The sequence below is a fragment of the Pistacia vera genome, unplaced genomic scaffold (assembly GCF_008641045.1).
Source record: "Pistacia vera cultivar Batoury unplaced genomic scaffold, PisVer_v2 Contig846, whole genome shotgun sequence".
Classification (NCBI taxonomy): Eukaryota; Viridiplantae; Streptophyta; class Magnoliopsida; order Sapindales; family Anacardiaceae; genus Pistacia; species Pistacia vera.
The window spans coordinates 82,021-223,750 of NW_022196719.1; the positions used below are offsets into that span (position 1 = coordinate 82,021).

The window sequence follows — 141,730 nt, forward strand, 5'->3', positions numbered from 1 at the left end:
AGGGGTGACCAAGAGGATTTATTAAGGTATATGTAAACCGGCAAGATCACCCAAAAAAAAAAAAAAAAAGTAGACAACATGATGCTAATAATCCATAAAATTATACACGCATGGTTGGAGTTCGATTTTGAATTGCCCAATCTAACAGTATTAACCAGTGTTTAAAACCTAGTCCAGTCAGTTTATAACCGAGCTCGGGAGCTTTATTGTGTTGGGTTAACAATTTCCTTATTCATGCAAATCTTGAATTTGATGATAATTGGCGAACAATTGAAAGTTGGATGTTGGGGTTTATGAAGAGAAAAGTGTTGGTGAGTGTAATGTGGCAACAAGTTGATTTTGGGTGAGTGAATCGTTGGAAATTAAAAAAAAAAAAAAATGCAATGGTGCGACCAAAATTGATTTTGGGGTGAGTGAATCAATTGGAAATTTAAAAAAAAAAAAAAAAAAAAAAAAAAAAAAAAAAAAAAGGTGGCAACAGTTAGCTCTTGCTACAATTGGCAAGGCTAACGGGGGTGGGGTAAGTGGGTTTTTGGTCGGGAGGAAGAAATGAGTATTTTTGGGTGATAGGAGGATGGTTGACGTCACGTTAGTGAGATTTGACTAGGAATGTTGGCATCAACGTTCAATTTCGGCTAGATTTTGGGTAAATGTTTTGGGGAATGGGCTCAAGGGATGATGAGATTGCATTTGGGGTGTCGCCATCGCCATTCAATCATCGGTCAATTTGTATTTGGGGTTTGTTTGCTAAATTTCAAACATGTAGGATTTAACAAATTTTTAAGGGTGTATTTGTGAATTTAAAAATTGTCATTCGATTTGACCAATTGGTCAAACTAGTCACACCTGGGACCCGACAACTTTGTCAGGTTTCACCCCGGGTTAGTTATTAAAACATTGGTGTTAACTAGTGCTTCACTGAAGGAAGGCTAAGAAGGTTTTATACTTGGAATTTCATTTTTATGTTATTAAGGGAATATAAATGTATGTGAGATTGTTAGATATGGTATTAACTTCCTCCAATATATCAAGGGTTGAAACTTATTTTTCCCTAGTGAAAAACATTATTTATAAAACCTTTTTTATTTATTTATCTAGAATTAAAGAAAAATAACATAATAAATACAATATGAATAAAATGAGATGATAATGATATATGTACAACCTGCATGCAGAATATGCTTATACCTCGTAGGGTTGTTGCTATGGGTGAGCATAGGTAGTAGGTAGAATCAGAACGTGCAGGTAGAACTGGAATCTACTCGGAATCGACACTATGCAAGTAGATTCAGATTCTATTTTATTGGAATCGATACTATGAGGTTTCGATTCCGGTTTTGGTTCCTATAGGTTTTGGAACCAGAATCGAAATCGGAACTGAAATTGGGAAAAGAACCTGAAGCGGGCCTAATTAGTAAATTCACGTTTTATACGTCCAACCATATAATTCCTGTATAAAATGCGAATTTCCGTATTTTATGAGCACAGTCGAATTATATGCTCTAGTCGTATAATTCACATATAATTAACGTATAATTTTCGTATAATTCAGCCGTATTTTTAAAATAAATTTTTTTTATTTAATGAGTCAAAATGACTTCGTTTGAGGTGTTTGCTCAAAACTCGAATGAAATGAAATCATTTTCTCTTCTTCAATTCTCTTCGTCTCTTTTTTGGTGCCCTCTTCCACTCTTCTTCTTCAACTTCAGTTCTCTTGGTCCCATATACCCCACCATCCCTCAGGGGTCAAGACCCTCACCCTCACCAACCCCAATTTTGGTGTGTGTAATGGTGATGGAGGCTGTCATAGTGGTCTTGCCGTGGTGGTGGTTTCATGCGTTAACTGGGTTTTAGGCAAGTTGATTCTTGAATTTTTTGGTGGCTTTGTTGGTGGTGCAGTGGTGGCGGCTTTATTAGGGTTGAATTATTGTTGTGTAGTTTTGGGTTTTGGATTTGCATGATTTTTCTGGTCCTTTTTTTTTTTCTTATTTTAATTTTATTATCTTGATGCTTGATATTTAATTTTTAGTTTTACTTGTGAAAATGTTTCAATTTTTTACAAATCCTGTTCATTTTATTTTTTATTTTATTCATTATTCTTTTGTTATATTAATCTCTACAGTCGTAGTTTTTTATTTTGTATTTAGTTTTCCTAATATGAGAAATGGGGGTACACTGGACGTTTGCTTTCAAAAGCATTAACACATTCTAGAATTCCCTAACGACAGCAGTCTTACAGAGACTAAAATGATTTTTTTGGATTTTACTCGACCAGTCCACTTCTACAACATTTGTAGTAATTAATTACGAATCAAATGATAGAATTTTTTACCAGCTGAAATATTATAATTCAAAAAGACATAAACCATACACAAAAACAAAAGAGGATTAATTCAATGATTATAAAAAATGCTAAAATCAAGATTAATATTATCGTTTTTTTAAAACGTATTATTAATAATATATCGTATTAAACACATATATACATGTACCATATTTTTTTCGTATCTGAATTTTGTGGTCGAATTTTTACAAACGTATTTTTTACTATTTTTTGTATCATACCTGTAAATTCTCTTACCTTTTTTTTGTTGTACCTTTATTTACTAACTATGGAAGCGAGTACCCTGCTTGAAACCTGTTTGTGTTTTAGTTTTGATTGCGAAATTTTATGTGAATTGATTAAATTCAAGTGTTACTTAGAGATTAGAAGATTTATGAGACACATTGAACACAAATGAATGAGTAATCAAAAGTTGAAAACTGCTAAACGTAGGTTTTCTTAATTTGTTAAGAGTGTATTTGTGAACTTTTAAGTTATTTTTGTCATTTTTTAAACTAATAGGAGGGTAATTGATTTTTTATAGGGTACTTGAGTAAGGAACCGGAACTGGAACCTGCATTTCAGGTTCTGGTTCCAGGAACTTAAGAACCGGAATCGACAAGTTCCGATTCTGATTCATTCTTTTGGGAACTTGCACTGTGCAATTCCGGTTCCGATTCTGGTTTCTCTTCTCCCAAAAAATGTAGGGTACCTGGAACCGCTCTTTGCTATTTTGCTTCATAACATTTACCTTTAAGATTTCGTAAACATAACAAACACATCCAAAAATTTCATAGACGTTATAAAAAAAATACCTTCTTTCTCACACAATAAATTTAATGTAAATACCAAAATAATAAAATAAAATTCAATCTCCTATTCCTAATTAAAATTATTTGAAAAAGGAAAAAAAAACAGNAAGGAAGGATAAGAGTTTTATACTTGGAATTTCATTTTTATGTTATTAAGGGAATATAAATGTATGTGAGATTGTTAGATATAGTATTAACTTCCTCCAATATATCAAGGGTTGAAACTTATTTTTCCCTAGTGAAAAACATTATTTATAAAACCTTTTTTTATTTATTTATCTAGAATTAAAGAAAAATAACATAATAAATACAATATGAATAAAATGAGATGATAATGATATATGTACAACCTGCATGCAGAATATGCTTGTACCTCGTAGGGTTGTTGCTATGGGTGAGCACAGGTAGTAGATAGAATCAGAACATGCGGGTAGAATTGGAATCTACTCGGAACCAACACTGTGCAAGTAGATTCCGATTCTATTTTATTGGAATCGATACTATGCGGTTTCGATTTCGGTTTCGGTTCCTATAGGTTTCGGAACCGAAATCGGAACTGAAACTTGGGAAAAGAACCTGAAGCGGGTCTAGGTAGTAAATTCACATTTTATATACCCAGTCATATAATTCCTGTATAAAATGCGAATTTTCGTATTTTATGAGCGTACTCGAATTATACGTGAATTATATGCTCTAGTCGTATAATTCACATATAATTAACATATAATTCTCGTATAATTCGGCCGTATTTTTAAAATAATTTTTTTAGTTAATGAGTCAAAATGACTTCGTTTGAGGTGGAGTTTGCTCAAAACTCGAATGAAATGAAATCATTTTCTCTTCTTCAATTTTCTTCGTCTCTTTTTTGGTGCCCTCTTCCACTCTTCCTCTTCAACTTCAGTTCTCTTGGTCCCATACACCCCACCATCCCTCAGGGGTCAAGACCCTCACCCTCACCAACCCCAATTTTGGTGTGTGTAATGGTGATCGAGGCTGTCATAGTGGTCTTGCCGTGGTGGTGGTTTCATGCGTTAACTGGGTTTTAGGCAAGTTGATTCTTGAATTTTTTGGTGGCTTTGTTGGTGGTGCAGTGGTGGCGGCTTTATTAGGGTTGAATTATTGTTGTGTAGTTTTGGGTTTTGGATTTGAATGATTTTTCTGGTCTTTTTTTTTTTTTTCTTATTTTAATTTTATTATCTTGATGCTTGATATTTAATTTTTAGTTTTACTTGTGAAAATGTTTCAATTTTTTACAAATCCTGTTCATTTTATTTTTTATTTTATTCATTATTCTTTTGTTATATTAATCTCTACAGTCGTAGTTTTTTATTTTGTATTTAGTTTTCCTAATATGAGAAATGGGGGTACACTGGACGTTTGCTTTCAAAAGCATTAACACATTCTAGAATTCCCTAACGACAGCAGTCTTACAGAGACTAAAATGATTTTTTTGGATTTTACTCGACCAGTCCACTTCTACAACATTTGTAGTAATTAATTACGAATCAAATGATAGAATTTTTTACCAGCTGAAATATTATAATTCAAAAAGACATAAACCATACACAAAAACAAAAGAGGATTAATTCAATGATTATAAAAAATGCTAAAATCAAGATTAATATTATCGTTTTTTTAAAACGTATTATTAATAATATATCGTATTAAACACATATATACATGTACCATATTTTTTTCGTATCTGAATTTTGTGGTCGAATTTTTACAAACGTATTTTTTACTATTTTTTGTATCATACCTGTAAATTCTCTTACCTTTTTTTTGTTGTACCTTTATTTACTAACTATGGAAGCGAGTACCCTGCTTGAAACCTGTTTGTGTTTTAGTTTTGATTGCGAAATTTTATGTGAATTGATTAAATTCAAGTGTTACTTAGAGATTAGAAGATTTATGAGACACATTGAACACAAATGAATGAGTAATCAAAAGTTGAAAACTGCTAAACGTAGGTTTTCTTAATTTGTTAAGAGTGTATTTGTGAACTTTTAAGTTATTTTTGTCATTTTTTAAACTAATAGGAGGGTAATTGATTTTTTATAGGGTACTTGAGTAAGGAACCGGAACTGGAACCTGCATTTCAGGTTCTGGTTCCAGGAACTTAAGAACCGGAATCGACAAGTTCCGATTCTGATTCATTCTTTTGGGAACTTGCACTGTGCAATTCCGGTTCCGATTCTGGTTTCTCTTCTCCCAAAAAATGTAGGGTACCTGGAACCGCTCTTTGCTATTTTGCTTCATAACATTTACCTTTAAGATTTCGTAAACATAACAAACACATCCAAAAATTTCATAGACGTTATAAAAAAATACCTTCTTTCTCACACAATAAATTTAATGTAAATACCAAAATAATAAAATAAAATTCAATCTCCTATTCCTAATTAAAATTATTTGAAAAAGGAAAAAAAAAGAAACAACTAATTAATAGAATTTCCCAATTTCTAGATGACAGATTAGAATGGTTTTTTTTTTTTTTCCTCCCTTAATTCGTATATCATGCTTAACTGATCTCTATATTTGAACCATCACCAGATTATTTGATAGTAAAAGAGTAAAAGGAGATTTTATGAGCTTTTGAGTTCTAGTCAACTTCAGAGTCCCAGTGGATTAGTTGAGGTGCACGCAAGTCGATCTGAACACCCCTGTTCAACAAAAAAACAAAAAACAAAGAGATTTTTATATTTGAATTTCACTGTTCGTGGCACCTCTTCTCTTCAACGACGAAATAACACTTCCCTTACTCTCTTATGAGTGGTGTTTTATCAATCTAATTCAGACGGCAAGTCTTTGGGTTAATATATAAATTCAGTCAACCTTTTTCTTTGGTTATCCTTAATACAGAAGTGTTCTTTCTAAACTTTGAACAAAATATATGTATGGAAACATATTCTTAAATCATATTAATGAAACTGTTAAGTATAAAATCATTAATTTCCTCCAATATCTTAATGGGCTTAAACTTATTTCACTATATAAAAACGTTTTCGTAATACTATAAAAGTAAACAAAAGTTTAATAATAGGATTAATTGTAGTTAATTTTTTTTTTCTTTGTGACCAGGTGTGTCCGGGTCAGCTTGTATACATCTCAACTAATCCTTCAGAGCCTTGAAGTTGATAGTCAAGTAAATCCCTTCAGTGGTTACTCCTATTAGCAACCCAAATGAATTGAACTCAGGATCTCTTGAGTAATACACCCAAAAATAAAGACGTCTGATTGGAAAGCCTACATGCAAAATATGCTTGTTGGAATTTTTGCTTCATAGCATTTACTTCGGTTTCTGGAAATAGAATCCGTCTCTCCCTTCTTCTTCTCCCCCATCACCATTTCCTTCTCACAGAAAACAAGCTTTAAAGTCTCAACCTTGCCGCTGGGAGGACGGATCTGACTTAGGGTTGTAAACGAGCCGAGTTGAGTCGAGTATTACCCTAAACGAGCCGGACTTGGTTAAGTATTAAATGAGTTCGAGCCGAGTCACAAGTCAGTCGAGTCAGGAAAACTCAACTCGTTTATAATCAAGCCGGCTTTTGACTCGACTCGAACTCGTTTGACTCGACTCGATTAACTCGAGCTCGAACTGGCTCGATTATGGCTCGATTACGGCTCGTTTGCCCCACTTTTTATATAACCCACAGATCTTATTTTATACAAATCATATCCAATGTTTGATAAATTTGCATCCAAATCAACATAAATCACATCCAAATCAACACAAATCACATCCAAATCAACACATCAACAATGTATTACACAACAAATTATAAAATCCTAAAACTTTAATTGGGGTTTGGGTTAATTTGCAACATTTCAAAACTTTTATATGTCAAATTACAAAACAAACCTAAGACTTTTTTTTTTTTTTTTTTTTTTCGCAGAAAAACCCTAAACGAGTCACTATTGACTCGCAAGCCAAATCGAGCTGAGCCAGGGTAGACTCGAACTCGGTTCAGTACCTAATTGGAGTCTTATTCGAGCCGGTTCGGCTCGTTTATAATCGAGCCGAGTTCGAGTATTTAACAAGCCGAGCTGAGCCGACTCACAAGCAGCTTAGCTCGGTTGACGCCCCTAATTCTTACTGACCTTATAAGTTAGTTTTACATTATTAATGTATCGAGATATATATGAAGTGTAAACACAAAGAAACCCTAAACATACCAATTACCAAATGTATACATACATTGATGACGACAGAGTAGTTAAATTTGACAGAGATGTAGCATGGCTGCTTCTATGAAAAGTCCTTTTACATAACACGAAAAAAATAAAAAAAAGGCTTCTACAGAAGCACTTTCAAATTGGCAGCACGTAGTATTCAAAATATGGACCACCCTTGATGTAAATTATGGCATGTGCTTTCCCAATAATCTGACCCCTCCATGCATGATTTGATGCCTCCATTTTTTCTCTTAATAAGACGCATTTTACTACTAGTGCTCTCCTTTGTTCTGTGTCTGCTAGCTTCTTTTGTTCTTGACTTGTCCCTTCATCAGGGCCACTTTTATTTATTGCCTAATTCAATTAGTTCAACCATCTCGATTCCGTTTTTATTTATATTCACATGTTTACCTCAATATTTCAACAAAGAAACAAAACCCTTCATTTTTATTTTTTTTGGTAACCGGGGTGTTCGGGTCAGCTTGCACGCACCTCAACTAATCTCGGGATCTATTGAACACCTTATAAGCCTAAAGAACCAGGACCCTTCATTTTCCAATCTCCTAATACTAAATAAAAGAAAACCCAGAAAAAAAAATTAGGGTTTATGCATGCATGTCGCAAAAAAAAATTAGGGTCTATGCATGCATGAAAAAAAAAAAAAAAAAAAAAAAAAAAAAAAAAAAAGAGCCTGCTTACAAGCCTATAAAACTAATTTTCAGGATCCGTTGAATACCCTATAAGCCCAAAGGAACAGGACCCTTCATTTTCCCATCTCATAATACTAAATAAAAGGAGAAGAAAAAATTAGGGTTTATGCATGCATGTCGCAAAAAAAAAAAAAAAAACTGCTTACAAGCCTATGAAACTAATCCCCAAGGTCCATTGAACATTTTACAAGCCAAAAGGAACATGACTCTTCATTTTCCCATCTCATTATACTAAATAAAAAGAAAACCCAGAAAAAAAAAAATTAGGGTTTATGCATGCATGTCGCAAAAAACTGCTTAATTGGGACAAACCTTATAGTATTTAGTATTTTACCTGAAGAGATGGGTTGATTTAAAATAAGTAAGACTAACTAATAATCAATTCACATGGAGGTTTTCCAAGATAAGTGCTTTTACTTTCCATTTACAAGAAACAAAACCAAACAGGTAATAAACCCTAATCAATGGCAGTGCCATTTTCAATTTTTCACCTTATGAATTTACCTATCTAGTTAAGATGAACGACGAAAATAGCATCAAATTAGGTATCCCAAATCAATTTTTTTTTTATTTAATAAATGAGAGAGAAACTTGTTCTTTTTCCTTTTCTTCTTTTATACCATAACCCATCTACCTATCTCAATCTCTTCTTCATTTATGTCTACACAAAAAACTACATATATTTACAGATAAACTTTGGAGAGGTTTTCAAGAGAGTAATACCAGCTAGTACAATATATTGAATTCAACTTCAATGTGCAACAGTTCAAACAGTAAATGAGCTTTATATATATATATTTATATCTTGTGGCATTCACCTTCTATATGTTAGGCTTAGACTGAGCATATATATCGAAGAAGAAGTAGAATGAAGAAGGAAGAAGCGTGTAAGTTTCTTCAAAATTCAATGATATTTCAGGGGTGAGGTGAATAATGTAAATGGCAGTTGGGCATTAATATATAGAGTAAACGAACTTTTTTCCCACCCAAGGTTTGCCTTAACTTTTCCACTCAAAAGGTTTCAAAATACTACTTTTCCTCCCAAAGTTAATATTTTGTTACTACCCAAAGCCGATTCTAATGGATTCTGACAACTAAAATTCTCTCTACTACCACCATTTGAAACTCTGATCTCTTTTCTACAAAATACCCTCTTACTCCGACATCTTGATTACTTACCGATTGTTGGCCACTACAAAGTTAGGGTTTCATGTTCTTAGCTGATTGGTCGACATTATGATAAATAATATTCAATCGATCACCAATTCGATCCACTAGCCTTCACTCTACAAAAATCCTATACCTTGGCTCCTGATAACTCGTTGAACGTTGGCTGAGAAAGTGAAGTGTATTAACAGATATAAACGTTGGTGGGAAAGCGGTGTTTTGAACTTTTTTTTGGGGGGGAAAGGTCATTGAGGAAACCTTGGGTGGAAAAAGTTGTTTACTCTTAATATATATAATATATATATATATATATTATATATATATATATTAAAACCGAATTCTCTACACAATTACCAATGAATGTAACTAACTAGCTACCTCCAACGACTTCCTCCCCTATACTCTACTGCTTCATTTTCTATTTCACCAACGTTCAATGAGTTACCTTAGCTCTCCATAACTCATTGAACGTTGGCTAAGAAAGTGAAGTGTATTAATAGAAAAGTAATGTTATAGTTACTGAAAGTAGCACACCGAATTCATGCATCAAATGATGTGGCACAATCCTGACCGTCGATTAATTATAAGTTAATATTAATAGACGGTCGGATTGTGCCACGTCATTAGGTGCATAAATTCGATGCGCTACTTTCGGTAACTGTATCATTTTTCTTAACATAATATAAACGTTGGGTGGGAAAGCGGTGTTTTGAAACTTTTTGGGGAAAAAATAGTCATTGAGGCAAACCTTGGGTGGGAAAGAGTAGTTTACTCTTAATACATATATATATAAAACCTAACTCTGTACACAATTACCAATGAATGTAACTAACTAGCTACCTCCAACGACTTCCTCCCCTACACTCTACTGCTTCATTTTCTATTTCACCAACACCCATTTAAGCCCCTCTTCCCTTTTATATTTCCACAACCTAACCCACCTTCTTAATTTATTTCTATCCAGCATATTGGTTTTGCCATTTCGGGGTCCAAAGTGTCATGTTTTAGAAATGAGAGGAATTAAAAAAAATTAAAAAGATAAAAAAAAAATTTAATGAATAAGGGGGGGTCAATAGAAAAATTGAAATCAAATCATTGCATTCAGTGGTGACGTGGCACACAAGTGATGCATTTTGACTCATTAAAATTTTAACATCGTAACAGAATAACAGTAACTGCGGCGTTAGCGCACCGTCATGTCACGGTTAACAGATTCTCTTCAAACGAATGTTGGCCCTTGATTCAATCGACGGCTCTTATCACACCACACCACCCCTCAAATCACTTATTTTTAACCCCCTCCACCCTCTCTCTCTCCTCTCTCTCTCTCTCAACCAAAAAAAAAAAAAAACAAAAAAAAACAAAACAAAATTTAAAGTATTTGCAGTAATGGAAGACTGTACTAACACTAAACGAATTGCTGGTACCGTAGAAGAAGAGATGAAAGAAGCAGAAGAGACTTCAAACACAAGCTTGCTATCTAAGAGGACAAAATTTACTTCTCAACAGTTGGAGGATTCGGAGAACAACGACGAGGAGTACTACAACAACGTCTTACCGTCAGCCAACAATGAGCTCAAAAACGATCACGTTTCTGTCCAAACGGCGACGTCCTCTGCTTTCTTCTCGGCTCCTCGCTCCTCCAGCAATGACTCGCTTCAAATCGTCAAGGATTCCTTGAGTTCCACAGATCTGGAGGTCAATTTTAAACTCTTAACTTTCAAAAAAAAAATTTCTCTCAAAATACTTTCGAGTTCTCTCTGTTTTCGTGTTTCTGCTTCCTCTTTGCTTCAAAAAAAGAAAGCAAACAACACAATGTTCTCTGCATTTCAGAAATTTCCATTTCTCATGCTTTTATTTTATTTTATTTTTTTCAGTTGGGACTGAGGGGTCGTCATAATAAATTTCGCGTTTATTTAAGGGAGGTTACCAGCTTTGAAACCGATATTTCTACGAGCAACAACAATTTCAGGTTTACAATTATTTACATTAATGAAACGAAAATCTAAATGAATCGTCGTTTCAGTTTTTTTTTCTTTTCTTTACGTTTCAATTTACTGTATAAAGCCAATTTTAGGTTTTCTTGCAGGGAGGCGAGTCCGTTGAGAGAGATTTGCGTAGCCTCACAGAAAGCCTCAATGGACTCAGTACTGGCGAACAAGCCGCCAACGTCTCGCCGGGGAATTCCGCCGGCGGTGACTGTTTCAGCGGCTAGGATGCCGTCACTGGTGGAGATCGATGAGTTTTTCTCTGCAACTGAGAAGAACGAGCAGAAACGATTCGCAGAGAAGTGAGTAGAGTTTGTGTTATTTTTTGTTTAGTGCGCAGATAAGGACTGACACTCAGTCTGCGCATTTTAGCACAGTAGATAATCGAATTCTAACTAAACGAATATTTTTTTTTCATAATTTTTTTTTACAGGTACAATTATGATATCGAGAAGGATGTGCCGCTTGAAGGTCGCTACCAGTGGATTCAGTTGAAGCCTTGAAATGGAAAAGAGAGAAAGAGAGGGGGACAAAAAAGGCTAATTCACAGTGGGTAGTATAGAAAATATGTGACAAGTGGGTTGGTTTATTAATGGTTGACATTGTACAGCTTTCTGCCTTTCTCTATCTATCTAAATATATGTAAGAAGCTAGCTCAGTTCAGCTCAAGCTCACTCACTCTGGTTTTCAGTACAAATACATTAATCAAAAGAGAGAAGCTTCTTATTCTACTTATATATATGAATAAAAATTTCACGCACTTCCATCCCCATTTTGCTTTGCTATGTCTCTTCGTCCCTGTTTCTGGACACAGTAAACCAGAGAGAATTTGATATTATTATACAAAGTCCTGATAAAATTTGTGATGTTGTATCACTTCACAGCATCTGACAAAATTTTAATTTGATAATAGGCATATTTTGTGGCTGGTTCTGGTTATATTTTGGAATGGGTAAAATTTGTTTTGTTTGATGAAGAGAATGTGAGCATTAATTGATGGATGATTTTTTCAAAATTGAAAGGCATTTTTTGTTTGAGCCATGGTTTTGGGGTTTTGGCTGGTTCTGTTGTTGGGAGTGAGAGATGATGATTGGTTTGTTTTCAGCTTTTTCTCTGGAGTCTGCGGTTTGTTACTACTTACTACTACTACTAACTTTTCTTCTTTTTTTGCTTTGGGGGCTAATTTTGGAATATTCGTTTTGAAATATCAGGATAAGATTCTTTTAGGCAGCAAAATCATTACCCAACTGGCTGTGCCTGTGCCAGTGCGCCTCGCCTGCCCCTCCTTCTCGCTTGCAGCTGCAGTTTGTTTGTATGGCAAGACCAACAGTGGGACCGTCTCAATTCCTGAAAAGCAGCTACAATTTTCATATGCGTTGTTTGCTTGTTGCTTGCTTCAATATGCCAATGCAAAATTACTAAAAAGGTCACGTTTTATGAAATTGAATTATATTGGGTGGGTTCATTCATTATGGTTTTAAAACTTTTGAGTACAAGAAATCCTCCCAAAAAATCTGCATTTTATTCTTCTTTTCCCTTCAAAAAGCTGACAGGATTTGCTGTATATTGTGAATTGTCTTTTGCAATCAAAGTAGGAGGAGCAAGCAATTTCTCAGGCCAGAGAGAAAGAGAGAGAGTCAGCTTTCCCAGGAAACAATCAGCCAAGGCCAGATCATAACCCTTAAAAAGATTGCAGGACAGAGGGATAACGAAGGTGGTGGCAGAGAAAGTTTCATTCTTCTTTCCTTTTCACCATGACCCATGTGAAGAACAAAAAAAAAAAAAAAAATTCAGGGGGATGCACGTGCCTGTTAAATTAATTAATGGGTTTGCTTTGGATCTGGTGAAGGATTTAATTAAATGAGGTGGCAGGGGATATGGGATTGGGATTGGGATTGGAGATAGAATGTTGCTTATTCATGAAGAAGAAGAAAATCTATAAATCTGTTTGTTCCCCTCTCTCTATGAAACTGATTATTATTCTTTCTAGGAATTACTATTGAGACTGACTGTTTTTTTTTTTTTTTTTTGTTCCTTCCAGGTTTGTTGATTTCTATGTTAATCTAATAATTAATTAATTATTTAATTAATCAATTACTTGCCCAAAATGTGACATGGACCCTTCTCTTCTGTCCCTTTCAGCCAAAGCAGAAGCTGTCAAAGGCGAAGTGATCATAGAGCTGATGCTGCAAGTGCTGCCTGTCAAAATATATGGTACTTTTTTTCTCTCTTTTGGCAGCAGCCAAGGTTATGTTTTATTAAACAGTACAGTGTACGCCACTGTAAATTATCAAAGGGTTGAGAATTGAAGTGCAGGAGTTAAAACACACCAGTTATATAAACATCAAACTAGTTGATCGAAGGGTTGAGATTTGAAGTGCAGGTTTATTATAAGTATATAAACACACAGAAATTTACAATTTTTTTTTTTTTTTTTTAAAAATAAAATTCTAATTTCGCTAGAAATATCATAGTTTCGGTTGGGTCAGTTCTATTAGCAATTCGCGGACTTCATGTCCATGTGGGCTTTTAAAGTCTTGTATTAGACTTCGTTTAAATGATACGGGCTTCTAATCTGAGCCCGCTTTGTATCTTCTCATTATTTTGGGCTCGGAGCTCCCACATTAGCCCAACAGAAGAATTCCCCCACTACCCCTAGATAATAAGCAGGTAAACATTCATACAAAATTGATTAGAGAGTAAGCAACCCAACAAAAGAGTTCCCTGAGACTTTGGAATTATCGACCGAATAAGAGCTCTAGTGATTACCTCTATTAGTAATTGAGTAGAGACTTGAAGTCAGGAGCTTTTGAGTAATATATCCAAGAGTCTCTATCGAACCACTCGACCATTAGGAATTAGTTAAAATTGATTTATTTCATTTACTTGTAAGGATGATTAATTAATTAATAATTAAAATTATTCATGAAGATATAATTACACATCATAATTATTATAACCCAGAAGATATCGGGTGTGTTTGTTTTATTATTTTGAGTAATATTTTTGAAAAAGTTGAGTTGAATTATTATTATGAGGATAATATTTGAATTTGAAAATGTCTTTGATAAGATTATTAATCCCTTATATTTGTTAATTTAGTTAAACACCATTTACAATAAAAGTTTTTAAATTAACAAAAACAACCCCACCCACCCATTAAATGCCGGCAGCCAATCACCAGCTGTCGGGAATATGTGGGTGGGGTAAGGTGTTTTTATCAATTTATAAACTTTTATTGTTGGGGTGTCTAGTTAAATAAACAAACTTAGAGGGTTAAAAAAATTTAAATATTTTGAGCTGAATATAATAGGATTGAATCTTGAGAATAATGGAACAAACATATATTTTGAAATTTGAATATGTATCTTATGATACGATACGTATCCATTCGTATTTTTAAAAATATCGATACAACTTTATTAATTTAGGCCAAAGGCCCAAAAAAATTTCTAGTTGTATTTGGGTGTCACCCAACCTGGTTCACTAAAACCTACCCAAATTTACCTATTTTGCATGGAAAAAGTGAAAAGGAACAAGTGTTGCCCATTTTGTATGATAATAATAATACAAGTGAAGATATAGATATTAACATTGATCTTGGAAATGATATGAATAGTTGAGAGGAAATGATATAAATTCTTAATTTTGTGATTAATTTTGACTACGTAATACCATAATTTAAAACCAATAATACTACAAAATTCCTTAATTAATCTTTGGAATGATATTGGGTCTGTTTGTTTTATTATTTTGGATAGGATTTTGGGAATAATATTAGGTAGTTGAATAAGGGAGTATTACGAGGTAAAATTTAAAAATTTATAAAAAAACCCGCTAGGTTTGCTAATTTAACTAAACACCCCAATAGATAATTTTTTTGTAAAATGACAAAAACACCTGCACCATCCGCAGTGCCAGATTCCGACCACCACCGTCAGAATCTGGCTGAAAAATTGTGTTACGACACAAACTGGTCGGATCTGGTGATCTGGCCGTCGATATAGCTTTTTCCGGCTAGATCCATCATAGATTTAGTCGAAAAAAGCCAAATCTACGGTCAGATCTGGTCGTCGACTGTCGCAAAAGTCCATGTTTGGCCGTCAGCGATGGCCAAAGATATGGCCTTCATTGTCGGTCAACGATGGCCAAGATTTGACTGTCGCTGATGGCCAGATCCACTGTGGGAAAAAGGCCAGATCGGTGAATTACTGGCCAGTTTTGGTTGTGGTGTAGGCCATTATGACAGATTCCGGCTACCACTGACGGTGGTTGTCGGAATCTGGCAAGTATGAGTTTATAGGGTTTTTTTGTTAATTTTTAAACTTTTTTTTAGGGGTATTTAATGAAATTAATAAACTTAATAGGTCTAAAAGTAGTTAAAAAATATAATAATATTTCTCAAATAATGTGTCAAATAATATTTGGAGAATAAGATTAGGAATATGGGTAGAAATAATATGCCAAACACCCATTAATTTTTAAAAAATTGTAATTATTTTATTTATTATTATTATTATTTTTAAAAGGCGTATCCGCGATAACCATGTTTTGAATATGATACGATAAGATTAATAAAACACATTTAATTAATTTGGGATAACATGATGATCTAACCACCCAAATAATAGCTGCAACCAAACAACAAATAACCAACCGTTCAAATTTCAAAGGTCAAATTCCAATTACTGTCTCGTCTCGTTACGTGAAAGAAAACGACAACCAATAACAACCTCAAACCGACGTCGTTTCCTCACACACCAAATCCATTCTCATATCACTTATCCTAAAATGCGCGTGGTGCGACCAGTGTGACGTGGCACCTCCTCCTTTTTCATCCACTCATCCGATCATCTCACCATCTCACAACTCGTTATTTCTGAAATAAACAAAATAAATAAGATAAAAACCAAACAGAAAAGTCTCGTGCTCAACCAAAGCACGCATATTATAATCTGTTCGTAGAAATGCTCGGTGGTGGGAGTAACGGTGATAGTACCGTGTTTTGGAGCCGGAGAGACCCGGCGTTCCGCGGAATTGTTGTGTTTTTCGCTTGGGTTTCAGTTCATGACAATCAGCTCAGAAGTTTTGTCGATTTGTACTCTTCTCTTGGCTGGAATTCTCTCGTCTCTCATGCCCATTTCTTCGACGCGTAACTTCTCCTCTCTGTTAATTACGCTTTTATTTGGGTTTTGTTTGTTTATTTATTAGGATTTTTTTTTTAAATGTTATTTTGGTCAAAATTTGTGCAGATTTTATCCCGAAAGGGCTACATCGATAGCATTTGTTCTTGTCAACGACCTTGTGGAGGTAATATTTTATTCTAAAATCTTACTGAATATGTGAAATTCTGATTGAATCTGTTGTGTGGTTGGTCGTAACAGTGAAAATTTGAGTTACTAGTGAGATTAGGTTAGTCAATTTAAAGAGAATTAGGCGTTTATGCAGCTTTGAAAATTTTCTCTTTGATACATGAGTTGAAACTTAGCTTTGATTTGGGGTGTGTAGGAGCTGAAGATTAAACCATGTCCTGTGGTTTTCGTGGCTTTTTCTGGTGGTCCGAAAGCTTGCATGTACAAAGCTTTTCAGGTAAATTAATTTTAATTTCTTGTTATAATTTGTGATTTTTAGAAGTGCTTGCGGCTGTAGAATTAATTTTTTTTTTTTTTTTCTTTTTCTTGCATGTGATGCTGCAGATTATTCTGGAAACATGTGATGGTCATCTTACTGCGGTATGTGCCATGTCCTTTCTAATTTCAAATTTAAACTTATTGAGTTATGTAGTAGGCAACTATTTTATTATTGCAACAACTCAAGAACTTCAATTCTGAAGTTTCCCTTCTTTGGTTCCTGTTTTAATGAAGGATGAAAGTGGATTGGTCAGACATTGCCTTGCTGGACACATCTACGATTCTGGTCCCATAGATTTTACTAGTGATTTTTGTGCTCGATTTGGTCTCCACCCCACCATTCAAAAGATTCCTGGACCGCTAAAGATTGTATCGTGGGTTGCAAAAGGGGTTGCTTCTGGTCTAGATGGTTTATGTCTTACTAGGTTCGAATCTCAACGTTCTGAGTATTGGCATACTTTGTACTCCTCTGTTGTAAGTTTCTATCTTGCCTATGACCCTGTTGAATTGTCTTTAAGTCTTTCCTGTCCATTAATCTGACATTCCTATGTTTCTTATGTAGGACCTGGGGGCTCCATTTCTTATTTTATGCTCAGAGAATGATGAATATGCATCACCACAAGTTATTTTTAGTTTCACTCAACGTATACAAGAACTTGGGGGTGATGTTGAGCTTGTGACATGGAATGGCTCTCCTCACATAGGTTTGTCTTAATTCTCAAGCCCACATGTTGGTTATTAAAATCATGTGGTATAGTTTACGAAATTTGACCATTGTTATTGGTGTTTACTACATTTAAAGTAACAATTATGTTGGATATTAGGCATTGTTGCTTTTATTATTTGCCAGTGTGGACATTTAATGTGACACAATTTGCAAAGTGCCTAAAGTTGAATGCAAATGTGTAAGCAAGCTAATATGCCAAATTGTGGGTGCCTTGGACATTTGACATTTTCTCAGTTAACTCCACATTTGATTAAAAGGTTTTAACAGATGAAGTCAGAATTTGTCATTTCTAGTCCATTCATTTGATTAATTTGATATTTTTGTTATTTGGTCAGTGAGTTAAAATCAATCTTCCTGGCAGACTCCATTAGATCATGGTCAAGAATATATGTTATCTTCTAGATTACAGGATGTGCTATAAGCACTTCTCATTTCTAATAATGCGTGCTTTTGTCATTTTTGATAGTTTTGTTTGTGTCATGATTATGCACTAAAATTGAAGTGATGCAATTCTTTTTGCTTCAGGTCATTACAAGCATTACCCTATCCAATACAGGGCTGCGGTAACCAGTTTGCTTGAGAAGGCTTTGTCAGTTTATTCCCAAAGAGTCCGACAACTTGGGGAAAGAGCTGGCATAGAGGGTATGCATGATGAGATGTCTGAGTTAATTTGTGACCTTCAGAAAGTAGCAGTTAACTCAAACCAAAGCCTAAGAAGAGTTGCAGTTGGGCCAAGTGACCACTTCTTCTTGCCAAGTTCAGCAGAGCATCACAATGGTCAAGACTCTCGGTCTTTACAGGATGAACGTAATGAAAGATCAGTCTACATGCCTTCTCCCCCAAGAATCAATGCACACAGTGTTCTTGGCCAGGTCCTTTTTGATGTTTGTGTTCCCAAGAATGTTGAAGGTTGGGATATTAGATTTTCCAGCTCTGCAAACCGGCTGCCATTTGCCTCTTCTCGTAGAAATTTACCTTTCCGTGGTATCAAAAGCAACCGTCGCTCAAAATTATAATATCTTAAAGATTATACTGGAGGAACTCTGCAGTTGGTTTTGTTTGGCTTGTTCAGAAGCTCCTAGAGATTATTAACATAAAGTTAATAAAATCTCTACAAGATATCATTGAGGTGCGGCAGTAATTCGATGAGGCCTTCCAGACATTTTGGAAGACAACTTGGTCAGTCATCAGTTACTCTTCTTTAGGTTGTGGACTAAATCCTAAAGCGTAAAGTGTACATATATAATAGTATATCGAGGATGATCATCGCGTTAATAGAATGAAGTACATGTTTTAAGATTGATCTGTATCTGTATGTCTGCTGAGCTACAGGATGCCGGTTAATAAATCTTGTAGATATACAATATATCACCCCAGAAGCAGCGCCGTGATCACCAAACTTGTGCAATATATGGTGTGCCAATGGTCTTGGAAGTTGAGGAGCAGATGTAAATTGTAAAATAGTTGTCTGTACAAAGATCTTTTTTGTATGACCGCAGAGCTAATTAGTAACCTGTATATGGATGTTAATGTATGAGCAAGAGGCTGGAGTTCGAAATTACTTAGGCTTGAGCTTATGACTACCCTTTTTCCTTCTGTTATTTTATTCGGGAATGTTGTGAAATTTCATATTCGGAATAAAAATACTGTAATTTTACTGTACCTGAGCCTTCTGGCCTGTTTCATCGAGGATTTGAAGAGTTGTTATTATCTTATCCACTTCAAGGGTTGAAGATAACCCTTTCGAAAAGTCTTTAAGAAACAAATTTCTCAAAATCTTGGGAGTGTGAAAAAACAAGTTTTTGATAACGCTCTCAATTAATATATTGTATGAAGCGTGTTCATGTCTGTTTTAGCAGGTCCACCATTTGGACCATATTATTAATTGTATTGGTTGTAGATTCATAGTTTCAAACTACAAAACAATTGATCATTGACCACAGGTTTGGCATCTTTTCTCATTAGCTGTGACACAACCTTTGGGATTAGCAAATAGCAACCCTTAATTCTGTGACGTCAATGGCCAAGAAAAATTGTATATGGGTTGTCACAATTCACAAATGTCTGTTTCTTTTTATCGAGAAAGAAAAAAAAAAAACATTTATTTTGGATCACCAAGGGTGCTCCAGTTAGCTTGTTTGCATCTCGACTAATTCTCTGGGACCCTGAAACTGTCGGTCGGATAAAAGTTCCAATGACCACCCCTATTAGTGTCTGGGGAGACTTAGGCATGGCAATGGGGAGGGACGGGGCGAGGATCTCATTCACCGTCCCCTTACCCGCCCTCAAAATCACTCCCCACGCCTGCCCCGTCCCTGTTGCAAGGTTGACAAGAATTCTCCATCCCTGCCCCATGGAGAACGTTGGAGGCCCGTCCCCACCTCATTAATTTTATCTTTGGTTAAAGTTTGGCCAAATCAGAGAGATCAAATTGGTGTTAGTGAACGGCAATATAAAGTCGACTAAAGGCGAATGGCAATGTCGACAAGTTTAAGACTTAAGGGTTAGGATTTGTTCTTGTTCAATTGTTTAGGTTGAGATAAATTGGGAAAATATGGAGTTTATATAGGTAGGATAATTGTGTAATTAGGTAAAATATATAGAGGTATTAGTAAAAAGTATATATATATTAACGGGGCGGGACAGTGGAAGGGAAACCTCTGCCCCTACCCCATCCCTGAGGATGGGGATTGAAATTCCTCCCGTCCCCGCCCCTATCTGCAAAAAAACCGGGGAATCCCCGCCCCATATGAGACGGGTCGAGATGGAGTCCCAGAATTTCGGGGCTCATTGCCATGCCTAGGGAAACTCGAACTCAGGAGCTCATAAAATCTTTTTTTCCTCTTTTAACATTAGGTCATCCAATGGTGGTTAAAAAAAAAAAAAAAAATACATTTCAGTCAACTCTTGTTTAATCCTGATGATATATGCCTTGAAGAACGAAGAAAGGAATATTAACAGTTGGTGCATCTTTCTCTTTTGTTTCTGCTACCTAATTGTTTGGTTTCAGAAATTATTTGAAGGGTCACAGGCCTGTAGAATTATTTGTTTTTTTTTTCTTTTTTGCATGTGATGCGCAGATTATTCTGGAACATGTGATGGTCATCTTACTGCGGTATGTGCCATGTCCTTTCTAATTTCAAATTTAAACTTATTGAGTTATGTAGTAGGCAACTATTTTTTATTGCAACAACTCAAGAACTTCAATTCTGAAGTTTCCCTTCTTTGGTTCCTGTTTATGAAGGATGAAAGTGGATTGGTCAGACATTGCCTTGCTGGACACATCTACGATTCTGGTCCCATAGATTTTCTGTATTTTGTGCTCGTTTGGTCTCCACCCCACCATCAAAGATTCCTGGACCGCTAAAGATTGTATCGTGGGTTGCAAAAGGGGTTGCTTCTGGTCTAGATGGTTTATGTCTTACTAGGTTCGAATCTCAACGTTCGGAGTATTGGCATACTTTGTACTCCTCTTTTGTAAGTTTCTATCTTGCCTATGACTGTTGAATTGTCTTAAGTCTTTCCTGTCCATTAATCTGACATTCCTATGTTTCTTATGTAGGACCTGGGGGCTCCATTTCTATTTTATGCTCAGAGAATGATGAATATGCATCACCACAAGTTATTTTTAGTTTCACTCAACGTATACAAGAACTTGGGGGTGATGTTGAGCTTGTGACATGGAATGGCTCTCCTCACATAGGTTTGTCTTAATTCTCAGCCCACATGTTGTTTATTAAAATCATGTGTATAGTTTACGAAATTTGACCATTGTTATGGTGTTTACTACATTTAAAGTAACAATTATGTTGGTATTAGGCATGTTGCTTTTATTATTTGCCATTGTGGACATTTAATGTGACACAATTTGCAAAGTGCCTAAAGTTGAATGCAAATGTGTAGCAGCTAATAGCAATTGTGGGTGCCTTGGACATTTGACATTTTCTCAGTTAACTCCACATTTGATTAAAAGTTTTAACAGATGAAGTCAGAATTTGTCATTTCTAGTCCATTCATTTGATGATTTGATATTTTGTTATTGGTCAGTGAGTTAAAATCAATCTTCCTGGCAGACTCCATTAGATCATGGTCAAGAATATATGTTATCTTCTAGATTACAGGATGGCTATAAGCACTTCTCATTTCTAATAATGCGTGCTTTTGTCATTTTTGATAGTTTTGTTTGTGTCATGATTATGCACTAAAATTGAAGTGATGCAATTCTTTTTGCTTCAGGTCTTACAAGCTTTCATTTACTTGTAAGGTTGATTAATTAATTAATAATTAAAATTATTCATGAAGATATAATTACACATCATAATTATTATAACCCGAAAGATAGGGTGTGTTTGTTTCATTATTTTAAGTAGTATTTTTGAACTAGTTGAGTTAGATTATTATTACGAGGATAAGATTTGAATTTGAAAATGTGTTTAATAGGATTATTTTTTTAATCCTCTATATTTGTTAATTTAGTTAAACACCCCTGATAATAAAAATTTTAAAATTAACAAAAACACCCTCACCCACACATTAAATGTCGGCAGCCGATCACTAGCTGCCGGGAATATGTGAGTGGGTATGAGTATTTTTGTTAATTTATAAACTTTTATTGTTTAGGGTGCTTAGTGTGTTGTCCATTTTGCATGATAATAATAATACAAGTGGAGATATATATATTAACATTGATCTTGGAAATGATATAAATGGTTGAGAGGAAACGATATAAATTCTTAATTTTGTGATTAATTTTGATTATGTAATACCATAATTTAAAACCAATAATACTACAAAATTCTTTAATTCATCTTTGGAATGATATTGGGTCTGTTTGTTTTATTATTTTGGATAGGATTTTGGGAATAATATTGGGTAGTTGAATACAGGAGTATTACGAGGTAAAATTTTAAAATTTATAAAAAAACCCGCTAGGTTTGCGAATTTAACTAAACACCCCAATAGATAAATTTTTTGTAAATAACAAAAACACCCCTACCATCAGTAATGCCAGATTCTGGCCACCACCATCAGAATCTAGCTGAAAAATTGTGTTACGACACAGATTGGTTGGATCTGGTGATTTGGCTGTCGATATGGCTTTTTCTGGCCAAATCCACCACAAATATAGTCGAAAAAAGCCAAATCTACGGTCAGATCTGGTCGTCGACCGTCGCAAAAGTCCATTTTTGGCCGTCAACGACGGCCAAAGATATGGCCTTCATTGTCGGTCAACGGTGGCCAACATTTGGCCGTCGCTGATGGCCAAATCTACTGTGGATCTGGCCAGAAAATGCCAGATCGGTAAATTACTGGCCAGTTTCGATCGTGGTGTAGGCCATTGTGACAGATTCCGGCTACCATTGACAGTGGTTGTCGGAATCTGACAAGTATGGGTTTATGAGGTGTTTTTATTAATTTTTAAACTTTTTTTGGGGTATTTAATGAAATTAATAAACTTAAGAGGTCTAAAAATAGTTAAAAAATATACTAATATTTCTCAAATAATCTATCAAACAATATTTGGGGAATAAGATTGAGAATATGAGTAGAAATAATATGTCAAACACCCATTAATTTTTAAAAAATTGTAATTATTTTATTTATTATTATTATTATTTTTGAAAGGCGTATCCATGATAACCATGTTTTGAATATGATAGGATAAGATTAATAAAACACATTTAATTAATTTGAGATGACATGATGATCTAACCACCCAAATAATAGCTGCAACCAAACAACAAAAAACCAACCGTTCAAATTTCAAAGGTCAAATTCCAATTACTGTCTCTTCTCGTTACGTGAAAGAAAACGACAACCAATAACAACCTCAAACCGACGTCGTTTCCTCACACACCAAATCCATTCTCATATCACTTATCCTAAAATGCGCGTGGTGCGACCAGTGTGACGTGGCACCTCCTCCTTTTTCATCCACTCATCCGATCATCTCACCATCTCACAACTCGTTATTTCTGAAATAAACAAAATAAATAAGATAAAAACCAAACAGAAAAGTCTCGTGCTCAACCAAAGCACGCATATTATAATCTGTTCGTAGAAATGCTCGGTGGTGGGAGTAACGGTGATAGTACCGTGTTTTGGAGCCGGAGAGACCCGGCGTTCCGCGGAATTGTTGTGTTTTTCGCTTGGGTTTCAGTTCATGACAATCAGCTCAGAAGTTTTGTCGATTTGTACTCTTCTCTTGGCTGGAATTCTCTCGTCTCTCATGCCCATTTCTTCGACGCGTAACTTCTCCTCTCTGTTAATTACGCTTTTATTTGGGTTTTGTTTGTTTATTTATTAGGATTTTTTTTTTAAATGTTATTTTGGTCAAAATTTGTGCAGATTTTATCCCGAAAGGGCTACATCGATAGCATTTGTTCTTGTCAACGACCTTGTGGAGGTAATATTTTATTCTAAAATCTTACTGAATATGTGAAATTCTGATTGAATCTGTTGTGTGGTTGGTCGTAACAGTGAAAATTTGAGTTACTAGTGAGATTAGGTTAGTCAATTTAAAGAGAATTAGGCGTTTATGCAGCTTTGAAAATTTTCTCTTTGATACATGAGTTGAAACTTAGCTTTGATTTGGGGTGTGTAGGAGCTGAAGATTAAACCATGTCCTGTGGTTTTCGTGGCTTTTTCTGGTGGTCCGAAAGCTTGCATGTACAAAGCTTTTCAGGTAAATTAATTTTAATTTCTTGTTATAATTTGTGATTTTTAGAAGTGCTTGCGGCTGTAGAATTAATTTTTTTTTTTTTTTTCTTTTTCTTGCATGTGATGCTGCAGATTATTCTGGAAACATGTGATGGTCATCTTACTGCGGTATGTGCCATGTCCTTTCTAATTTCAAATTTAAACTTATTGAGTTATGTAGTAGGCAACTATTTTATTATTGCAACAACTCAAGAACTTCAATTCTGAAGTTTCCCTTCTTTGGTTCCTGTTTTAATGAAGGATGAAAGTGGATTGGTCAGACATTGCCTTGCTGGACACATCTACGATTCTGGTCCCATAGATTTTACTAGTGATTTTTGTGCTCGATTTGGTCTCCACCCCACCATTCAAAAGATTCCTGGACCGCTAAAGATTGTATCGTGGGTTGCAAAAGGGGTTGCTTCTGGTCTAGATGGTTTATGTCTTACTAGGTTCGAATCTCAACGTTCTGAGTATTGGCATACTTTGTACTCCTCTGTTGTAAGTTTCTATCTTGCCTATGACCCTGTTGAATTGTCTTTAAGTCTTTCCTGTCCATTAATCTGACATTCCTATGTTTCTTATGTAGGACCTGGGGGCTCCATTTCTTATTTTATGCTCAGAGAATGATGAATATGCATCACCACAAGTTATTTTTAGTTTCACTCAACGTATACAAGAACTTGGGGGTGATGTTGAGCTTGTGACATGGAATGGCTCTCCTCACATAGGTTTGTCTTAATTCTCAAGCCCACATGTTGGTTATTAAAATCATGTGGTATAGTTTACGAAATTTGACCATTGTTATTGGTGTTTACTACATTTAAAGTAACAATTATGTTGGATATTAGGCATTGTTGCTTTTATTATTTGCCAGTGTGGACATTTAATGTGACACAATTTGCAAAGTGCCTAAAGTTGAATGCAAATGTGTAAGCAAGCTAATATGCCAAATTGTGGGTGCCTTGGACATTTGACATTTTCTCAGTTAACTCCACATTTGATTAAAAGGTTTTAACAGATGAAGTCAGAATTTGTCATTTCTAGTCCATTCATTTGATTAATTTGATATTTTTGTTATTTGGTCAGTGAGTTAAAATCAATCTTCCTGGCAGACTCCATTAGATCATGGTCAAGAATATATGTTATCTTCTAGATTACAGGATGTGCTATAAGCACTTCTCATTTCTAATAATGCGTGCTTTTGTCATTTTTGATAGTTTTGTTTGTGTCATGATTATGCACTAAAATTGAAGTGATGCAATTCTTTTTGCTTCAGGTCATTACAAGCATTACCCTATCCAATACAGGGCTGCGGTAACCAGTTTGCTTGAGAAGGCTTTGTCAGTTTATTCCCAAAGAGTCCGACAACTTGGGGAAAGAGCTGGCATAGAGGGTATGCATGATGAGATGTCTGAGTTAATTTGTGACCTTCAGAAAGTAGCAGTTAACTCAAACCAAAGCCTAAGAAGAGTTGCAGTTGGGCCAAGTGACCACTTCTTCTTGCCAAGTTCAGCAGAGCATCACAATGGTCAAGACTCTCGGTCTTTACAGGATGAACGTAATGAAAGATCAGTCTACATGCCTTCTCCCCCAAGAATCAATGCACACAGTGTTCTTGGCCAGGTCCTTTTTGATGTTTGTGTTCCCAAGAATGTTGAAGGTTGGGATATTAGATTTTCCAGCTCTGCAAACCGGCTGCCATTTGCCTCTTCTCGTAGAAATTTACCTTTCCGTGGTATCAAAAGCAACCGTCGCTCAAAATTATAATATCTTAAAGATTATACTGGAGGAACTCTGCAGTTGGTTTTGTTTGGCTTGTTCAGAAGCTCCTAGAGATTATTAACATAAAGTTAATAAAATCTCTACAAGATATCATTGAGGTGCGGCAGTAATTCGATGAGGCCTTCCAGACATTTTGGAAGACAACTTGGTCAGTCATCAGTTACTCTTCTTTAGGTTGTGGACTAAATCCTAAAGCGTAAAGTGTACATATATAATAGTATATCGAGGATGATCATCGCGTTAATAGAATGAAGTACATGTTTTAAGATTGATCTGTATCTGTATGTCTGCTGAGCTACAGGATGCCGGTTAATAAATCTTGTAGATATACAATATATCACCCCAGAAGCAGCGCCGTGATCACCAAACTTGTGCAATATATGGTGTGCCAATGGTCTTGGAAGTTGAGGAGCAGATGTAAATTGTAAAATAGTTGTCTGTACAAAGATCTTTTTTGTATGACCGCAGAGCTAATTAGTAACCTGTATATGGATGTTAATGTATGAGCAAGAGGCTGGAGTTCGAAATTACTTAGGCTTGAGCTTATGACTACCCTTTTTCCTTCTGTTATTTTATTCGGGAATGTTGTGAAATTTCATATTCGGAATAAAAATACTGTAATTTTACTGTACCTGAGCCTTCTGGCCTGTTTCATCGAGGATTTGAAGAGTTGTTATTATCTTATCCACTTCAAGGGTTGAAGATAACCCTTTCGAAAAGTCTTTAAGAAACAAATTTCTCAAAATCTTGGGAGTGTGAAAAAACAAGTTTTTGATAACGCTCTCAATTAATATATTGTATGAAGCGTGTTCATGTCTGTTTTAGCAGGTCCACCATTTGGACCATATTATTAATTGTATTGGTTGTAGATTCATAGTTTCAAACTACAAAACAATTGATCATTGACCACAGGTTTGGCATCTTTTCTCATTAGCTGTGACACAACCTTTGGGATTAGCAAATAGCAACCCTTAATTCTGTGACGTCAATGGCCAAGAAAAATTGTATATGGGAATTCACAAATGTCTGTTTCTTTTTATTGAGAAAAAAAAAAAAAAAAACATTTTTTTTGGATCACCAAGGGTGCTCCAGCTAGCTTGCTTATATCTCGACTAATTTTTCAGGACCCTAAAACTGTCGGTCAGATAAAAGCTTCAATGACCACCCCTATTAATGTCTCGGGAGACTTAGGCATGGCAATGAAGCGGGACGGGGCGGGGATCTCATTCACTCCCCACGCTCGCCCCGTCCCCGTTGCGAGGTTGACAAGAATTCTCCATCCCTACCCCATGGAGAACGTTGGAGGCATGTCCGCACCTCATTAATTTTACCTTTAGTTAAAGTTTGGCCAAATCAGAGATATCAAATTGGTGTTAGCGAATGGCAATATAAAGTCGACTAAAGGCGAACAGCAATGGCGACAAGTTTAAGACTTAAGGGTTAGGATTTGTTCTTGTTCAATTGTTTAGGTTGAGATAAATTTGGAAAATATGGAGTTTGAGTAATGATACCTTTACACCACCCTTTACACCATTTTTATTACATCATGATATGGCATATGCCACATCCACATAATTTTTTAGTTATTTTTAATTTTTAATATTATAATAAAATTATTATTAGTAAAATGGTCATAGTGTAATGAAAATGGTGTAAAGGGTGGTGTAAAGGTAGCATTACTCATTGAGTTTATATAAGTAGGATAATTATGTAATTAGGTAAAATATATAAGGGTATTAGTAAAAAGTATCTATATATATATATATATATTAACGGGGCGGGGCGGGGCGGTGGAAGGGAAACCTCTACCCCTACCCCATCCCTGAGGATGGGGATTGAAATTCCTCCCGTCCCGGCCCCTATCCCAGAAAAAATTGGGGAATCCCCGCCCCATAAGAGACGGGTCGGGATGGAGTCCCAGAATTTCGGCGCCTATTGCCATGTCTAGGGAGACTCGAACTCAGGAGCTCATAGAATCTCTTTTTACTCTTTTAACATTAGGTCATCCAATGGTGGTTAAAAAAAAATACATTTCAGTCAACTCTTGTTTAATCCTGATGATATATGCCTTGAAGAACGAAGAAAGGAATATAACAGTTGGTGCATCTTTCTCTTTTGTTTCTGCTAACTAATTGTTTGGTTTCAGAAATTATTTGAAGGGTCACAGGTTAGTTTATAGTCTGGAGCCAAAGTATATATGAAACCAACTTGAACATATTTATTTTTTCCTTAAGTATTCCATTTTCTGATGATGAAAAATGAAAATCAAGAGTGCATGGTTTTATGTTTATTTCATTATACTAGTTGTTTGAATGTCATGCATGGATGGATTAATTAGACTGCGGAACAATGAAAATTTCTTTCANAAAAAAAAAAAATACATTTCAGTCAACTCTTGTTTAATCCTGATGATATATGCCTTGAAGAACGAAGAAAGGAATATTAACAGTTGGTGCATCTTTCTCTTTTGTTTCTGCTAACTAATTGTTTGGTTTCAGAAATTATTTGAAGGGTCACAGGTTAGTTTATAGTCTGGAGCCAAAGTATATATGAAACCAACTCGAACATATTTATTTTTTCCTTAAGTATTCCATTTTCTGATGATGAAAAATGAAAATCAAGAGTGCATGGTTTTATGTTTATTTCATTATACTAGTTGTTTGAATGTCATGCATGGATGGATTAATTAGACTGCGGAACAATGAAAATTTCTTTCATTCTTCTGTGCAGAAATCTTGTACTGAAAACCATTGAAATGTGTTTTACTAGTTGCTAGTTTCAGCATATTGAAGCTGGAGTTTTCTTCTGAAAATGGCTAATTTTTGTTGTATTACTAGCTTTAAAAGGTTGCTGGTATATTATACTATATATCATGGAAGAAGCTGGATTCCCATGTTCAAAAATAAATTACTCCGACATGAAGTTGAAAGTTTAAGTTTTAATTCCATTTGCTCATCCAGGCGTCAGGGATTCCAAATTTTTGCTTCTTTCTTTGCATGGTCTTTAATTATGTGTTCTGACAGAAATTTATTGAATGACAGTAAGCAGACTTGGAATGCTAAAGCTGAAAAGACTAATTAAATACAGGTGGAATCATCCAGGTGAGGTACAGAAACTAGTGCAGAACATTTCAAATGTTGAAGGAGGAAGAAAATGCTGGTGTTTGAACAAACCTGTAAGTCCACACAGAATAAGAAACCTTCAAATATTGATCATCACTTTGATAACCCTTCAACCCCATTTCAGGAATTCCATAAGCTTCTGATTGACTATGAATATCATAGATTATCTGCAATTAATGATAGTTTATTAGACCCAAAAGCCGAAAGATAAAACCCTGATTAGACACACAGGTTTTTCATTTTTGCATATTCCTCAATGTCCACTGGAATCGATTCTCATCAGCTTAACTCCACTCCAAATTTTCACTTCTTGATCATCAAATTCTCACCCTGAAACATATTACAAAAGTCTTTTGCCATACAAAATTTACAGAAAGCTTCTCCCTCAACTCTTCTTCACAAACTGTGGTAGGTGGCCTAAAAGGCTCAAACTTGAAATGGGTTAAGCTATTAAAGTTACTACCTTCTCTCCAAACCCAAATCTTTCTTTGATGAGAATCAAATCTTCTCTAAACAATTTACCATCTTAGACTAATTAGACCTAAATTTCAGGATTTTCACTTTAATTTATTTTAAAAAAAAAATAGTCACAAAGTTTAAAGTAATTTTAGCTCCCTATACATTTTATTGCTTTGGGTAAAAAGTTTCCAACTGTATGTAATTAATTGAACAGTAAAATTTAAGCAAGAAAATTCGGATCATGGTTGGGAGACACTAAATCTAGTAACATTAAAAACGTAAATTAACCTGTCCGAAACACCCCACCTTTACCTCGTTTTGTCGACGTCGGTGTAGTAATTATTTGGGGAAAAAAAAGGAAACGGAGCACCAGGAAAACAACAGGAAACCCAACTCAAGCTGATTTCATTTCAGACTTTTCAGTTTCAGTTTCAGAAGAGGAGGCTGGAAATGGATGACCCAGAAGCCACACCCCCTCACTTTTCTCTCTCTAAACAAGGCGCCTCGGATTCTATTTCTTATCCCACGGTTCTCTCTCTTTCTTTCTGTTTTTTTTTTTCCTGGTCGTGCATGTTTTGATTCTGTGTTTTGGCTTGAATTTGTTCGTTTGTTTCTTTTTCAGATTAATAAGCAGAGGAAGTCTTCTGAGAGCAAGCTGAAACTGACCCAGATTGGTGATATGTCTCCGGATCCAGACTTCAGGACTGAACTAGTAAGAACGAGTTTCTTTTTTGCAACCCTTGTTCAAAATTGTTTTTCAGGTTTAATTTAGGATTGTTTTTCGGTGATATTTATCAGCGATTATCAGGGGTTTTGTGCTGGATAATTTCTGGTTACGGGTAATAACAAGGTTTATCTTCAGGATTTTGTTCATTTTTGGTCCTGTGAAAGTTGAGTTGTTTCCGTACTTTTTCTTCTGGAATGTTTTAAGGGTTTATCAGTTTTGAGGCATTTTTTTGCTCGGAAAGTGAGATTATATGCAACCTGATGCTTAGTTTTGAGTGTGATAACCCTGGATAGGTTTAGGACCACTGTGCTCCTGTAGGGACTTACCATATCAGTACTGAGTTTCACTGGTGGAAATTAGGCTAGGTTTTTATGCTTCTAGTTAGGTTTCAGTTGGACTGTTCTCCATTTTGTGCTGCTGTTAATATGATGGGGCAGCCTCCAGGGTTTTGTCCTGCCAGGTGACTTTAGGATTGCGGTTTAATGTGCCTGGGAATTAGTCTAGTGCTTTAAGAGTCTGGAATGTCTCAAAGTTGAGAGAAGAAGAACATACAAACATAAACAAGGTGGTTATTTTCCTTTTGCTTATTCCTGAGAGCCATCTCCACGGATTTAACCGACTAATTTCCAGGTTTTTGTGCAATGACTATCATGTACTTGGCTACTACTGCTTTAAGAGTTCAAACGCCTAGATAGTGAGATAAAAGAGAATACATGCATGTAAACAGAGTTCCAAATTTTGTAATGCCTGCTTCCTACTCTAGGTAGCCCTTTCCTGTAGAGACCATTCCATGTAGTTCTAACGCCAGCTAGCTTTGGCCTTGCGTGTTGTTTATTTTTTATAACTGTATTCTGGTCAAGGTTACCCCTTTGAAACCTAAACCACAATTTTGAGCTTGTTCTGAACTCCTAATTCCATATATCATGTACTTAACTAGGACATTGACGTAAGGAATATCAATTGATGAAAAACATCAGCCCAAATCCAAAAACTTCCTGGAAACATAACGAACCTGTCAAAGCTTGAAATTGGTTTTTCTTATATATAGGTTTAGAAATTGTAACTGTCTCACTGTTAAACATAAGCCAGACATAAAGTTGCTGGTTTCTTTTATTTCTTTTGTCTTCTTAGTCTTCTTTCAGTCATCAAGAATGAACCAATTTTTTCTTGCTTTAGTTATACGTTATCTTTGAGTGTTCTTCAAGGATTTATTATTGACTTTGTAATAAATTCTATGTGATGTTGTTCTTGAACTGGCCAACTGGATTCAAGCTTGATATTCCTAATAGATTGTCTTTGAAACACTACATAACCTAGTGTCTAATTTACTTCTCCATCATAAATTTTCTTCTGGTTATTGAATGGTTTATATGGTATCATTGGGATTGTAAATTGAGATGACTAATTAATTGAAAATATCTTGTGAATTTTTTAACAGGTAGCATATGATGGTTCAAAGGAGTCTAGAAGGTCCGTGCTTTTATCTTTGATTCTTTTAGCCTTAATTTCTGTCTCTGAAAAGTTGAAATTCTGTTATTTCTTGTATTGATTCCTTGGTAATATACCTGAAGCAGTAGACGGAAGAGAGCTATGATTGATGATCTCTATGACCATACCAAAGTTCATTCCCCTGTAATAGAACGAGCAGAAGAGCTTCGAGCCAACCTAGAAGCTAGCTTGCCAAGCTTTTGGAAAGCTATGGTTAAGTCAAATGTTACTCATGGCTTTTGGCTGGTAAGGCTGATATTCTGTCCCAAATTTAAGAATACAATAATTTGGCCAGTACTGAACAGCTTTTTTTTTTTAACTTCTATGGTGACAGCATCTTCCTATGCGATTCTGCAAATTGCATATGCCAAAGAATGATACAGTATTTACATTGGAAAATGAAAATGGGGGTGAATATAAAGTAAACTATATTTCACAAAGGACAGCATTGAGCGGTGGTTGGAAGGCATTTTGTGATTCAAATGAATTAAATGAGGCTGATGTTCTAGTTTTTCATTTAATTGGACCTTTAAAGTTTAAGGTACCATTCAGATCTTTTTGCTATGTTTATATATCATAAAACTGTCTTATAAATCGTTGACATCATTAGTAATTGTTTTAGTTCCTCATTTGAGAAAAGAAAAATTCAGGAATGCAGTCAATGCCTTGTGGTGTTTTGGTATTGGTTGACCAAACAAATTCCATAAAGCATCTGAAATGTGCAATTCTTAGCATAGAGAATATTATAGAAGCACTCTAGTCCATGACTTATGACACGACTGAGTTTAGTGAGTAAGTTATACTGTTTTTCTGTGGATGATTGACTTGTGATATGAAGTCCTTGTACTTTTTCTACTTTCTCTATGCCTTGAATTGATATATTGTAGTTTTTCATTGAAATAGTTAATTTAGTTAACGTGTGGGAGTGAAACTATGAAACCTGTGTGTTTCTACCTGGAATGGTGAAACAAAAGTCCCAATTTATTTCCACATAATCAAGCATGGAACTGAGCATAATGATCTATTAATTTGACATTGAGTAGTGTGAAATCTCTTAATGATTTTTGTAAAGGTAGGGAAGTCTTTTCCTCTGCATGTGGTTTGTTGGGTCCTTTGGCTACTTTCAACTCAGTTAAGTTAGTGTGAAGTAGTTGCTAAATCTTTAATAGGTCTTAACTTATTTGTTGCATCTTTTTTCCCCATTTCTGTAGGTTTTTGTAGTGAGAGCAAATGGAATTGCGAATGTGAATGCTGAAGCAAAACCACTAAATTCTGGTGTGTTTCAATACTTCTGCTTTTAGCTCTGTTGCTATTTGTAGGTGACTAAGAAATTAATTTAATTTATTTACAGTTCCCTTGGATGTTGAGTTTGAAGCAACAATAAAAGATCAGACTGAGAAGGGAAAGAGATCCAAGAAAAGGGCTAAACGCTTAAAGTCTCCTCCAGGCTTTATACAAGACAATATTCAAAACAACGGTCTGATGGTATTAGAGACCACTAACGGGCATGTTACAGATCAGTTTGAGAATGGAAGTGCAGATCTTGGCCCTAACTCTTCAGAAGGGCTTCAGTCTTCAGAATCCACCTGTAATTTTAAAGAAGTGAGAAGCATTGACGATTTCACCATTCTTGTGAATGATTTGGCTATTGACTCCGAACTCTCTGATCACCATAGGACTAAATACTATGAGCTCTGCTGCTCTCAAAATTCCTTTTTGCATAACCATCTTCTGAAGAGCATTAACTGTAAATTGGCTGCTGAAATAATTACCCAGACTGTTAACATTGCAGAGGCCATTAGAGCTTGTAACCTTTCCACATCTCAAGCTGATTATGAGGTTTGGGACAAAACCTTAAAGGGCTTTGAGCTATTGGGCATGAATGTTGCATTTTTACGTGCTCGGTTGAACCGGTTGATGAGCCTCGCACTAGAATTAGAAGAGCCTATGGAATCAAAGAGGCTCAAAGAAGTAACTCTAGAGAAATCCCGTGCAGAAGAGGAGATAAGAGCTCTTGAATTGAAGCTTTTGACATTGAAGGAGACAACGGGAATACTTGATTATAAGGTAGAGTCTTTGAAGGCGAAAGCTGAGAAGCATGCTCTTAAATTTCAGGAGGAAGTTAATGCTCCATGGTGATTATATACATTCCATATTAAGAATTATTAGGTAATGAGAAATATCTCTCTTGATATACTGTTGCTGTTGTTGTTTGCTTGTTCATTTTTATTATTTGATAAGGGTGTAGGGAGGCAGCTAGGATTTCAGAGTCAGAGCTCATTAGTTTGTACTAACTTTGCAGATTAAAAGTTTCTGTGTAAATACTGCAATTTACATAGTTTATAAGAGTCAGCCATGAGAGAGCTCAAACAATAATGTAATTTTCTAAGCTGATAATGTTGTAGCAGTACTCTTTTGTTCCCCTTTCTCTAACCTTTGGATTGGCCTTTTAACTCTCTTCTTAACAACTTCATGAGCTGTGATTGCAGAAAATGGCTACTTTTACTCTGAAATATTTGATGAAATGCTATAAGACTTGAATCCACTGAGTTGACTTGGAATTCGGAGCATGATTCTGCATATTAATCGTACAAGCATAACATGATTTATGCACCACGTCTAGATAATCTTTATCACTCCATGCCAACCAGGGGTGTTTAAAACTGGTTAACTGATTTTGTGAACTGAACCAGTTTTTAACTAAAAAATCGATTAACTGGTTTTGAACTAGTTAATTTAATATTTAATATTTTTTTAATAAATTGGTTTCAGTTAACCGGTTCCTATATTCTCATAAACTGGTAACCGAACCGAAAAATCGGTTTTTGTATTTCTTTGAATCGAAATCGAACCGATTCGGTTCGGTTCGGTTTTTGCATTTTTTTTTAAGACCCCTAATGCCAATCCATTACTATTCAACCCTATCATTATTCATCTTAAGATTATACTATATACGGTAATATTACAATTTTCTCTCCTACTTTAATTTATTTTAACTTGGTTCTTCTAATATATATATATATATATATATGTGTGTGTGTGTGTGTGTAACCAATACAATACAGGGTAATACTATGCTCACAAACCATTCTCACTAACTTTTTCTCACAAATGCGACGAGACAGTTCACAATGAGTCTCGTCTCCCTAACAATAGATCCCGTCTGATCAATTGTTAATTGTCACGTTACATTTGTGAGAAAAAGTTAGTAAGAAAGGTTTGTCACCATATCTTTATTGATACAATATATAATGTGCTAACACATGCACATATAATCCAGATTTCCCCCAACCTTTTGAAGCCAAGTGTGTGAAATCAAGTTTGTAATTGGAAGTCCTGCAAAAACTTACAATCTTGAGGTGTCTATGAGACAATGAGAATCAACCCTGGGTCTTGAATAGCCCAAGTGATACGACCAGCGCTTGGATGTGTGGTTAAGATGCACAATCTCAAGTTTGAATCTCTATAGCTTTCAAAATTTAAGCAGGTGATCATGAATTAGTTACCTACAAGCTACAAAGATTAGTCGAGGTATACGCAAGTTAATCCGGACATCCTGTTTCGAGAAAATATTGTTTGTGAGTAACCCGGAAAAAAAAGTGTCTATGAGAAAGACTAGGGTTTCTGTATAAAAACTCATCATATCATATGTTAATTTAAATATTTTTACAGCATAAATTAATTTTTAAGAAGAAAAAAAAAAACAATGAAGTGCTCTAGAAATCTCAAGAAAGTCCCTTTATTTTAGGACTAATTGAAGTTGGTGCACTTTACGAATGAGAGCACTGTTGAATCTCTTTCATGAAATGGACAAGAGTCAATCAAGGCGCAATTACGAATTTCAAATGAAATGGTCTTTTCAACTTCTCTCTTTCTTTCTCTAAATTTAATAAAAATAAAAACTCCACTCCACTTATTTTTGAATTCACACCACAGTTGTTTTTGGCGCTGTTGGTCAGAAAGCCAAGCCATGGCTATTACCTCAAGAAAAGAGAGAGATAATACCTGTCTTCCCAAGGTCATCATTCTTTCTACTTTTCTTTTTATATCTAGTTATTTACATGTATTTCTCATCTGGGTTTGTTCATTTGCAGCCTGTTAAGAAAGATAGGTCACTGAAGGACAGGAAGATGGTGACTGGCAAGGAAGTGAGTTAGAAATGAGCATAGCTTTGCTCAGTGTCTTTGTTTCGTAGCTTATTTTACTGTTCTGTTTCATTTTTAGTTTTACTTGTTTGCCTTTCGAGTTTCATGATTTTTGTTTACTTTTTATGTGGTCGCTGGGTTGTTTGATAAGAACACTCTGAGAGTTTAAGGCCTATTGTGGTAAATATTCAACACCCAAATGAAATGTATAACAAAATTTGTTGTTTTCGTAAGTTGCTTTTTCTGCAGGTTTAACGAAAATGTTTCTTATATTGTTTGAGTTTACTGTTTTTCTGTTTCGGAACCAGAAAATGAGTCAACACGAAGAAGTGCTCGTTGTCAGGATGTCTCAGAGCTGTTTTCTCATAAATTCTTTAACAAGATAAAGTGGTAGAATCATAGAAGTTAGAGATTTTGAGCACTTGGGTTCTTTTAAGAACAAAAAAAACCCGCTGAAAATAACAAGTTCTGAAACATTCTTCGGCTTCGGTTTTGAGAATAAGGGGCACACATGGCTGCTTTCAGAAATCGAAGTGGATTTGAGAAAAGAAAACAGGTTCACTGAAGTTACCAAATAATGGTTTCCCATGATAATTTTCATGGTTTTATAGATGTTCAAAAACAGTTTCTACAAATACACATCCAAATGAGTTCTCTAATTCTCTCTTTCTTTTCTGGAAATGACAGCAAAAGAACTTGGATCATTTTATGTTATGTTGATCTTTAAGAGGATTCATTTGTTTCTGCATAGTTTTTTTTAAGATTAATTGAAGTGCCTTAAATTAGGCCAACAAATTAACATTCACTCTTCTCTACCTCCGCTTGCCAGTTGGACTTGTGTATTAATTCCTGAATTCATCTGTGGCCTTCTTGACTTTGGTTTTTTTAAAAATTACTGCATTGCATATCATCTTTACACTATAACTCTTTTAATCAGTTGCAAATCTAGAATTTTCCTTTTCTGAATGTTGGAGATAGGAATAATAAATTAATGGGAAATCTTATAATTTTTTGGACAGGTTATATGCATATATGCTGGGAACTCCAAATGGTAAACGACTATGTGTTATTTCTCCTTTAATATACAGGAAAAGTGAATTATGTCCTGACTCTTGTTATTGGCTTTAGTCAAAAGCGAAAGAGAGCCACACATGCTAGCTCGTACATTAATGAAGAAGTTAAGTCTTCTGTCATGGAGAAAGCAACGGATGTTCAATCTAATCTGGCGCCTCAATTCCCTAGCTTCATTAAGTGTATGCTCCGTTCACATGTTTCTGGGGGATTTTGGCTGGTAAACCTCTTTTGTCAATGCTTTTGCAATTTGAACAAGCAATCACTGACCTGACATTTGATCACGTTTCTGCTGATAGGGTCTCCCGAGGTATTTTTGTATTAATCATTTGCCAAAACAAGATACGATGATGGTTTTAGAAGATGAAAGTAGTAAAGAATATGAAACAAAATATCTTGCAGAAAAGGTAGGCCTAAGTGCAGGATGGAGAGGATTTGCCATTGCTCACAAATTAGTGGAGAGGGATGTCTTAGTTTTTCATTTAGTTGGTCCATCCAAATTTAAGGTAATTGTTTGAACCTTGCTGATATGTTTTTTGACCTTTCAAATTTTATGTACCTCTTAAGCATGATTCCCGTTTCTATTATTCTGGAACTAAGTTAAAATGGAAACATCAAATGATTTAGCAATCTATCGCATTTCTTCGAAAATAAAATTTTGCAAAACATTTAAATATTTACTGTACACAAGATTAGTAGAATAATTGACGTTATTAAGTGCAATATGTTATACAATATGAGAAGAAAAAGAAAGCAGAAGCATTGGTGACCTTGCCTAAAAAGAAAGAGAATGCTTGAATTACTTGAAAGTTTAATGTGACAGATTAATAAAAGTTTAATATTACTCTTGGAGTTTGTCAAAACTTGATAATTGAGGTTGAGGTAGTTGTATTCTTCGGTTTAAGTCTGGGAATGGCCTTATCTTAATTTGTCAAGTTTGCCAACTTCACTGCTGATAGACGACTGGGATTCTGGTATCTACTAATTTATCGCCAAAACAATGAAACCATAGAAGTATGCCACAATGGAAGTGTTTTACCAATTAATCAGGTCCCTACATTGACAAAGCTCTCCTGGAGCTTACTGGTGAAATAGGATTCCATTCTCCCTTGTGTACAACTCACAAATATCTTATTGCATGAAGCTATCACTTTTTTCTCTTTATATACATATTCAATGCTTGATTGTTACAATACCCTTTCTCAGGTTTACATTGTGAGATCCAGTGGTTCAGACGAAGTGGATGGTGCTCTTGGCCTTCTAGAATTAGAAACTTGCTATAGCCGAAGGGACTCTGGTATATTGGTTTGCAGTTCACTTTATTTCTTCCTCTGTATTATCGTATGGACACTAATGAGTTGCCTTTTCTAATTTATTTTGAAGTTACTTTCAAAAAGAAAGGGTATGCAGAGAAGGACATTAATTTATGTAAAGAAAAGGAGGATGATAACTATTGGGAGCCCCAGCCCCTTGCACAGGCAATTCCTCAAGTAAATTCTGAGAAGCATAACCAGATGACTGGTAGTTGTAAGCTTGAGCCTGTGTCAGATCAGTCAGAAGATTCTGAGGTTATGGATGGAATTAGATTATCAGAATCTGCTGTTGACTTTAAAGAAGTGAAAAGTGTTGAGGATTTCAACATTGTCGTGAATGGCTTAATTATAAATTCAACACTCTCCAAACATCTCCGGGCCAAATACTATGAGCTTTGTAGTAGTCAAAATTCATTTCTTCATGAAGGTCTTCTTGAAGGTCTTAATTGTAGGTTGGCTGCAGGAATGATTTCGGAGACCATCAACATTGCTGATGCTATTAGAGCTTCCAAGATTACCACCTCCGAAGGTAATTTTGTCATTTGGGACGAAACTTTGAAAGCCTTTAAGATGATGGGGATGAATGTCAGCTTCTTACAAACTCGGCTGGATCAGCTTATGAACCTTGCTTCAGAACCCAAAAGATCTAAACAAGCTAGACTTGAACGAGCTGATGCAGACGAAGAGAAAAGAATTCTGGAAATGAAGCTCTTGGAAGTAAGAGAAACAATAAAGAAACTTGATGCCAAGATTGAGACATTGGGGGTGAATACTGATAGCCTCCAGGTTAAGTTCCAAGAAGTGGCAACAGCCCCATGGTGATGAAAAACCTCTGCAACTTTGCTTGCAATTTTTGTCATGGAACTTGTGCTATGTTTGTTGTGGCTACGAAACACTAAGTTAGGGAAACAGTCAAATACTGTGTATATCAGTGTTGACATCTTTTTGTAAGTACTTGCTCCATGAAAAAGACAAAGTTAATGATATAGTAGTAGTTCTCTGTAAATGAGATTACTGACCTATACAAAGCTGTAATTCTTTTGTGCTCTCCCTTACTCTCTCTAAGCTTTTATCACATATAATTATGTTGATTGTGAAGTACCAAATGCCATTTTGAAAGCCACTTTAACCTGATCAGTTTACGTATACTTTAACTAGTCTTTCGGAGCCTTAAAATTAACGGTTAGATAAGTTTTTAGTGGCTATCATTTATTAGTAGTCATAGGGATTCAAACTCAAGACTTTTTAAGTAATACCTTCAAGAGTTTCAAGCAAACGGCAGAAACCTCTTGACCTCATGTTATCACAATTCATTTTCATCGGGTTAACCCATCTCAAAATGGTAAGTTGTATCTCGATCAATTAGATGGAAGAAGTTGATCCCGAACGTTAGAAAATAGATGGGTTTATGTACAAATTCTTCACCCATGTCGATTCTGATCTTTTGACTCTCATCCATCTCAGAGAAAGAATTATGATGACATTTTTACCCCTATTTATGGATTAACGATAGTATCACCCTTCGGATTTCTAAAACTAACAAGATCATCCTCAAAATTCCAATGAATAATACTATACCAACAATCTTCTGTCACAAATTTTTTCTTATAGTCCTGACTTGGCAGCTTGCAATTGGTCAGTTTGCAACGAATCTCACATGAGTCCCACTAATTAATTTTGAATTGTCACGTCAGAGTTGTGAAAGAAAATGTTGTTGGTGTAAGATTACTCAATTCCAATTTGTCCCCTGCTACACAAAATTAGAACTTCCTAAATTTTGTAACATGTGGATAAAAGGTAAATGGTTTGTGAAATTTTTTTTTTTTTTTTTAACCGAGGTATCCAAGGCCCACTACAGGTCCACTTACAAGCCGAACCCACCAAGTCGAACCTACCTAGTCCTTAGGGGGCCTATAGGAACCTACCACCACAGCCCACTACACATCACACGGGTGCGTTGATGGGGATTCGAACCCTGAATCTCTAACAAAAGCTGAAACCAATTGCGCCTCTTACCATCATATTACCCACCGATAGGTAAGTTTGTGCTAATTTTTCACAAACACTAAAATAAAAAACTAGCAATTCGATACTCACCTTTAATCTGTACGTTAAATATTTCAGGATATTCGTATATACTATATCACACATTGGACATATAATTGTTATTGTGTAGCCTCCAGAATTAACAATTTATAATTGCTGAAGCCTAATATAAATAAAACTGTGTATGGCAATTAACGTAAAATATAGTAAACAAAAAGCAAAAATGGGAATAAAAGTCAAGATTCTATAATCACATTTTCACCCTTACCATTCGTTAAAGTCTAAAAACATACTGTTATTTGAATTCAAACAGAACGGCTCTTTTTAGGTTGGCGCCCACTTACGGCTGACAGCACCACTCTCCTGCACAAAACCCAACACTAATAATTCATTCTTTTCCTCTTTTGCCTCTTCTTCTTGTTCTGGTTCTTCACCCAAACCCTAATAAGAAAATGGTGGAATCCAAGTTGACTTATGAAGAATGTCGTCGCCAAAGGCTAGAAGAGAACAAGAAAAAATTGGAAGAACTGAATCTCACCAAGCTCGCTCAGGCTCTTAAAACCCCCACTCCCAAAAAATCTCCTGTTAGTCCAGTCTACTTGTTTCTCTTTCTCTTTTCTTTCAGATTTTGCAGGCTTTTAATCTAATGGGTTGTTTTGCTATGTTATGTAAAGGCTAAGAGGCGGGTTCTTAAGTCCCCGAAGTCGTTGGAGCCAGTGAGAAGGTCAAGTCGTTGTGCTGACAAGCCGGCTCCAAACTACAAAGAAGTGAGCATTCTGTTTCATTTTATTTATTTTTCTTACACCCAGAACACCCTGACCAGTAAGTTTTGAAGACTTTACATAAGCATCGACTTTGAAATTCAAAACTTGTGGCTTTACATTATAACTTGTTAAAATTAATGTCCGAATTATCTCATAATCGTTGATAACTTGTGGGGATTTAATATGCAAAGTACATGGCTCCGCGGGATTTTGAACCCTTGGGGCTTTATTCTATTTTATGATGGGGTTTTTATGGGGAGAAATTGTTTCAAATGGAATGTGGAGGGCATGTTATAATAGTTAGATTTCAACCTTTGTATGATTTATGATTAATTATTTGTCACTGTTTGAACTCAAGTTTCAGTTGTAGACAACTTAGTATAAAACATTCATCTGATTAAAGTGGTTTTTCTTGGGTTTACTTAATTTATTAATTACTGGCAGGATCTTCTTGGACCTTTAATGACCATCGGAAGAAGGTAGATAATCGTGACTTGATAATTTTCCATTTTGAACATTTCTGGTGCTTGGAACAACTCTCACATTTTGATACTTTGATGAATCTAATGCTACTTATGAGGTTTACTATTGCAGGAGCTACCAACGGAGAGATATACTTAATCGCGTTTATGCTTCGCATGAAGAGAGAGTCTATGCTATTGAAAGAGCTGAAAAGATTCAATCAAACTTAGATTCTCAATTCCCAAGTTTTATCAAGCCTATGCTACAGTCACATGTGACTGGGGGCTTTTGGCTGGTAATGTAACAACCAAAATGCATACTTGATATAGCAACACCTTTCGGGTATTATGTCTTTTAGGATGTTTTAACTACTTGATGGTACTTCAGAATGTGCTGTTTCTTTTGCTTTTGGTCGTTAATATCGTCTGAAAGAATAGCCATAATCACAATCTCTATACAAGTTTGGCAATTTCTTGTCTTGCACTTAAAGATAAAAGTTAATAACATTTGTAGTTCGTGATAGCAGCAGAACTATTGTATCCGTCTTAAAAAATCTGTACTTGTTTGACAGGGTCTGCCCAACCACTTCTGCAAGAAACATCTCCCCCATTATGATGAAATGATCACTTTGGTGGATGAGGAAGGAAATGAATCTCAAACAAAATACCTTGCTGAGAAAGCTGGTCTAAGTGGTGGATGGCGAGGATTTTCTATTGATCATGGACTAGTAGATGGGGATGCGGTGGTGTTCCATCTTGTCACGCCTACAACATTTGAGGTACTTAAGAAATAAACTATATCTGCTTAATTTGAATAGGAAACTGCATTTGTTATACATCAGGACTCTAAAATGTTTTTGAAATGTACAGAATGTTTAGTATCCTATGAATTTATTTTTTAAAGCTCACAACAAAAACTCACATTATTATAATTTGTACAAGTAGGTCTACCTTCAAACAAAGTTACTGTTGATGTTCTATTTACCCACCGAACGTGCTCATGGTTCTCTTTACTTCTCCCGGATTTATTTCACTGAAAATATATGGATTTTCTGTGTATGTGCTCACACTATTCATGCTTCAGTTTAAAGGGATTTTCCCTTTTTTTTAGTGCTTATTGCATATTTTGGCCTCAAAGTGAATTCTCCGTATGCTCATATTGCGTCATTGCCATACCCTTTTATTTAAAGTACATTACCATATCTTAATTGCATTGTCTATTCTCCTTAGGTGTACATTGTCAGGGCGTACGAGTCAGAAGACCGTGATGATAACAACGAGGATTCAGTTGACACTCACTTGGGCAGGAGTGACAAACAAACCAGATCAAGTATCTGTTTTTCACTCCCTTCTAAATCTCTACAAGTTGTTTTCCTCTTTAGTAGATTTCAAAGCATGCTTGTTTATTAGTTACTACTATTTTTGCCAGCTTAAATGGACTATTCTAAGTTCATTCAAGTTTAACAAATCAACCATGTAACTAATTTTATCAATATGAATCAGAAGACAACAAAGACAAAAGCAATGAGGATTCGGATGACACTCACAAGGCCAGAAGTGGCAAACGAACCAGATCAAGTAACTGCTTTTCACTCCCTTCTAAATCTCTATAAATTATTATCATTTTTGGTAGATTATGAAAGCATGTCTGTCCAGTGATTAGAAACCCGACCATTGCAGTGACCCGGTGGCCTATCCAGCCAGGCCATCAGGTCACGGGTTGAGCGGTTTGACCAGCGGTTTAAATCTAACAAAACCACCCCTAGCAATTCATGTAAGTCCCATAGGTTTGAAATCTTGCAAAAGCACACCTAACACCACCATCAGCATCAGCAAATAGGGCATATTTCTGATGACAACAACACTCTGCATCACCACGAAAACACTCGTCTCAGCCTCCTAACCAAAACTCATCTCACCCCTCTTATATTCGCCTCCCCAGTCACCGACAACAGCAGGCTTGGTTTTGCGATTTCCGACAACATTGTTTTGCGATTTCTAGTCGATTCACTCACCAAAAATCGACGTCGTTGCCGCAATTCTACTCACTGGCCATTTCTCTTCAAAAGTTCTAACATTCCAGTCTTCAATTGTTCATGGATTGATGTCCTAATTTCTAGGGTTTTGAATGAATAGAGAATTTTATAACCTGACCCGATAAAGGCCCGGTCACAGTTGAACCAGTTCAACCGGCCAGGTCAGGTCGGGTTTCCAATCACTGTGTCTATCTATGAAAATCATAAGGCCAGTAGTATCCATTTTCTGCCAGCTGACATGGACGAGTTGACATTCATTCATATATTAATCATATCTATGGCACATATTAATAATTGGTCAGTATGAATCAGAAGACAACAAAGACGAGGAGGAGGATCTGGATGGCACTAACAAAGGCAGGAGTGGCAAACGAACTAGAGCAAGTAATTTGCTTTTCACACCCCCTTAATATCTGTAGAAGTAGTAAATATGAGGCATGCCTTTCCTTTAAGTCATTATAATTTCTGACAGCTTATAGCTTATAGAGATGAATTAAAATTTGCTCTCAGGTTCTCATGTCTATATGGTTTTGCTTGTGGCAGGTAGAAAGTAATCTGTGAAAATGTCAGATTTGGCAGCATAGAAGCCATAGTAGAAATTTTATCTCCGCAACATGCTCTGGAGTCTTATGTTAGTGTCAAAAGTTATTAAATTGACTTGAGCTTTAAACCATCGTAACTTATTAGTTTATCGAAACAGTTGGGATTACTAAAGAAAAACAAGTTGACCGTAAGTCAAGCATGGCAGTGTGGAACATAGACGAGCAATGAGATTAGTGTATTCTGTAAAATGGAGGATATCTTCTGATGTCTTGTAGATACTGAAATTTGCTAGTGAAAAATCGAATCAAGAAGATGTCCTCTTTGGCAACGAAATATTTAGTCTTGTTGAATGTCTAGAACAATGTTTTAATAACCAACCTAGGGTGAAAACGACAAAGTTGCCCGGTCATGGGTTGATTGGTCGGTCAAATTGGGTGACAAATTTTAAAATTCAGCAAATACACCCTTAAAAATTACGACAAGTATTTATAGATTTAAAAGTTAGCAAACACAACCCAAATACAAATCGATGGTCGATTGGTTGGTTGCAACGACACCCAAAATGCAATTCCAATCATTCCTTGAGCCCATTTTCTAGAAAATTTACCCAAGATCTGGCCAAAATCGAGATCTCATCAATGCCAGTATCGACAATTTAGGCTAGATTTCACTAACGTTAGCGTCGACAACCTGTCCCATCACCTCGAAAATACTCCCCTTTGCCTACTGACTAAAACCCACCTAACCGCACCCCCATTAGCCTTGCCAATCGTCGGCAAAAGCCGACTATTGCCACCACTTGCTTTTTTCGATTTTCAATCGATTCACTTACTGAAAATCAACTCAATCGCCACTATGGCACTTACCTGCATTCTCTCTTCAAAAGCTCCAACATCTCGGCCTTCAATTGTTCGTCAATCATTATCTCAATTTCTAGGATTTTCGGTGAACAGTGAAATAGGTAATCCGACTCAATGAAAGCCTTGGGTCCCGGTTCAACCGGTTGGGTCGGTCTGGATTTTAAAACAATGGTCTAGAATCTTAAATCGAATGTTAGTCGTAAAGACTAAAGAGGCGTCTTTCCCATCGTGATTATACATATGAAAAATCAATCATGGGACGAATGCATGAAATTTCAAGAGAGTATATTTCCATAGAATTCAAGTAATAATGGGTATAAGATAAAATTCAACAAATACTGTGGCATCAGTTAATAGCTCAAGCCTCAAAGTTTGTACATCCAATGTTTTCGTTTAACTTATTGTTTCAAAATTTTATTCTTGCAAGATACAAACACACTTGTTTATTTAGTGGCTTACTTGATTTGACCAACTATAAGACAGATAAGGATATGCATACAGTAAAAGCCTGATCTGAATCTTCCTTTCTTTGTCTAAACTTATTGTTTTGTATTAAGAATTGCTTGTAGAAGGATGATTCAAACAAAAGTTAATTACTCATAACTTTGCCATTTGTTGACTGAAAGTTGGATCTACACAAACAACCACCTGCAAAATTTTCATTAAAGTAACAAGCACATAAATTAGCAACAGAAGATTGTCGACGCTTTTAATAAACAGAAGGTAGACATAGAAATAAGTACAGTACATACCTTGCCGACACTTTTACCAGAATGAAGATATTCAACTGCATCTGCTACAGAATCAAGACCTATAAACCTTTTTGGGTCTACAGAAACCTGTAACAATTATACATAAACAACTGAGACACTCAGACCTCTTCTTTCGACCATAATACTCTTTAATGGAAATCTAACACTGGCAGTGACTACTGCAAAGAGGACAGCTTGAAAATAGGTCCATAAAACACAAGCCATTTACATCTAACATATATAACATTTATGCTACTGCAATATGATAAATACAAATATTATTAATCTTCAAGATGATAGCATTAATGAATAAAAATTAATTAGAGAATACGAGATGCATGATTGGTATGTTTGAGTTGAACAATTGTTTACTTATGCAAAATAATGTAAAAGCTGACCATCGTTCTAGAAATAATAGTAGCATGTACATGCAACACCAAAAATATGTCTTATAATCTGTCAGATTGGTTCATGTTGCCCAATCAGAACTATCGACAGGTTAGTCTTCCACGGTACTAAAATAAAAAATTCTAAAAAAAAAATAAAAAATTACAAGTTATTATATTTCTAGTCATACAATTTTTCATGTGATCCCAATGGCAGATGGATTCTCAGTTGACATTTCAGTAAATTTTAAAAAATATATGCATCAGATTTTAACAAAACATAAGAATTCTTTTATTTATTTATTATTAAGTATATGTGAGAAGAGAAAAAAAAAAAGTGATTTTACATCAAAAATAAAGGGGAAACATATTTTAAATCACAATAAAAGAACTGATGTCGATATCATCTTAGACATTACTATACACAGTCCATAACCGCAAGCCAATGAGGATTACCTTAAGCTTTCCTGTAGAGTAAAGATTGATGAGTCTGTCCAGATGCTGTTGCCACAGGTGAGCATATTGTACCAAGAAAAATCCAGCCTGAAAAACATCAGCAACTTTAAAACAACCATACAAAGAAATCCAATGTTCTTATAAATCCTCACAAGATATTCTACTAGTGGTCCATTTGGTTGATAAGCATCGAGAAAAATAAAAAACAAAAGAGGATCTGGAAGTCCATAACTTAACAACTAAAATTTGAGACTCAAAGCTACTCAGAAATGGCCCAACCATATTATTTCTACTGAAGAAACTCTCATATGTGCCACCAAAATCACCTAATGGACTTGTTATGTGGATAAATACATGGAGGATCTAGACAAAGGCCAGCTTTCTTTTTCCCTTTTTGTGGTTATAACTTATTTAGTCTATGGAATAGTAAGCTTAAAACAAAAGACCTCTTGGTAAAAGTTTTAGATGTTAGGAAATGACTTAACCATAATATTTAAATTACTAAGAAGTAAAGACGAGCATTCGAGACATTTATTGTCGTAAAATCTTTAATATCGATCTAGCATGCAAAATTTCACTAGATATGATCTATAAACATCCCGTCAATTTCAGAAGTTAAAATGCGACAATGCATCTGAAAGAAAATATATCCAATGAGAAAGGAGCAGTGGCAGCATAATTTCATCATTTAGCAGCTACATACCACAGTTTGGCTTTTTGCTAAAATCTTTTCACATAGTCCAGTATAATTTGATGGCTTCCATCCTTTTTCTCCTTGATACTGAAACAAAAATGAAACATTTATAGGCCGTAGACCAAAAAGAATAAACAAATCCAAGAACAGCTTCACATATAAAAATAAAAATTAAATCAAAGAAACTTAAGAAGAGAATGCTTATGTTACTAGATATAGATTTAGAATAAAAACAGATATGGATTCCAATGAATTATAAAGTATTTTTTAACTTAAATCACAATTTATAAGGTAAATCCATGGAAGACATGACATTTCTACTCTTCCAAAGTGGAGACCATTTACAAAATATGTGGTGGAGTAGTATGCAATCAAAAATCTTAAGAAACCACCGGATAAAGTCCGTCAAAAGGCAACAATTCAATTGGATACATAAGCAAACTAGTAAATGAATAAATTAACATGATAAAACTTCAAACACAGCTATGTATTTTCAACTCTGACTCTTAAGAAGTTAGTAAAGACCCAGTTGATATCTTCTGAAGTTCAGTGCATCTCCTTCCCAGGCTTACATGCCTCTGATCCAACATTCAATTTATCAATGGCAGCCAACAACTAACTCTATCATTAACTCCTACAATCTTGCCAAAGTGGTTTTGAACTGATGATCAAATCCAAAAATCAAAATTGGAAAGAGCAAAAACTTTAAATTGAAATGAAATTGTCTATCAACTTTCAGGAAACCTTTGAATTTTTATTTTATTAATGATGTATCAATTTTTGTATACAAATGGAATGCTACAGTGATGGATAAAACAATAATAATGCAGGCAAAGAATGATGAGAAGTTGTGAAACACTACAGAAAACAAGTAAATAGCAAATAAAAAAATAGGAACTATAAACTTCAGTATGACACCATTTTGATGAGATGCATTTCAGAGAAAACAACCTGGGAAATCATTCCAATCACAATGAGTCGTCCATAGACTGCCAAAGCATTCAAGCACAAATTAAACATGTCACCCCCAACAGATTCATAAATGATGTCAAAACCTTTGGGAAACTCCTTCTTTAGAACCTGGCCGAATCAAGTCATAAATCATAAGCAATCTCTACATAAGAACATAAGATTTGAAGCATTTAAAATAATAATTAAAAAAAAAAAAAAAAAGCAGGAACAAATCATCACATTGTTTATTGGAATAAATAAGATTCAAAAGTGTGAAAAGACATATTCTGGTATCTAAGACCATGCTCATATATGGGATCAAATCCTAGGACATGCTTCGATGGGCAAGATAATTTGACATACAAACAAGCGAATCCTTAAGTTCCTACTAACATTATTTGAAAGTTTCAAACAGGTTTGTTCTACTACAAAAAGAAATTATAGGAAACAAAACGCATGTTATTATCGAAGAAGAAGAGAGACAGCAGTGGACCAGGTGTCCACAACAGCAGGAAAACAAAAAATCAGTGGAGAGAAAATTCTAAAATCCTGTAATGGCTAAGCTGAAATCTTGCATGTGATTTTAAGATATTTGACTTTGTAATGATATTAAAGGCCAATGAATGTACATATTTGCACATGCACACATGTAAGTTAATGCTGAAAAAACATTTCTAGAAGCCTATGGAAAAAGAAAAAAAAAATCATAAATAAAAGTGCCTAATTGATCCCACTGTTGAATCAACTAACTCACTGCATCAAAAATGAAAACGTTATCTCAGCGCACTAATTCCTCCCAATAACAGAAAACAGTAAGAAGATAGAAAACTGAAACAAAAATTACAGACGTACAGATTTGATATCTTCAACTTTATAATTTATGACACGATCAACTCCTAGGTCTTTCAAAAGCTGCGCCTTTGTCTCTCCTCCACATGTTGCCACCACTGTATTTCCTGCTAATTTCGCAAGCTGCAAATGTAGCAATTCGTTACTAGTACGCTTGGTCAGCCATGAAAATAAATGCAAAAACATTGACTTGAGTGTACAGAAATCAATTTTGACTGTGACCCAAAAAAAAAAAAAAAAAAAATACCTTTACAGCAATACGAAGTCAAATATAAGATGAACTGATGGATAAGCTGGTCAATAGAAATATGCTATGTCTTCAACAATGACATAGATAATGTCAGTATGATCATAAATTTGTCCATGCATTAGAACCTCATGTGTTTTTAAGTACAAGTGACCTTCTGCAATTTACATCAAGAAGTAAATTTTTCCTAGGCTACAACTCCAACCTCCATTCTCCAGCATGGTAATCTTTTTTTCTCTCACCTAAATTACTAGAAATCCTCAAATTTAGTAGCCCAGGGATATATACCATGCCTACTAAGAAACAATGGTAGCATTTTCAAGATCAATAAAGTGTTGCACAAGAGCTACATCAAAAGGACCAGAGAAAGTATATCAGCTCCAAGAATTAGACTGTCAAAGATAAAAAAAATAATAATAATAATAATACCCACATAATGAGAATATAAAAAAATTATTCATCACATAACACATGATTTAACACATGATTATTGCACTTTATTAAATAAAGAAAATAAATGAATTACCTAACTAGTCTAGAATAAGGATGGGCACAAACTATTGCAATAGCTGAAGAAAATTTCATATTTGTACTGAAACAGAGTAAAACATGTATGAGAGGATAATTATTCTGAAAGTAAACCTGGACAGCAAATTGCCCAGTCCCTCCGGCAGCAGCTGTAACAAAAACTTTTTGCCCAGATTCCATCCGCCCAGCCTAAAAGTTCCAAAAGGAATTGTCAGAAGTGAAATGTATTACTTAATGAAGGCTATATTACATATATCAAACATGATAAAGAATACCAAAAGAAGGAATATAGAGAATAAAAGCTGAAAAAAAAAGAAATGAACGAGTATAAATATTCACGGATGTGATGACAAAAGAACCAGCTTAGAACATTTGTGTTTGTGTGTGTGCGCATGCATGTAGAAAAATCAGCACTCAGAATTGGAAAGTATATGGAACATACCTTTTCTAGAGCAATTGATGCTGTTAGTCCTGAAGTAAGCATGGCAACAACTTCTGGATCTGGTCTGGCCACAGGAAGGATGTGTTTGGAATGAACCTAATTCATGGGATAGAATCCACAATCGATGAACTTTATAGCTGAAATAACTGAAGCAATTTTACAATTAATTAACATGTGGAAACTTGAAAGAAATTTACAACAATAGTGTACCGTGGAATATTCAGCATAACTGCCAAAAACCATGATGGCAGCCGGAGTGCCAACTTTCAGGTCAGAGACACAGTCCCCTACTGCTGCAATTATTCCCACTGCCTGTAAGTTAACCATGAGTAGCACTAGGTTTACAAGGGTTATGTCTATAAAAAACATGATCAACCATAGCATATCTACAAATTAAGTTGCATCATTACACCATGACATTCAAAATATAATCTTTATGCACCTCAAAGCCAGCATCAAATGGAAGACGAGAACCAACAGTATTGGTGTTGCCAGAGAAATAACGACCTGAGCTGAAATTAACCTGTTCAGGAACTTTACAGATCAGAGATATCCACTTAATTGAGAAGGAAAGAGAAATGAAACGAGAGATCTTATGTCCAACAAATAAAAGAAAAAGTAACACAATAATTATTTTCAGGAGTCAGACTTACATCACTAGCATTTACTCCAGCATAAACGATTTTCAGGAGAACATGATTTGGTTTAATGGGTAATCTCAATGGAGAGCGGACTTTGCCGGTTGCATTTCGAAAATCATGAGTCAAGGTGTGAACAACTCTGGAAAGCATGATCAAAATGAAGTTTTCAGCAACTGTCAAGTACTAATACGCATGTTACTTTCCCTCCAATAAGCTCCAAGAAAGGTAAACAACTTTAAATGAATGGTTGCTTCTGTGCAACAAATATATGGTAAAACAAAAAATTTGGAAATTCCAAACAGATAATATAATGAAGCATGAGGCGTGTGCAAAAGTAAGTTATATCTGTACATTTGCATGACCACTACTACACCATATCAAGAACATTAAGAGATTGTCACAACTGCAAGAGCTGTAAACAATTGGGCTTTCATATTATTTGTGCCATTCACTACTCAACCCACCGAAGCACTTTCTTACTCACCATATGTACTGCACTAAAACTTTGTAGAATTTAACAATCAGCGTCTTTTTTACTATTTCTTATATCTCAAATAGTCACCTCTCTTACTAATCTGACTCTCCTTATTTATTTCACAAAGAACTTAGCCATTGAAAATGTACCAGAGCTTTCAGAATGTAAGTAAGACAATGGAAAGAACCCCAGAGTATACTAGAAGAGAAAACCAAATTATGATGAATTTAAAGATTATTGGAGATAATATGGCTTGAGATGAAAATGAATATCCTAAGGAGAACTTTTAAGAGTTTTCAATGTGAAGAGAAGACAACTGTAGTGAGCTAACTTTTATAAAAGGAAAGACTATGGTGGCCATTTTGATGAAGGTAAAGCTTCACATTCAACTCATGTCAGAAAGGGCAGCCTAATAAACAACAGTCAGCACAGAAAATTCTAACATGTTAGCTTCAAATAATAGATTATTGTACCAATGCCAGATTCAGTCACTTTGTAAATTCATGTTATCAAACCAAATGACAAGTTGAATGGATTGCTTGAAATTCTACTAAAATTTCCATCACCAACCACTAAATAGAAAAGCAAAATTGACAAACTTATACTCACATTTTCTCAAAACTCTGCGGAAGTTGGATGTTAAGATTCAAAGGGGTGCTGACTGAAGACCTCTTCCTAGAACTTGAAGAACGCACCAAGTATTTTGCTTCTTCAGTTGGGGTGGGCCAATACTCCAAGCCTCTGCGATTTGTAATCCATAGGCATGAACCAGCTTTACTCTCATCGCTAATAAGCTCAAAAGCACCTAAAATTATAAAAGAATATATTTAGCTGCAAAAAGGAATGGGAAAAAAATAGAAGACTAATTGCTCGATGATCTCCTATCTTGAGTCAATTTTTACAACTAAAAGTCCTCTGACATCAAGCACCTTCTAGTAGTAGCATCAATATAATAAGGTAGCAAAGAACCTTAAAAATCAATCTGATACCAATCCAAAAAACTTATAGAAAGCAAATGGAAAATTCTGTCCAAGTTTAAACTTTTTAATAGATAGAGTTGACATCCTACAAAACACTTGACACAGTATGCTAAAGTTTATTCACACTTCATCTCTTCCCCCCAACTCCTACCACCTTCACTGCATCCAAAAGCTGATATGTGTAGTAATTTTAGCTTGAAGTTTTGGAGAAGATGAATCTAAGAGTAGCAGGAGAGTAGAAAGGCTTTGCAGATGTAGATTCTGGGTAAAGGGTTTTTGTGGAGTAGTTGAAGTAAAAAGGTGGTTACTTTGATGAGTATGTTCAGCAGATTGATGCAATCAAGCGGCAAGTTGCCCAATTTGAAGCTATGTTTCTATGCTTGATAAATATTAAACAACACCAACTTTCTTAAATAAAGCTTCCACCTACTTGTTTTAAAGAAACAAAGAATATAAAAAATTATAATCAGAACTGTTTCGATTGAAATTTATATGCAGAATACCTTTCACCACCATTTTCATGGGCACAAAGCCCCCCATCCAACCAATAAATTTAGGATCCACTTTTGAGCCCATGTCAGTTTCAACAAACTGCATCAAAAGTCATAGTAAAACCACATGAAAAGCCATAAACTCGCCCAAAAATAGCAGTGGATAGTTTATGTTGCATATAAGTAAAATAACTAGATGACTGAGAACTCATAATAGCAAATACAAGCACTACACATCATAAAATTATATACTCAAACTAAGAGTTGGGCTCCGTAATCAGTTTTAGAAAGATACTATTTCTGCAGATACTGAAAACTACAGGTTGAGACACATGTTTGATGACACCTAGATAAGAAAATGATGGCCACATATTTGTGGACCCAAAAGTCACTCTTGTAGCCTTCTTAACATGATATGACTGCAGAAACAAACAATATTTTACAGAAAAGAATATCCCAAAACCCAAATACCAAATGCAGTCCTGGCACTCAAGTTCATTTAACATATAACCATCTTACCAACCAGAAATTTCAAAAAATTGGGCAGACATCATACTAGAAAATGTCCCCAAAATGCTTCAAAACTAGAGTTACCTCAGGGCAAAGCACATTGACACGAATTCCCTGACGTTTGTAGGGAGCAAGTGATCTAGTAAATAGAACAACCCCGCCTGCAAGAACAAATTTCGTAAGTACCAAACTCTACATGCGCCAGTACATGCTTTAGGATTTTATTTGTCTATGTTGACACCTAAAGAAAAGCAAAACTTGACTAAATGCATGCTAGAATGAAATTGGTAGCATAAAGTGATAAAAGACTGTAAACCTTTTGAGCCTGAGTAGATAGGGTCCATATACATCGGATAAAGACCAGAAGACGAACCCATATTTATAATCACTCCAGGCTTTTTCATAGCTTGCATAATTCCAATCTGTTCAGAAACAACAGACGATTACTCAGAGTTACCGCATATTCCCCTCAAATTAACATAATATAAAACATAAACCCCTACTGGAGTGTAATCTTAATATCTCCAATTCATCAGGCACTTTATTCTGTTGGGATGGACAGGGGGAATGCAACCTATCTAGCATAAATTGCAAAAACTTAACCTTTACAAACAAATTTTCCACAAAAAAAAAAAAAACTTAAATAAGGTAACTGGTGAAAAGTAGAAGCAATGATATACCACAGTTTGTGTGGTATAAGTATAGAAGATTTAAAGAAGCTTAAGAACAAATGCAGTTTGGGTTTAAATCCAACAACACCATAGAATAAATACTTATGTGCGAAAAGGCTAGTCCAGAAATCTATGAGACCACATTCATTAGCAAACTACTTCTGGAAATATCAAGGTGTTAAGAGCAAGCATAAGAGAGTAAACCATGAAAGGCTTGCTAAACTTTAAGCATACCGCTCGGCGAGTGCAATCAATAATTGCATTGAGATTCACATCAATGGTGAGTCTCCAAGAACGCGTTCCATCAGTTTGATCCTTATGGAAAGGAATAGGATTGCCTATGCCAGCACTGTTGATACAGATATCCAATCCTCCATATGTTGCTACATGCTTCTCAAATGCAGCAGCTATATCTCCTGTTCATAGCATACGTATTCACATAAATATCAGAAGGGTGCCAATACTACATTATTTTGGATCAATTGCAAGCATGCGTAATGAGGAAAGTGAGCAACAGTAAAAGATTATGCAGAATTTGTATTTAGAGAGGTATATATGATTCAATGCCCTGATAAGCAAATGCCAACACTGAACAATAAAATTGGAAGAGATTTCGAGCTTCAAGAAAAAATTTATATATATATATATATATATATAGTAAACTTACTAGTGTTGGTTACATCACATCTTATAAAAATAGCTGGTGGAAATCCCAAGTTTGAATGGAACTTAGCATTCTCTTTCTCCACAAGGGATGCAACTTCCTTCCCCCTATCTTCAGAAAAATCAACAATTGTTACAAATATTCCCTTCTCTCCAAGAGCTAAGCTTAGAGCTTTACCTGCATATCGGACAGCAACATTTTACCAAACTGACAACTGAACAATCATACATCTATAAGATTCACAAAAGAAGCAAAATATGCTTTGACAATTTAAATTCCAATGAGTTTTCACCTCTTCATGACACAAAAAAATTAATAAACAGATATTCCTTCTACGATTCATTGAAATGCCTATATTTCTTTTTTATTTTTTTTTTAATAATATTACATTCGAGAATGACTACTAAAATTATCGTAGTTCAAATACTAAAGATTCAAAATTTGCCATGTCCACAGTTTTAAACTCGAGTCAACTACGTAGGTTCATTGGATTTCTGAATTTTAAAAGAAAATTACCCAATATTCTAAACCCGAATTCCAAATCAATCACTAAACAACTCAAATCACTACAGTACTGTAATCAATCAAAATAGATGTTTCAAGACTTGAGATGAATACATACCAATCCCAGAGGCACCACCAGTGACAAAAGCTGATAAGCCCGGTTTCAGTTCCATTTTCTCTGAAGTGCGTGTTGACTTTCCAGTTCGTTAAGTAATATAGGCAGGTTCTAAATATGGAATTGATTATTAAACTTGTTCTTAATCAATAATCACTTTCAAAACTAAGCCTTTGTCACCATTCTTACAGAGTTTACAGTTCGTTCACTACAAGACAGGCCTAAAAGTACAATGCTTGCGTTGCTTCCATGTATTATCCGTACTTTCCATTTTAGAGGTATTTAAAAAAACAAAAAAAACAAAAAAAAACAAAAAATTGTAAATGTCGCACTAGAGTTGTATGAAAAAAAGTTGTACGCGTAATACTCTTTTCTTCTTTGTGTTATAAGGTTGGTTACAACTTTTTCTTATAATTATGACGTGACAGTTCGTAATTAATCAATTTATAATAAATTTTATTTGACTAATTATAAATTATTACAATATTATGTGTATGAAAAAGTTGTAAATATAACTTTATTGTATTTCAAAATACCACAATCCCACGTTGAAAATGAAATACTCTCATAAGCACTTTACAAAGGAATGTGCTACATGCAAGATATAGCAAGCTTATGTTGACGTTTGAATACTAAGCTTTCTAGTTCATCATCGTGTTCTAATAATGCTAGGTCTATAACTCAATCTCATTTTTATCACGAGTAATGTTAGGTTTATAACTCAATCTCACTTTCTCCACGAGTAATATTAGGTCTATAATCAAATCTCACAACTCTAAGCAGGCGGGACCTATTTGTGCTAATAAATTACAAGTTGTCACGTCGAGGATCAAGTTATTTGTGACCAGTTTGCGCCATGAAATTTGAATTTGAAGACGGTGTGTTTCTACATTTTTTTATAACCGGGGACTTTCGAGACCCTAGAACTACCAACCAGGTAAGAGATCTTGTGGCTTCCTATTAGCACCCGAGGAGACACTTAAACTCAAAATCTTTTGAGTAATATACTTAAAAGTTTCTATCAAACCAATCGATCAACCCAAAGGTAGTTTGCATGCATTGACGTGTTTGTTGTTTCTTACCGTGCTCGATTCTGCTAATTCATGGTTGTTTGCTGCTGGTGTTTTGTTCCATCTGATTGTTCTTTGCCATCATTGATTATGCGGCAGCTGTTGCTTGTCTTTGGCGAGAGCTAGTTTCTAACATTCTATCTACCCTTACTGTCGATAACATTCTGATCCACGTCATTAATAAATCTCAGGACCAAAACATTTGAAAAATTCTACAGTACTAATTTGATTTTAGCCAAACTTTAGGGACGACAAAGTGCGTTTGGTTTATTATTTTGGATAGGATTTTGGAGATAGTATTGGATAATTGAATATGGGAGTATTACAAGGTAAAATTTAAAAATTTATAAAAACAACCCCCTAAGTTTGCTAATTTAATAAATACCCCAACATATAAAATGACAAAAATACCCCCACCACGTGCAGTGCCAGATTCCGGCCACCACTGTCGGAATCTGGCCGAAAATCGCGTTATGACACAGATCGGTCGGATCTGTGTCGTAACGCATCGTTATGGCCTTTTCCGGCCAGATCCACCACGGATCTAACCGGAAAAGGCCAGATCTATGGCCTACTATGGCTGTCGACGACCAAAAAAGGCCAAAACGACGGCCAAAGATATGGCTACCGTTTTCGGTCAACGATGGCCAAGATCGGTGAATTATCATCCAGTTCCAGTCGGTTATTCACCGTTGTGGCAGATTTCGGCTGCCACCAATAGTGGTTGCCAGAATCTGGCAAGTATGAGTCATGGGGGTATTTTTGTTAATTTTCAAAACTTTTTTCAAGGGGTATTTAATGAAATTAATAACTTTATAGGGTCTAAAAGTAATTAAAAGAATATAATAATATTTCTGAAATAATGTACCAAACATTATTTGGAGAATAAGATTATAAATATGGGTAGAAATAATATTTCTGAAATAATGTATCAAACATTATTTAGAGAATAAGATTATAAATATGGGCAGAAATAATAAGCCGAACATGTCTATTATGCCAAAAAGGTCTTTTATTAGACTACGGCAGCCGGCATCTAGCGCGTGAAACACATGCCTTGTGTATAATATGACATATAATTAAGTCAGATTTTTTTCTACTGGGTAAAATTATTAAGGCTCCGTTTGGTTCAAAATTTGGGGGTTTTGGGAAAAGTTTTTTGAAAAAAGTTAAAAAAAAGTTGAATTGGGCGGGTATTACGATGTAGGATTTGTAAATTAATAAAATACCCTATATATTTATTTTTTTACAAAATACCCCCTATAATAAAACATTAAAAGTTAACAAAAATACCCCTAACCTACCCTCAAACACCCCCAGTCGGCCACCACCACCTGAGGTGGCCGAAGTCACCTTATGGGCGCATGACCGGCTGGATCTTGCCGGTCATGCGCCGATATGGCCTTTTCCGGCCAGATCCACGGTGGATCTGGCCGGCAGATCTACGGCCAGATCTGGCCGTCAACCGCCAGATCTGGCCGTATTTGCTCTCAACGACGGCCAACAAACGGTCATCGTTGACCATCAACGATGACCGTTTGTTGGCCGTCGTGACCGACTGTTACTGCCAAAGATCTGGCCGTCAATGGCCAAATCTTTGGCCTTAGATCTGGCCTTTTCCGAAGGCTAGATCGGCGCACTACCGGCCAGATTCAGTCGGTAGTGCGCCATCCTACCAGATTCCGACCATTTTCCGAAGGTGGTGGCCGGAATCTGGTAAATGTGGATTATTGGGGTGTTTTTGTAATTTAAAAAAATATTTAGGGGTATTTAATCAAATTATCAAATTTAAGGGGTTTGAAAAAAGTTGAATAATATTGGGAGTAGTATTCCCAAAAATCTGAGTTTTTGGGTATTTTACTGTTTAACTTTTTTGGGAATACTAAAAGTAGTATTCCCAAAACTGAAACAAACGCAGTCTAAGACATAATCATTACACCTTTATTTTATTTTAAATAATTTTTTTCTTTTAAAACAAAAAATTGAATTTTACAAGTGCGTTTGTTTGCTATTTTTAACTTATTCTATTCTTATTATTTTCAAAATATACATTTATTTCCTTATTCTGAAAATATTATTATATTTTATTTGATTTTTAAAACTCATTAAGCTTGTTAATTTAACTAAACACTCTAAAAAAAGTTTAAAAATTGACAAAAAACCCCTACTCACCCACATTTACCAGATTTCAGCCATCGCTATCAATAGGTGATCAAAATCTGATATAATGACGCACTATCAGTTGGATCGGCTATTAACAACTAAGATATGATCGTAACTAGTCGTCAACGATAACTAAGGTATGACCGTTGTTGACCATCAACGACGACCATATATTTTGCCATCGTTGACAACCAAACGCCACTAAATCTGACCTTCAATTGTCAGATCTAGCCGTAGATCTGGCATTTTTGATCAGATCCACGATAGATCTAGCTAGAAAATATCATCTTGGTGCACGATTGGTCAGATCCAGTTGGTTATGCACCAATACAGCTACTCCGACCACTATCCTAAGGTGATAGTCGATTGCTGGTATTTAATGAATGAGTGAAAGTGTTTTTATAATTTTTAATATTTTTTATTATAATGGTATTTAATAAATTAATAAACTTAAGAGAGTATTTTTGTTAATTTTTAAATCTTACTTTATTATTACCACCTAACTCTTTTTTTTTTTTCGAAAATACAAAAAACAAATTAACCCCGCATCTTAATTTACCATATTACAAAACGAGGCAGACAATTTGGTCCGGTCGGGTTTGGTTATTATTTGTCTTTCTTAGTGGTTGTCATACTCATGATACGACATGTACTCAGTTGTCGGTTTTGCTGAATCCTCAAATTTTGTCCTTTCCTCATTTTTTTTGACTTTATTGCATGCCTCTCTTTGATCCCACTAAGCAGGCTTTCTTCAGCTCTTAAACAACAAAATAATAATAAAGTAAGAAAGATATTAATGTAAGGCTTATTTAAATGAATTTTCATATTTTTATAATTCTTTTTTAGGTAAGGCAATACAAAGTGTTTCCATAATCCATACCTTTAGAAAAATTTAATTATTATTATTATTTTTGAATATTTTAAATATTAATTGTTGGTGTTTAGGGTTTAATTGATTTATTTAGGTGATATTTAACGCACTTAGCCATCACCACTATTACCCATTGGGAGTTTGGGACTATATATTGCATAAATCAAACACAAGACCTTTAAGTATAACTAAAAGCTAACGATTTTTTATCAACAAAATAATGGTTTAATGACTTTTTTTTACCTACAGACTTTTAAAATATAACTTTATTATGTAAATTTATATTCTAGTGGCAAACAGAGAGCAAACTCAGTCTAAGCTATTGGGGTTTTTGAAGAGGAGAGACCGATGAGTCTTTTGGTAGTAGAATGTTAGATATTGGTGGTTGAAATTGATCGGAATTTGACTTGGGAGACACGATTGTGCAAACCCTAATCGCTCACTTGTCTGCGATTGATAGGATCGGTGGGAGTAGGGTTTGAGAGGTTTTAGTGAGTGATAATCGGAAAAGAAAAGAGTAGTGATGTGGTGTTGCAACGATACCAGAATCGGAAACAAAATATAAATTTGGATAATAAAATAGTATTTTAAAAGTATGTGGGTGGGAAATATTATTAAACAATTATTTTGGTGGGAAAAAACCGTTTACTCATATAATTAAACCCAATGGTTAAAGGACTTGTCATTCGGGAGAGATGAATATCTCATGATATAAAAATGTGCTAAAAGAAATAATGTAGAATATTTTCAGGGTAAATACTATCCATAATATATTTCTCAATCCCATTAATATTATGCTCCCCAATAATTTTGAATGTGACACTTGCCAAAATAAAGGGGTTTTTTATGCACATGATAAGATATAAGTCTTTTTGTCAATTTCTGCAAGTGGCTCCCTTATTATCTAACCTTTTACCAATTTATAATCAAAGATAATATAGGATGCCAAACCATTTACTCATATAATTAGTACTACTCTGTACGTTAGCCAAACTTTAGGGACGGCAGAGTTATTTTCCCTAGCGCGTGAAACACATGTCTTTTATTGGACTACGGCAGCCGGCATCTAGCGCGTGAAACGCATGTCTTGTGTGTATGACATATAATCATTGAACCTTTATTTTATTTTAAATAATTTTTTTTTCTTTTAAAACAAAAAATTGAATTTTATATCAACTACAAATTAACCCGCATCTTATTTTACCATATTACAAATAATTTTTGACTTTATTGCCGGCCTCTCTTTGATCCCACTATGCAGGCTTTCTTCAGCACTAAAACAACAAAATATAAGGCTTATTTAAATGAATTTTCATATTTTTATAATTCTTTTTTAGGTAAGGCAATACAAACTACAAAGTGTTTCCATACTTTTAGAAAAATTTAATTATTATTATTATTATTATTTTTTGAATATTTTAAATATTAATTGTTGGTGTTTACGGTTTCATTCACTTATTTAGACAGCAGTCATCACTATTAATAATTGGGATGAAATATTGCACAAATTAAACACAAGACCCTTATGTATAACAAAGAGTTAACGATTTTTTTTCACCTAAATAATGATTTAATGACATTTTTCCATCTACAGACTTTTAAAATATCACTTTACTATTTAAATTTATATTCTAACGATAAACAGAGAGCAAATTTGATCCAAGCTGTTTGGGCTTTTGAAGAGGAGAGACCGATGAGTTTTTTAGTGGTAGAATATTGGATATTGGTGGTTGGAATTGATTAGAATTTAACTTAGGAGGGGCGGTTGTGTAAACCTTAATCACTTAATTGCCGGTGATTCGCGGGAGTACGTTTTCAGGGGTTTTGGTGAGTGATGATCGGAGAAGAAAATGGTGGTGGTGTGGGGTTGCAACGATGTCGAAATAGGAAACGAAATATAAATTTTGGTTGTAAAATAGTATTTTAAAAAACTATGAGTGGGAGAGAGTCATTAAGCGATTATTTGGGTGGGAAAAAGTCATTTACTCTTTTATGAACCCTAATATTTATAATAAACTTCTAGTAAATCAATTTTTTTTTTTTTTTTAATAAATGTGTCAACATTAATTGTAAACCACCCCACCTGGATGGATATTTCATGATATATAAATGTGCTAAAAGAAATAATGTAGATGAATATTTTTAGGGTAAATACTATCCATAATATATTTCTCAATCTCAATAATGTTATGCCCCCCAATAATTTTGAATGTGACACTTGCCAAATAAAGGGGTTTTTTATGCACATGATAAAGGGGTCTTTTTGGTCAATTTCTGCAAGTGGCTCTCTTATTATCTAACCTTTACCAATTTATAATCAAAGATAATATAATTTTCGATAAAGTAACATGAAAATTGATTAATTTAAAAAAGAGCAAATGACATATTACCACATGAGGTTTAGCGAAATCCTAAATTAATACCCTTGGTTACATTGATTTAAGATTCCCACTTTTAAAGTAATGTCGTTTTCTTTATTTATTCTAACTTTTTACTAAAGTGTGTCGGTGCTTTCTTAGACAAAAAATGAGCTTATGTTAGTAAAAAGATGCTCACGTTGACAACATCTTAGCCGACAGTTTTTAACTTTTTCTGGCCAATTCTAAAGTCTAAAATCACTTTCGAGACCATCGATGGACTCCTCACAACTTTCTCTATAAAACTCATACCGTCACTTATCGACCTAACTCACCGTTTTCAACCACTTTCAACAGCCACTAACGGTGTTAGTTTAAGATGAGAATCTATAATAAATGCAACCGATTTAAGGATGGAAATCTGAAATAAATGCAATAAGAGGTACCAATTTGAGATTTTGCTAAACCTTGGGTGGGAATATGTTGTTTACTCTTTAAAAAAAAAATAAAAAGAAAAAAGCTGTGCCGTAAGGTGTTTGTGATGGCTTTTCAAAATGGAAGGGATTTTTGTAACGAATTTCCAATAAAGCAAGGATGATTATGATGAACGGTTCAAATATAGTATAGGGGAGTGCATTGTCCTTGATCAACGGTTGGGAAATTTTCATCTATAATTTATTAACAATTTCTTAACCAAAACAATCTCATATATATTAAATTATTAATCAGATGCTCCCTCACCTACGATAATAAAATAAGATTAAATTTTTTTTTAAGCACACTTGCGTAACGTGGACAAACATCCAAACGCGAGACAAAACCCCAGAATCCGAATCCAAATACAAATTCGAACACGACCCGAACTCAAACAACAAAAGCCTTCATCATCGTCCTGTCTGTCTCATGTTATCCTTAAATCATTTACAGACTCAATCTCTTTCTTGTTCGTTGTTGTACACGCTCTTGATGGAAGTTCAATCTTCCATCACGAGCACACGATTTCAAAACCTAATTTTATTGCCTCAAGGAGACAGGCCCTAATTCCCCAAAATTGAAGACCCGGAAACCCGAATAAAGAGAGAAAAAGAAGGTGAAAAAGACGTTCAGGATGTTTTCGGGGTGGCGGTTTGCGAAAACGGCGGAGGAGATGGTGTCGAAGTGGGCGGTGAAGAGGGTTTGTAAATTCTTTTTGAAGAAGAAACTAGGACAATTTATTTTAGGCGATATTGATCTTGACCAGCTTGATGTTCAGCTCAGTGATGGCTCTATTCAGCTCAATGATCTTGCGCTTAATGTTGATTTTCTTAACCAGAAGGTGCGGTGTCTTAGTTCTGTTTAGTGTAATGTGTTTTTTTGTTTAGCGTAAGTGTATATGTGTAACGTCTTCGGGTAGCTTTTAAAAAAGCGTTGAATTTTGTAATGTTGATCATGGGATACGAATTTAATGGGAAACACTAGGTTTTGTTCTTAATTTTGCTTTAATTACTGCCTTGGAAGGTTGATTGCTGAAAATTTAAAATTATTTTCTTCTGCTTATATTAGTTTATTTTTATTTATTTATTTTTCTTCTTTATGTTTTCAGTTTGGTGCAGCGACGTCAGTAAGAATAAAAGAAGGGTCTATTGGCTCGTTGCTAGTTAAAATGCCGTGGAAGGATAAAGGTTGTCAAGTTGAGGTGGATGAACTTGAGATAGTTCTTGCTCCTTGTCAGGATAAGTATGAGTTTGGGGCTGGAGATGAAAGTTGTAGTACTAGTCAAGATGGTAGTCGTAGTATGCAATGGGATTCTGGGCAGTTTGGGCATGATATGGGGGAGAATGTTTCCAAACCTTCATGTGGCGATGTTCATGAAGGTGTTAAGATGATCGCCAACATGGTTAAGTGGTTTCTTACAAGCTTCCATGTTAGGATAAAGAAGTTGATTGTTGCATATGATCCGTGTTTAGAGAAGGATGAAAACAAGGTGGGGTCAAATGTGACTTTGGTTTTTCGAATATCAGAAATAGAATGTGGAACTTGTATTGCTGAAGATGCTAGCTTGAATGGTGATGCAAGTGCTGAGAACTTTCTTGGAATAAGTCGTCTAACAAACTTTGTGAAATTTCAAGGAGCAGTTCTTGAACTTCTTCGTATGGACGATGTTGGCCAACAAACAGGCTCTTCATGTACATCAGGAATGCCCTTTACTGATGTAGTTTCCAATCGCTCTCCATCAAATGTGAGAACTTCAATCATGACATGGAAAAGAGGTGGATTTTCAGGGAATATAAAATTGAGTATACCCTGGAAGAATGGTTCATTAGACATTCGCAAAGTGGATGTAGATGTCTGTGTTGATCCTATAGAATTAAAATTTCAGCCAAGCACAATTAAATGGTTCTTAGTTTCATGGGAAACCTATAAGAAGTTTGATAAGGATCGGAGGGTTCATATGATTCACAAGTCATCAGACTCAGTTTACTTTAATGCAAGTTCTCATTTCTATTCATCACCAAGCGTTTCTTCTCTTGTTGCCCCCGATAAAATGGTACCAATTCATGGTAGCTATTCTTCCAATTTATCTTCTTTGAATGGACAAGATTCTGTTACTGAAACTACTCTACCTGGCTCACATCTTATACTGGATTGGGTGCCTCATCCTGTCAACAAAAACCAGAAAGATGGTATTGGAGAAGTTGATTTAGGGGCAAGGTTGGTATTTCAGTCTGTGCTAGTAATATACTGAAGTGGATTTAAGAGGAAGTAACTTGTGATAGTCCTATAAGAGACATCTAGAGTCTGATTAGTTATTTCGTAATGTTGCAGATTTTATATCAGACAAAAGTATTACAGATTCTGCATCATTCCTTATCTTAACTAATTCTTTTTTCCAAATACGATTATTGATTTTTCCAAATACGATTTCCAATAATCCTAAGCACTACACTTTATAAATGAAAATCAAGCTTCCATAACCTTTTAGTTCTATAGCCATATTTGTCCATTATGCATTACTTGCTTACCATATAGTTTGGTCTCAATTAATGCTAATAATTCTTTTATGTTTGTGCTCTGGCTGTTTGCAGTGTGAACCAATTTTTTGAATGCTTTGATGGAATGAGAAATTCTCAATCCGCCCTAGGAAGCAGTGGGATGTGGAACTGGACTTGTTCTGTTTTCAGTGCTATAACTGCTGCATCAAATCTTGCTTCTGGGACTTTGCAGGTTCCTTCTGGTATGTATTTTTTCTATTTCCATGTATTAAAGGTCAGAGAGATGTGTACATGACATCCATTTTTTTTTCTTTAATTTGCATATGCATTTGCTGTGTGGTAATCTTGGTCAATTTTCTTTAAGATGTATGAAACTATAATGTATACCCTTATATTTATGTGCAGAACAACAGCATGTCCAAACCAATCTTAAAGCAGTTTTTGCTGGAGTTTATATTGTGTTCTCCTTTCATGATGAAGATGAGAAGCAGTCATATGATGGAAAAGGTGATCAAATAAATGTTGAGTCACATATTCATTGTCTGGGTGCCGAATGCAGAGATATTTCTCTTGTTGTGCAGGTGATAATTGTGCTTCTGGTTTTCTCTTCCATTTCATGTTTCATAGTCTCTCCCCTACACTTAGTGGGTCTTGCTATTTTCCTTCTATGCTAACATTACACTTCAATGAGTTAACAGGTTTGTCCTCAAGAAACAAGGGTTGATGGAACAGTGAAGAAAATAGATGTTGCCGACTACTTTCACAATGACACCGATGTGATGAACTTCCACTTAAGGGAGGGTGGCAAATATATTGACAGTCAAACTGTTTCAGTTCAGCATCTGCAAGACGAAGTTCTTGGTGCTCTACCTCCATTTGCCCCATCTGCAAAAGTTCATGATATGGATGAATCAATTGGGATAATTGATGCGGATGTTCCTTTTGGGAATAAAGATGATGTGGTCAAAATCTCTTTGCTTAGGACTTCAGGTATCACTCATTGCCAATGCACTATGAGTACAAACCCATCACATGCCAGTTTAGCGGGTTCAGCATTGTTTTCATTGAAACTGCCTCCTTTCATTTTCTGGGTGAACTTCCATTTGATAAATATGTTATGGGATCTTTATAACGAAGTTGTTAGTTCTCTTGAGATGACTGACAGAAAGAATGGGTCATGTGAGGTGGTTGATGAGAAGCATAGGTCTTCTCATGGGGATGTGAAAAAAGGCTCTTGTCCTCCTGTTACTACCATGTCTGCAACAGAAAGTTTTCACGGGGATATATCAATCCCTGATGCTAGGGTAATACTATGCTTTCCTTTTAATGGTGGTAAAGACATTGGAGGCTACTTTTCCTGGAATCAATTCATTGCTCTTGATTTTTCTTCACCATCAACTTTTAACAAGGGAGTGGTTCAACACCCTTGTGCAAATTTGGAAGGGACTTCTCAGAAAAGGTTTTCTTCAACAGCCATACGCTCTTTGAACTTGAATGTCGGTGATCTTGATATTTACATGGTTAGCTCTACCTTTAAAGACGATGTTGGAATCAACTCCTGCAGTACACAGGGGAAAAAAATGTTTGCACATAACATTTTATCGGTCAGCAACAGAACTGGTCGTCTTTCCGTCATTAGTATGCTTTGGCAAGATGGTCCTGTGACCGGTCCTTGGATCGCAAAGAGAGCCAAGTTCTTAGCTACTTTTGAGGAAGACAGGAGCAGAAATAAATTCAGGGGAAAAGGTTGTGAGTTTGCCACTGTAAATACTCTGAAAGATCTGGAAGATAGATATTCTCGAACTCGAGAAGAGATAGTTTTGAGCTCCGCCTTTTTCTTGCATGTTCGTGTATTTCCACTTGCCATCAATCTTGACAGTTCTCAATACCGTGGTTTACATGAACTCTTAAACCAGATAATTAGTGGACTATCATGTGTGGCCCATGACAAAATTGGTAGCAGTGGAGAATCTTCTGGGTGCCAAACATCAGTAATTGTGGAGTGTGATTCCGTAGAACTCTTAATTGAACCAGATATCAAGGAGAATATAAAAGGCTCTATGCAAAGTGAACTTCCTGGATCTTGGAATTCATTAAAACTGAGAATTCAGAAGTTCAGTTTGCTCTCAGTCTCTAACATTGGAGGCATTAAGGATGCCAGTTTTTTTTGGCTGGCCCACGGTGAAGGTTCATTGTGTGGTTCTGTGACTGGAGTGCCAAGTCAAGAGCTTCGTCTAATCTCGTGTAGCAATTCTTCAATGAAGCGTGGTGATGGAGGAGGTTCAAATGCACTATCTTCTAGATTAGCTGGTTCTGATATTATATACTTGTTGGAGCCAGAGACCTCCCACGGCTTTACATCTGTTACTGTCAGATGCAGCACGATTGTGGCAGTTGGTGGTCGCTTAGATTGGTTGGATGCAATAATTTCATTTTTTAGTTTGCCCTCTCTTGAAATTGAAGAAGCGGGTGACAATAGTTTGCAAAAGGGGGATTTAATTGTTCCTTCCAAAGCTTCTTTTGTTCTTAATCTGATTGATGTAGGTCTGAGTTATGAGCCCTACTTTATAAATTTGATGGTCCACAGTAATGCTCTTGATTCTGAGTTGGGTTCTACCAAATTAAATGAAGAAACAGACATCCAATATGTTGCTTGTTTGTTAGCTGCATCGTCATTAGTTCTTTCGAACACAACTGTGGCGAATTCCATGGACAATGACTACAGAATTAGAGTGCAAGATCTAGGTCTTCTTCTTTGTGCTGTGTTGGAGCCTAAGAAACTTGGTGGCACTTACAGTGCACAGCATCTTCATGAGATTGGTTATGTTAAAGTTGCTCAAGAAGCTCTCCTTGAAGCAGTTTTAAGAACTAACAGCCTGAACAGCCTTCTCTGGGAGTTGGAATGTTCAAAATCTCACGTTAACGTGGATACTTGCCATGACACCACCTCTGGTCTGATACAATTGGCTACTCAACTTCAACAACTTTTTGCCCCTGATATGGAGGAATCTCTTGTACATTTGCAAAATCGGTACAATAATGTGCAGCAGGCACAAGAGGGGAATGATTTCATCGATGACAATAGGATATTAAATAGTGATTGTGCCTCATCAACTTCTCAAATGAATATTTTAACTGCAGATGCAAATACTAAATCTGGGTCGGCAGGTTTGATGGATGAGATATCTGAAGATGCATTCCATTTAGATGGGAATCAGACCTGCCAATTTGATTGTACTGGGTCACAATTTCCTATTTTATTTGATGATGCTCTCCTTCGAGAGGCGTGTAGCTTAAGTGTTGAAACTCCGGAGAATATCTCCTCTGATCTGTCCGTTAATGGATCAACACCCCTTTTAGGATTAGAAAACAGTCAAACCTCATCTCTGCAGACTGGTTGCTACCCAGAATTTATAGAAGGTTACTGTTTGGCTGACTTACGCTCTCTGTCAGAATTACCTTTAGGCAGACAGTCATCACCTCAGAATTTTAAACGCAGACCCAGAAATGTGAGGGATGAAGATCTTGGGAAAGGAAATTGTGGTTGGTATGGTGATGCCCATTTTAGAATTGTAGAAAATCACTTGTCAGAAGCAAGTGTGCAAACTACGGTGAAACAAGCTTTAGAGGGCAAGCTTTCAGCTTTTGAATCTGCAGGATCTGATGATTTTGGGAAGGCCTTCGGACGTGTGCTTTTTAAGAACATTAATATCTCATGGAGAATGTATGCTGGTTCTGACTGGCATGAATCAAGAACAAATGGTGAGGACACCACAAGCACACATGGAAGGGATATGACTGTATGTTTAGAGCTTGCGTTGTCTGGGATGCAATTTCAATATGACATTTTCCCAATTGGTGGAATGTCTGTATCAAAACTTTCTCTTTCAGTCCAAGATTTCCGTCTCTATGACAAGAGCAGAGATGCACCTTGGAAACTGGTAATTTTGAATTCATTGGGTTACGTTAAATTGGGCCATTTACCTTATCTATTTTTTTTTTGAAAAATATCTGAAAATTTTCTTCCTTGATTTGGAAGGTGCTGGGATATTATGAATCAAAAGATCATCCTAGAGAATCTGCTTCAAAAGCATTCAGGCTGGACTTAGAAGCTGTCAGGCCGAATCCTCTAACTCCACTTGAAGAGTACAGGTATAATTTCTGCTTTAGCTGTAATTCATATGGAAGTCTTTTTAAGTGATGGCAATTATTTGACTGAAAAATTTTATTTTTAGAGTTCTGTTTACTTAAATTAATGTATACTTGTTCTGGAAAAAAAGAAGTGAAAAAAGGGAACTAAATTGGGACCTAGCTAATTCGGTAAGCGGGCGTTTATGTTGGAAAGCTCTAGTTAGGCTGAATGGAATGGTGGCAACTTCCAAAATGGCATTGTCAGTCATCTATTCGATTTTGGTTTTCTACCTAATGTTCATGATGATATGTAGCGATTTCCAATTTTTAAGGTCAATAATGAACTCTAGTTCTTTTGAAAAATCTTTATCTTTCTCCAATCATTCTTTGTGAGTCAATATGAAAATTTTAAAGGTCCAGTGTCTGCATAAAATGCATATGAGTTTGATACATATACATGTTACAATTGCTATTTCCTTTGAAAGAAAAGTTGTTGTTTACATTTTCCATCAGAAATTTCAAATCTACAGTTGTTTTTCCTACAGGACATAATTACATTACTGTTCTCTTGTCGTCTTCTGTATGCCCTATACTTGTGACTAACTGACTATTGCTCTCCTTAAATTGCTGCGTGATTTCAAAGTTCTATCAGTGATGAAGCACCTAGATATATGTTTTCTTTTCTTTTTCCTTTTTAAAGAGATTATTTGACGCTGAATCTGCGACTTATTTTTTCAGATTGCGTGTTGCTATCCTTCCAATGCTATTGCATCTTCATCAATGCCAGCTTGATTTTCTCATTGATTTTTTTCAAGCTAAAAGCCCGTCAGTTGTGAAGTCCCCAGCTTGTCATAAAGATTCATGTGATTCAAGTTTGTTGGCGACAAGGAGGAAAAATCTTGCTGGGCATACAATTGCAGATGAAGCATTGCTTCCTTATTTTCAGGCAAGTGGTGTTGAACTCATATCTTTTACATGTCATGATTTATTCCATTGTATTCTGCAATTTTATTGGCATTTCAGTTCATGTTTAGTGTCTAGGTTTTGATTACAGACAATCTGAATGCTGATTATCTATTTTTTTTTTTTTTTTTCAGAAGTTTGATATATGGCCCCTTCTTGTTCGAGTTGATTACAGTCCTAGCCGTGTGGATCTAGCGGCACTAAGAGGTGGAAAGTATGTAGAACTTGTAAATCTTGTACCCTGGAAGGTAATTTTTCACTCTTTTATCTTATCCATCATGTGGGTTGGTTATTGTCTTATTGTGTTTCAAGAGATACTTGCTTAGACCTGTTAATGAGTTCTGTTATATCATGCTTAAATAAATTCTGGTGCAGGGGGTTGAGCTGCAGCTTAAGGATGTTCACGCAGTTGGCATCTATGGTTGGGGAAGTGTGTGTGAGACAATTCTAGGGGAGTGGTTGGAAGAAATATCCCAAAATCAGGTTTTAGTTGTATTTATGTTGCCTTTGAGAATATTAAGATTTTGTTAGCCCCTGCATATTTTATATATTTAATAAATCTTGCTTTTCCATTGTAGATTCATAAATTGCTGCGAGGTTTGCCCCCAGTTCGGTCATTGGTTGCTGTTGGTTCTGGTGCTGCAAAGCTGGTTTCATTGCCTTTTGAGAACTACAGGAAAGATCGGAGGGTACTCAAAGGAATGCAAAGAGGTAACTGTATTATGATAAGCTCATTCGTCTAAAATTTTCGAAAGGTTTTTAATTGTTATTTTTTGATTCAAACGCTCAATATGCACTGTCAATAACAGCAGAGTAAATTTCTTTTTCAGGTACTATTGCATTTCTTAGAAGTATATCGCTTGAAGCTGTTGGGCTTGGGGTTCATTTGGCAGCAGGGGCTCATGACATTTTGCTTCAAGCCGAATGTATTCTTATGAGCGTTCCTCCTTCTGTGTCATGCCCTGTACAAGACAAGACAAAGACAAATGTAAGATGTAATCAGCCAAAAGATGCCCACCAAGGAATCCAGCAGGTGAATTTTTCAGTTTGCTTTGGGTCTTACATTGTTGCTTTGCTTGTAACCCAATTCAATATGTATGGAGGAATTAAATAGTCTTTGTATGATGTTTGGTGAGGATGATTATGTTTCTGACTTAATAATACCAATTGGTTATACGGTTTGTGATATTGATATGATTGTAGGTAGTGCAAAACTAACTGCAGCATGATGAGTATTCTTTATAATAGGTTTTCCTTTTTAGTTTTTCAAGGTGCTAATTTTGTAAACTTTTACTGAATTTAATCAAGGAAAAGGTGTTAATATTCTTAATTTTTGATAGGCTTACGAGAGTTTCAGCGATGGCCTTGGGAGATCTGCTTCTGCTTTAATTCAACAACCATTGAAAAAGTACCAGCGAGGAGCTAGTGCTGGATCTGCTTTGGCAACTGTTGTACGGGGAGTTCCTGCAGCTGCTATAGCTCCAGCTTCTGCTTGTGCAAGCGCTGTACATTATGCTCTTCTTGGCATCAGGAATAGGTACCTTTCTTATTTTGCTTTTCAATTTAGATCATCATTTGTAAGTATAATAACTTTCTAACTTGGAATTGAAAAATAATCTTTCTTTACCATTTTTGCATTGCAGCCTTGATCCTGAGCATAAAAGGGAATCCATGGAGAAATATTTGGGTCCTACTCAGCCAAGGGAACGAAATTGATGGTTCATTCGATAATCATGATAACATCAATCTCATTACTCTACAAATTCCATGCACCTTGCGTGTGATCTCAATGTTGCCTTAATTCCATCACATGCCTGATCAAAGATCTCCCAATTCCCCACCAGCTAAAGGTAATTATTGGAGAGATTTCTGTGCAAGTGTGGTAGACTCTCCATGAAACACGTAAGTTGATCCTCTTTCAGAAATTGTTGTTATTTATAGGGCTTCTGAAGAGAAAACTATGTTTATGCCCCCCCCCCCCCCCCCCCCCCCCCCCCCCCCCCAATAATTTTGATGTGACACTTGCCAAATAAAGGTTTTTTTTATGCACATGATAAGGGGTCTTTTTGGTCAATTTCTGCAAGTGGCTCTCTTATTATCTAACCTTACCAATTTATAATCAAGATAATATAATTTTCGATAAAGTAACATGAAATTGATTAATTTAAAAAAGAGCAAATGACATATTACCACATGAGGTTTAGCAAATCTTAAGTAATACCCTTGGTTACATTGATTCAAAATTCTTACCCTTAAAGTAATGTCGTTTTCTTATTTATTCTAACTTTTTACTAAAGGTGTCGGTGCTTTCTTAGACAAAAATGAGCTTATGTTAGTAAAAAATGCTCACGTTGACAACATCCTAGCTTACAGTTTTTAACTTTTTCTCTGTCTAAATCATTTTCGAGACCACCGTTGGATTCCACAAACTTTCTCTATAAAATTATGCTTCACTTGCCAACCAAACTCATGGTTTTCAACCACCTCCAACAGTCACTAACGATGTTAGTTTAGGATGGAATTAAAATAATGCAACCGTTTTAAGGATGAGAATCTGAAATAAATGTAATAGAGGTATCACTTGAGATTTTGCTAAACCTTGGTGGGAATATGTTGTTTACTCTTAAAAAAAAAAAAAAAACTGTGCCGTGAGGGTTTGTGATGGCTTTTCAAAATGGAAGGGATTTTTGTAACGAATTTCCAATAAAGCAGGATGATTATGAGAACGGTTCAAATATAGTCTAGTGGACTGTATTGTCCTTGATCAACGTTTGGGAAATTTTCATCTATAATTTATTAACAATTTCTTAACCAAAACATTAAATTATCAATCAGATGCTCCCTCACCTACGTAATAAATAAGATTAAATTTTTTTTTTAGCACACTTGCGTAACGTGAACAAACATCCAAACGAGACAAAACCCCAAATCCGAATCCAAATACAAATTCGAACACGACCCAACTCAAACAACAAAAGCCTTCATCATCGTCCTGTCTGTCTCATGTTATCCTTAAATCATTTACAGACTCAATCTCTTTCTTCTTCGTTTGTACACGCTCTTGATGGATTTCAATCTTCCATCACGAGCACACGATTTCAAAACCTATTTAATTCCCAAAATTGAAGACCCGAAACCCGAATAAGAGAGAAAAAAGAAGGTGAAAAAGACGTTCAGGATGTTTTCGGGTGGCGGTTTGCGAAAAGGCGGAGGAGATGGTGTCGAAGTGGGCGGTGAAGAGGGTTTGTAAATTCTTTTTGAAGAAGAAACTGGGACAATTTATTTTAGGCGATATTGATCTTGACCAGCTTGATGTTCAGCTCAGTGATGGCTCTATTCAGCTCAATGATCTTGCGCTTAATGTTGATTTTCTAAACCAGAAGGTGCGGTGTTTAGTTCTGTTTAGTGTAATGTGTTTTTTTTTTGTTTAGCGTAAGTGTATATGTGTAACGTCTTCGGGTAGCTTTTAAAAAAGCGTTGAATTTTGTAATGTTGGATGGGATACGAATTTAATGGGAAACACTAGGTTTTGTTCTTAATTTTGCTTTAATTACTGCCTTGGAAGGTTGATTGCTGAAAATTTAAAATTATTTTCTTCTGCTTATATTATTATTTTTATTTATTTATTTTCTTCTTTATGTTTTCAGTTTGGTGCAGCGACGTCAGTAAGAATAAAAGAGGTCTATTGGCTCGTTGCTAGTTAAAATGCCGTGGAAGGATAAAGGTTGTCAAGTTGAGGTGGATGAACTTGAGATAGTTCTTGCTCCTTGTCAGGATAAGTATGAGTTTGGGGCTGGAGATGAATTTGTAGTACTAGTCAAGATGGTAGTCGTAGTATGCAATGGGATTCTGGGCAGTTTGGGCATGATAGGGGGAGAAGTTTCCAAACCTTCATGTGGCGATGTTCATGAAGGTGTTAAGATGATCGCCAACATGGTTAAGTGTGGTTTCTTACAAGCTTCCATGTTAGGATAAAGAAGTTGATTGTTGCATATGATCCGTGTTTAGAGAAGGATGAAAAAAGTGGGGTCAAATGTGACTTTGGTTTTTCGAATATCAAAATAGAATGTGGAACTTGTATTGCTGAAGTGCTAGCTTGAATGGTGATGCAGTGCTGAGAACTTTCTTGGAATAAGTCGTCTAACAAACTTTGTGAAATTTCAAGGAGCAGTTCTTGAACTTCTTCGTATGGACGATGTTGGCCAACAAACAGGCTCTTCATGTACATCAGGAATGCCCTTTACTGATGTAGTTTCCAATCGCTCTCCATCAAATGTGAGAACTTAATCATGACATGGAAAGAGGTGGATTTTCAGGAATATAAAATTGAGTATACCCTGGAAGAATGGTTCATTAGACATTCGCAAAGTGGATGTAATGTCTGTGTTGATCCATATGAATTAAAATTTCAGCCAGCACAATTAAATGGTTCTTAGTTTCATGGGAACCTATAAGAAGTTTGATAAGGATCGGAGGGTTCATATGATTCACAAGTCATCAGACTCAGTTTACTTTAATGCAAGTTCTCATTTCTATTCATCACCAAGCGTTTCTTCTCTTGTTGCCCCCGATAAATGGTACCAATTCATGGTAGCTATTCTTCCAATTTATCTCTTTGAATGGACAGATTCTGTTACTGAAACTACTCTACCTGGCTCACATCTTATACGGGATTGGGTGCCTCATCCTGTCACAAAAACCAGAAAGATGTATTGGAGAAGTTGATTTAGGGGCAAGGTTGGTATTTCAGTCTGCTAGTAATTACTGAAGTGGATTTAAGAGGAAGTAACTTGTGATAGTCCATAAGAGACATCTAGAGTCTGATTAGTTATTTCGTAATGTTGCAGATTTTATATCAGACAAAAGTATTACAGATTCTGCATCATTCCTTATCTTAACTAATTCTTTTTTCCAAACGATTTCCAATAATCCTAAGCACTACACTTTATAAATGAAAATCAAGCTTCCATAACCTTTTAGTTCTATAGCCATATTTGTCCATTATGCATTACTTGCTTACCATATAGTTTGGTCTCAATTAATGCTAATAATCTTTTATGTTTGTGCTCTGGCTATTTGCAGTGTGAACCATTTTTTGAATGCTTTGATGGAATGAAAATTCTCAATCCGCCCTAGGAAGCAGTGGGATGTGGAACTGGACTTGTTCGTTTTCAGTGCATAACTGCTGCATCAAATCTTGCTCTGGGACTTTGCAGGTTCCTTCTGGTATGTATTTTTTCTATTTCCATGTATTAAAGGTCAAGAGATGTGTACATGACATCCATTTTTTTTTCTTTAATTTGCATATGCATTTGCTGTGTGGTAATCTTGGTCAATTTTTCTTTAAGATGTATGAACTATATGTATACCCTTATATTTATGTGCAGAACAACAGCTGTCCAAACCAATCTTAAAGCATTTTTTGCTGGAGTTTATATTGTTGTTCTCCTTTCATGATGAAGATGAGAAGCAGTCATATATGGAAAAGGTGATCAAATAATGTTAGTCACATATTCATTGTCTGGGTGCCGATGCAGAGATTTTTCTCTTGTTGTGCAGGTGATAATTGTGCTTCTGGTATTCTTTCCATTTCATGTTTCATAGTCTCTCCCCTACACTTAGTGGGTCTTGCTATTTTCCTTCTATGCTAACATTACACTTCAATGAGTTACAGGTTTGTCCTCAAGAAACAAGGGTTGATGGAACAGTGAGAAAATAGATGTTGCCGACTACTTTCACATGACACCGATGTGATGAACTTCCACTTAAGGGAGGTGGCAAATATATTGACAGTCAAACTGTTTCAGTTCAGCATCTGCAAGACGAAGTTCTTGGTGCTCTACCTCCATTTGCCCCATCTGCAAAAGTTCTGATATGGATGAATCATTGGGATAATTGATGCGGATGTTCCTTTTGGAATAAAGATGATGTGGTCAAAATCTCTTTGCTTAGGACTTCAGGTATCACTCATTGCCAATGCACTATGAGTACAAACCCATCACATGCCATTTTAGCGGTTTCAGCATTGTTTTCATTGAAACTGCCTCCTTCTTTCTGGTGAACTTCCATTTGATAAATATGTTATGGGATCTTTATAACGAAGTTGTTAGTTCTCTTGAAATGACTAACGAAAGAATGGGTCATGTGAGGTGGTTGATGAGAAGCATAGGTCTTCTCATGGGATGTGAAAAAAGGCTCTTGTCCTCCTGTTACACCGTGTCTGCAACAAAAGTTTTCACGGGGATAATCAATCCCTGATGCTAGGGTATACTATGCTTTCCTTTAATGGTGGTAAAGACATTGAGAGGTACTTTTCCTGGAATCAATTCATTGCTCTTGATTTTTCTTCACCATCAACTTTTAACAAGGGAGTAGTTCAACACCCTTGTGCAATTTGGAAGGGACTTCTCAGAAAAGGTTTTCTTCAACGCCTACGCTCTTTGAACTTGAATTCGGTGATCTTGATATTACATGGTTAGCTCTACCTTTAAAGACGATGTTGGAATCAACTCCTGCATTACACAGGGGAAAAAAATGTTTGCACATAACATTTTATCGGTCAGCAACAGAACTGTTCGTCTTTCCGTCATTAGTATGCTTTGGCAAGATGGTCCTGTGACCGTCCTTGGATCGCAAAGAGAGCCAAGTTCTTAGCTACTTTTGAGGAAGACAGGAGCAGAAATAAATTCAGGGGAAAGGTTGTGAGTTTGCCACTGTAACTACTCTGAAAGATCTGGAAGATAGATATTCTCGAACTCGAGAAGAGATTTTTGAGCTCCGCCTTTTTCTTGCATGTTCGTGTATTTCCCACTTGCCATCAATCTTGACAGTTCTCAATACCGTGGTTTACATGAACTCTAAAACCAGATAATTAGTGGACTATCATGTGTGGCCCATGACAAAATTGGTAGCAGTGGAGAATCTTCTGGGTGCCAAACATCAGTAATTGTGGAGTGTGATTCCGTAGAACTCTTAATTGAACCAGATATCAAGGAGAATATAAAAGGCTCTATGCAAAGTGACTTCTGGATCTTGGAATTCATTAAAACTGAGAATTCAGAAGTTCAGTTTGCTCTCAGTCTCTAACATTGAGGCATTAAGGATGCCAGTTTTTTTTGGCTGGCCCACGGTGAAGGTTCATTGTGTGGTTCTGTGACTGGAGTGCCAAGTCAAGAGCTTCGTCTAATCTCGTGTAGCAATTCTTCAATAAGCGTGGTGATGGAGGAGGTTCAAATGCACTATCTTCTAGATTAGCTGGTTCTGAATTATATACTTGTTGGAGCCAGAGACCTCCCACGGCTTTACATCTGTTACTGTCAGATGCAGCACGATTGTGGCAGTTGGTGGTCGCTTAGATTGGTTGGATGCAATAATTTCATTTTTTAGTTTGCCCTCTCTTGAATTGAAGAAGCGGGTGACAATAGTTTGCAAAAGGGGGATAATTGTTCCTTCCAAAGCTTCTTTTGTTCTTAATCTGATTGATGTAGGTCTGAGTTAGCCCTACTTTATAATTTGATGGTCCACAGTAATGCTCTTGATTCTGAGTTGGTTTCTACCAAATTAAATGAAGAAACAGACATCCAATATGTTGCTTGTTTGTTAGCTGCATCGTCATTAGTTCTTTCGAACACAACTGTGGCGAATTCCATGGACAATGACTACAGAATTAGAGTGCAAGATCTAGGTCTTCTTCTTTGTGCGTGTGTTGGAGCCTAAGAAACTTGGTGGCACTTACAGTGCACAGCATCTTCATGAGATTGGTTATGTTAAAGTTGCTCAAGAAGCTCTCCTTGAAGCAGTTTTAAGAACTAACAGCCTAACACGCTTCTCTGGGAGTTGGAATGTTCAAAATCTCACGTTAACGTGGAACTTGCCATGACACCACCTCTGGTCTGATACAATTGGCTACTCAACTTCAACAACTTTTTGCCCCTGATATGGAGGAATCTCTTGTACATTTGCAAAATCGGTACAATAACTGCAGCAGGCACAAGAGGGAAGATTTCATCGATGACATAGGATATTAATAGTGATTGTGCCTCATCAACTTCTCAAATGAATTATTTTAACTGCAGATGCAAATACTAAATCTGGGTCGGCGGTTGATGGATGAGATATCTGAAGATGCATTCCATTTAGATGGGAATCAGACCTGCCAATTTGATTGTACTGGGTCACAATTTCCTATTTTATTTGATGATGCCTCCCTTCGAGAGGCGTGTAGCTTAAGTTTGAAACTCCGGAGAATATCTCCTCTGATCTGTCCGTTAATGGATCACACCCCTTTTAGGATTGAAAACAGTCAAACCTCATCTCTGCAGACTGGTTACTACCCAGAATTTTAGAAGGTTACTGTTTGGCTGACTTACGCTCTCTGTCAGAATTACCTTTAGGCAGACAGTCATCACCTCAGAATTTTAAATGCAGACCCAGAAATGTGAGGGATGAAGATCTTGGGAAAGGAAATTGTGGTTGGTATGGTGATGCCCATTTTAGAATTGTAGAAAATCACTTGTCAGAAGCAAGTGTGCAAACTACGGTGAAACAAGCTTTAGAGGGCAAGCTTTCAGCTTTTGAATCGCAGGATCTGATGATTTTGGGAAGGCCTTGGGACGTGGCTTTTTAGAACATTAATATCTCATGGAGAATGTATGCTGGTTCTGACTGGCATGAATCAAGCACAAATGGTGAGGACACCACGCACACATGGAAGGGATATGACTGTATGTTTAGAGCTTGCATTGTCTGGGATGCAATTTCAATATGACATTTTCCCAATTGGTGGAATGTCTGTATCAAAACTTTCTCTTTCAGTCCAAGATTTCCGTCTCTATGACAAGAGCAGAGATGCACCTTGGAAACTGGTAATTTTGAATTCATTGGGTTACGTTAAATTGGGCCATTTACCTTATCTATTTTTTTTTGAAAAATATCTGAAAATTTTCTTCCTTGATTTGGAAGGTGCTGGGATATTATGAATCAAGATCATCCTAGAGAATCTGCTTCAAAGCATTCAGGCTGGACTTAGAAGCTGTCAGGCCGAATCCTCTAACTCCACTTGAAGAGTACAGGTTTAATTTCTGCTTTAGCTGTAATTCATATGAAGTCTTTTTAAGTGATGGCAATTTTTGACTGAAAAATTTTATTTTTAGAGTTCTGTTTACTTAAATTATGTATACTTGTTCTGGAAAAAAAGAAGTGAAAAAAGGAACTAAATTGGGACCTAGCTAATTCGGTAACGGGCGCGTTTTATGTTGGAAAGCTCTAGTTAGGCGAATGGATGGTGCAACTTCCAAATGGCATTGTCAGTCATCTATTCGATTTTGGTTTTCTACCTAATGTTCATGATGATATGTAGCGATTTCCAATTTTTAAGGTCATAATGAACTCTAGTTCTTTTGAAAAATCTTTTACTTTCTCCAATCATTATTTGTGAGTCAATATAAAATTTTAAAGGTCCAGTGTCTGCATAAATGCATTTATTGGACTACCGCAGCCGGCATCTAGCGCGTGAAACACATGTCACCTTTATTTTATTTTAAATAATTTTTTTTTCTTTTAAAACAAAAACTTGAATTTTATATCAACTACAAATTAACCCGCATCTTAATTTACCATATTACAAAACGAGGCAGACAATTTGGTCCGGTCCGGTCCGGTCCGGTTTGGTTATTATCATGATACGACATGTAGTCAGTTGTCGGTTTTGCTGAATCCTCAAATTTTGTCCTTTCTTCATATTTTTTTTTTTTTCTGATACGCGTGGCAATCCTTCTGGTAAAAGTAAGCCTTCAAATATTTCCCTTTTTGACTTTATTGCCGGCCTCTCTTTGATCCCACTAAGCAGGCTTTCTTCAGCACTAAAACAACAAAATATAAGGCTGATTTAAATGAATTTTCATATTTTTATAATTCTTTTTTAGGTAAAGGCAATACAAACTACAAAGTGTTTCCATACCTTTAGAAAAATTTAATTATTATTATTATTTTTTGAATATTTTAAATATTAATTGTTGGTGTTTAGGGTTTCATTTATTTATTTACACAGCAGTCACCACTATTAACAATTGGGATGAAATATTGCACAAATTAAACACAAGACCCTTATGTATAACAAAGAGTTAACGATTTTTTCTCACCTAAATAATGATTTAATGACATTTTTTCACCTACAGACTTTTAAAATATCACTTTACTATTCAAATTTATATTCTAACGATAAACAGAGAGCAAATTTGATCCAAGCTGTTTGGACTTTTGAAGAGGGGAGACCGATGAGTTTTTTAGTGGTAGAATGTTGGATATTAGTGGTTGGAATTGATTAGAATTTGACTTGGGAGGAGCGGTTGTGCAAGCCCTAATCACTTAATTGTCGATGATTCGCGGGGTTGACGTAATAGGTTTTCAGGGGTTTTGATGAATGATGATCGGGGAAGAGAATGGTGGTGGTGTGAGGTTGCAACGATGTCGAAATCAGAAACGAAATATAAATTTTGGTAGTGAAGTAGTATTTTAAAAAACTATGAGTGGGAAAGAGTCATTAAGAGATTATTTGGGTGGGAAAAAGTCGTTTACTCTTTTATGAACCCTAATATTTATAATAAACTTGTAGTAAATCAAATTTTTTTTTTTTTAAATAAATGTGTCAACATTAATTGTAAACCACCCCACCTGGACGGATATTTCATGATATATAAATGTGCTAAAAGAAATAATGTAGATGAATATTTTTCGGGTAAATACTATCCATAATATATTTCTCAATCTATGCGNGGACAATTTATTTTAGGCGATATTGATCTTGACCAGCTTGATGTTCAGCTCGGTGATGGCTCTATTCAGCTCAATGATCTTGCGCTTAATGTTGATTTTCTTAACCAGAAGGTGCGGTGTCTTAGTTCTGTTTAGTGTAATATGTTTTTTTTGTTTGGCGTAAGTGTGATATGTGTAACGTCTTCGGGTAGCTTTTAAAAAAGCGTTGAATTTTGTAATGTTGGTCATGGGATACGAATTTAATGGGAAACACTAGGTTTTGTTCTTAATTTTGCTTTAATTACTGCCTTGGAAGGTTGATTGCTGAAAATTTAAAATTATTTTCTTCTGCTTATATTAGTTTATTTTTATTTATTTATTTTTCTTCTTTATGTTTTCAGTTTGGTGCAGCGACGGCAGTAAGAATAAAAGAAGGGTCTATTGGCTCGTTGCTAGTTAAAATGCCGTGGAAGGATAAAGGTTGTCAAGTTGAGGTGGATGAACTTGAGATAGTTCTTGCTCCTTGTCAGGATAAGTATGAGTTTGGGGCTGGAGATGAAAGTCGTAGTACTAGTCAAGATGGTAGTCGTAGTATGCAATGGGATTCTGGGCAGTTTGGGCATGATATGGGGGAGAATGTTTCCAAACCTTCATGTGGCGATGTTCATGAAGGTGTTAAGATGATCGCCAACATGGTTAAGTGGTTTCTTACAAGCTTCCATGTTAGGATAAAGAAGTTGATTGTTGCATATGATCCGTGTTTAGAGAAGGATGAAAACAAGGTGGGGTCAAATGTGACTTTGGTTTTTCGAATATCAGAAATAGAATGTGGAACTTGTATTGCTGAAGATGCTAGCTTGAATGGTGATGCAAGTGCTGAGAACTTTCTTGGAATAAGTCGTCTAACAAACTTTGTGAAATTTCAAGGAGCAGTTCTTGAACTTCTTCGTATGGACGATGTTGGCCAACAAACAGGCTCTTCGTGTACATCAGGAATGCCCTTTACTGATGTAGTTTCCAATCGCTCTCCATCAAATGTGAGAACTTCAATCATGAAATGGAAAAGAGGTGGATTTTCAGGGAATATAAAATTGAGTATACCCTGGAAGAATGGTTCATTAGACATTCGCAAAGTGGATGTAGATGTCTGTGTTGATCCTATAGAATTAAAATTTCAGCCAAGCACAATTAAATGGTTCTTAGTTTCATGGGAAACCTATAAGAAGTTTGATAAGGATCGGAGGGTTCATATGATTCACAAGTCATCAGACTCAGTTTACTTTAATGCAAGTTCTCATTTCTATTCATCACCAAGCGTTTCTTCTCTTGTTGCCCCCGATAAAATGGTACCAATTCATGGTAGCTATTCTTCCAATTTATCTTCTTTGAATGGACAAGATTCTGTTACTGAAACTACTCTACCTGGCTCACATCTTATACTGGATTGGGTGCCTCATCCTGTCAACAAAAACCAGAAAGATGGTATTGGAGAAGTTGATTTAGGGGCAAGGTTGGTATTTCAGTCTGTGCTAGTAATATACTGAAGTGGATTTAAGAGGAAGTAACTTGTGATAGTCCTATAAGAGACATCTAGAGTCTGATTAGTTATTTCGTAATGTTGCAGATTTTATATCAGACAAAAGTATTACAGATTCTGCATCATTCCTTATCTTAACTAATTCTTTTTTCCAAATACGATTATTGATTTTTCCAAATACGATTTCCAATAATCCTAAGCACTACACTTTATAAATGAAAATCAAGCTTCCATAACCTTTTAGTTCTATAGCCATATTTGTCCATTATGCATTACTTGCTTACCATATAGTTTGGTCTCAATTAATGCTAATAATTCTTTTATGTTTGTGCTCTGGCTGTTTGCAGTGTGAACCAATTTTTTGAATGCTTTGATGGAATGAGAAATTCTCAATCCGCCCTAGGAAGCAGTGGGATGTGGAACTGGACTTGTTCTGTTTTCAGTGCTATAACTGCTGCATCAAATCTTGCTTCTGGGACTTTGCAGGTTCCTTCTGGTATGTATTTTTTCTATTTCCATGTATTAAAGGTCAGAGAGATGTGTACATGACATCCATTTTTTTTTCTTTAATTTGCATATGCATTTGCTGTGTGGTAATCTTGGTCAATTTTCTTTAAGATGTATGAAACTATAATGTATACCCTTATATTTATGTGCAGAACAACAGCATGTCCAAACCAATCTTAAAGCAGTTTTTGCTGGAGTTTATATTGTGTTCTCCTTTCATGATGAAGATGAGAAGCAGTCATATGATGGAAAAGGTGATCAAATAAATGTTGAGTCACATATTCATTGTCTGGGTGCCGAATGCAGAGATATTTCTCTTGTTGTGCAGGTGATAATTGTGCTTCTGGTTTTCTCTTCCATTTCATGTTTCATAGTCTCTCCCCTACACTTAGTGGGTCTTGCTATTTTCCTTCTATGCTAACATTACACTTCAATGAGTTAACAGGTTTGTCCTCAAGAAACAAGGGTTGATGGAACAGTGAAGAAAATAGATGTTGCCGACTACTTTCACAATGACACCGATGTGATGAACTTCCACTTAAGGGAGGGTGGCAAATATATTGACAGTCAAACTGTTTCAGTTCAGCATCTGCAAGACGAAGTTCTTGGTGCTCTACCTCCATTTGCCCCATCTGCAAAAGTTCATGATATGGATGAATCAATTGGGATAATTGATGCGGATGTTCCTTTTGGGAATAAAGATGATGTGGTCAAAATCTCTTTGCTTAGGACTTCAGGTATCACTCATTGCCAATGCACTATGAGTACAAACCCATCACATGCCAGTTTAGCGGGTTCAGCATTGTTTTCATTGAAACTGCCTCCTTTCATTTTCTGGGTGAACTTCCATTTGATAAATATGTTATGGGATCTTTATAACGAAGTTGTTAGTTCTCTTGAGATGACTAACAGAAAGAATGGGTCATGTGAGGTGGTTGATGAGAAGCATAGGTCTTCTCATGGGGATGTGAAAAAAGGCTCTTGTCCTCCTGTTACTACCGTGTCTGCAACAGAAAGTTTTCACGGGGATATATCAATCCCTGATGCTAGGGTAATACTATGCTTTCCTTTTAATGGTGGTAAAGACATTGGAGGCTACTTTTCCTGGAATCAATTCATTGCTCTTGATTTTTCTTCACCATCAACTTTTAACAAGGGAGTAGTTCAACACCCTTGTGCAAATTTGGAAGGGACTTCTCAGAAAAGGTTTTCTTCAACAGCCATACGCTCTTTGAACTTGAATGTCGGTGATCTTGATATTTACATGGTTAGCTCTACCTTTAAAGACGATGTTGGAATCAACTCCTGCAGTACACAGGGGAAAAAAATGTTTGCACATAACATTTTATCGGTCAGCAACAGAACTGGTCGTCTTTCCGTCATTAGTATGCTTTGGCAAGATGGTCCTGTGACCGGTCCTTGGATCGCAAAGAGAGCCAAGTTCTTAGCTACTTTTGAGGAAGACAGGAGCAGAAATAAATTCAGGGGAAAAGGTTGTGAGTTTGCCACTGTAAATACTCTGAAAGATCTGGAAGATAGATATTCTCGAACTCGAGAAGAGATAGTTTTGAGCTCCGCCTTTTTCTTGCATGTTCGTGTATTTCCACTTGCCATCAATCTTGACAGTTCTCAATACCGTGGTTTACATGAACTCTTAAACCAGATAATTAGTGGACTATCATGTGTGGCCCATGACAAAATTGGTAGCAGTGGAGAATCTTCTGGGTGCCAAACATCAGTAATTGTGGAGTGTGATTCCGTAGAACTCTTAATTGAACCAGATATCAAGGAGAATATAAAAGGCTCTATGCAAAGTGAACTTCCTGGATCTTGGAATTCATTAAAACTGAGAATTCAGAAGTTCAGTTTGCTCTCAGTCTCTAACATTGGAGGCATTAAGGATGCCAGTTTTTTTTGGCTGGCCCACGGTGAAGGTTCATTGTGTGGTTCTGTGACTGGAGTGCCAAGTCAAGAGCTTCGTCTAATCTCGTGTAGCAATTCTTCAATGAAGCGTGGTGATGGAGGAGGTTCAAATGCACTATCTTCTAGATTAGCTGGTTCTGATATTATATACTTGTTGGAGCCAGAGACCTCCCACGGCTTTACATCTGTTACTGTCAGATGCAGCACGATTGTGGCAGTTGGTGGTCGCTTAGATTGGTTGGATGCAATAATTTCATTTTTTAGTTTGCCCTCTCTTGAAATTGAAGAAGCGGGTGACAATAGTTTGCAAAAGGGGGATTTAATTGTTCCTTCCAAAGCTTCTTTTGTTCTTAATCTGATTGATGTAGGTCTGAGTTATGAGCCCTACTTTATAAATTTGATGGTCCACAGTAATGCTCTTGATTCTGAGTTGGGTTCTACCAAATTAAATGAAGAAACAGACATCCAATATGTTGCTTGTTTGTTAGCTGCATCGTCATTAGTTCTTTCGAACACAACTGTGGCGAATTCCATGGACAATGACTACAGAATTAGAGTGCAAGATCTAGGTCTTCTTCTTTGTGCAGTGTTGGAGCCTAAGAAACTTGGTGGCACTTACAGTGCACAGCATCTTCATGAGATTGGTTATGTTAAAGTTGCTCAAGAAGCTCTCCTTGAAGCAGTTTTAAGAACTAACAGCCAGAACAGCCTCCTCTGGGAGTTGGAATGTTCAAAATCTCACGTTAACGTGGATACTTGCCATGACACCACCTCTGGTCTGATACAATTGGCTACTCAACTTCAACAACTTTTTGCCCCTGATATGGAGGAATCTCTTGTACATTTGCAAAATCGGTACAATAATGTGCAGCAGGCACAAGAGGGGAATGATTTCATCGATGACAATAGGATATTAAATAGTGATTGTGCCTCATCAACTTCTCAAATGAATATTTTAACTGCAGATGCAAATACTAAATCTGGGTCGGCAGGTTTGATGGATGAGATATCTGAAGATGCATTCCATTTAGATGGGAATCAGACCTGCCAATTTGATTGTACTGGGTCACAATTTCCTATTTTATTTGATGATGCTCTCCTTCGAGAGGCGTGTAGCTTAAGTGTTGAAACTCCGGAGAATATCTCCTCTGATCTGTCCGTTAATGGATCAACACCCCTTTTAGGATTAGAAAACAGTCAAACCTCATCTCTGCAGACTGGTTGCTACCCAGAATTTATAGAAGGTTACTGTTTGGCTGACTTACGCTCTCTGTCAGAATTACCTTTAGGCAGACAGTCATCACCTCAGAATTTTAAACGCAGACCCAGAAATGTGAGGGATGAAGATCTTGGGAAAGGAAATTGTGGTTGGTATGGTGATGCCCATTTTAGAATTGTAGAAAATCACTTGTCAGAAGCAAGTGTGCAAACTACGGTGAAACAAGCTTTAGAGGGCAAGCTTTCAGCTTTTGAATCTGCAGGATCTGATGATTTTGGGAAGGCCTTCGGACGTGTGCTTTTTAAGAACATTAATATCTCATGGAGAATGTATGCTGGTTCTGACTGGCATGAATCAAGAACAAATGGTGAGGACACCACAAGCACACATGGAAGGGATATGACTGTATGTTTAGAGCTTGCGTTGTCTGGGATGCAATTTCAATATGACATTTTCCCAATTGGTGGAATGTCTGTATCAAAACTTTCTCTTTCAGTCCAAGATTTCCGTCTCTATGACAAGAGCAGAGATGCACCTTGGAAACTGGTAATTTTGAATTCATTGGGTTACGTTAAATTGGGCCATTTACCTTATCTATTTTTTTTTTGAAAAATATCTGAAAATTTTCTTCCTTGATTTGGAAGGTGCTGGGATATTATGAATCAAAAGATCATCCTAGAGAATCTGCTTCAAAAGCATTCAGGCTGGACTTAGAAGCTGTCAGGCCGAATCCTCTAACTCCACTTGAAGAGTACAGGTATAATTTCTGCTTTAGCTGTAATTCATATGGAAGTCTTTTTAAGTGATGGCAATTATTTGACTGAAAAATTTTATTTTTAGAGTTCTGTTTACTTAAATTAATGTATACTTGTTCTGGAAAAAAAGAAGTGAAAAAAGGGAACTAAATTGGGACCTAGCTAATTCGGTAAGCGGGCGTTTATGTTGGAAAGCTCTAGTTAGGCTGAATGGAATGGTGGCAACTTCCAAAATGGCATTGTCAGTCATCTATTCGATTTTGGTTTTCTACCTAATGTTCATGATGATATGTAGCGATTTCCAATTTTTAAGGTCAATAATGAACTCTAGTTCTTTTGAAAAATCTTTATCTTTCTCCAATCATTCTTTGTGAGTCAATATGAAAATTTTAAAGGTCCAGTGTCTGCATAAAATGCATATGAGTTTGATACATATACATGTTACAATTGCTATTTCCTTTGAAAGAAAAGTTGTTGTTTACATTTTCCATCAGAAATTTCAAATCTACAGTTGTTTTTCCTACAGGACATAATTACATTACTGTTCTCTTGTCGTCTTCTGTATGCCCTATACTTGTGACTAACTGACTATTGCTCTCCTTAAATTGCTGCGTGATTTCAAAGTTCTATCAGTGATGAAGCACCTAGATATATGTTTTCTTTTCTTTTTCCTTTTTAAAGAGATTATTTGACGCTGAATCTGCGACTTATTTTTTCAGATTGCGTGTTGCTATCCTTCCAATGCTATTGCATCTTCATCAATGCCAGCTTGATTTTCTCATTGATTTTTTTCAAGCTAAAAGCCCGTCAGTTGTGAAGTCCCCAGCTTGTCATAAAGATTCATGTGATTCAAGTTTGTTGGCGACAAGGAGGAAAAATCTTGCTGGGCATACAATTGCAGATGAAGCATTGCTTCCTTATTTTCAGGCAAGTGGTGTTGAACTCATATCTTTTACATGTCATGATTTATTCCATTGTATTCTGCAATTTTATTGGCATTTCAGTTCATGTTTAGTGTCTAGGTTTTGATTACAGACAATCTGAATGCTGATTATCTATTTTTTTTTTTTTTTTTCAGAAGTTTGATATATGGCCCCTTCTTGTTCGAGTTGATTACAGTCCTAGCCGTGTGGATCTAGCGGCACTAAGAGGTGGAAAGTATGTAGAACTTGTAAATCTTGTACCCTGGAAGGTAATTTTTCACTCTTTTATCTTATCCATCATGTGGGTTGGTTATTGTCTTATTGTGTTTCAAGAGATACTTGCTTAGACCTGTTAATGAGTTCTGTTATATCATGCTTAAATAAATTCTGGTGCAGGGGGTTGAGCTGCAGCTTAAGGATGTTCACGCAGTTGGCATCTATGGTTGGGGAAGTGTGTGTGAGACAATTCTAGGGGAGTGGTTGGAAGAAATATCCCAAAATCAGGTTTTAGTTGTATTTATGTTGCCTTTGAGAATATTAAGATTTTGTTAGCCCCTGCATATTTTATATATTTAATAAATCTTGCTTTTCCATTGTAGATTCATAAATTGCTGCGAGGTTTGCCCCCAGTTCGGTCATTGGTTGCTGTTGGTTCTGGTGCTGCAAAGCTGGTTTCATTGCCTTTTGAGAACTACAGGAAAGATCGGAGGGTACTCAAAGGAATGCAAAGAGGTAACTGTATTATGATAAGCTCATTCGTCTAAAATTTTCGAAAGGTTTTTAATTGTTATTTTTTGATTCAAACGCTCAATATGCACTGTCAATAACAGCAGAGTAAATTTCTTTTTCAGGTACTATTGCATTTCTTAGAAGTATATCGCTTGAAGCTGTTGGGCTTGGGGTTCATTTGGCAGCAGGGGCTCATGACATTTTGCTTCAAGCCGAATGTATTCTTATGAGCGTTCCTCCTTCTGTGTCATGCCCTGTACAAGACAAGACAAAGACAAATGTAAGATGTAATCAGCCAAAAGATGCCCACCAAGGAATCCAGCAGGTGAATTTTTCAGTTTGCTTTGGGTCTTACATTGTTGCTTTGCTTGTAACCCAATTCAATATGTATGGAGGAATTAAATAGTCTTTGTATGATGTTTGGTGAGGATGATTATGTTTCTGACTTAATAATACCAATTGGTTATACGGTTTGTGATATTGATATGATTGTAGGTAGTGCAAAACTAACTGCAGCATGATGAGTATTCTTTATAATAGGTTTTCCTTTTTAGTTTTTCAAGGTGCTAATTTTGTAAACTTTTACTGAATTTAATCAAGGAAAAGGTGTTAATATTCTTAATTTTTGATAGGCTTACGAGAGTTTCAGCGATGGCCTTGGGAGATCTGCTTCTGCTTTAATTCAACAACCATTGAAAAAGTACCAGCGAGGAGCTAGTGCTGGATCTGCTTTGGCAACTGTTGTACGGGGAGTTCCTGCAGCTGCTATAGCTCCAGCTTCTGCTTGTGCAAGCGCTGTACATTATGCTCTTCTTGGCATCAGGAATAGGTACCTTTCTTATTTTGCTTTTCAATTTAGATCATCATTTGTAAGTATAATAACTTTCTAACTTGGAATTGAAAAATAATCTTTCTTTACCATTTTTGCATTGCAGCCTTGATCCTGAGCATAAAAGGGAATCCATGGAGAAATATTTGGGTCCTACTCAGCCAAGGGAACGAAATTGATGGTTCATTCGATAATCATGATAACATCAATCTCATTACTCTACAAATTCCATGCACCTTGCGTGTGATCTCAATGTTGCCTTAATTCCATCACATGCCTGATCAAAGATCTCCCAATTCCCCACCAGCTAAAGGTAATTATTGGAGAGATTTCTGTGCAAGTGTGGTAGACTCTCCATGAAACACGTAAGTTGATCCTCTTTCAGAAATTGTTGTTATTTATAGGGCTTCTGAAGAGAAAACTATGTTTATGCTGTCTACCCTATTTAAGTGAAAATGACTTGAAATTTTTTATTTCCATATTAGTAGTAACTTTATAACCATGACGTAATAGAGAATGGAGAACCATCAATAGATTCTTTCCCGTTGACATAAGTTTGTCAAATGATGTTTCGTGGTACTGGGTTTCTTTCAGCTGGTCCACTTGAATTGTTTAATCAGTGCTGTAAATGCATTGTGTACCTTTTTTCTCGAAGCTGATAATGCTTAATCGATATCTGGTTGCAGGTGTACAGAGAATGGAGAACCATTAATAGATTCTTTCCCGTCAACATAAGTGAAGATGGAATTTTTGTACAAAATGTAAAATACCTCTGCTGCTGCTGCTTATAAAATTTATACCTTATGGATGTGTTGTATAATTATAGGGATCCAATTTTATAGCTAATTGTAGAGTGTTATTCTTTCAAAGCCTTAGTGACAATGTATGTATATCATTAGTTTGCTGTATATAGCTTATGATCTCATTTTTGTATAAAAAAAAGTTTGATTATTTATACAATATCCAACATAAATGATCCAACTGGTTGAAATTTTATCAGAGACGACTGTGGCACGGCAGAAACTCCGTTGTCAGTGCAGTAATCTGTTTTTATATTGGTTTTAGGGGATGACATATTTTTGGATACGGCAATGTTAATTCTCTCACAAGCTGTTGTATTTGTATTTGTGACTGCAAATGCAGCCAACTTGTAGATTTGTGTTGACAGACACTGCCCAGAATATTAACAGCGAGCTCTGCTGTTCTTGAGCATTCTGAGGATTATCTGAGATGCAGCAAAAGCTTTGTTTCTTCTGCTGGACATTTAATGTTTATTGCTCAGTAACTGACCTATTCTATCCCTTGATGAAGAATAAGAGAGAATTACTGTAAAAATAATGAGATGCTTGATTCGTTTTAATTTTTGGTCTTTAAGTGGCAAGATTTGTAAACTAGGAAGAAGTTTCAAATACTAATTCTTTATTGCAACATAATATTTCTGTTCATGTGAAGAAACCCTTGAATATTAGAGTTAAGATCTGTATATCTGCTGAACTCTTATCAGTCATGACCTGTCTATGCTAAAATAGATCAAATCTTTGACTGAAATGATCTTTACTGGAGAAGAGACTCTGGTTGAAAAGAGAAAAAAGATAAGGTCCTAATAAGGGAAAAAATAATACTAGGTATACAAAAAACCATACAAAGAGTCAAATCCAGCTCTTGAAAGAAGGGAAAAAGATTTAGAGAGAAAGAGCTAATCATGAATTTCAAGGGTTGGATTTAATTTTTTGTATGCTTCTTTGTAAGACTAGTATTACTATAAGGGAAATACGACGTGAAAATGGAGAAAAAAGAGAAAAATAAACTGTGTTCTGAGAAAAAATAATAAATAGATTACAGTAGTCAATACTTCTAATACATGGAAAGTTCTTAAACTGCATACATTTGTACAGAACAAAACAGGCAAATAGCTTCTCTACTTCAGAATTTTCCCTGGGAGAGGAGAGGGATAGGTGGTTCTGCTTTTATAATTAACTGAAAATAATAAAGCTAAGTAGAAAAAATAGCAGAAGCTGAAGACAAAAAGTAAAAACTATTCTGCAAAAGGAGCTCTCCATAGTCCATCCCTCTGAAAATGGCACTGTTTTCTATAGAATGAATCTCTCTTGGCTTGTCATCATCCTCCCTGGAATCATATTCCAGTCTCTCTACAATTCAACCCTCCTTCAAGTAACAGTTCCTGAAACCAAGAAACCAAATTTAACCCAGATGCAGAACAGCTTGAATAATGCACAGAACAATCAAACAGTGACAGAAATGAAGTAAGTTTGTATGAATTTATCAGCTGAAACTAGATTTGAAATCTCACCTGAATTGTTTTGCCAACAGTAACAGTGTCTTCACCATCAGCAAATGCAGGCCTTGGCTCTTCAACAACTTCCTCCAAAACATTTCTATCTCCTTTTTTTGACAAAATGTGACCCTTCCTCAGCCCCAATCTCTCTTTCCACCAACCAGAAATCTTTGGCACTCTTGGCAAAACCACCTCCTCATCATCAACCAGCAGTTCCTCTCTCAAAGTCATCTTCCTCCCAGAATTATCCTTCAAAGGCACCAACATCCCCTTGAAGAAAATCTCATCTGCAGGTTTCATGTTATAGTTCCTTACTGAGAACTCAAAATCTGCAGAAACTGGTGCTTCCCTATACTTGTTTTCTTGCTTAGCAGCCTGTTGGGTATCTGCAAAATCATTTGAGAAAGAGATTCTTGGGTCCATAGAGTGCTCATTGTTGTACATGTTTAAGCATGCCATGGACATTCAAACCCACCTAGAACACTGATACTTTCAGATGTTTACAACTTATTCTCTCTTATTTACAGTGCTAGAATCCTAAACTAGATCTTTGAATTTATATAAAGCTCAAAGCTTGAAGTTTTCTGCACATGTTTAGTTTGACATCTCATGTTACTCGGATTTGTCACTTTGTCATTGACAGATGCACTATTACTCACTCCATTTCTATAAAATTATTATCTTTCTCTTAAGTTAAGCAACTGATTAACATTGTTAATCTAGTAATTTAAGTGACTGCTGGACAAACTGACAAGGCCTATTGACCCTGAGATTCAGCCTGTTGTGGGCTAATCATGTTTATTTAATCCTTAAAATAAACCACAATTATTTAAGTTTTAAGCACTTTTATTTGTTTCTTGCATGTTGATTACACTGGATTGGTGGGTCAAGCACTTCAGTCAGGATGTGAACCTTGTGTCAAAACAGAACTTCTCGAAGGTCCATCCTTTCAACTTTAAGTAAATTTTAGTAATGGATAGTTATTCATCTGCTTTGTCGGCAGCCCTTCCAGTAAATCAAGAGCAAAAGTACTACCTTTGCGTCTAACGGAGGACTGTGAGTTGAAGCTATGTACAACCCTCTTGATTCGTCCTTATCATTCGGCTACCTATAGGTAGGTTATAAAACAGTTTTAATCATTTAAAAAAAAAAAAAAAGCACTTCTAAAGGCATAAAGAGAAGTATAATTATTGGGCAATTTGGGATGGATTAAACAAGGAACTCCCAAGCATTGTATAAGGAAAAGAAATCAAAAGCAGTTGGCTTCTTTCATTTTGCTATCTTTTATTTTTTTTAAAGTTAATGAGGTAATGAGCATGTGATCCTGATTCCAAGTTCAAAACAGACATGTAAAGAAGCAAGTAATAAAAGATTTGGTAGTTGATGTTTCCATTATTTTCATCTTCCAACCTAAGCCAGTAAGGAAAATAAAAACTTAATCTTAATCACACTTCACATTCTTTGATTATAAAATGACTGAATTTTTATATTACATTTTTAACATTTTTTCGGCACCCCAGAACACTGATTCTAATCCTTAGGACACAACAACCCATCACCATGACGGCCTAGGTAAATCATAGATAAAGGTACTACTTTTGCGTTCAGTGAAAAATCGAATCTAGGATTATGAGTTCTCCCCATTTACAACCCCTTTGTTTGCCCTTACTGTTGGGCTACTCATGGGTGGGTTACATTTTTAACTTTACTAGTTTAGTTTCAATGTATACCATTGGATTGATCGATAAGAAAAAGTATTATATTATGACTTTTTATCAATCAAATAATAAACTCATTTTAGGTTTAGTAACATTATTGATTAAACATAAATCATTAGACTGATCGACAAAAGAAAAATATAAGAGTTTATTTCATATACGAATATACCCTTTTGAAATCGATTAAATATTAAACGTATACCTGATTATCAAAAAGAATTATATACCTCTAAGATTATTCAAAACCGTCTTTTAAAAAATTAAAAACTCCCCTAATAAAGGTGTATCCAGTACTTTTTTATAACTGCGATACGCTAACATTAGTGGAATTTACATAAATGTAAGAAATAAACTCAAAATATAATGTTTTTGTTTGTTTTCACTTCTCCAGTCCCATCTAAGTAGCAAAAATGAAATTATTAGAGTAGATCCATGTGAGTAGAGCTGGTATAGTGCTAATCTAACCATTAAACAAATTGAATTATCTCAAATCTTACCAACACTAACAAAAAATAAAACACTAGTTTAAGCCATGATTTGACTATTAATTAGTAGCATGTGCATATGAGAAAAAAGCACCATTTATTCTTGAATCTTGATCCATCCATTGCCTTTACCTATTGACCTCCACATGGAAATATGGAATGGATCATATCCCCCTCTAATCCCAAATTTTACAAATGATTCACCAAATGGGTTTCTGCCACGTGGTCTATTCTCTCATCCTACAAACTCTCTCACAAGTTTTTGTAGCAAGCTTATGGGAAGTGGAGAAAAAACATAATCTAAGGGCAATGTCTCCCCTTTGGTCTCCCATTTTGTGAGCAAAACTTGTCTTTTGTGTTGTTAATCTAAGAAGAATTTTATCCCAAATTTTGTGTTCGAACTTCAAACCCACAAGGGCTCGGTTTACAATGTTAGATCATGGCGAAGGGAAAAAAAGTCCTCTCAACTTTGTTTAATTGGGTGCTCTGAATTTTGCCTAAATTTGGTCTTGTAATGTCCCCTTCATCTACTATAATAGGAAGGAAACGGAGCATGATTATAAGTAATTGCAATAGAAAATAAAATGTCTTCTGGGAATTTTATTCTCAGAATGGGGAGGCAAATCTATCCCTGCAAAAACCATTTAGTTGACTCAAGATCATGTGATGAGATAACTTTACCCATAAAACTCACAAATCAAGAGGTTTTTAAGTAGTGTTTTTGGTATGCCATAAACTACAAGAACTAAGTAATTGTTCATGAGAGATCAATCATTTTTCGTATATAAGAAATATGGGATTTCACCAATTTGATTCTTAGGAAATCTAGAATCGGGCCATTTGTACTTCAAGAAAGGAAACACAAAGAGAGAAGAAATTTGCATATGCAAGGGATGAAAGAGTACCACATTTTCATGAAATGTTATTTAATGCATTAATTTAATATTCTATCAGCTTAAAGTTTGATGAAAATGAAGCTCGAGAAGTGCAAAAAGATCCTTGTTCTTGGACCTGATAAGAATCTATTCCCATTCCCACTTTAAACCAACAAAGAATAGCTGATGTTTCCATATTGTGGTATCGATGCACATGCTAATACCTACTTAAAGCACAGCACATTGATTCAACTTCATAGATCTCACAAAACCATTACTTACTTTGTCTAGCAACTATAAACAATGAGGATAATTAATTATTTTAAGCCGCCAAAACTTTATGTGAAATCATCGTCATGTTCTACATTTTCAGGAGATAATCTTTTAAGGGGTAATTGATTAACAAGTGAGAGTTTAGGCTTTATTGTACCTTTTAGAGAAGTTCTCATTGAATTCACAGTTCCCTTTTGCAAAGAAGGCTGGGAAGAAAATGTGATATTCCTAGAATTTTTGTTTGAAGAAATAGATTGTAGTAGCCTATGATGTTGAGACAATAGATTGGATTTTCGGTCTAGGTTTTGCTTGAGATTACTCTGGTTCTTGTCTCCTTCTGTTCGCTCCATCTTCGGGCTTACGTTTGATTCAATTGGCACAAGCTTCCCATCTACTTGGTTTGTGAAAACAAATGTGACCTGCGAAATTGGTAAAACTGTGAATACTCTGGATCTATTTACAGGCAGATAATGAGCAAATATGAATGCACTGATTATTGTAGTTATGTTTGATATGTTAGTGCTAAGGCATTCTCTACATATTTGATAAGTAACACACAATCTTAAAAACAATTTTCGTATTTAAGTATGTTAAGAGTGAATAAGTATTCCTAGTCTGGAAACCATTGACTCTGAAAGTACTTACAACAGGCCCAGTCATATGCTTCACCTAGTTTTTCCATATTTTATGTTAGTTATTTATGTTTTCAGTCAAGATAGATGATTAACCTAAAAAATTTACCAGGCACAGCCGCACAGTTATTTAGTGAGCAACTTAGAGGAATTCTTTTTCCTTAGAAAATGAAAATTGAGTAGATATGAAACTTCAGACAAATAGCAAACCTCATCACCAGCTGAAGCTTGAAGTATAGCATCAGGCACAGACATTGACTGAAAATGATGCCCCCAACTATTTAAATCTTCTTCAAGTGGAGTTCCTACCTGAAATTTTTTTGAAGAGAATGTAAGAATGATATCAAACTTTTAAAAACTAAAATTAGACACCAGTAAATGCAATGATAATGCAGTGAATCTGGTGATCAACCTGTTTCTCTGAGCTCTTTAACTTGTGCAAGCATCCAGCAATTCCAGCAAAACCACCAATATCAGGAATGTCTTCATCAGACTGAAATTTTCCATGTCCTGCTTCGTTTTCATCTCCCTCTCCTATGCTCTCAGGTCCATCTTCATAATTTTGGCAACGAATGCAGTTCATGTTCTCATGAATTTCAGACCTTCAAGTACAATTTTAACAAATTATTACAAATAAAGATGAAATTCAGAAACAATTTCATGCTGCAATGGCAGGAAATGGAATGCGAAAGCTAAGAAACATTTTGACATAGGTTAAAATGACAAGCTTAGAGGTTCAAAACAGATAACTTTAGTGTCAAAAGTGATCCAAAATGATTCAGGTTAACAAATAATTCTCAAATCAATAATTTAATATAGATGAACTCCTCATCTTGTACTACTATGCGTCAAATTGCAAATATTATCCAGGAAAGTAACCTCATAATTATTTGGTTTTAAGAAATTATTTACAGTTGTTTCTTTCAAATGCAGCAGACAGACCAAGGAAAATAAATCAGGAAAGTAACACTCCTAGGTTGATGTTATTTTATATTACTCAATCTAACTTGAAACTGTTCTATTTATATTTCTTGTTTTAGTTGTGATAGTACTACACCTATATCATCATCAGCAATAATATGATTAGTATACAGAACTCCATCAATGATGAAAAATTAAATTGACATTTCTGTAATACATAGAACAGTAGTTTCAGCTTCAGAAAATAAAATGTACCTAACATTCTCGTGAAACGTAAACAGGTCACGTAAATCTTCCATTGAAAGAAAGTTACCCTGCAATTCAAATGCTTTATATCTCATGCATTTAAGAGCAAATTCTGAACTCAGATAATCAAAATGGGGGAGCTAAACAAGAACCTGTGCTGAATGGCTCTCTGTTTGCTCTTGCTGAATAACTTTCTGAAGCCCTTCTTTGGACATTTGACGCTGGTAAACCTAAAGAAATTAAGAGCAAATTCCAAACACAGGTCATAAAAGCTCAACTATCTTTTAGATGTTGAAAATTAACAAAACACAGTTATTTCATTAACTCAGTCATTGACATATTAAAACCTTTTCTTCAATGGTTCCAGTACTAAGAAATCTGTATATGTATACTCTCTTCTTCTGCCCATCCCTCCAAACTCTTGCAGCAGCCTAATTATGGGCAAAACATAACATGCAAACAGTCAGAATATCATATTATAGGAGATCAGTATGCTTACTTATTAACCGGCATTAGAGTGACGAGTACATTTGAAGTTTATGAGTTCTCCCCATTTACAACCCCTTTGTTTGCCCTTACTGTTGGGCTACTCATGGGTGGGTTACATTTTTAACTTTACTAGTTCAGTTTCAATGTATACCATTGGATTGATCGATAAGAAAAAGTATTACATTATGACTTTTTATCAATCAAATAATAAACTCATTTTAGGTTCAGTAACATTATTGATTAAACATAAATCATTAGACTGATCGACAAAAGAAAAATATAAGAGTTTATTTCATATACGAATATACCCTTTTGAAATCGATTAAATATTAAACGTATACCTGATTATCAAAAAGAATTATATACCTCTAAGATTATTCAAAACCGTCTTTTAAAAAATTAAAAACTCCCCTAATAAAGGTGTATCCAGTACTTTTTTATAACTGCGATACGCTAACATTAGTGGAATTTACATAAATGTAAGAAATAAACTCAAAATATAATGTTTTTGTTTGTTTTCACTTCTCCAGTCCCATCTAAGTAGCAAAAATGAAATTATTAGAGTAGATCCATGTGAGTAGAGCTGGTATAGTGCTAATCTAACCATTAAACAAATTGAATTATCTCAAATCTTACCAACACTAACAAAAAATAAAACACTAGTTTAAGCCATGATTTGACTATTAATTAGTAGCATGTGCATATGAGAAAAAAGCACCATTTATTCTTGAATCTTGATCCATCCATTGCCTTTACCTATTGACCTCCACATGGAAATATGGAATGGATCATATCCCCCTCTAATCCCAAATTTTACAAATGATTCACCAAATGGGTTTCTGCCACGTGGTCTATTCTCTCATCCTACAAACTCTCTCACAAGTTTTTGTAGCAAGCTTATGGGAAGTGGAGAAAAAACATAATCTAAGGGCAATGTCTCCCCTTTGGTCTCCCATTTTGTGAGCAAAACTTGTCTTTTGTGTTGTTAATCTAAGAAGAATTTTATCCCAAATTTTGTGTTCGAACTTCAAACCCACAAGGGCTCGGTTTACAATGTTAGATCATGGCGAAGGGAAAAAAAGTCCTCTCAACTTTGTTTAATTGGGTGCTCTGAATTTTGCCTAAATTTGGTCTTGTAATGTCCCCTTCATCTACTATAATAGGAAGGAAACGGAGCATGATTATAAGTAATTGCAATAGAAAATAAAATGTCTTCTGGGAATTTTATTCTCAGAATGGGGAGGCAAATCTATCCCTGCAAAAACCATTTAGTTGACTCAAGATCATGTGATGAGATAACTTTACCCATAAAACTCACAAATCAAGAGGTTTTTAAGTAGTGTTTTTGGTATGCCATAAACTACAAGAACTAAGTAATTGTTCATGAGAGATCAATCATTTTTCGTATATAAGAAATATGGGATTTCACCAATTTGATTCTTAGGAAATCTAGAATCGGGCCATTTGTACTTCAAGAAAGGAAACACAAAGAGAGAAGAAATTTGCATATGCAAGGGATGAAAGAGTACCACATTTTCATGAAATGTTATTTAATGCATTAATTTAATATTCTATCAGCTTAAAGTTTGATGAAAATGAAGCTCGAGAAGTGCAAAAAGATCCTTGTTCTTGGACCTGATAAGAATCTATTCCCATTCCCACTTTAAACCAACAAAGAATAGCTGATGTTTCCATATTGTGGTATCGATGCACATGCTAATACCTACTTAAAGCACAGCACATTGATTCAACTACATAGATCTCACAAAACCATTACTTACTTTGTCTAGCAACTATAAACAATGAGGATAATTAATTATTTTAAGCCGCCAAAACTTTATGTGAAATCATCGTCATGCTCTACATTTTCAGGAGATAATCTTTTAAGGGGTAATTGATTAACAAGTGAGAGTTTAGGCTTTATTGTACCTTTTAGAGAAGTTCTCATTGAATTCACAGTTCCCTTTTGCAAAGAAGGCTGGGAAGAAAATGTGATATTCCTAGAATTTTTGTTTGAAGAAATAGATTGTAGTAGCCTATGATGTTGAGACAATAGATTGGATTTTCGGTCTAGGTTTTGCTTGAGATTACTCTGGTTCTTGTCTCCTTCTGTTCGCTCCATCTTCGGGCTTACGTTTGATTCAATTGGCACAAGCTTCCCATCTACTTGGTTTGTGAAAACAAATGTGACCTGCGAAATTGGTAAAACTGTGAATACTCTGGATCTATTTACAGGCAGATAATGAGCAAATATGAATGCACTGATTATTATAGTTATGTTTGATATGTTAGTGCTAAGGCATTCTCTACATATTTGATAAGTAACACACAATCTTAAAAACAATTTTCGTATTTAAGTATGTTAAGAGTGAATAAGTATTCCTAGTCTGGAAACCATTTACTCTGAAAGTACTTACAACAGGCCCAGTCATATGCTTCACCTAGTTTTTCCATATTTTATGTAAGTTATTTATGTTTTCAGTCAAGATAGATGATTAACCTAAAAAATTTACCAGGCACAGCCGCACAGTTATTTAGTGAGCAACTTAGAGGAATTCTTTTTCCTTAGAAAATGAAAGTTGAGTAGATATGAAACCTCAGACAAATAGCAAACCTCATCACCAGCTGAAGCTTGAAGTATAGCATCAGGCACAGACATTGACTGAAAATGATGCCCCCAACTATTTAAATCTTCTTCAAGTGGAGTTCCTACCTGAAATTTTTTTGAAGAGAATGTAAGAATGATATCAAACTTTTAAAAACTAAAATTAGACACCAGTAAATGCAATGATAATGCAGTGAATCTGGTGATCAACCTGTTTCTCTGAGCTCTTTAACTTGTGCAAGCATCCAGCAATTCCAGCAAAACCACCAATATCAGGAATGTCTTCATCAGACTGAAATTTTCCATGTCCTGCTTCGTTTTCATCTCCCTCTCCTATGCTCTCAGGTCCATCTTCATAATTTTGGCAACGAATGCAGTTCATGTTCTCATGAATTTCAGACCTTCAAGTACAATTTTAACAAATTATTACAAATAAAGATGAAATTCAGAAACAATTTCATGCTGCAATGGCAGGAAATGGAATGCGAAAGCTAAGAAACATTTTGACATAGGTTAAAATGACAAGCTTAGAGGTTCAAAACAGATAACTTTAGTGTCAAAAGTGATCCAAAATGATTCAGGTTAACAAATAATTCTCAAATCAATAATTTAATATAGATGAACTCCTCATCTTGTACTACTATGCGTCAAATTGCAAATATTATCCAGGAAAGTAACCTCATAATTATTTGGTTTTAAGAAATTATTTACAGTTGTTTCTTTCAAATGCAGCAGACAGACCAAGGAAAATAAATCAGGAAAGTAACACTCCTAGGTTGATGTTATTTTATATTACTCAATCTAACTTGAAACTGTTCTATTTATATTTCTTGTTTTAGTTGTGATAGTACTACACCTATATCATCATCAGCAATAATATGATTAGTATACAGAACTCCATCAATGATGAAAAATTAAATTGACATTTCTGTAATACATAGAACAGTAGTTTCAGCTTCAGAAAATAAAATGTACCTAACATTCTCGTGAAACGTAAACAGGTCACGTAAATCTTCCATTGAAAGAAAGTTACCCTGCAATTCAAATGCTTTATATCTCATGCATTTAAGAGCAAATTCTGAACTCAGATAATCAAAATGGGGGAGCTAAACAAGAACCTGTGCTGAATGGCTCTCTGTTTGCTCTTGCTGAATAACTTTCTGAAGCCCTTCTTTGGACATTTGACGCTGGTAAACCTAAAGAAATTAAGAGCAAATTCCAAACACAGGTCATAAAAGCTCAACTATCTTTTAGATGTTGAAAATTAACAAAACACAGTTATTTCATTAACTCAGTCATTGACATATTAAAACCTTTTCTTCAATGGTTCCAGTACTAAGAAATCTGTATATGTATACTCTCTTCTTCTGCCCATCCCTCCAAACTCTTGCAGCAGCCTAATTATGGGCAAAACATAACATGCAAACAGTCAGAATATCATATTATAGGAGATCAGTATGCTTACTTATTAACCGGCATTAGAGTGACGAGTACATTTGAAGTTTAAAGTTTAGTATAAGGCAATTACTTGTTTATCATTGGCAGGATTCCAATCAGGATCAAACAAAACAAGTCGGTTACCACCAATTAAATTGAGACCACAACCACCAGCCTTGCTGCTTAAGAGAAATACAAATTGATCCTGCAAATTGTTCAAATCAAATTGTATAAGCCTAGATGCCACACAAAAAACAGCCTAATTGTCAGATGGGATTTGTACCTTTGATGGATCATTAAATTGGTTAACTAACTTCTGTCTTTTGCTGATAGATGTGGTTCCATCGAGCCTCAAGTAAGGGTACCTTCTTTCACGACACAATTGAGCAAAAAGGTCTAGAGTCTGGTACATTACAGTAAAATTTGATTAAAAATAAATAACCTGGGTCCTAATATACTCCATAAAAAAAGATGTTTCTATAAATGATACATAGAATTGATTATTTCCTTATGCAGTGGCAAGCAAGTTTGATGAGCACAATCAAAGTTTCATTATAAAAAAAGGAAATTTACCCATTTGCAGTGCCTATCTTTCTGTAGGTTGTTTCTTGAAGGATTAACTCCAGACAACAGAATTCAAGAAATGAATAAATTGCCCGTAATTAGAGTAGCACTCTATCCTAATAAAATAGGGTTCCAACTACATGATAGTGAAGTACATACCATTCCTATCAAATAAAATACATTCCAGTCCACTAGCTACAAGGGCTCTCAGGTAATAAGCTTTCACATCAACCAAACAAGTCACTAGATGGCATAATATTATTCCTAGTATACGGAACTACATACTGTCCCCATGGAAGGAGAAGTAATGGAATGTTAGATAGTGAAAAGAAAATGACAAACTATAGAAGTAACATGTACAATCATCTATATCTGTATTTCATGTACTATTCTGTTCAGAAGTAACTACCACGTAGTACTACCTGAGTGTAATTTGAGACCAGAACTATTCGGTCATCGGTCCTATGACGTAGATGGGACAGCAACCGCGCCAAGACATGCATTTTTCCAGAAAGTTCAACCCAAGCACCATCACCTCCAGACCATGATCCAGATCTAACAATATCAGGGAAAATAAATCATATATGATCCTACATATTGAACATCAGATATTTATGAATAATGCATATGAACAAGTATATACCTTCCAGAGAACATCTCCGGAGGGAAAAAGCGTATACAGTCCTCAAACCCTGTAGTTCCTGGATTTCCACTTTTTATAGTATCATAGATAAGCTACATAGATAAAGTATCTTCAATAAGAATCGAACAGTCTGACAGTATGTATATAAAACAGAACAGACATTAAATAAAAATATGAAGCATGGACCAGGCTCGAGTGCACTTTCAGTGAAAACTAGTTCCTACGAAAATCTGCTCACTACTATTTATTTATAGCATACAAAGAAGTGATCATATTAGATCCAATGCAACAACAGACAACAGCTAGTATTAATTTAAAGGTATTTCTACAAGACAATATAGCAAGAAATAACATATGAAGTTAAGTAGATTTTGTCCATAAGATTTTTTAACCTTAGGATGATTACAGAGCTTCTTAAGAGCAGTGATATAAGCCAAAATCTTCGATTGCTTAGTTTCTTCAGAAATTGCCCGTTTAACCTGTGTTCAACAGCAAGAACACAAGAACTGTCAACACTAACGGCCAAATATTAATGCAGATTCTGATCCAGCAGAACTATAAAAGAATGATACTCACATTTTTGGAATGTATAAAGTGGTTATATAGCTCTGACTGGAGAGGAGTCAACTTGCAGCAAACAACTTCAACTATCTAGAAGAGAAACAAATTAACCTCTATAAGTGCATCCACAAATAAACAAATACCCTAAGTGGCTGGGGCATCAAGAAATTGTCTTCACGTCACAACATCATGGAATTTTGTACAAGCAACACATAATCTTGCAAAGAATATTGAAATGTCATGCAAGATTTTTAGCAACTACAAGTGGCAGAGGCAGTTGCACATGTCATACCTTTGGTGGCAAGTGATTTGATAGCAATGCATTAGTCCTTCTCAAAATAAACTGCAAACACATAACTACAGGTCAAATATGAGAAACAATAAAACCAATTCTTCCTTATTTGCAAAAGAATATCAGCAAGTCAGCAACCCATCAATTACTCTACATAATGCTTTTCTGTTAAGCAGGAATTTCACATTATCATAAAATTAAAAGCTTTAACTAGTCCAACACAAATAGATTCTATAACTCTTAATAAAGCTAGCATCTATAAGTGCATCCACAAATAAACATATAAATTAAATTACCTGATTCACTTTTGCACTAAGTTCTGCAGAGCGCTCAATACCTAGCTTCTTCTCTTCTTCAGAAGCAGTAGGTTCTCTTCCACAAACAACTGGTGTCTTTTTAATTGGAATTAAAGTTCAAACATAGGTTAAAGATACGTTAACGTAGTGAAGTAGAAAATGTATGAGAAAGGACAAGGAGTTAACATCTTGAAATATAGTATTTCAAATACATAGCATCACACCTCACCTCATAATAACGTCGAAAATATGCAGCGTCACCCAAGATTCCAGGATTAGTAAAGTTAACCATGGCAAAGAACTCTTCTAGGTCATTCTGCAAAGGTTCACATAAAGAAATAAATATAGAATGCAGCAAGAAACTTACTTTTATAACACAGAATCATTGGCAAATGTCTATCACCTGCATTGGTGTTCCAGACAACAATATTCGCCGCTGGCATGAGAGAGCAGCTAATGCCTGACCCAGAGAAATGTTTATAATTGATGTCAGCCAACAATGAAAGAAGAATACATTAAAAAACGAAAGGAAGATTTTTACTTTATATGCCATACCCGATTTGTTAATGTCTGATCATTTTTCAGCCTGTGAGCCTCATCACAAATAAGAAGGTCACAAGACTCACTTCGGCTAAATTTTGAAGAATGCATCCGAAATGTTTCATATGAAACAATAAGTACCTGTGGTAGTGATTAGATTAGCACACATTCCTAGAAAATTACCAGAAATTGCAACACGATTTACCTGCAAAGGACTGCAAGGACTTGTGAAACTGTCTATTCCAAAGACAACATCATCTCTGGTGCTTTCACAGAGAGCTAAGAATTGAACTCTGTCTCCAACCCACTTCTTGATCTCAGCCTCCCAATTACTTACAAGACTGGTTGGTGTGACAATGATGGCCTTTTTAACCATTGGCTCTCCATCAAACCCTTGACGTAAGAGAGTATAAAGTAATGTGATTGACTGCAATGTCTTTCCCAACCTGCAGAATTAACACTAAAACCATCAGCCTTGGAGACAACCAAATACAGTAACATTGAATAGAAGGATAAAAAGGAATCCTGCTCACTCAATATTAAGATATGCCCAGAAAGGACGAAGTATTTACCCCATATCATCAGCAAGAATACATCCATATATATTGGCAGCACTGCATAACCCTGAAACACATTCAAACATGAACTGAACCCCTTCTCTGCATTTCAGTGTAAAAGAAATTAGTATCCATTACAGAAAACCACAACTAAATCAAAACATAATCTAAAACATTGATTTTATAAATCTTCTCATATCTAATAGCATAAAACTTCTGTCAAAAGAAAAACTAAATATTAAGCCCAAATCACTACTTCTCTGAGTATCAATGCTCTACCAATACTTTTCCATGGCCTCCACAATCAGAATTCAGAGTGACGGTCAGATCAATAAAATATGCCCATTGGTGTTTACACTCTTAAAAAAAAAAAATTAAAAAAAGAAAAAGAAGTCTATTTATGAATAATGTATATTATTTGAACTACATATAAAAACGCCTAAATCTCACAAAATTTCACAAATTCAATTAAAATTTTACATCATAAACATTACCTTTGATGGGGTCGAAGAAACTGAACCAGCAACGGATCCACTGATATTGTAACCAAATTATCGCGACCATTCTCAGCTTCCTCTTGTTGCCACAGCACCAAAGGCTCAACCCCAGGTGGTAACGTCACATTTTCCTCCACTACATCCTTCTCAACCGTCCTTGGTAGATCTAATCTACTGGTTATAGCAACCAACACTGGCCTCTCAGAGCCCCAGGGAACAAACCGTTTGCGTGCCCAAAGACGACGAGCAAGATGTTCGTTCCCGTTATTGTAGCCATCTGAACATGGAGGTTTAAAAGGTTTCCTACAAACGGCCGCCCCTTCCGTAACCGAAAGAACTCTTGGAAGCAGTGATTGTCGTTTCACAACCAGGTTGCCTCTGACCAATTAGAACACCGATATTCAACGAAATTAAATTTCAAATTATTCCATTATTTTGAAATTTGAGCTCATATAAACCCTAGCTCAGCAATTACTAACACGATAAACTAGACACTCCACATAAAACTTATAACATTTAGGTTATTTAAAAAAAAAAAAAAAAAAAAAAAGAAGATCGAAATTTCACCTGACGAGAGCGTCGACATTCTTCGACTTCCTATCTTCATCAGACGGCGGAGATTCTGCCACGCATGCTTCTTCTTCTTCTTCATCGTCATCATTATTATTACCATTATAATCTTCGTCATCACCATCAACAGTGAATTCATCGCTTGAATCGTTTGTATCGGAAGCTGAGAGAATTTCTTCTTCTTCGTGTTCCATGAATAATGAATTGTTAATTGATTACTGGAGAAGGAGCTCGTCCGCTCTTTAAAATCGCCAATTTGGCGGTAAAATGAAGGAAACCAAAAAAAAAAAAAAAAGTGACGTTGTGATGATTTGGGGGGTGTTTGGTTGCGAGAGGGTAGTGTTCTGTAGCTGGATTAGGATATTCATGGACTTATTAGTTGTTCAAGGAATTTGTACTTAACATATTTTTTTTTTCCTTTTCCTTGGTTATTTTATTATAAGAGAATGAAATATAGTCGTGCATTATCAAAACATCGTTACAACACTATTTTTTTTATTGGTAATCGGGATGTTCAGGCTAACTAATCCTTGAGATCTATTAAATATCTTACAAATTCAATCAAAATATTCAGACCAACTAATCATTTGGATCCATTAAACACCCTACAAACTCAATAAGTCAGATAAGTCACAAATATAGTAGGTGATCACTTTGTGTGACTGGAACACAAGACATCTAGATAACCTAGAGTCTTGCCATTCAGCCACAAGCCAAGTGGTTTACATTTTAGACCACCATTATTAAGACAATACAATTGGAATTTTATACTAAAGAGGGTAACACCCACCTTCGGATAGCTCAAGTGGTAAGACAAGTGTTATGATGTATGATTAAGACGTACAGTCTTAGGTTTGAATCTCTGACTCTCAAGATTTTAGTTGAGATATGCACAAACTGGTCTGAACACCTATTTCCAAAAAAATAAAAAATAAAAAAGTATGTTCATGAAAAGTTGACCATTGCATTGTGTGTACATTTTCAAAGCATTTGCAGATTGTATGGAGGATAGGGTAGGAAGAAGGTGGAGGAAGAAGACTAGAAGATGGGTTAGTCAATGAATAATTAACAATGACTATTGACCTTGGTTGGAACAACAAACCACTAACTAATTTATTCATATTTTAACTTAATTAACAATGACTATTGACCTTGGTTGGGACAACAAACCACTAACTGATTTATTCATATTTCAACTTGTTACGCCTGAAAAGTTAGGGTTAATCTGAACTCTCCTCAGTAAGAGCCAATCAGAGTTTAAAAAGGTTTTGTACTGTCCAAATGCTACCACGTTGCGCAGTGATGCAAGGGGTGTGCTTCCTATCAGTGCAGTAGGTGAGTGTCAGGCTTGCGAGCGATTAAGGATTGTCCACCTGTCTAAGCCCTACGTAATTTGAGAATATTTTTCGTGCAGATAACCAATGAGATGCAAAGAAGGATTTGCACGACACCTACCCACTTGCAGACTTGTAATCATTACCTTAAAATCTCCCACTATAAATAGAGGACATCTCTCTCATCTATGAGATTGACTAATCTTAATCTAAAATAGCTTACACATTTTCTCTCTCTTTGTATTATCTTTAGATTATAACTCAACTCGCTACACGCGACCTGATTTTACTCATCTATTAATACAAAACTAATGGACGTAGGATTCGCTTTTGAGCATCCGAACCACTTTAAATATCGCTTCTCATTCATTGTTTCATTTCATGTTTCCTTATCACGTGTGATTTCTAAATTCGCTTAACATTTTATACGTATGAGTCGTTAGTGTCAAAATCAAGTATCAACATAACTAATGAAGTTGCATATGCAGAACTATAATCTAATAATGGCATGATGCTAACCATCGATGTCACCAAGACAGTATTAATCTAGAAAGCTGTTATTACAAGTTAGAGTTTTATAATAATGAATTATGACCAGTCTTCTTCTGGTGGTATCATTAATAATAAGATGGGATGCTTCTAGCTAGCCTTCCCAGAAAGCCACTTACCAACCGGTTTCTTGTTTTCAAGTTACCATATTTTGAATTCATATCAGATATCAGTAAGGTATTCTGATATGAACTAGGGGGAGTCAGGTTTAGTACAGTAACTATTCAAAGCCATTAATCACTCGCAGTTTATAAGTTGCTTCAATACTTCTGTGACAGTGGACAACTTACAATATTTACCGTTCTCGTTTTCCATACTGCATCATGGTGTAATAATTTATACAAACTTCATCTTCAGATTCTTTTTGCTTGACATCATCGGTCATTAAATTAACAATTCTACGTTGGAAAATTGAATAATTCCTATTTTTAATATCCACTTGTATCTCCCCAGAGATGCTCCAGGAAATTGCACTGCTGACAAATACAGCGCTTAATGACTCATCACCAAAAAGATATTGAAAAAAACTTTCCTAGAATTTGATTATGCCTTCCATCTTTCAGTAATGGAGATAGATAATTGGCCAACAGGTGATAATTAATATAATATCAGCTTCTGAGTTGACCACGCAAGAGTGACAACTTTTCCACAGAATAAACAAAGACTTCCCCCATATATTTATTAGCCAGGAATCGTTCTGATCCTGCCGGACAAGAAAACTACCGCAAGTTCTTCATCACAATCCTTGTATTTCCAGTATGTATCCTTCTCAAAATGATGCTCACACATACACAACTGACGGGCATCCAGGGCCAGTCCCAGTTTCAGGAATTCCAAACCCCAGTCCAACACAACCCTATCCTCATCCTCAAGCTCCATATATCTCCTCCGGCGTGCGGGTTCGTGTACCGGGGAAATGGTCTACTGGTCTTTGCCATTGTTGCGATGATGTAGCCAATTGTAAGCTCATCAAAACTCAGTTCGATCAATAATAATTACTGGCTTTAATTAACCCCATTTTTTTTTTTTTTTGGTTCAGGTTTTGTCACTTGCTTTTGTCCTTGTATAACGTTTGGACAGATTGCCGAGATAGTGAGTAAAGGGTCATCCCGTAAGCGATCTGCAAACCAATTCCATTCTAATTACTTTCCTTTTAGACGATTTAAATGATTTTTATGGTGAATATATATATGCTGTCATCAATGGTGTTACAGCTTGTGCTGCGAGTGGTGCACTTTATGGACTATTGGCTATGACTGGATTTGCCTGCTTGTATTCATGCTCCTTTCGCTCAACTATGAGGGCTCAATACGACTTGGCAGAGTCACCCTGTGTGGATTGTTTAGTGCACTTCTTCTGTGAAGCTTGTGCACTGTGCCAAGAATACAGAGAACTCCAAGAACGCGGCTTTGACATGGGAATAGGTAAAAATACTCTTCATCTAATCACTCATAGCTCGTAATTTCATATTCCACTGGTTCTTGAACATATATATACAATATTAACCTCTCTCTATATTTATGGTTTTTGCTGCGAGTTACAACTTCATAAATACCTGACGCCTAGGATTCTTTTTAGTCCTGAGATATGTTCTTATAGTAGTTTTTGGCTGTACTTTGATAATCCTGAAGATCTCATGAACTGGTAGATCTTTTATTTGTACTATTTACAATTTGATGAACTTCAAAAGAAGTGCTAGCCTGCAGATTACTTTATAAATTTAGAACAATATTTGTCGTTAAACAGTAAAATTTTCAACAGAAGAAACACTTTTCACTCTCATAGCTAGAAGACTGGTAAAAATTCCAAATATATATAAGACAAGGAAGTAATCGATCATATGGTTTTGCATTACAAAACAAAAACCATCTTTATATAATAACGTAGATTTGGTTTGGAAAAAATCTTAAAAATGGATCAGTACTTGACTACAATTGAAAGTCGTTGGGTTAGGTAGAGGACATGGTTTATAAACTTTATATAAGACCATGTTGAACTATTTTAAACTAGAGTAAACGACCTTTTCGCACCCAAGCTAGGTTTGCCTTAACGACAATTACTCACCACTTTCCCACATAAAGTTAATTTTTCGTTACTATCTAAAACCGATTATGAAGGTAAAAATTCACTTTGTCACCACTCACCACCATTTGAACTTCCGGTCTCTTTTCTAGAAAACGTCTTTTATTCCAACACTTGATTTCTTATCGATTGTTGACCACCGCAAAGCTAAGATTTTTTCTTGTTCTTAGCTAATTTCTGGCTTATTCCGATGACGAATATTCTTTCAGTTACCATCATTTTATCTATCGGCCTCCATTCTACAAAACTCCTCTTACCCTAGCTCCTGATAACTTGTCAAATAACGACTGAGAAAGTGAAGTGTATTTTAGGTATTAACAGAATATCAACTTTGGGTGGGTAAGTGGTATTTTGAAACTTTTGGGGTGGAAAAGTGTCATTAAGGCAAACCTTGGGTGGGAAAAAAAGTCGTTTACTCTTTAAACTATTACGTTAATGTATAAGCATGCATGGACTGATTGATTGGCTCTTTTCTTCTTTGGGATATTGGGAAATGGAGGATGGGAGGCCAACACGGACAGACAGAAACGAGGAATTACAGTTGCTCCAATGGTGGCATCAGCCATGAGAAGATGAAATCAATTCTCATGCATGCATGTGGAATTTTGGCTAATGGCTACTGCTGCTTCTGCTTCTGCTCGATCGATCGTGTGCTACTGCTAGTGTGATATCACTCGTGTAATCTCTTGTATATGTTGTTGTATTGCTTCTTGTAGTTGTGGCTTTTGGAATATTATTGTTTGCTTGTTATATTTGCACAGAAGAACAAAAAAAAAGGTGGAAATCAAGGACTTTAGTTTAGTTTAATTCCCATCAAGATATAATTTGTATAGATCTGCGAGCTGATTTGAGAATAAATTTTGAAGAGAAGTTGAAGGTCAGTTTGATTCTTCTGCTACAACTGTGGACTTGCTCCTATATATAATAAACTACTAAATTTGCAATTAAATATATTTCATTAATCTTTCTTAATTAATATAGAGTAAACGACATATTCCCACCCAAGGTTTAGCAAAATCTCAAGTTGATATTTTTGTTTGTATCTATTCTAGATTCTTACCTTTAAACAAATACCATTAGTGACTATTGGAAGTGATTGGAAATGGTAAGTGGGGTTGGCAAGTAAAGGTATGGGTTTTGTAGAAGAGGTTATGGAGAGTCTAACGGTGGTCTTGGAAGTAATTTTGGACTTCGGAATCAAATAAAAAGGCCGAAAACCGTTGGCTTAAACGTTGCTAACATAAGCCACTTTTTGCTAGCATGAACCCATTTTATGCCAAAGAAAGCTTTGGTATACTTTAGTGTACTAACATGCACCGTGCTATAGTGAAAATTTGAGAATTTGTTAAAATAAAGGAAACGGCGTTAACCCCAAGGGATTCACCTGATGGTCGAAGAGGCGTGTTCTTTTTTTTTACTTCCTAAGTTCAAACTTTAGGGTCACCTATCCAATGCATAATTATGCCTTACATAATTCATTGGGTTTGTAGAGTATTCAATAGATCTTGGAGATTAGTTAAAGTACCCGTAAGCTGACCCGAACACCCCGGTTACCAAAAAAAAAAAACTGCCTTACTTTAAGGGTGGGAATCTAGAATAAATGCAATCAGGGTGGGAATATGTCGTTTTCTCATTGACTATATTTTATATCATGGAAATAAAAGAAGTTAGGAGATACACTATGCCTTAGTTAATATAAGTCCACTCATAAATCAAATACATTAAAAGATTAGGTAAAGCTATATTGAATTAATATATATTAAACCACCTTTGGGTGGTCGGGTAGGGTAATACAGACTGTTGAGTGTATTACTCAAGAGGTCTTGAGTTTGATTCTCTTCGGTTAGGGATTAGTTACCCTCGACTACAAAAAAAAAAAAAAAAAAAAAGAATAATATATATTGACAATTATATATGTACAGTAGAACTTCTCTATAGTGATACTCTATATAGGAATAATCTCCATATAGTTATTAAAAATTTTAGTCCCAACTTGGACCAATTATAAATAAGAATAAAATTCACATTGTAATAAGTTATAGTTTGTCTAGGTCCCGTCTTAAGAAACTTGCCTCTACATAGTAATAATTGTATGTATATTATAAAAAAAATATATGTTATGTTACATTAAATGTTTAAGATAAAATAAATTTTTTATCAAAAGTTGTTTGAAACAATGATTTATGTTTTAAAGTTGCTACCGTATCTTTTATCTTGCGGGTACGTAATAAGTTGCCAACATGGACACCTTCTTGTTGAAATTAAAATATTTTTAACTACATGTTTAGAGCTTTTTGGCACGAAACTTTTGATATTTCTTTACTATATTCATCTTTAGGATTATCTCTTTTCTCTTCTTGTCTAAGGGGGTGTTTGTCTGAGCTTATGAAAATTAACTTATAAGAAATAAGTGCTTATAAGCCAAAATTAGCTTATAAGCATTTGAAATTTTAAGCAATTACGTGTTTGGTTAAAATACTTATAAGTGACTGATAAGTAGTTGACGTGTTTGGTAAAATGTGGCTTATAAGTACATTTTATTATAAAATGACTAAAAAAGATACTACATTAAATAAGGGTATACTATGGAATTTTAAAATTAAACAAGGATAATGTGGTAAATAGTGCGGCGTGTGGTCAAACTAACTTTTAAGCATAGTGTTATAAACAAAAAAAAAAAAAAAAAGTATCTCCCCTCCCAACTTATTTTTTTGGCTTTTAAGCTCAACTTATAAGCTCAAAAAAGTTATAATCAAACAGATCAGCTTAATTTTAGAGCTTATAAGCTAGTTTGACCACTTATAAGCTTAGACAAACACCCCTAAATCTAGTATGATGATTTTTTCAGTTAAAGTATACACGACTTGTTGTCATTTGGATGATTAAGAAAATATTAATATCTATTTTATTAGTGTAGTAAAGTTATCGAATTGATCACTCAATTTTGTAATAACTCTTTGATATTCATTTCCATACTACCTAATGCTATTAAACAATAAATCAAAATCTAATACCACTAAAATATGAATTATAAAATAAGAAATCAAAACAATAATTTTTTATCAAAACATAATTTTTGTATTACCTCTATTAATTATAACCTTCCATAATAATAAATTTAGTTGGTCCAATATTATGACATATAGAGGTTTTACTGTATTAATCAATATTTGACATTCAAATATTATATAAAAAAATTACCACCTAATAATTATTCTTGAAATGTTACAAAATCCAAATCTGATCCCTATACTTCATTATTTGTTTGTTTTTTTTCTAATTTTATATTTTATCAAAAAGTAATACAACAGTCACCGAAGTAGTGCATCGAATTCAGTACTGATAACGTGACAAAATCTGACGTTGATTAATTTTAACTTAATATTAATCGACGGTCGGATTCTACTACATCATTCGGTGTATAACTTTCGGTGGCTGTATCCTTTCCGTTTATCAAAAAAAAAAAAAAAAAAAAAAAAATTCTCTTTTTGTAAATATACGGCCAACCAAACAGACCTTATTGTGACTATTCGATCTGAACCCGGTCTGGTCCCTACAGCGGCCCAATACGCTGTGAAAGCCCAAAAACATAAGCGAAACCCATCCTCGTAAGTCTTATGGCCATTTAGGGTTTTTAGGGTTTTTGGTTCGTTACTTAAAATTTTCACTGAAAACTCAGCGAGCAAATGGCTTCTCTCATGGCGATACGGAGCACACGAAGCCAGAGGCTTTCTTCTATGTTGAAGGTACGCTATCAGTCTTTTAACTCGTCTTATCAAACAATCTTCAGAGCAACTTCGACAAAACCCTAACTCTGAAAATAGCAAAACCCTTAAGTACGTATGCTGCCCCAAATGAGTACCCACCACCACATTCACAGTCACCATTGCCTGATTCTAGGGTTTTTCAAAACCAGAGGAGTGGTGATAATAGTCAGTGGGCTACTACACAGGGCCAAAACCAGGGGAATTTTAGTAATAATCAGTTCAACCATCCCAACAGGGGATACCCTAATCAGGGACAGAGATATCCTTCAAGACAGGGATATCCTCAACAACAGCAGCAATATAATGCTAATCAGTATCCGTATCAAAACCCTAATAATCAGAACCATCAGCCACCCAAAAACCCAATCAGTGGAACAGTCAAAGCTCTAGTCAGGTTATATTTCGAGCCAGAATTATCAGCAACCCAGAAGCCCAGTCAGTGGAACAATCAACAAAATCAGGGTTACCAACAGACAAGAAACCCTGGCCAGTGGGTCCCTCAGGGTCAACAGATTAACTCGAATCAGGCTCATGTTAGTAGTCAGGCGTCGGCTCCGGTTCCAGGTCCAGGCCGGCTCCTTCAATTGCTGATTTGGCACGGTTATTCGGGAAGGGAAGGTTAAAGACGCCATTGAGTTGATGGATAAAGGTGTTAAGCTGATGCTGATTGTTTTTATGCTTTGTTTGAGTTGTGTGGAATGCAAAGTCGTTTGAGAATGCGAAAAAGGTTCATGATTACTTCTTCAATCGACCTTAGGGGGGATTTGGCCTCAATAATAGGGTGATTGAAATGTATGGAAAGTGCGGGTATGACCGATGCCCGAGGGTGTTTGATTACATGCCAGATATTAATATGGATTCGTGGAATTTGATGATAAATGGGTATGCGGATAATGGTTTAGGAGATGAGGGTTTGCAGTTGTTGGAGCAGATGAGGGAGTTGGGGTTGAAACCAAATGAGCAGACTTTTCTTGCTGTTTTCTCAGCTTGTGGTAGTGCAGATGCTATTGAAGAGGGTTTTATACATTTTGAGTCTATGAGAATGAGTTTGGGATCAATCCAGGGATTGAACAGTACATAGGGCTGATTGGTGTTCTTGGAAAATCTGGGCATCTTTAGGGCTCAACAGTTCATCGAGGAGAAACTGCCTTTTGAACCCACGGCAGAGATTTGGGATGCTTTGAGAAATTATGCTCGAATGCATGGAGATATTGATTTAGAAGATCGAGCTGAGGAGTTAATGGTTTATCTTGATCCATCCAAGGCGATTACTAATAAGATCCCTACCCACCACCTAAGAAGCGTACTGCGATTGCTGCTTGATGGGAGAATAGAATTTGGAGTTCCGAACCCAACTCTTTACAAGGATGATGAAAAATTAAAGGCATTGAGTCAAATGAAGGAAGCGGGTTATGTACCTGATACAAGATATGTACTTCATGACATTGATCAGGAGGCTAAAGAACAGGCTTTGCTCTACCACAGTGAACGATTGGCAATAGCATATGGTCTTATCAGTACTCCAGCTAGGACACCTCTTAGGATCATTAAGAATCTTCGTGTTTGCGGGGACTGTCATAATGCCATCAAGATCATGTCCAATGTTGGAGGGAATTGATTGTTAGGGACAATAAACGTTTCCATCATTTCAAAGATGGCAAGTGCTCTTGCGGAGATTATGGTGAAGGTTGCTACTTCTACAATACATATCCACTCTGTTTCTGATTATCAAAGTTTAATATGTAAAGTGCTTAATTTCCAAGCTATGGCTTGCTGAGGAAAGAAGGTGCTAGTTACTGGAAATGAACTATTCACTACTTTATAATATATGCTGTGCTTGCAAATGCTGAATTGATTAGGTTTTATGAAAATTCCAGTGTCGATTCACATGTCCTTCTTTGACTACCATCTATGCTGTATATGTTTTCCATTTGTTTTGTAGGATTGAATCATGAATGGAACTTTTAGGACTTCATAGTTTGTTTCCTTTTCATGGACTCCTGTTTGCATAGTGATGATAGCATTTTGTTGTGGCTCTAGGTGGAAGCTTTTTAAGAATTAATTGTAACCTGGAGTATTTAAATGCTAATATGCCACTAGTATAATTACATTGCTATAGCTACTGATTCTATGTTAGATGCTTAGCACAGGATCAACTTGTGTGTTTCCTGTAATTGTATTTCTGTCATCTGTGTTCAAATTTTCATATCATAGATCTATGTATCAGGTTGAATGGGTTTAACTGCCTTCAATTGTGAAAGTGAATTGCCGTCGATGAATATTCTTCATTTAAATTATGTATTGTCTATTTTCATAAACCATAGTTTAAATGAAGGTTAAGTTTTCACCTGCTAGACCCAATTGTCGTCAGTTAGACACTGGCTTGGTGAAACAGGCACAGGTCTTGTGTTGCTTATTGTCTCACGGGTAACTGGGAGAAAATTATGCAAGTTTAAGCAGACTTATGTGAGTATTGCGCTATATATTGCTTAGTTAAATTACTATAAAATCCCACCTTTTATTTTTTTTTTGTGTTTGCGGGTGTCTTATACACTCAAGAGTCCCAAGCAAATCGTCAAACTATCTAGAGGTAGTTAATCACCATTTTTAGGTCAATATACTTCGCGTGTATTTGATTCCCATTATGTTGTGCCCAAGTTCTCAGCAACAAATGGGAAAATGAGAAAGTGCGTCTTCAAGTGAAAAGAGGTTAAATTTAAATAACTTTATTATTTATTACAGCCACAGGACAGGAAGTTGAAGATTTGAGTGCCAAAAGAATATGCATCAGTTTACAGAATGCCCATCATTTATTGCTATTGCTTTACAATATTTTTTTGTAGCGGGGAATATATAACAGAAGTATTCTTAATCATGGCAGCAATTTCTTTTCTGGTAAAGAATCACAAACTAGAAAAGCTTGTCTAGCCATCGTTCGTGGTGCGAGTCATCATGGTCATGAACTCATCCATATTAACCATACCATCGCCATCAGTGTCTACTGCTCTCACCATTTGCCTGCAATCCTCCAGGCTGCAACTCTCTCCAAGTCTCCTTAAAATTTCCATGATTTCTTCTGCACTTATCTGCCCATCGTGGTTCATATCAAATGCCCGAAATGCACTCTGTATGTCCATTGTTCTAACCCCTCCTCCCTTGTGTATTTCCGTAAACTCTTTAAAGTCAATATAACCATCTTTATCCTGATCAATCGCCTGGAAGATTTTTGGAACTTCTGCAATCATGTTTTCCTGTCCTAGAGCTGTAAGAATCACCTTGTACTCCGACTGGGATATTTTCCCATCTTTGTTGGAATCAAATTTATCAAACACTTTTTTCATCTCATTTATGTTTGGCATGAATGTGGGTAACAAGCCAGAGTTTTGCCTGTCTTGAGAGGAAAATAGCCGAGATGGCTTCCGCAGAAACTTCTTCTTCGAAATCTTGTACCGGAACTCGAGTAAGCTCACGTTTGCCATGTTTTCTTGTGTTTTCGCAGCAGAGGGAAAAATTTGTGTCAAGAATGCGATAAGATGTAACACCTCTTTTGAATCGTAGAACGACAGAGATGGCAAGCATGCATTTATATGCTTTATAGTGTTAGGATAAAACAAATCGGAGGTTATCTTTTATTCCTCAGATAACAAGTTGAAAAGCAACCATTCTGGAAGGATTCTGAAGTAACAAATAGAATACATAATAAAGAACAAAGATGGTTGCAGAAAAGAACTTTTAAGAAAAGAACTTTTAAGTAAAGAATACATTCCTTGCTGAGGTTACAACCTATCGTAGATGCAAAAAATCTACGATTACGGAAATAGGGTCTGATCTTGTTAGATTGAGGTCACTGACAATCCGCTGGACCTGCACACACTAAGAGACGAGCGTGAAGCTTATGAGAAACACTAGGGTGATTTTTGCCGTAGATACTCTGACGCTCACGTCAGTAAGTCTGAAAGAGATGATTTAATAAGAATTAAGGGAAAGAAGGATTACCGGGAGTTTTGTCAGAGACTAAGACTACAGCGAAGGCATCAGGTTCTCGAGAGCAAGAATTCAGGAGCAAATTGGTGGTTTTGAGTATTGAATATTGGATATTGAATCAATTATGAGAGGGCAGACCTCTGTTTATATAGTGAACCAAAGGGGTTGGAATCCTAGTAGGACACTAAGTTCTACTTTGGGAGATAATCCCTATCAGGAAAGAAATATATTTCTTGTCCTTATCAGATTGAGTTTACTAGTTTTAGTAAGATTCAAGATCTTAGCAGAAAAGAAAATAGAATGAGATTCTGATTTCCTATTTATAGGCTGCTGTAGGCTAATGGGCCGAAACCCAGTTTTAGCTTGACTTGTAGGATAGCCCAACTCATAGAGTGGGCAGTTCACAAGGTAACTTTAAGCGTAGGCTTAACTGGGATTGTGCTAAGGCCTTGAGCCGTGACATGTTTATTTCATTATTGGGCCTCTCAGGCCCAAGACGATTTTGTTGCCTATACAGTTAACCTCCCACTCTCTAAGTTAAAGGGTATTTAGCTTAGAAAGTAGATTTAATCGAATGAGTGCAGACTGAGCAAATCAGTGCCAGTAGCTCGCCAGGTTAGATGGTTCGTTGTTTGGAATATGAAAGTTCGTTTGACTAACCTGAGTTGGTCATATGGTCATATTGGCTTGTAATAGAAAACCTAGGCGTTAGGTCATATGGTCGAGTCGACATGACCGACCTATAGTTGAACTCCCAAGGCATTGGGTCTTGTGATCGAGTCGACGTGACCGACTTGTAGTTAGAACTTAAGGAATGAGGCCTTGTGGCTGAGTCGGCGTGATCGACTTGTAGTTGAAATTTTCAGGACTTTAGTCCTTATGTGTTGAGTCGATATAAATTGAAGGTGAACATAGTAGATGACTTAAAACAACTCCCTATGGTATCATGGCGTGCAGTTATCAATAATAAATTGAATAAGAGAAGTAATGGCTTGTATATGTAATAGTAGACCAAATCAAGAAAATGCTAAGTAGAGAAGTAATAAGTCAAATGGAGTAACATGGATGTGGTGCAGGTGTCAAGCAATAAACTGAATGGAGAGAGAATAAACAGAAGGGAGAAATAATAAGCCAAACAAACTTATGGCTGAATGGAGAAGTTATTCATGACATGAATATATAATAAACCAAATAAATAATAAGTCAAGTAGAGAAAGAAATACTATGTCTGGGATGCATGTGTTGAGCAATAAGCCGAATGGAGAAAGAAAAAGCTGAATAGAGATTAAAATGCATGGGACAATATTGAGTCGGCTCTGTTCTTTGGTTTGAGTGTGGATGTTGTATGCTCCACACCAGTTGGCTCCGCTCACGCTGTTGAGTGAGAAGTATATACCAAGTGGGAATGTTTCCCAAGGTTGGACTCGACTGGTTTGTAAAAACTAGTCATCTTAGCAAATCAGTTGAGGGTGGCTTGCTCAGCTCTGCCCATGTTGCCGAGTGGGAGATGCACCTGCGACTGGAGCCATCCTCTTGGGGCTCAATTGAGCTAATCAGGTTTAAAGGTTTTCTTTAAAAGATAGCAGCATGGGTGACACTTGTCTTCATTCATTTATTGGGGCAGTCACTTTTTATAACTCTCATTTTTCAAGTTTGCTTTCTCTTTTCATTCTTCACTTTATAGAGTTAAAAATTGGGCATCCCTTCTCTGGAGCAGTTTATTGGGGTAGAGCCGAGTGGAGGATGGTTAGCGATTAGCTTGTTTCAGAAGAGGGTGTTTTGATGGTTGAGTAGGTTTTTCTCGTTTCTAAAAGGGTTAAGAGTAATCTAGGACTTTCAAACCGCATAGGAAGTATCAGTGTAAAACCCCATTCCTGATTTTAGTTAGATCATGAATTGTATTTAAGTTAATTAATTCTTTTTTTTTTAAATTTGATTTTTTGGTATTGTGGTAAGATAGGGGTATTTCTGTCAGTTTTTAAAGCTGTGTTAAGGGGGTGAAATCGAAGAAATAAATCCTGATGGGTTTGCATGTATCAAGAGGGAAAAATTTGGACATTTTTGCTAGGGAAAGCTTATGTGGCTGGGTTAAACTGGAAATTAGAGAAAAATGGGGGGCAGAACATGATTTTAGAAAAACTGTTTTTATTAAAGAAAGAACTGGGCAGTTCGCCCAAAGGAAGAAGAAGAAAACGAGAGAGAAGAAAGAAAAAGAAGAGAGGAGAGAAAGGAGAAAGAAAAGAAAAGAAAAGAAAAAAAAAGGGAGAGAAGAGAAGAAAGTGGTTTGGCCGAGAGATAGAGATAGAGTGAGAGAAGGAGAGAAGAACAAAGAGAAAGGGAGAGTTTATTAGTTTTAAGTCTGTGACAGTGATCATCAATCGTGATCGGAGCTCATTCACCGTCCGATGTGCTGATTTTCGGATATGTTGTATGAAACACAGCTCTACATTCTGAACGGTGGAGATCGAAATCTAAGCACTGTAACAGGCAGCCAATTAAGGATAGAAGGTGAGTGTTTAACCAAAAAGTGTTTAAAAAAAAAAACTTAATCCGGTTTGCATGTCAAGTTATCTGTTTCTATTATATGTTTGGGTGTGCAAAATCTTGAGTTAAGTGTTTTATTTGCTAAAACTTATCTTGCATGTTTCGGCTGAGCAAAGTTTTGGGTGATAATGAATTAGATCTTGTTCCAAACTAATAAGTTCATGCTGCATGTTATAAATATATGTATAGTCTGTCTCATGAAATTTGATGTTGATGGCTGCTTGATTGGGGTGTGGTGGCACTATAGAGAGAGTTGGGTTTCGGCTTATGTTGAAGGGTGGAGAAATCATATTATGCAGAGTTGGTAACGGGAAATGTTGGTGTTGGCTTATTAAATTGTTGAATGGAGTTTGCATAAATTGTTAGAAATGGGTCAGTCCGTAGTAAGTGTTAGAGTTGTCTACTTGTTCAATTTGTTGGACATGGTCTTCATGAATTTCTTATACTTTTCCTTGGGTTACTCATTTAAAATCACTTCTTCATCTTTTATGTTTTTGATGTGTTATTGTAGAAATGTCTTAATAGGTTATTGACCAGATTAAAAAAGGAATTATTGTTCAGGGTGGTGTTGGATTAATGCATGGTGATATGAGTTTGTGGTACGTTGAGTCTGGGTTAAAATGTCAGTTCTGAAACATGTTTAAAATATTGCAGTTTCACCCCTATATGTGATTTTTGAATATTATTCGTATATGCATGATTATAAGCACATAGGTAATGTGTTATTGACTTATATGTTACTTGAGTATGCATGAGATTGTTATGGTGCTAAAACCACCCTACGAAGTACCATCCCCAGAGATACAGATTTTTGGCTCTGCCCGAGCGATGCAGGATTCCGCTGGGTATGACAGTTTCAGATTTTGGCTCTGCGCAGCGTAGACAGATTTTATTGGCTCTGCCTGGGCGTTGAGTGGTCCGCCAGGTATGACAGTTTTGAGGCTCTGCCCGCGCGATGATAGACCTTGCCGGGTATGACAGGTACGTCCCTCGCTCTGCCTGCGTGTGGGACGCCCACCAGGTATGACAGATTTCCCCAGGGTACTAGTTGTGGTGAGAGTTTAATAATAAATGTTGAGGTTTATACAGAATCCGATACAGTTAAAGGAAGTAAGTCAGAGTACAGTTACTGAGTGCAGGATGATTAGAAATAAATTGTATATTGTATGCGAGAACGGGGTGGTTGTTCTATTGCATATTCATAAAGTTACATTGTTGCCATGATTTGCTTGAAAATTGTTGTATGTTAGCATTATTCTTTTTTAAGAACTTTTAAAACCTCCCCCTTTTTCCCCACTCACTGAGTATTTTTAGCTCACCCCTTTTTAATTTTTTTCCCCACCAGGACCTTCCGGAGATCGTGCCGAGCAGTGAGCCTCCGCTCAGGGTTGTGCCACGCGTTGAAATCTTTTATGGGTCTATTATTTATGTCGCATTGTAAATCTGGACTTTCGTTTCAAGAACTCATGTTTTCATGATGTATTTCCTTTGTTTTTCATATTTTGGAATGGTGTAGTATAAGTGGAAAACCTGATACCAAAAGTTTCCCTAACTATTTCTTTTGTAAAACGAAAGATGATGTATGTCTTTAAACAGGTTTCGCAGTTTTCCTACATGGCACGTCCGGGTATCCGAGTCTTGTGGGAGCGCCCGGATCCTACGGGACGAGGAAATTCGGGAGGGTTGTGTCAACTGTGATCGAGCATGGTTTTCGATTTTTTTTTAAGGGCATTTTTTTTTAAAATTTTACGCATGCCAATTGTCCCTAATGAAGTTATTTCCGTCCATGAGTTTTATTTTAGAAACAAATTTGTTTATGTTTTGTAGATATCTCGCATGAGTCAACGTGGCCAGCCTCGCACGAAATCCGTGAGAGAATTATTAGTCCTAGAGTGCTCAGGGGTGAGTGAGCCTAGGGAAGAGAGAGTAGAAGAGTCGGATGCCCACAGGTCAGGACCTCAGGGACCCAGGAGGAATCAGATGCCGAAAATCAAATGTCGAGGAAGGACCGTGAATGAACAAAATACAGGGCTCCAAGGTGAGGGGATAACATGGAGCTGACTATGAATAGGATAACCAACTAATGACTAGGGTAATGCAGGATAGGACGCATGGGCGTCAGGGAGAAGGAAAAACTATGAGAGAGCAGAAAAATTAGGGGCAACGACTTTGAGGGGACGGGAGATCCCACAGATGCCGACTCCTGGATGGATCAATTAGAGCAAGTATTTGGGATGATGGAGTGCACTGTGACAAAAACTACGGTTTGCTACCTTTCTACTTAAAGGCAGGGCTCGTCATTGGTGGGATCGGTACAACTTAGAATGGGGATCCGACAACAATTACTTGGGCCAATTTCCGTCAGGAGTTCTTCGATCATTATTTCCTGTGGTGTATCAGGACGCTAAGCAGAGTGAGTTTCTCAAACTAACACAAGGAAATATGTCAGTGGAGGAATATTTGATTAAGTTTATTGAGTTATCCGTTTTGCCCCACTTATAGTCGGAAATGAGAGAGCAAAATGTAGGGATTTGAGGGGGGCCTCAGAGGTAGGATCAGAACAATAGTGGCCTCACACTGCTGCTCGAGGTTGGGAAATTGACAGAGATAGCTATGAGAACTGAGAGTAATTTGGGAGAGTTTGATAAGGGGAGCCACGAAGACCGAAACGTAGTAACCGTGAGTGGACAGTTGGTGGCCCTAGTAATAGAAATCAGAAAAGAGAGGGTAGTTTTTCTGGGACCTCGAGCAGTTCAGGACGGATTCAAAGATATGCTCAGAGTCAACATTCAGGAGACAGTGGTAATTGGAATAGAGGTCTCAAGTTAAAGATATCAAGTGGTTGCAAGCGAGAGCCAACGACCACCCTGTAACAGTTGTGGTAGGTTCCACTGGGGCAGTGTCAGAAAGGAGCTTCAGGTTGTTATCATTGTGGGCAGTTGGCCATATCAAGAGAAATTGTCCCACTTTGGCCCAAGGTGATAATGCCTCAGTTCAGCAGAATTTCAGAGGAAATGGGGGCCAGTTTCAAGGACAACAGAGATCTCAGGTTCAGGGGCCCAAGGTAGTGTTGTAGGTAGAAATAGTGCCAGACAGAGAGGAACGGGCGACCTCAGACTCAAGCTCGTGTCTTTGCTCTCACCGAGCAGGATGTCAAGCCTCCCAGACGTGGTTACGGGTATGTTGACTGTTTTTGATCATGAGGCCCGTATTTTAATTGATCCAGGTTCTACACATTCTTTTGTTTCATATCATTTTGCTGTGCATGCAAATAGAGGTTAGAACCCTTAGAGTGTAAATTAGCAATAGCCACCCCTATTGGAGATTCTTTAATGGTTGAGTATGGTATAGACGTAGTGTGGTGAGGATTGGTGAGCATGAGTTGCAGGTAGATTTGATTCCTCTAGACATGCCCGATTTTGATGTGATTTTGGGAATGGATTGGCTAGCCTCGCATCATGCCACCGTGGATTGTTTCCGTAAAGAGGTAACCTTTAAGAAGCGAGGGAAACCAAAGTTTGTTTTTTGTGGGAGAGCGTCGTATTCCTTCTTGTGTTATTTAGCGATGACTACCAGGCGACTACTCAAGAAACAATGTCCCGCTTATCTAGCTCATGTGGTGGACACTAGAATTAGTGAATTGGGTTAGAAGATATTTTGTGGTGAGGGATTCCCAGACGTATTTCCTGAAGACCTTCCTGGTTTGCCACTTGATAGAGAAATTGAGTTCACTATAGATTTGATTCCCGGTTCAACCCCCATATCCATGGCCCCTTATAGAAGGCACCACGGGAATTGCAAGAGTTAAAGGTACAACTGCAAGAATGGGGGATAAGGGTTTCATTAGGCCTAGGTGTACCGTGGGGAGCACCAGTTTTATTTGTTAAAAGAAAGATGGTACTTTCAGATTATGCATAGATTACCGACAGTTAAATAAGGTAACAGTGCGTAACAGTATCCTTTGCCACGGATCGATGACTTATTTGATCAATTGCAGGGTGCTAGGGTCTTCTCCAAAATAGATCTAAGGTCGGTTACCATCAACTAAAGATTAGGGAGACTGATATACCAAAAACAGCATTCAGGACCCGTTATGGACATATGAGTTCTTAGTGATGCCTTTGGCTTAACCAATGCTCCTGCAGCTTTTAGGATCTGATGAATAGGGTGTTTCGTCCATACCTGGACGGTTGTGGTTGTATTCATTGATGACATTTTAGTGTATTCGGAAATGAGGAGGAACATGAGGAGCACCTCAGGATGGTCCTACAAACCCTCAGGGAAAATAGACTCTATGCGAAGTTTAGTAAGTGTCAGTTTGGCTCAATCAGATTACGTTCTTGGGTCATGTGATCTCAGCAAATGGTATTTATGTGGATCCCCAGAAAGTAGAAGCAGTGTTGAATGGGAGAGACCTGTTAATGTGACAGAAGTAAGGAGTTTCCTCGGGTTAGCTGGATACTATCGGAGATTTGTGGAAGGATTTTCTAAGATAGCAGCCCCTTTGACAGATTGACTGGAAGGAGGTAAAGTTTGAGTGGATGAGACGATTGTGAGCGGAGTTTCAGGAATTGAAAGTAAGGCTGACTTCAGCCCGGTACTTGCCTTGCCTTCCGGTAATGATGGATTTGTGGTGTTTAGTGCATCCCGTCAGGTTTAGGTTGTGGTTGATGCAACATGGGAGAGTAATAGCCTATGCCTCCAGGCAACTCAAGAAACACGAGATGAATTACCCAACCCACGATTTGGAACTCGCAGCGGTAGTCTTTGCCTTAAAAATTGGAGACATTTCTGTATGGGGTAACTTGTCAGATTTTTACGGACCATCAGAGTTTGAAATTTGTTTACTCAAAAGGAATTGAATCTGAGGCAGAGAGGTGGATTGAGCTTATCAAGGATTATGACTGTATGATTGATTATCATCCTGGTAAGGCCAACGTAGTGGGGATGCCCTAAGTAGAAAAACCCGAGCTCATGGCGCATATGAAGGTGCGTTCTCCCTTGCTTACGGAGTTGAGGACCTTGGGAGTTGAGTTGGGAATGATGAGTCAGGGGTACTTTTAGCACATTTTCAAGTTAGGCCTATTTTGGTGGATCGAATCAGAGAGTCTAGTTTATGGACCTAATATAATGAAGTTAGGGAGAAGAAGTGAGGGGTTGCGGACAGATTTTGATTAGGGGCGATGGTATGTTAATGATGGGGAATAGACTTTGTGTGCCCAATGCGGAGAGTTGAAAAAGGAGATATTAGAGGAGGCCATTCGTCAGCCTAGCTATGCATCCAGGTAGTACAAAGTTGTACCGTACTCTAAAGGAACATTACTGTGGCCAGGTATGAAAAGGGAAGTAACTGAGTTTGTTTCTAGATGCTTAGTTTGTCAACAAGTTAAGGCTGAACATCAGAAGGCCAGCAGGATTGTCCCAACCGCTTCCTATTCCACATAAATGGGAGCACATTACCATGGACTTCGTGATAGGCCCCTCGTACTACATATAAGCATGGTATATGGGTGATTGTTGACGCGTTGACAAAGTCTGCTCATTTCTTACCGATTAAGACCACCTATTCACTAAATAGGTTGGCGAGCATCTATGTCGCAGAGATTGTGAGGCTTCATGGTGCCCCTGTTTCTATAGTATCGGATCGGGATCCCGGTCACATCTAGATTTTGGCCAAGTTTACAGAAGGCTTTAGGTACCAAACTAAATTTTAGACGGCATTCCACCCTCAGACTGATGGGCAATCAGAGAGGACAATTCAGACTTTAGAGGATATGTTGCGGGCTTGTATAATGGAATTCAAGGGTAATTGGGATGTGTATTACCCTTGGTGGAATTCGCCTATAATAACAGTTATCACTCTAGTATTGGGATGCCACCATATGAAGCTTTATACGGTCGAAAATGTAGAACTCCAGTGTGTTGGGATGAGGTCGGAGAGAGGAAATTGTTAGGCCCCGAGATTGTGCAAGACACCAATGAGAAGATTATATTATCAGGGCGAGACTTAAGGCGGCTCAAGATAGACAAAAGAGTTAGCCGATAAGCGGAGAAGGGAGCTTGAATTCAAGTGGGTGATAAGGTTTTCCTAAAAGTTTCACCATGGAAAGGGGTGTTAAGATTTGGCAAGCGGGGTAAGTTAAGCCCAAGATATATTGGCCCATATGAGATTCTGGAAGAATTGGTGAAGTAGCATACCAATTGGCTTTGCCACCAGAATTGGAGAGAATCCATAATGTCTTCCATGTTTTCCATGCTCCGTAAGTATGTAGCAGATCCCTCCCACATTCTCCAGCAACAACCGATTCAATGGATGAGCACCTAACTTATGAGGAAAGGCCGTGCAAATGTGGGATAAAAAGCAAGTGCTCCGTACTAGAACCATTCCTTGGGTAAAAGTCGTATGGGAGAATCATGCGATCGAAGAGGCAACATGGGAGCCTGAAGATGTCATGCGGACTAAGTACCCGTACCTTTTTCAATAAGGTTAGTGAAATTTCGGGGACGAAATTCTTTTAAGGGGGGAAGTTGTAAAACCCCATTCCTGATTTTAGTTAGATCATGAATTGTATTTAAGTTAATTAATTCTTTTTTTTTATTATTGTTTTTTGGTATTGTGGTAAGATGGGGTATTTCTGTCAGTTTTTAAAGCTGTGTTAAGGGGGTGAAATCAGAGAAATAAATCCTGATGGGTTTGCATGTATCAAGAGGGAAAAATTGGACATTTTTGCTAGGGAAAGCTTATGTGGCTGGGTTAAACTGGAAATTAGAGAAAAATGGGGGGCAGAAATTATTTTAGAAAAACTGTTTTTATTAAAGGAAAGAACTGGGCAGTTCGCCCAAAGGAAAAGAGAAGAAAACGAGAGGAGAAGAAAGAAAGAAGAGAGGAGAGAAAGGAGAAAGAAAAGAAAAGAAAAGAAAAAAAAAGGGAGAGAAGAGAAGAAAGTGGTTTGGCCGAGAGATAGAGTGAGAGAAGGAGAGAAGAACAAAGAGAAAGGGAGGTTTATTAGTTTTAAGTCTGTGAACAGTGGTCATCAAATCGTGATCTGGAGCTCATTCACCGTCCGATCGTGCTGATTTTGGATATGTTGTTCATGAAACACAGCTCTACATTCTGAACGGTGGAGATCGAAATCTAAGCACTGTAACAGGAGCCAATTATAGGATAGAAGAGTGAGTGGTTTAACCAAAAAGTGTTTAAAAAAAAAAAAACTTAATTCCGGTTTGCATGTCAAGTTATCTGTTTCTATATAATGTTTTGGGTGCAAAATCTTGAGTTAAGTGTTTATTTGCTAAAACTTATCTTGCATGTTTCGGCTGAGCAAAGTTTTGGGTGATAATGAATTAGATCTTGTTCCAAACTAATAAGCTTTCATGCTGCATGTTATTTAAATATATGTATATGTCTGTCTCATGAAATTTGATGTTGAGGCTGCTTGATTTGGGGTGTGGTGGCACTATAGAGAGAGTTGGGTTTCGGCTTATGTTGAAGGGTGGAGAAAATCATATTATGCAGAGTTTGGTAACGGGAATGTTGGTGTTGGCTTATTAAATTGTTGAATGGAGTTTGCATTAAATTGTTAGAAAGGGTCAAGCCGTAGTAAGTGTTAGAGTTGTTACTTGTTCATTGTTGGACATGGTCTTCATGATTTCTTTATACTTTTCCTTGGGTTACTCATTTAAAATCACTTTTCATCTTTTATGTTTTTGATGTGGTATTGTAGAAATGCTTAATATGGTTATTGACCGATTAAAAAAAGGAATTATTGTTCACGGGTGGTGTTGGATTAATGCATGGTGATATGATGTTGTGGTACGCTTGAGTCTGGGTTAAAATGTCAGTTCTGAAACAGTTTAAAATATTGCAGTTTCACCCCTATATGTGATTTTTGAAATTATTGTATATGCATGATATAAGCACATAGGTAATGTGTTATTGACTTATATGTTACTTGAGATATGCATGAGATTGTTATGGTGCTAAAACCACCCACGAAGTACCATCCCCAGAGATACAGATTTTTGGCTCTGCCCGAGCGATGCAGGATTCCGCTGGGTATGACAGTTTCAGATTTTGGCTCTGCGCATGCGTATGACAGATTTTATTGGCTCTGCCTGGGCGTTGAGTGGTCCGCCAGGTATGACAGTTTTTGAGGCTCTGCCCGCGCGATGATAGACCTTGCCGGGTATGAACAGGTACGTCCCTCGCTCTGCCTGCGTGTGGGACGCCCACCAGGTATGCAAGATTTCCCCCAGGGTACTAGTTGTGGTGAGAGTTTTAATAATAATGTTGAGGTTTTATACAGAATCCGATACAGTTAAAGGAAGTAAGTCAGAGTACAGTTTACTGAGTGCAGGATGATTAGAAATAAATTGTATATTGTATGCGAGAACGGGGTGGTTGTTCTATTGCATATTCATAAAGTTACATGTTGCCATGATTGCTTGAAAATTGTTGTATGTTAGCATTATTCTTTTTTTAAGAATTTTATAAACCTCCCCCTTTTTCCCCACTCACTGAGTATTTTAGCTCACCCCTTTTTAAATGTTTTTTCCCCACCAGGACCTTCCGGAGATCGTGCCGAGCAGTGCGCTCCGCTAGGGTTGTGCCACGCGTTGACATCTTTTATGTGGGTCTTATATTTATGTCGCATTGTAAATCGGACTTTCGTTTCAAGAACTCATGTTTTCATGATGTATTTCCTTTTGTTTCATATTTTGGAATGTGTAGTATAAGTGGAAAACCTGATACCAAAAGTTTCCCTAACTATTTTCTTTTGTAAAACGAAAGATGTATGTCTTTAAACAGGTTTCGCAGTTTTCCTACATGGCACGTCTCGGGTATCGAGTTTGGGGAGCGCCGGATCCTACGGGACGAGGAAATTCGGGAGGGTTGTGTCAATCGTCTTTGATTTTTCAACGGAGAAGGACACAACACAATCGGGCTCTTCACTCATCCTCACTCAACTCGGTTGGTTGACCCGAATGACTAGTGTCGTCTGAAGTAGGTGATACTTTGTTGAGAAATCTGTGGTTGAGCCAGATGGAACTTTATAAGGGTGACTTCTGAGTGGAGTCAAGTGGTGGAACACTGATTTGTGCAGATTGGTGTGAGATTGGTCAAGGCCAAGTGCTTTTCTCTTGGTGCTCTTGATCTGAGTCGAGAGAGGTTTCGCAGAGCTGTGTCGAGTAAGATTGTTAGCAAATCACCGAATGGCTTATGTATCAGCTTTGTGGCATCGAGATTGACTAATCCGAGCAGCGCGAGGTGAGTTTTTTGATTCAACAATTAGATGGAGATCATCGAGCTGTGCCGTATGACTCTTTGTGTGAATCCAAGGTGCATGGCATGATTGGATTTAAGATTTAATTACTGACGCCAAGCCATGTGTGGGATTCTTGCGCTAAACAAGCCCCAACCTTGGACTTGGCTGGGATAAGCAAGGCAATTGGTCCCCGTATAAGCCTTTGGAGATGACTGTCGGGCCGTGCCGACTGGAGTCATAGTTATCTGACTACTTTATTGGTTGAATCGCTTTTGGGTTGGCCGATTTGAGTGGGTAGTTGAAGAAGAGACTCGTTTATGGGGCCACTAAGGATGAATGGAAGAGACTGAACTCTTGAGGTGTTTGGAGAGATTGCAACTCACGTTTCAGAGGGTGGATTTCTATCCTTATTCCACCAGACTCCACTCGAACTCGTTGGCAGAGCTGAGTCAGTGGTTGGAGTCGAATTTGAAGATGAACAAGAACTCGCTCTGCACTAACTTAGAGCTGCAGAAACCGGTGGTGGTGCAATTGCAATGTTATCTAAGTCAGTAGTTAATGGAGGTACCAAAGGTAAGCTATTACTTGGAGCTGCAGTAGGAAGAGTCTGAGCAGAGGCCCTTATCAGGAATCAGATTTCACCAATGAGTAGAAACTATAACAAAAGATTGTGCAGGAAGCAGGAGAGAGCAAATTCAAGGTGCCGGTGCTAAAAGGTGGCAGCCACGAAGGGCGTTGTTCTGACAACTGAAGCTGATAAAGTTGGGAGCTCCTGTAGGGTGTGATGCAGACGACGATTGGTGAGACAGTGACGGCAAGGAGAGTTTACGGCAGGGAGATTGATTAGCCAACATCGGGATAGGAAGTGGTTGCCCTCGATTATGGACTTGGCTTTGCATGCTAGTTCTTTTGGTCCCGACTGTTTATTGCTATTAGCAGTGGTATTGGGTGGCAAAGAATTAGTAATAGGATTTTGAGATTTTGACTCCATTGAAGGCATATTCAGAGATATTTTCTGCTAATAATCTGACTTGACTTGTCATAGCAGAACGTATCTTCTCCTTGAACTTTCCGGCAATTTTCTTGATTTCATTAAATCCCTCTTGACCGGAAAAGGAAGGTGCCTCTTTAGTGTATCCACAATCTTGTTTACAGGTCTTTGTTGTAAATCAGGTTGCAAGTGGTTTCCCAATCACCAATGTTTAGCTGAACCGAGTTGCTTTTCTTTGTCGTCAAAGTTTGGTTGTCGAATGACTCAACCTCGTGAGACTTCAACAAGCCAGAGTGATAGCAAAGGCTTGCTTCAACTCTCTTACAGAAATAGAGTCTGATCTTGTGAGGTTGAGGCCATTTATAATCCGCTAACTTGCATACATGAAGAAACGAGCGTGAAGCTTACAAGAAACACCAGGGTAGTGTTTGCCGTGGGTACTCCGACGCTTAATTCAACAAGACTGAAAAATGCAATTTAATAAGAATTAAGTGAGAGAATGATTACCAGGAGTTTTGTCAAAGACCGCAACTACGGCAAAGGCTTAGCCTTAAGATCCAAGAACAAAATCAAGCACATTTTGTTTCAAGCCAAAATATAAAAAAATAAAAAAATAAAAAGGCGTGGGAGAGAAAAGCGGGCTGGGGTTTTTTATCAAATGATTGAAAATGAATTAATTATTAATTTCACAAAGTGTTGCACTTATATGGTGCAACTTTGCCCTATTCTATCATGGATTCTATCATGGAATAGGCTTGGGCACCAACCCAAACACTCCTTGTATCCAAACAGCCACATTTAGATATTTTAATTTTAATTTTAATTATCATTATCTCAATTAAATTCAATTAATATATATAATATTAACATTTAATAATAATGATAATTTATTTAAATATATGTGAACACATATTTAAAAGTAATCTTACTTATTTGATTTTAATATCAAATTAAATAAAAGCTACGACCTCAGCAAATTTAATTGCACCGTGAGATTACCAAAATACTTTTTTTTTTGCCAAAAAAGACTAAACGCCCTTCTTATAAACTGGCTCTTAATTTATCTTATATGTGTGTGACCCGTAGGCTCCTCATCATACCGATAGTGTGTAGTATCGTGATTAACACCAATTAATCCTCTCACTACACACAGACCAAGATTGACCTCTAGCAAGACATCATGGCCACCCAATAGATTTGGATTCAGCGAAGCATCTACCTTTCAACGATATAGTTACCGTACAATCCAATCCTTTCATCATCTGTTATCTCGATGAGACAGAAGCATAGAAATAGTATCAACCTCGGTTACCCTCGATATTATGTATTCAGTTACTAGACCAATGACCTGAATTATAAATTGGATAGAGCAACAACTCAATCCCACTGTGGCCATAGTTTTAGTGTCATTGCCATTTACTGAATTGCGACGTGAGATAACTTCCCCCGTACTTGAGAGTGATGAATCTTCTGTCGATCCACCATAGTCTTGATACACTCCTTGATGCAGCCAATCATTACCGTATTGACAGTTTTAAATAGAATTGCGTTAGGCTAGTGTCAAACTACACCAATCGGTGCACAAGGCGCTCCGATGATCTCAAGTCTAAGGATCACATGCACCACCATTCGTTAGAGGATTTGTTCCATAGACACTGGGGTTACCATCCATATGGAATCTTCTGGTGGGTCATTCTAGTGAACCTGCCTACAACAAGCACCCATGTGTTGCACCAAGTTGTCACCAAACAACCTTGACAAGTGAGATCAGTCACTACCTTTCGACAGGGTCGTTCAACACTATGATAACCTTATTGTATTATCTGTGCCCTTACTTCAGAATAATACTAGGGCTACGAACGTTTCTAGAATGGCCACCATATGTGCTCATAGGGTTCTCACTATCAAGATTTGAAACACTTGATACCTTCGTCACGGTTCTACCATTCTAAGGACATATATCAATACATATTGCAATAATAATGATTTACGCGATATAGAATAAAATGCCTTTTATTGATAATGAACATTATTACAAAGAGTCAATTCTACAATAATTGATTGGCTCTAGGGCACCTACTCTAACATAGTTAGGTTGGAATAAATTAGTTGGTATGTTATATTGATATGTTTGGTTGGAAGGATAAATTGGTGGGTATGTTAGTAGATACTAAATTGCCCTCTTTGTTAAATATTTATGTATATTTATTTTATTATTTTTTTGAATCATTTCATTTAACCCTTACATATTGTTTGACAATATGACTAGTCAACAGATGTGCTTCTGTAGATGGTTTTGCAGAGTTATAGCCCGTACATAAAATAAATGATCACGGTTTTTCTATTATGTTGTTAGTCCCTTTTTATTTAATATTTATTATTATAATTATTTTTTCATTTCAATAGAATGTGAAAATAACACTTTTATCTTTGCCAGTCAGCATTGTACATAAAACTGAATGATCTATTGTTATTCTATTATTTTTGTTAGTTCTTGGCAAGAAATATTATATAAATAAATATAATTTATATAAAATTGAACTCTGCAACTATCTGCTCGCACTCTGTAGACCGAGAGAGTGCTGAATTTTTCATAAACTTTTTGACTATGAACAGTAGCTTCTATTATCACAATAACCTTTTGCTTCTTTTATCCCGAATCTTGTGATGTTGTAAACGTCCTAAGTTAACATAACATTACTTAATATGGGGTTGTCAAATAATCCAAAAAAAAAAAAAAAAAAAAAAAAAAAATAGATTGCTTAAGCACTACATCTCTCGCTTAAATGATCTAGTATATATAAGTCTTTGTCGCTTAAGCGATACCATACTTTGCTTAAGCGATCATGTCCAAGGCAGTAACAAAATCATCCTCAAGTGCAAGATCGCTTAAGCGATGCCATGGCTCACTTAAGCAATCTAGTGTATTTAGCCTTTGTCGCTTAAGCGATACTGGGCTTTGCGTAAACAATCAACATAAAGGTAGAATGAAGATCATCCCCTTGTGCACGATCGCTTAAGTGATGTCATGGCTTGCTTAAGCGATTCAGTGTATTTAGCCTTCGTCACTTAAGCGATCAAGTGAAAGGCAGAATCAAGATCATCCCCTCATGTAAGATCACTTAAGTGATGTCATGTCCCGCTTAAGCGATCTAGTCTATTCAACCTCTATCACTTAAGCGATACTAGTCATCGCTTAAGCGATCATGTCCAATGTAGTAACAAAATCATCCTCAAGCACACGATCACTTAAGCGATCCAGTGTATTTAGCCTTCGTCACTTAAGCAATACCGTTGTTCGCTTAAGTGATCAAGTGAAAGGCAGAATAAAGATCATCCCCTGGGCATGATCGCTTAAGCGATCCAGTTTAGGAAACCCTTGATCGCTTAAGTGATATACACTGTCGCTTAAGCGATCATGCCCCACACATATTAATTCTGTATTTTCTTCTCAATTTGACAACCTATTTGCATCAACACATATTAACTCTGTATTTTCTCAATTTGTCAACCTATTTGCATCAACACATTCATTTCATCTTTTCTCCTGAATTTGACAACCTATTTTCATCAACACATATTCATTCCATTTAACAACATCACTAAATGAATTCAAAGTAAAAAAAGGGAAACAAATACTGAATTGCTTTTTTAGACATCTTAAATGTGTCAATTACATGAAAATACAATATTATACACATTAACTAAATGTCCTAAACCAACCCAAACTAACAGCAGCCTCAGCAGGCTCCATCCTCCCTCTTCATCAATGTCTTCAGCCACTTCCCCATCGTCCAAAGTTATCAAGCATGCATTCAGCATCAGCATCTGCAGCAGCAGTAGGCTCTTCATCTTCTTCTATAGCACCCCTTCCAACAATGTCAGTTTAATGCACCACAACCCAATTATCCATATATGAAATGCAATTCACATAAACTACAAAACTCTAAGTCCAACTTCTATACCTGTTGATGATAGCATCAACAATGGCTTGGATTGAATGCAACTGGCACACCCGACAGCTTTTGATATAATTGATGCAGTCTTTGCTCAATCTTGGCCAGTAGTATCCAAGATGAATTCTTTTACCTTTTCGTCTTCCTTGACTCTAATCTTCCCCGCAATCATCAGACTCTAGGGCTGCATTCAATGGCGTCTCTACAAGAGCCTAATAGCCAAAAGGTTAATAATTTCCATGGCATGCTTCACAATCCTAATAGCCATCAGTATAATCTGTATTAATAATGAAAACAGCCAAAATAAAAGAACTGGTATAGATTAGTGATCACAAGCATACCTTCCGTGGTAACTAACGGATCCATATGATCGCGAAAGCACTCAACAGTCAAGCGCTCCCAAAAGTTGCTCATTGTATCTTCATTCAAGCTGTCCATTAGGGTGTTGGTCATGTCGAACTCAAGAAATTTTAGTGCAGCACTACAATATGAGGAAGGCATTAGTATTACAATCAGCTTATAGAACAATTGTATTATGTAAGTTTTATACAAAATTTACCTTGTGTCATTTGTCGGGACAGGAATGCGCTTGTGTTGCCACTTTTGCATCAGTAGTTCATCGCCCAAGTGCTGAAACATATCGTTCTCTCGCAATAGCTGCGGGAACAATGTACATAACGACTGTATCTCCTTCTCCAACTGCCTCCTCTGACAAGTACTCGGGTTACAATCAAGGATCTACAGCAAGCCCTCCTCCAGTAGTCAGACAATAGTTATCCAATGTATATTCTTGATGTTGATGATGCAGTATACTCTTTTCATGTTGGCCCAACTCTTGCCATATTTAGGCCTTTCCCCCCTCACATACTGCATCATCCTCTCAGCAAACCATGTAATGACTCTCTCTAGCTAGTATACTTTGGAAAATAAGGTATGAAATCACTATATATGCTATAAAGAACATATAAGTATACAAGTGTAAACTAGTGGGCCCAAAAATTTTCTTTACGTTATAAACAAATTCTCTACAGTGATATAAAAAGTTATATACATAAACTCATGATATAACTGAAAGTCGTGCCGTTCTCTCCCGCTTCTCGACGTTCCCTGCGATCGTTTCTCACCTACTACCTACAAAACAGTGAAATTAATGGAGTGAGCACTAATTGCTTAGTAAGTAAATCCGCTATACCATTCTTCTTCCTTCGTTACTCGTATTCTGAATTTCTTTCCTTACATCAAACTTCTCTATTCTTTCTTAAATTCATACTTCTCTTACTTACTAACATGTAAGTATAAGTAGGAAACTAATTCTGAATAATAGACATGGCATAATGCATATGCACAAATGCATCAAAGTTGCATTTTTTTTACTGTTTTTCTATTTACTTATTCTGTTTTCTCTCTCTATTTTTCTGTGTTTCTTTCTTTCTGTTCTTTCTATACTTTCTTTTCTTTCTTTCTTATTTTCTCTTCTTTCTTCTCTATTCTTTTCTGGTTTGCTGATCGGACTCGGTTGAGGCATGGATTCAGAACCTTGGCCGTGTGAGTGAGTACAGTCCTCGTCTATATGCACTTCTTATGGATCGTACAACTTCTTCTTTCTTATTCTTAGGCCGCTCACTGAAGGCAGCATGCATGTAGGTATGTTCTTTTGGGTACAGTCCTCATCCACATGCACTCTTACGGACTGTACAAAGGTTTTTTTCTTATTCGTAGGCCACTCACTGAAGGCGGCGTGCATGTGAGAATATTCTTCTTCTTGTCACTCACGGGTTTCTCATCGCAACAACCTTCTTTTCCTTTATCTTTCTTTTAGAAATTAGTATTCAATTTCTTTTCTTTTCTTTAGTGGTTTTCTTTTCTTTCTCTTTGGTCTTTAGTGTGCTTATATGCATGTATGTATGTAGATGGGCTTTTTCTTGTTATTCTTCTAAATTCAAATGTTTAAATGCAAGAATGCAATATGGCAAGTAAACATGTCATTCTCTACTTTCTCTACTATCTACACACTCATCTTAAGATATGCTATCATAATCATATATGCACTTCACTTAGAAATTTCATCAAACACTTTGTATGCACAAACAAAGCACTAGGTGATTACACTTCCATAACAATCTCTAACCACTAAACATTTGGAGCAAAGCTCCCTAAATGCAACATCAAACCTGGCTAGGAAAACACACTCTATAATTCTACTCCAGTTCTTTCTTAACTCATCCAAACTTCCATCAATCACCATATACACAACATCGCTCCTCATGGTGGAATTCTAACCATGAATCATCTCAATTCCATCAAAAATTCTCATCATTCAAGCACATAAATACATATAAGGATTTCTCTAACAATTATTGCTCAAACCATGATTGGGGTTGGATTTACTTACCTTGAACTTGAGTAGTTTCACACTAGAATCTCTCTCTTTGGTAGACTTCCTCGTCCTCTTAAACCCTAAGCATAAACACTATAAGAATTCAACACTTCTAAAAAATTAATCTTACATCTTGGTGCAAGAATCTTACCTTTGGATGATTAGGATTAAAAATCTACCAAAAATCTAGCCAAAATCCTCTAAATTTCCTTGGAAATTTAGTGAAGAGAATTGAGAGAAGTGGGGATGAAGGTGGCGTGTGAGGGAGTAGAGAATGGTAGGGTTTCAATTCTTGAACCCTTAATATCTCATAATATTACTTATACTTTCCCATTTTGCCCTTAATATCTCATAATTCTATGAAATTCCATCTTTGCCCTTTAGGCAATTACAATAATACACTCATCTCCATTGCATTCTCCATGAAATTCTAGTACTTTTCACTCCCCACATTTTTAACTAATTATGGGTGGAATGACCATTTTGCCCTTAAAGAAGTTTTCTAGAATTTTCTCAAAAATTCCAACAAGTTCTTTGCCCCGGCAAAGCTTTTTCTTTGCCTCGACGAGACACTCCAGAGCACACATTGCCGCGGCGAACTTCTTTCCTTTCCGCAGCGAAGTCTGTAATTCTAAAAGCGCGATTTGGGCAATGTGTACAATGCCGCGGTGGCAAAACTCCTTTGCCGCGACGAAGTCTGTAAATTCTAATTTTTCAATTTTTCACCTCAAAATAAGCAAACTAAGGGAATTAAAGCATAAATAAAGTTATGTACCTCAATATGTGTGTTACAAACCGATAGCCAACAAGGACACTATCATACTCATCTGCAGCCATTCTTTTATGCTTTTCTCCCCTCATGACTCCTCCGTCATTGACTTTTTTCATTAACTTCTCATGTATGCTTACTAGGCTTTGGCCAAATGACACATCTGTTATGGCATAATGCTGATAAAAATTATTACCCTCAGTGCTTTGTCACAACCTCATAAGTGCCAAAATCTCATCAATGTGCTGCATCAAAACATATTGCTTAAGCAAACACATTACCTCATGGAGTACATAAGCAAAAATAAGGCAAAATACGGGAAAATAACTCACCGAGTCATCAACCCAGTGGCCCATTGTCAAAATTTGATCAAACCACTTCTGGGGATAATCCCCCGTCTTGCAGTTCACAACCACATCACTTCGTTCATCATTGTAATAGGCATAAAAGGATTTTTTTCCCTTCCTCATCTATTTCCCTAAACAAATCAAGCTTTAATTGCTTCACTGCCCCACTTCCTCCTTGTTCCTCTATATCAGCTTGCTTCACTTCCCCACTTCCTCCGTATCAACTTGCTTCACTTCCCCACTTCCTCCAGCTTCCTCATTTCCTTTCGCAACTCTCATTTTCTTTTCATACCTTAATTGCATGAAAGGAGATGTCACATGCTTGCTTTTTTGGGTCTCTCTTTTCTTAGGTTGAACTTTTCCTCCATTTCCAACAACACATTAACCTTCTCCTCCACCCTTTGCACCCTCTCTTCCAATTTATCAACCTTCTCATAAACGGTGCTGTTCAATAAGTCAAACTTTTTGCTCAACAAGTCAAACTTGTTGTGTAGACCGTTTATGAGTTCAACCAACTTAGATTGAGGATGCGTATGCAAATCGGTACTTGGTGGCAAACTGGTACTTGGAGTACTGATTTGCCAACCAGAAGGAGGCGTATGAACTGGAGCCTCCATGTTTTCCTCCTCATCCATCCTGCCTACTTGGCCTTCGACCTCAGTCACATGCTCAACAAGCAGCCCTTCCACTACAGTCAACTGCGTGACTTATTTTAAGTCCCGCATTAGCTGTCTATCTTCTCATCAAAAACATCGTCCAATGGTTTGAACGATGTAACATAATCCATCACCGATTCAGCCCTAGTAGGAGTGGTGAACGAATGGACCACTCCCTGCAAAAAGAAAAAAAAATTAATCAAATTTACAAAAACCATTTAATCTATTACATATTCAAAACACAAATCCTTTAATCTTACTTGAACCAGTTGAATTTCCATGTCAATTTTCTTATAGTCCCAATGGGCGCTCTTCTTGGAGTCAACATCCTAGGAAATTGCGGTGCCTCATCCGAAGTCTCCATTTGCCCCCCCCCCCCCCCCCCCCCCCCCCTTCAAACCCGCCTTAGCCAGGATGGGGATAGCCTCATATATTCAAGCCTACATTGTAAAAAAATAATCCATATCATAATTAAATATCAGGATCTAGGAAGCACATTCATAACAAAAGTTCTTTATTAAGATGGGTCTATGTTTAACTGTTTAATCACTTGATATGCATTGATCATATCTATTAATGTATCAGTTGACATTTATGATCAGTTCAGTATTATTTATTAGTTTTATAGTATTAGATCAATTTTCTGTTTTACAATATTAGAACAATTATTAGTTCATGGTATCAATTCATTTATCAGTTATTAGTTTTAATGTATCGTAAATGAACTAATAAAGTAAATATTTAATAATAATAATTTCAGTACACAGAGCAAACGAAGCAGAAGAATGGAACTAGAAGATTAAACCCTAGCACCAAAAAATTGAGAAGACAAAGACACAAACACGGCTATGGCAGATACTAACGAAAACTCAGAAGCAACAGAGCCCAAGTCTCAAGACTCGAGAGACTCAAGTGACTCGGACTCAGACTCAGAATATAAAGCATAGCAAAAATTTGAGCTTCAAGACATCGAGTCCTAGCTCGCTAATGAGCCCTCCAACTATGAAGTCCATGTTCAAGTATGTTTTTATATCAGTTTGAATATGAATTTCAATACGCAGTTCTTGGATTTTTGTTTTTGGTAATATTATTGTTTTGCTTTGTTATTGTTTTTGTTGGTGGTTTTAGTATATAAGGGTTTTGAGGAAGACGGGTGAGATTGAGAAGCTGAGACAAGCAAGAGCTATGAATGAGATTTTTCCATTGACTCCTTTTATGTGGCAAGAGTGGGCTCAAGATGAAGCTTCCATTTCTTGTTATTGGTTTCATGATTAAATTTTGATCACTTAGGGTTTATGGTTAACGAGAGAAAGTATAAAGAGAAAAATTAAATGGATTCATTTGAAAGGAGGAAGTGTTTATCGTTTGGGGTTTAAATGGTGGAAACGATGTTGAATTAAAGTTTATGTGACTTCTATCTACTAAGCCTTAGCTCAAATGTCGGCTTAATTGAGTAAAAGAAATGAAGTTTTGAGCTTTCTTCGTTTCTGTTTTTTTTTTTTTTTTTCACATGTTGCAACTAGGAAACAGTGATGGTTGATTTAGGAGGTTAGTTTTCCGTAATTTGCGGTTGTCTGATATTTTATTTGTCTATAGATTTTGAGTTCCCTCTTGTCATTGCTTTTATGGACAGCCTGCTTGCTCGCATAAGGAAATTGTTAATGGAAAGAGAAAAACAGATTCAAACATGACTGATGAACAATATCCAGCTAAGCGACAGAAAAATACTGCCTAAAACCCAAGCAAAGTGCATGGGAAAGAAAAGGGATGAGTACAGGACTTAGCTAAACAAAACAAAGTAGAAGAAGCAAAACCCAAGTTTGAAGAGCATCCAAATAACCAGCACATCAAAGACTCCACCACTGGAAGAGCCAAAGTATGCACTGACAAGTGTACTGCATTTTTATCAGAGCTTAACTTCAAGCCAAGTAGAGATTCTCTAGCACTTTAGAGAGAGATTGCTTTTTATTCATTTTTAACGCTGGATAGGCAAATACAGAGAGATAATTCTGATGGTTTAAAATTTTTTTTTTTGGCAACTTCTGAAGATTTGAAAAAATTCTTTAGCCATGTTGGTAGGTTGAATCTATTCGAATTCTACAGGACAAGTTCACTGGAAAGTCAAGGGTATGACTCTCTTTCTCTCATTCATTATTTGTCAATGTTCTTTGTGCATTATGCCTCAAATGAAAAAGGGAAGCTATCCACTAGACATTCCATGTGCGCATCAAATCCTTATTTAACATTGCCTGACCTTTAAACTTCAATATATGTACGCATAATGTGGACTGTACCACATAAATTAGCCCTAGGAAACTAATTTTAATGAGACTGGGAGATCGACATGGTTGATGCTTCGGGGAGATAGAAACTGCTAAATGTAGTCCATTCTCTTTGATCAAATTTCTCAAGGGTGCTCACTGAAACTTCAATTTGATTTCTTCCTTTCTTGCTATCAATAAATCATTTAGTTCTTACACTTTTGGTTTTAAGATGAATGTCCTTGCCATAGACGATTACGCAGTCTCAAATAAACCTCAGAAGGGTTGAATTCCATAATTATGGAAAAATTGCTTAATTTTCTATGTATAAAGAGTCTAGCTGTCTAAGAGCATATTTTTTCATTTTGATAGCAAGTGATAAGCTTAGGAGACTCAACCATAGTCCTATACAGATTTACCCATATTCCAGCTTGCCCTATGTCTGGAACCGTTGCATACTAATTTATAATATCATCTGGTCGTTTTTGAAGGGCTTGGCATATGTTTGTGTTTCCCACTTCTACCTTTTATTTTCTTACTCCTTCGGGTTAAATGGCAGCGCAAAGTAGTAATCAGACTTTCAGGGGGTCTAGAGTGCCACACTCTTTGCTAATAAATGTAGTGATAGCATTCAGCTGAAGGGGAGGAACACATTTGCAATGCCAAGGAGCATTAGGCCACTTGGTGTTCCCTCGACAAATCCAAAAGCCAGGGAAGTGGAAGATGAGAAACCGAAGTCAAATAATGAGTTCAGAGAACTGTTCTTTAAGAACTGAGGTTTGTTCTTGGGGATACATGTTACATGTTGACTAGAATAGCACAGTAAATGACAAACTTCTCTTTCTTATAAAAAATGTAAGGTTTTGCCTTAATATGTTTCTGTAAACACAGTTATGACAAAATATACCTATTTGAGGACCAAAAAAATATGTGCTATTGAGATTAATCTATATCAGTACCCTTCTTGTAAATTTTCTTCCAAATATATCAAAGTTTATACCCATTTTATTCAAAAGGGTAAAGTTCTAATATGTTTCTTGTGGAACATATATTTCATCCAATTTGTGATGAGGATAGCCTTAATACCTCACCCCAAGATTCAGAGAAATTTTAGCCAATTAGATGGCGATCAAGTTCATTTTTATGTGACAAATGACCAATGGTATAGGATCCAACAAGATGATGAAAACTATTATGGGTTGGTGGTCTATTCTTGGTTTAAAATAACATTGAATACTCAC

The 141,730-nt window shown here is 36.2% G+C and overlaps 12 protein-coding genes and 1 pseudogene across 18 annotated transcripts; 9 read left to right on the forward strand and 4 right to left on the reverse strand.

The window, feature by feature from the left end:
* The first annotated feature begins 10,528 nt into the window (after positions 1–10,528).
* On the forward strand, positions 10,529–11,957 carry LOC116118508 (cyclin-dependent kinase inhibitor 1-like). Of its 2 annotated transcripts, none has more exons than XM_031404493.1 (4): positions 10,529–10,886; positions 11,066–11,160; positions 11,266–11,478; positions 11,610–11,957. In XM_031404493.1, the coding sequence occupies exons 1-4, from the start codon at positions 10,578–10,580 to the stop codon at positions 11,677–11,679; spliced, it is 687 nt and encodes a 228-aa protein (XP_031260353.1). In that variant the 5' UTR covers positions 10,529–10,577; the 3' UTR covers positions 11,680–11,957. The 2 variants fall into 2 exon arrangements, with proteins under 2 accessions (XP_031260353.1, XP_031260354.1); XM_031404494.1 differs by having other exon boundaries at positions 11,278–11,478.
* A 4,104-nt stretch (positions 11,958–16,061) lies between these two features.
* On the forward strand, positions 16,062–19,195 carry LOC116118502. Its single transcript, XM_031404486.1, has 7 exons — positions 16,062–16,328; positions 16,429–16,486; positions 16,685–16,765; positions 16,873–16,908; positions 17,041–17,280; positions 17,369–17,510; positions 18,059–19,195. The coding sequence occupies exons 1-7, from the start codon at positions 16,144–16,146 to the stop codon at positions 18,547–18,549; spliced, it is 1,233 nt and encodes a 410-aa protein (XP_031260346.1). The 5' UTR covers positions 16,062–16,143; the 3' UTR covers positions 18,550–19,195.
* Positions 19,196–23,514: 4,319 nt separating this feature from the next.
* Positions 23,515–26,648, forward strand: LOC116118500. Its single transcript, XM_031404484.1, has 7 exons — positions 23,515–23,781; positions 23,882–23,939; positions 24,138–24,218; positions 24,326–24,361; positions 24,494–24,733; positions 24,822–24,963; positions 25,512–26,648. The coding sequence occupies exons 1-7, from the start codon at positions 23,597–23,599 to the stop codon at positions 26,000–26,002; spliced, it is 1,233 nt and encodes a 410-aa protein (XP_031260344.1). The 5' UTR covers positions 23,515–23,596; the 3' UTR covers positions 26,003–26,648.
* Positions 26,649–29,875: 3,227 nt separating this feature from the next.
* Positions 29,876–34,308, forward strand: LOC116118495 (B3 domain-containing protein Os01g0234100-like). 2 transcript variants are annotated; one of them, XM_031404479.1, is made up of 7 exons: positions 29,876–30,126; positions 30,221–30,310; positions 31,764–31,795; positions 31,897–32,059; positions 32,148–32,354; positions 33,025–33,088; positions 33,165–34,308. In XM_031404479.1, the coding sequence occupies exons 1-7, from the start codon at positions 30,049–30,051 to the stop codon at positions 33,950–33,952; spliced, it is 1,422 nt and encodes a 473-aa protein (XP_031260339.1). In that variant the 5' UTR covers positions 29,876–30,048; the 3' UTR covers positions 33,953–34,308. The 2 variants fall into 2 exon arrangements, with proteins under 2 accessions (XP_031260339.1, XP_031260340.1); XM_031404480.1 differs by having other exon boundaries at positions 31,900–32,059; positions 33,165–34,307.
* A 1,442-nt stretch (positions 34,309–35,750) lies between these two features.
* On the forward strand, positions 35,751–39,389 carry LOC116118511 (B3 domain-containing protein Os01g0234100-like). The gene is made up of 7 exons (XM_031404496.1): positions 35,751–35,831; positions 35,908–35,961; positions 36,978–37,009; positions 37,087–37,249; positions 37,329–37,535; positions 38,236–38,326; positions 38,413–39,389. The coding sequence occupies exons 1-7, from the start codon at positions 35,784–35,786 to the stop codon at positions 39,162–39,164; spliced, it is 1,347 nt and encodes a 448-aa protein (XP_031260356.1). The 5' UTR covers positions 35,751–35,783; the 3' UTR covers positions 39,165–39,389.
* A 1,373-nt stretch (positions 39,390–40,762) lies between these two features.
* On the forward strand, positions 40,763–44,525 carry LOC116118507 (B3 domain-containing protein At3g19184-like). Of its 4 annotated transcripts, none has more exons than XM_031404489.1 (9): positions 40,763–40,972; positions 41,063–41,155; positions 41,597–41,631; positions 41,747–41,909; positions 42,186–42,392; positions 42,844–42,943; positions 43,117–43,191; positions 43,962–44,033; positions 44,193–44,525. In XM_031404489.1, the coding sequence occupies exons 1-9, from the start codon at positions 40,841–40,843 to the stop codon at positions 44,201–44,203; spliced, it is 888 nt and encodes a 295-aa protein (XP_031260349.1). In that variant the 5' UTR covers positions 40,763–40,840; the 3' UTR covers positions 44,204–44,525. The 4 variants fall into 4 exon arrangements, with proteins under 4 accessions (XP_031260349.1, XP_031260351.1, XP_031260350.1 ...); XM_031404491.1 differs by having other exon boundaries at positions 43,965–44,033; XM_031404490.1 differs by having other exon boundaries at positions 43,120–43,191.
* An 826-nt stretch (positions 44,526–45,351) lies between these two features.
* On the reverse strand, positions 45,352–55,671 carry LOC116118504 (probable quinone oxidoreductase). The gene is made up of 18 exons (XM_031404487.1): positions 55,412–55,671; positions 54,793–54,966; positions 54,360–54,541; positions 53,771–53,876; positions 53,539–53,615; positions 52,957–53,044; positions 52,083–52,278; positions 51,011–51,137; positions 50,800–50,880; positions 50,568–50,669; positions 50,358–50,453; positions 50,030–50,104; positions 49,144–49,263; positions 48,292–48,420; positions 47,350–47,427; positions 46,647–46,733; positions 45,805–45,891; positions 45,352–45,700 (listed from the first exon to the last, which is right to left on the reverse strand). Exons 1-18 carry the CDS (start codon positions 55,464–55,466, stop codon positions 45,650–45,652), a joined length of 1,911 nt encoding a protein of 636 aa, XP_031260347.1. The 5' UTR covers positions 55,467–55,671; the 3' UTR covers positions 45,352–45,649.
* A 7,051-nt stretch (positions 55,672–62,722) lies between these two features.
* On the forward strand, positions 62,723–90,071 carry LOC116118469 (autophagy-related protein 2). Of its 2 annotated transcripts, XM_031404458.1 has the most exons (15): positions 62,723–63,089; positions 80,725–80,819; positions 81,089–82,197; positions 82,572–82,720; positions 82,884–83,059; positions 83,177–86,419; positions 86,518–86,630; positions 87,348–87,555; positions 87,707–87,820; positions 87,948–88,055; positions 88,151–88,283; positions 88,403–88,605; positions 88,913–89,109; positions 89,216–89,474; positions 89,796–90,071. In XM_031404458.1, the coding sequence occupies exons 1-14, from the start codon at positions 62,978–62,980 to the stop codon at positions 89,286–89,288; spliced, it is 6,033 nt and encodes a 2,010-aa protein (XP_031260318.1). In that variant the 5' UTR covers positions 62,723–62,977; the 3' UTR covers positions 89,289–89,474; positions 89,796–90,071. The 2 variants fall into 2 exon arrangements, with proteins under 2 accessions (XP_031260318.1, XP_031260319.1); XM_031404459.1 differs by lacking the exons at positions 80,725–80,819; positions 81,089–82,197; positions 82,572–82,720; ... (9 more) ...; positions 89,216–89,474; positions 89,796–90,071 and adding exons at positions 63,452–64,560; positions 64,935–65,083; positions 65,247–65,422; ... (7 more) ...; positions 71,276–71,472; positions 71,579–71,867 and having other exon boundaries at positions 62,723–63,184.
* Positions 90,072–90,858: 787 nt separating this feature from the next.
* Positions 90,859–92,109, reverse strand: LOC116118512. Its single transcript, XM_031404497.1, has 2 exons — positions 91,421–92,109; positions 90,859–91,291 (listed from the first exon to the last, which is right to left on the reverse strand). Exons 1-2 carry the CDS (start codon positions 91,868–91,870, stop codon positions 91,244–91,246), a joined length of 498 nt encoding a protein of 165 aa, XP_031260357.1. The 5' UTR covers positions 91,871–92,109; the 3' UTR covers positions 90,859–91,243.
* A 6,941-nt stretch (positions 92,110–99,050) lies between these two features.
* On the reverse strand, positions 99,051–105,861 carry LOC116118498 (protein CHROMATIN REMODELING 25). The gene is made up of 21 exons (XM_031404482.1): positions 105,604–105,861; positions 105,034–105,414; positions 104,555–104,641; positions 104,188–104,428; positions 103,998–104,123; positions 103,846–103,902; positions 103,672–103,758; positions 103,443–103,538; positions 103,147–103,197; positions 102,870–102,944; positions 102,686–102,772; positions 102,294–102,385; positions 102,073–102,205; positions 101,370–101,489; positions 101,178–101,291; positions 100,963–101,046; positions 100,768–100,845; positions 100,625–100,683; positions 99,861–100,050; positions 99,667–99,757; positions 99,051–99,235 (listed from the first exon to the last, which is right to left on the reverse strand). Exons 1-21 carry the CDS (start codon positions 105,798–105,800, stop codon positions 99,186–99,188), a joined length of 2,496 nt encoding a protein of 831 aa, XP_031260342.1. The 5' UTR covers positions 105,801–105,861; the 3' UTR covers positions 99,051–99,185.
* A 2,342-nt stretch (positions 105,862–108,203) lies between these two features.
* On the forward strand, positions 108,204–109,031 carry LOC116118509 (protein PLANT CADMIUM RESISTANCE 2-like). Its single transcript, XM_031404495.1, has 3 exons — positions 108,204–108,449; positions 108,529–108,600; positions 108,704–109,031. Exons 1-3 carry the CDS (start codon positions 108,248–108,250, stop codon positions 108,949–108,951), a joined length of 522 nt encoding a protein of 173 aa, XP_031260355.1. The 5' UTR covers positions 108,204–108,247; the 3' UTR covers positions 108,952–109,031.
* Positions 109,032–113,257: 4,226 nt separating this feature from the next.
* On the forward strand, positions 113,258–115,063 carry LOC116118475 (annotated as a pseudogene).
* Positions 115,064–116,085: 1,022 nt separating this feature from the next.
* On the reverse strand, positions 116,086–116,817 carry LOC116118489 (calmodulin-like protein 1). The gene has a single exon (XM_031404474.1). The coding sequence runs from the start codon at positions 116,815–116,817 to the stop codon at positions 116,263–116,265; it is 555 nt and encodes a 184-aa protein (XP_031260334.1). The 3' UTR covers positions 116,086–116,262.
* Between the last annotated feature and the right edge of the window lie 24,913 nt (positions 116,818–141,730).

Excerpts from the sequence above, each read along its gene's own strand:
- LOC116118508 (XM_031404493.1), top strand. The coding sequence starts at position 10,578 with ATGGAAGACTGTACTAACACTAAACGAATTGCTGGTACCGTAGAAGAA. Across the intron at positions 10,887-11,065 it reads TGAGTTCCACAGATCTGGAG|TTGGGACTGAGGGGTCGTCA; the intron begins GTCAATTTTAAA and ends TATTTTTTTCAG. Across the intron at positions 11,161-11,265 it reads ACGAGCAACAACAATTTCAG|GTTTTCTTGCAGGGAGGCGA; the intron begins GTTTACAATTAT and ends AGCCAATTTTAG.
- LOC116118502 (XM_031404486.1), top strand. The coding sequence starts at position 16,144 with ATGCTCGGTGGTGGGAGTAACGGTGATAGTACCGTGTTTTGGAGCCGG. Across the intron at positions 16,329-16,428 it reads CATGCCCATTTCTTCGACGC|ATTTTATCCCGAAAGGGCTA; the intron begins GTAACTTCTCCT and ends AAATTTGTGCAG. Across the intron at positions 16,766-16,872 it reads GCATGTACAAAGCTTTTCAG|ATTATTCTGGAAACATGTGA; the intron begins GTAAATTAATTT and ends GTGATGCTGCAG.
- LOC116118500 (XM_031404484.1), top strand. The coding sequence starts at position 23,597 with ATGCTCGGTGGTGGGAGTAACGGTGATAGTACCGTGTTTTGGAGCCGG. Across the intron at positions 24,219-24,325 it reads GCATGTACAAAGCTTTTCAG|ATTATTCTGGAAACATGTGA; the intron begins GTAAATTAATTT and ends GTGATGCTGCAG. Across the intron at positions 24,964-25,511 it reads GAATGGCTCTCCTCACATAG|GTCATTACAAGCATTACCCT; the intron begins GTTTGTCTTAAT and ends TTTTTGCTTCAG.
- LOC116118495 (XM_031404479.1), top strand. The coding sequence starts at position 30,049 with ATGGATGACCCAGAAGCCACACCCCCTCACTTTTCTCTCTCTAAACAA. Across the intron at positions 30,311-31,763 it reads CAGACTTCAGGACTGAACTA|GTAGCATATGATGGTTCAAA; the intron begins GTAAGAACGAGT and ends ATTTTTTAACAG. Across the intron at positions 33,089-33,164 it reads AGCAAAACCACTAAATTCTG|TTCCCTTGGATGTTGAGTTT; the intron begins GTGTGTTTCAAT and ends ATTTATTTACAG.
- LOC116118511 (XM_031404496.1), top strand. The coding sequence starts at position 35,784 with ATGGCTATTACCTCAAGAAAAGAGAGAGATAATACCTGTCTTCCCAAG. Across the intron at positions 35,832-35,907 it reads ATAATACCTGTCTTCCCAAG|CCTGTTAAGAAAGATAGGTC; the intron begins GTCATCATTCTT and ends GTTCATTTGCAG. Across the intron at positions 35,962-36,977 it reads AGATGGTGACTGGCAAGGAA|GTTATATGCATATATGCTGG; the intron begins GTGAGTTAGAAA and ends TTTTTTGGACAG.
- LOC116118507 (XM_031404489.1), top strand. The coding sequence starts at position 40,841 with ATGGTGGAATCCAAGTTGACTTATGAAGAATGTCGTCGCCAAAGGCTA. Across the intron at positions 41,156-41,596 it reads CGGCTCCAAACTACAAAGAA|GATCTTCTTGGACCTTTAAT; the intron begins GTGAGCATTCTG and ends AATTACTGGCAG. Across the intron at positions 42,393-42,843 it reads TCACGCCTACAACATTTGAG|GTGTACATTGTCAGGGCGTA; the intron begins GTACTTAAGAAA and ends TATTCTCCTTAG.
- LOC116118504 (XM_031404487.1), bottom strand. The coding sequence starts at position 55,466 with ATGGAACTGAAACCGGGCTTATCAGCTTTTGTCACTGGTGGTGCCTCT. Across the intron at positions 53,877-54,359 it reads TTGATTGCACTCGCCGAGCG|ATTGGAATTATGCAAGCTAT; the intron begins GTATGCTTAAAG and ends GTTTCTGAACAG. Across the intron at positions 51,138-52,082 it reads CCGCAGAGTTTTGAGAAAAT|AGTTGTTCACACCTTGACTC; the intron begins GTGAGTATAAGT and ends CATGCTTTCCAG.
- LOC116118469 (XM_031404458.1), top strand. The coding sequence starts at position 62,978 with ATGTTTTCGGGGTGGCGGTTTGCGAAAACGGCGGAGGAGATGGTGTCG. Across the intron at positions 82,721-82,883 it reads GACTTTGCAGGTTCCTTCTG|AACAACAGCATGTCCAAACC; the intron begins GTATGTATTTTT and ends ATTTATGTGCAG. Across the intron at positions 89,110-89,215 it reads CTTCTTGGCATCAGGAATAG|CCTTGATCCTGAGCATAAAA; the intron begins GTACCTTTCTTA and ends TTTGCATTGCAG.
- LOC116118512 (XM_031404497.1), bottom strand. The coding sequence starts at position 91,870 with ATGTCCATGGCATGCTTAAACATGTACAACAATGAGCACTCTATGGAC. Across the intron at positions 91,292-91,420 it reads CTGTTGGCAAAACAATTCAG|GAACTGTTACTTGAAGGAGG; the intron begins GTGAGATTTCAA and ends TCTTGGTTTCAG.
- LOC116118498 (XM_031404482.1), bottom strand. The coding sequence starts at position 105,800 with ATGGAACACGAAGAAGAAGAAATTCTCTCAGCTTCCGATACAAACGAT. Across the intron at positions 103,198-103,442 it reads TTAGTGCAAAAGTGAATCAG|TTTATTTTGAGAAGGACTAA; the intron begins GTAATTTAATTT and ends ATGTGTTTGCAG. Across the intron at positions 102,945-103,146 it reads CAAATCACTTGCCACCAAAG|ATAGTTGAAGTTGTTTGCTG; the intron begins GTATGACATGTG and ends TTTCTCTTCTAG.
- LOC116118509 (XM_031404495.1), top strand. The coding sequence starts at position 108,248 with ATGTATCCTTCTCAAAATGATGCTCACACATACACAACTGACGGGCAT. Across the intron at positions 108,450-108,528 it reads TTGCGATGATGTAGCCAATT|GTTTTGTCACTTGCTTTTGT; the intron begins GTAAGCTCATCA and ends TTTTTGGTTCAG. Across the intron at positions 108,601-108,703 it reads AGTGAGTAAAGGGTCATCCC|CTTGTGCTGCGAGTGGTGCA; the intron begins GTAAGCGATCTG and ends ATGGTGTTACAG.
- LOC116118489 (XM_031404474.1), bottom strand. The coding sequence starts at position 116,817 with ATGGCAAACGTGAGCTTACTCGAGTTCCGGTACAAGATTTCGAAGAAG.